At 47.4% G+C, this 101329-nt stretch overlaps 1 protein-coding gene across 1 annotated transcript; it reads left to right on the forward strand.

Moving 5' to 3' along the window:
- The first annotated feature begins 709 nt into the window (after positions 1-709).
- LOC132571914 (uncharacterized) lies at positions 710-98048 on the forward strand. Its single transcript, XM_060238706.1, has 36 exons — positions 710-849; positions 8603-8839; positions 10621-10806; positions 16286-16459; positions 18053-18154; positions 19206-19342; positions 26165-26306; positions 26572-26703; positions 26859-26948; positions 29358-29498; positions 31444-31541; positions 33581-33692; positions 39228-39390; positions 43096-43172; positions 43689-43780; positions 45656-45791; positions 46775-46824; positions 47864-48051; positions 50934-51109; positions 59843-60046; positions 60661-60846; positions 63196-63369; positions 65005-65100; positions 66506-66642; positions 67308-67446; positions 70662-70814; positions 71656-71757; positions 74318-74455; positions 74672-74769; positions 80946-81063; positions 83641-83788; positions 83932-84011; positions 88632-88750; positions 93059-93191; positions 94283-94332; positions 97710-98048. Exons 1-36 carry the CDS (start codon positions 771-773, stop codon positions 97887-97889), a joined length of 4767 nt encoding a protein of 1588 aa, XP_060094689.1. The 5' UTR covers positions 710-770; the 3' UTR covers positions 97890-98048.
- The last annotated feature ends 3281 nt before the right edge of the window (positions 98049-101329 follow it).

Below are 101329 nucleotides of genomic sequence, written 5' to 3' on the forward strand. Positions count from 1 at the left end.
ACCCCTCCCCAAACCATGCCCTTGCCAGGCTTCACCCCAAGTTCTCCAAGTATTTGTCAGACTGGAGTTCCCTGCTGCCCCCTCCCGCCATGGTTCTGGCTCCTCCTCTTAGTAGGGTTGCCAACTCTGGTTTGGGAAATAACCGGAGATTTTGGGGGTGGAGCCTGAGGAGTGGGAGGGGAGGGACTTTGAGGAGGGGAGGGACTTCAATGGGGTCTAATGCCATAGAGTCCACCTTCAAAAGCGGCCATTTTCTGCAGGTGAACTAATTTTTGTTGCCTGGAGAGCAGTTGTAATAGCAGGAGATCTCCAGCTACCGTCTGGGGATTGGCAACCTGACCTCTGACACTTCTGCGTTGGTGTTCAGAATCAGCTCAGAGGGCAAGTTTTGATGACACTGTCAAATAAAAGCTTTAAAAAAAAGAAAAACTAGAACAGATTGTTTTGCAGTCTTTTCATGGGCTCTGCTCTGTCACTCTGCAGCAGTCCGCCGCAAGCTCCTGATCACGGAGGAGACCCCCTGGTTTCAGGGCACAAAAGTTGGGGCAGAACGAAACAGGCAGCAATTCAAAGACTGGCCCTTTTGTGAGATGCTTGGCAGAGAGACACCCGCAGGCTTTCAGGGTTCTTGCACAATCCCCCCCTCTCTCCCTCCCACCCCAGGCATCCTTTCTCTTCCCAACTTTGGAGGAGGAGGAGGATCCTGCCATTGGCTGGCCTCCGCTCAGTCGCTGGGAAATTTGGGTCGGAGATTCCCACTTTGCAGCTGCATGACACACGAGCGGGTGCCGGCTGGAACCGGAGGCCATACCATGCTCCTTTGCGTCTGTACCTTCATCCTTTTGGCAGGTAGTCAAACCTCAGCCGCTTTGGGACTGGGGAGCGTGGGGGGTGTTATCCAAGGGGCAGTGGGAGTGGGGCCAGAAGCAGTCCTAGGCTGGCAGGGTTCTTTGCCCTCCAGTACCTCCTTGAACAGTCATTTCTCCTTCTCCTTTTTGGGTTTCTTCACCTGATCTTTTCCCCCCTCATGTCCTTTCTGCCTCATCTGTATTCTAATACTGTAAATATCCATGTTGTTGATTCCTGGAAAAAATTCCCCAAACAGCAATGCAAATACTTTGATCCTAGAACTGTATAATCACCCACTACTTTTGCATCTTAACTCTAAATGACAACCACCCATACGCAGTGTTCCCTCTAAGCTGAGTTAGTGTGCGCTAGCTCACAGTTTTTTAACCTCCAGCTCACACATTTTTGTCTTAGCTCAGGGAAAAATGGCTCCAGAGCAAACTAATTTATTATGCAGTAGCTCACAATTTTAATGCTAGTAGCTCACATAGCAGAATTTTTGCTCACAAGACTCCACAGCCTAGAGGGAACATTGCCTATAAGTAAGGGTCGAGGAAATTCTGTTTCAACTGTATCTGACGAATGGTGCTTGCACACAAAAGCTTATGCTGTGAATAAATCTTCGTTGGTCTTAAAGGTGCTGCAGGGCTCAAACTTTGCTCAAAATATTACAAAACAGAGACCAAGGTCCAGAGTTTCCCTAGTCCTGGATGTTGACTCCTCATAGCTTTGTTATTTTCTGTCCCTTTCTCTTCCCCGTTCCTTTTATAATTCCTGTCATTCTTTTGCAGAAGGGTAGCCGCCTTAATCTGTCACAGCAAACGGAAAGAAAGACTTGTGGTTTTCTACGGGCTGTCAGAGGAATTGTGAAATAAAACTGCAGGGAATCGAACCTACTGCATCAGCAGTGTGTTAGCCGGCAGATATAGCCAGTGTTCCCACTAAGCCGAGTTAGCGTGAGCTAGCTCACAGATTTTTAGCCTCCAGCTCACACTTTTTTGTCTTAGCTCAGGAAAAATGGCCGCAGAGCACAATAATTTATGTAGTAGCTCACAACTTTAAGGGCAGTAGCTCACAAAGTAGAATTTTTGCTCACAAGACTCTGCAGCTTAGAGGGAACATTGGATATAACCATATATTGGGATATCAGGAAATTATTTAGATGTGACTGTTTTGAAGTAGCTGACCTTTGAGTGTAATAAATGATTGATTGATATTGGGATAGAGGAACAGAGGGATAAAAGGCTATAGCAGGAGTCCTTAACATGGAGCCCATGGGTGCCTGCTGACACTTTTTCTGGCATCCTCCAAGTGTGAAGTGGGCATTGCCAGGTAGGACTTTTGCCCAGCAAGGCTTCTGACTATTGGAGATTGCATTGGCCATGCTGATTTTTAAAAACATTGCTTTGGCAGCAGCTGCCACCACACCACAATGAACTGCACTGTGCTATTGAAGTTAGGTTGTGGCCATCATTTTGTGGGTGGCCCCGCCCCCTGTGGCAGCCATTTTGTTGGTGTGCCCACCATGCCCTCTCAGGATTCCAGATGTGTCCACAGGCTCAAAAACACTTGAAGACCCCTGGACTATAGGTACATTTTGTGATTTCTTCATGATAATCTTCCATGATGGGAAGCTATGTTAACATGTAACTTAGGGTTGCCAATCCCCAGGTGGGGCAGGGGATTCCCCAGTCTGGAGGCTCTCCTCTCACTTCAGAGTCATCAGAAAGCGGGGGAGGGGGAGGAAATGTCTGCTGGGCACTCCATTATTCCCTATGGAAACCTTTTCCCATTGGTATAATGGAGAATTGATCTGCAGGTTTCTGAGGCCTAGGGGGGGGGGGCTGGTTTTTTTGAGATAGAGGCTCCAAAATTTCAACATAGCATCCAATGCCTCTCCTCAAAGCATCCTCCAAGTTTCAAAAAGATTGGACTAGAGGGTCCAATTCTATGAGCTTCAAAAGAAGGTGCCCCTATCCTTCATTATTTGTAATGGAGGGAAGGCATTTAAAAGGTGTGTGGTTTCTTTAAATGTGATGGTCAGAACTCCAGATCAAATGTGCTTGTCACAACCTTGCTTCTGGCTCCACCCCCAATGTCTCCTGGCTGCACCCCCAAAGTCTCCTGGCTGCACCCCCGAAGTCTCGAGATATTTCTTGAATTGGACCTGGCAACCCTGATGTAATCACAAATCAAAACAATGCTCCAGTACTGCTTGCATCTCTTAATTGTGGTTCTCTTTTTACTTCCTTTGATGAGAGCTGATTTTAGGTTAATCTTTCTTTTGCCTGCTTGTTAACAGTCAGGAGTGGTCATCCTCACCCAGTTTATGCCCTGAAAATCATGTTGGCTTCTAAGGTGCTAATGGACTTAAATCTAGTTGTTTCACTTGGAGAGGGGCTCTCTTGTGAACAGGTCTGGTTTTCAATGGGCCTCTCTTCCTAACCTCTCTACCCTTCTCCCACCTTTCTATTTGCCGCTTTTATTAGGGATGGTGGCTCAGTGGCAGAGCATCTGCTTGGGAAGCAGAAGGTCCCAGGTTCAGCCCCTGGCATCTCCACTAAAAAAGGGTCCAGGCAAATAGGTGTGAAAAACCTCAGCTTGAGACCGTGGAGAGCCGCTGCCAGTTTGAGTAGACAATACTGACTTTGATGGACCGAGGGTCTGATTCAGTATAAGGCAGCTTCGTATGTTCATTAGTGTGCCTGATGTGGTGGAATCCGCCAGGTCTGTTGTCAAGCCGATGGTTAAGCAAAAAGACAACTAGTTAATAAGTTCAAAGTTTTATTTGCCAGGCAGATAGGTGAGCATAGAATAGGGTTGCCAGGTCTGTGTTGGAAAATACCAAGAGACTTCTGGGTTGGGGCTGGGAGAGGGGGAGGGTTTGGGGAGGGGGGGTGCTCAGCATGGTACAGTGCCATAGAGTCCACCCTTCTAAGCAGCCATTTTCTCCAGGGGAGCTGATCTCTGCCTGCTGGAGATCAGTTGTAAAAGCGGGAGATCTCTAGGCCACACCAGAACTCAAGCCAGAACTAACCATAGCACAGAAACAAGTGTGCAAGAACTCACCCCCACCTAAGGGTGGGCTAGACAATTATAGGCATATCTAAGCAGGTGCAAGAAATTGGTTTTTTTCCTTTTCTATATTTAAGCTGTCTTAAGCATCAATCCATACTTCTGCTTTTTTGCAAAGTGAAGAGAGGTTGCAGAGCAGGCAAACAGAGGTTACCAAGCGGGCAAGCATAGCTCCCTTAATGTTCAGATGTACGTTCATATCTCAACACCGTGCATCAGATGGAGTGAGCTTATAGAAAGCTTATGCTTGGATAAGTTTTGCTAGTATTTAAGGTGCCACTGAGCTCCTCTTATTTTTACACAAAATTACAGAAGAACAACTATTCAGAACAAAAACAACAGTAATTGGGTTAATTCAACCTCGCTGTTTTAGCTATGCTGCTTCAGCAACAAGATTATCACTTCCTTATCCAGTCCTCTCTGAAGTTTTCTTCTGGCAGCTTGGATTTCCTGGTGAATTGAAGAGGTTTATCTGACTGTGTTTGCTGTTCTCATTACCCAAATAGATTAAAAATCTAAAAAGGACACAAACCTGTCAAGCCAGAACTTTGTGGTTAGGTTATTGTTAGTGATACTTTAAAAATTTATTTACTCTTATTTTAAAGCCTGTGTTCATTTCTGGGAGTTTAAAGACTGCATTTTAAGGACAGAATGAGTAGGCACATTGATGAACACGGGTTATTGAGGAAGACTCAGCATGGGTTCTGTAAGGGAAGATCTTGCCTCACTAACCTGTTACGTTTCTTTGAGGGGGTGAACAAACATGTGGACAAAGGAGACCCAATAGATGTTGTTTACCTCGACTTCCAGAAAGCTTTTGATAAAGTTCCTCATCAAAGGCTCCTTAGAAAGCTTGAGAGTCATGGAGTAAAAGGACAGGTCCTCTTGTGGATCAAAAACTGGCTGAGTAATAGGAAGCAGAGAGTGAGTATAAATGGGCAGTCTTCGCAGTGGAGGACGGTAAGCAGTGGGGTGCCACAGGGCTCGGTACTGGGTCCCATGCTCTTTAACTTGTTCATAAATGATTTAGAGTTGGGAGTGAGCAGTGAAGTGGCCAAGTTTGCGGATGACACTAAATTGTTCAGGGTGGTGAGAACCAGAGAGGATTGTGAGGCACTCCAAAGGGATCTGTTGAGGCTGGATGAGTGGGCGTCAACGTGGCAGATGCGGTTCAATGTGGCCAAGTGCAAAGTAATGCACATTGGGGCCAAGAATCCCAGCTACAAATACAAGTTGATGGGATGTGAACTGGCAGAGACTGACCAAGAGAGAGATCTTGGGGTCGTGGTAGATAACTCACTGAAAATGACAAGACAGTGTGCGTTTGCAATAAAAAAGGCCAACGCCATGCTGGGAATTATTAGGAAGGGAATTGAAAACAAATCAGCCAGTATCATAATGCCCCTGTATAAATCGATGGTGCGGTCCCATTTGGAGTACTGTGTGCAGTTCTGGTCGCCGCACCTCAAAAAGGATATTATAGCATTGGAGAAAGTCCAGAAAAGGGCAACTAGAATGATTAAAGGGCTGGAACACTTTCCCTATGAAGAAAGGTTGAAACGCTTGGGGCTCTTTAGCTTGGAGAAACGTCGACTGCGGGGTGACATGATAGAGGTTAACAAGGTAATGCATGGGATAGAGAAAGTAGAGAAAGAAGTACTTTTCTTCCTTTCTCACAATACAAGAACTCGTGGGCATTCGATGAAATTGCTGAGCAGACAGGTTAAAATGGATAAAAGGAAGTACTTCTCCACCCAAAGGGTGATTAACATGTGGAATTCACTGCCACGGGAGGTGGTGGCGGCCACAAGCATAGCCAACTTCAAGAGGGGGTTAGATAAAAATATGGAGCAGAGGTCCATCAGTGGCTATTAGCCACAGTGTGTATGTGTGTGTGTGTGTATATATATATATATATATATATAATTTTTTTTTTGCCACTGTGTGACACAGAGTGTTGGACTGGATGGGCCATTGGCCTGATCTAACATGGCTTCTCTTATGTTCTTATGCATTCCAGTGATGAGCATAAGAAGAATCCTCAGTACTTTTCAAAACTCTGAAAGATCAAGGACAAAATTCTGACCGGTGCTGTTAACAACAAAACATATTCCATTCCATTTTGTCTTCTGGATCTAGCTCTTCCTGTATAAAAGTCCTCCTGAATGCAGTAGGCCTCTTACCAACTCATAAGAGCCCTGCTGGATCAGACCACTGGTCCATCTAGGCCAGCATCCTGTCTCACACAGTGGCCAACCAGTTCCTCTGGAGGTCCAACAACAGGGCACAGAAGTCAAGACCTTCCTCTAAGCCTAAGAGCCAGCTTGGTAAAGTGGTTAAGTGTGTGGACTGTTATCTGGGAGAACTGGGTTTGATTCCCCGCACCTCCACTTGCAGCTGCTGGAATGGCCTTGGGTCAGCCATAGCTCTCATAGAGCTCTCATAGAAAGGGCAGCTGCTGTAAGAGCTTTCTTAGCCACACCTACCTCACAGGGTGTCTGTTGTGGAGGGGGGGGAGATTCAGAGTAAGGGCGGGATATAAATCCAGTCTCCTCCTCCTTCTTCTTCCCCCTTTCTGGCACTAGGATTCAGAGTTTCGGTCTGAACATGGAGGTTCCCTTTTGTCACCATTTCTAAGAACATAAGAGAAGCCATGTTGGATCAGGCCAGTGGCCCATCCAGTCCAACACTCTGGTTGTTTTCGCACTCACCTCCGCCGGCGCGACCCCCCTCTTCACCGCGCAGGATCTGCGCGGATTTCACACTAAACGCCGCGGAGCAGCCAGAAAAGCCGGAAGCTCCCGTCGCAAAAGCTGTGCAAACGCCAAACTGCTTTTTGGCAGTTTCAGTTTGAGTGGCTTTTGCGCTGGGAGCTTCCGGCTTTTCTGGCTGCTCCGCGGCGTTTAGTGCGAAATCCACGCAGATCCTGCGCAGTGAAGAGGGGGGTCGCGCCGGCTGAAGGTGAGTGCGAAAACGACCTCTGTGTCACACAGGGGCCACAAAAAACCCCCAAAACAAAACAACCAAGTGCCATCAGGAGGTCCACAAGTGGGGCTAGAAGCCCTTCCACTGTGCCCGCCCCCCCAAGCACCAAGAATACAGACCATCACTTGCCCCAGACATAGAGTTCCAACAATACGCTGTGGCTAATAGCCACTGATGGACCTCTTCTTCATATGCTTATCCATTCCCCTCTTGAAGCTGTCTATGCTTGTAGCCACCACCACCTCCTGTGGCAGTGAATTCCACATGTTAATCACCCTTTGGGTGAAGAAATACTTCCTTTTATCCATTCTAACCCGACTGCTCAGCAATTTCATTGAATGCCCACGAGTTCTTGTATTACGAGAAAGGGAGAAAAGTACTTCTTTCTCTACCTTCTCTATCCCATGCATAATCTTGTAAACCTCTATCATGTCACCCCGCAGTCGACGTTTCTCCAAGCGAAAGAGCCCCAAGCATTTTAACCTTTCTTCATAGGGAAAGTGTTCCAAACCTTTAATCATTCTAGTTGCCCTTTTCTGGACTTTTTCCAATGCTATGATACTCCAAACGAGGCCGCACCATCGATCTATGCAGGGGCATTATGGTACTGGCTGATTTGTTTTCAATTCCCTTTCTAATAATTCCCAGCATGGCGTTGGCCTTTTTTATTGCAAACGCACACTGTCTTGACACTTTCAGTGAGTTATCTACCACAACACCAAGATCTCCCTATTGGTCAATCTCTGCCAGTTCACACCCCATTGACTTGTATTTATAGCTAGAATTTTTGGCCCCAATGTACATTACTTTGCACTTGGCCACACCGAACCTCATCTGCCACATTGATGCCGACTCACCCAGCCTTGACAGATCCCTTTGGAGTTCCTCACAATCCTCTCTGGCTCTCACCACCCTGAACAATTTAGTGTCATCTGCAAACTTAGCCACTTCACTGCTTCCTCCCAACTCCAAATCATTAATTCTAGTAACCTCCAGACAGCACTTCCATTACTCTAATCCCCTTTTAAAGCCATCTGTGCTTGTGGCCATCACCATATCCTCTGGGAGCGAATTCCACATTTTAATTAGTTGTATTTTTAAGAAGTATTTCCTTTTGCCTATCATGGATCTACTGTCCATCAGCTTAAATGGATGCCTTCAAGTCACTGTATTTTGGGAGAGCAGAATTCCAACCTGCTGGTGGGAACAGGAGATCTCCTGGAATTACAACGGATTGCCAGACAACATATACCAGTTCCCCTAGAGAAAATGACTGCTTTGGATGGTGGTTTCTATGGCATTATACCCTGCTGAGGTCCCACTCCTCCTCATGCCCCACCTTCCCCAGGCTCCAACTCCTAAATCTCCAGGAATTTTTTTCTTTGAGAAAACAGTAATGCAAAACATCTATGAAGTTGGCATAAAGTAAATGTCTGAAAACGCATTGTGAAACTCTACACAGACAAAGCCCATATATATATATAGTAAGGGCAGCAGGTTGGTGTCTCATTGCAAGCCCTGCTCGTCTTTTCCCAGATCTAAATTAAGGAAAAGGAACTCTGCATATTCTCTGAGGCACTCTGTTTATGGCTGCACAGCTGGGATCTGGCTGAAACTGAACAGTGAGGAAGAGTCAAACCCTGTTTTTTAAAATAACCTCAACTGATGACTCTTTTTTCTTCACCTGCTACAGCTATTACAAGGCAAGAATCTCAACTTGACTCAACCCAGTCATGCTCAAGGCAGGTGTCTATCCAAGGTGGCACCGTGTTGCTCTCAGATGGGTATCGCCAGGGTAGCCTCCTCACCTATTCCTGCCCAGATGGCACCTATCCATACCCGGTGCAAAGCCGGATGTGCCAGTCAGATGGAAACTGGTCTCCCATGCGTTCGCCCTCCGGCAGACGAATGACCCAAGCATCGTGCCGAGGTATGTGAAGACTGGTGGTTGCCTTGGAGTTTGTTAGAAGGCTGGTGGATTTAATTAGCTGCAAGGGAGCTTGCATATCCATTTCACTGTCCCTTGTCCATCGTTATGGTCACATGTACTGGAATCGCAGCAGCTCAGCATATAGGGACAGCATGTGTATGGTGAGAGTGCTACATGTGATTTTTTTCCCAACATATGCATTCTCCCCATGTGTGTGGTAAAATGTAACCACTGCTTGGCCAGTGGCTTATGTCAGTATGTTGATGTACATGTGTGTAAAATGCCATCAAGTGGCAGCTGAGTTAGGATGGGGTATTCAAGGGAATAGATGAACAGAAGTGGTTTACCACTGCCTGGCTCTGCATAGAGACCCTTCATTGATGGTCTCTCATCCAAGTACTAACCAGGGCTGACCCTGCTTAGCTTCTGAGATAAGAACATAAGAGAAGCCATGTTGGATCAGGCCAGTGGCCCATACAGTCCAGCACTCTGTGTCACCCAGTGGCCAAAAAACCCAGGTGCCATCAGGAGGTCCACCAGTGGGGCCAGGACACTAGAAGCCCGCCCACTGTTGCCCTCCCAAGCACCAAGAATACAGAGCATCACTGCCCCAGACAGAGAGTTCCAACAATACGCTGTGGCTACTAGCCACTGATGGACCTCTGCTCCATATGTTTATCCAATCCCCTCTTGAAGTTGTCTATGCTATCTGATATGATCAAGCCAGCCTGGGCCTTCTGGGTCATGTTGCTAGCTGCTGAATTAAAACCCCAATGCTGTGGACGGGATTGGCCACTGTGAGGACTTGGGCAGGGAAAATGGCCCCAACATAGGTGCAAATGGAAAAATCCATACTTTCCCACACATCAACATGGTTTTGCTACAAACACAGGTTTGGGGGAAGAGTGCAGAAAAGATGGAAGAAACTCAGTAGATGCATGAAAGCATCACAGTGCTGTGGGGAAAGTTGGAGGGGGGCGTGTTTCACTGCATCATTCTTGCTGGAACAATCAAAGCATGTGTAAACAGGGCCTTTTTTGTAGAAAAAGCCCAGCAGGAACTCATATGCATATTAGGCCACACCCCCTGATGCCAAGCCAGCCAAAATTATGTTCCTGTGTGTAAGTGATTTATGACTCATCCCTCCCATTGGCAAGATGTACGAATTCCTGCATGTGAAAGACTTTTAATGCTCAATGGCACTTTGTAACCTATACTATAATTGCAGCATAGGATAATTATAATGCCTGATCTTAGAAAGCTAAACAGGATCAACTGTGGTTTGTTAATTGGGTGGCAGACCTCCAAAGAAGGCCAGGGTTGCTATGCAGAGGCAAGCAACAGTAGACCTTCTCTGAACATCTCTTTTCTTTAACATCCCTATGGGGTTGCCACAAGTTGGCTGCAAATTGATGGCAAAAAAATTATACTATTTATACATTTGTATAAAAATTATACAAAAGCAATTTGCTTTTGAAAGGGACCACATTTTAGAAGGATTTTGGTTGTTTGTTTTTTGCTGTGCAGTGTGACTGGAACGCCTGAATGTGGTTTTGCAGCTGTTATTTTTATTTATATCCTGGTTTTAAAAGTGGCTTATCTCATTGTTCTCCCCTCCTCTACTTTATCCTCACAACAACCTCCCTGAGGTAAGTTTGGCTGAGAGACAGTGATGGGCGCAGGGTCAGCCAATGAGCTTCCATAACAGAGCAGTGTCCTAGGCCCTAATTGGACACTTAAATCACTACGGTTGTTCTGAGGCCTCACTTTCTTCATTGCAGACATGCGATGTCCTCCTCAGCAGGTCTTTGAAAATGGCTTCTTTGGCCCACGGCTAAGTGCACACCGTGTTGGCAGTGTCTTGAATTTTGAGTGTTTCGATGGATACCAGCTCCACGGTTCAGCCCAGCGGCATTGCCAGCCCAACGGCCGCTGGAACGGAACTTCCCCAGTCTGCGATGATGGAGGTGAATTCTTCGATGAATCCTGGCACAGATTTGACCTCTATAGGAGAAAGAGAGAACTGTTAGTGTGCATGCTATGAGCAGTACCAGGTTTGCACTCACAAAATGTCATTCTAAGGGCAGAACTACACATTACACATAGTATATTTTCCTTTTACTGGTTATTGCTGCTGGAACTGTCAGTGTCAGGGGTGATAGGGTTGCCAGCTCTGGGATGGAAAATGCCTGGAGATTTGGGGAACTAAGCCTGGGGAGGGTGGGGTTTGAGGAGGGACCTCACCAGGGTATAATGCCATAGAGTTCACCATACAAAATAGCCATGTTCTCAAGGGGAACTGATCCTGGCTGTCTGCAGATCAATTGTAATAGTGCAGGGGTGGCCAAACTGTGGCTAGGGAGCCACATATGGTTCTTTCACACATACTGTGTGGCTCTCAAAGCCCCCCCCCCCATTGGTTGGCTTGGAGGTGTTTGTCTTTTTAAATCACTTGCTCAAGCCAAGCCAACCAGTGGTTTGGAGAATGTATTTAAAGTTAAGCTCTCTTTCTTTCCACCTCTCCCTCCCCCATCTATTTCCTCCCTTCCTCTCGGCTCTCAAACATCTGATGTTTATTTTCTTACTTTAAGCAAGCTTGACCAGCCCGGTAATAGTGGGAGATCTCCAATGTCGCCTGGAGATTGGCCACCCTATGGGGTGACCAGGCTACTTTTTCCTGCTCAGGGAAAAATATCCTCAAAGAGGTATAAAAGCAGCTTGGAAATTGGTATAAATATATCCTCAAAGAGGTATAAAAATAAAAATATCCTCAAAGAGGTATAAAAGCAGCTTGGAAACTGCTGAAAAGGCTGAGTTGTGATAGCTGGGGAACTGCTGTACATTTGGGTGAGTGGGCTAAAGGTGAAAGTGATTGATTGATTGATTGATTGATTGAGAGTAATTGTTGATGATTGCTTAGGAGTGGTCTGCTCCACCCTCTTTGCATTTTAAGCTGCGCCTTGCCAAAGGCGCGAGCCTTTGGCGCGAGCCGAAGGGCGAGAGCTCGAGAGCTAAAGGGCTCTTGGCCTGTGGCTCTTTGCCTGGGGGCTTCCTAAGGACCAGGAACCCAGATCCCTGATTTCCTTGTTCTCCCAATAAGGTAAGTTGACCTTCCAGAAGGGGAGCCACGTAAACAACAGCATTTAAAGAGGACTGTATATTTAATATATATATCATGAAGGTAGAATGCCAGCAGGGGGGTGGGGGCTTTCCAGTGTTTTGCACTGAGTGTCACATGTATGACTATCTGCCCACAGGACAGAAGTCTTGGGTGTGTGCTCGATGCAAGGAGCTCCTGGTCCTCAGGGAACGAGTTCGTACCCTTGAGGCCGAGGTGACTGCCCTGGAGAAGCAGAGACGGTCAGTTAGGCAATTGGGGAAGACTCTTGGGGGCGTATTAGATGAGCCCCACTCTGAATGTGGCATCCCCGTTGCTGCCAGAGAGCGTGAGGGTCGAGAGGGAACAGGGCACCTTGCTGAGGATAAGGGGAATGCGCCCTCAGAAGGGACCTCTTCTTCGGTTGGTGAGCGGGTATCCTTTCGCGCCAAGGAACCATCCCTGGGCAGGGGGAGAGGGGGGGTCTTGGTAGTTGGTGATTCGATCCTTAGGCAAGTAGACAGCTGGGTGGCAAAACCGCGTATTGACCGTATGGTGACTTGCCTGCCTGGTGCGAAGGTAGCGGACATTACGCGTGTAGTAGATAGGCTGATAGACAGTGCTGGGGAGGAGCCTGTGGTCATGGTGCATGTTGGCACCAACGATGTGGGGAAATGCAGTCGTGAGGTCCTGGAGGAGAAATTTAGGCTGCTAGGTGGGAGACTTAAGGCCAGGACCTCCAAGGTGGCCTTCTCGGAAGTGCTACCTGTTCCACGTGCAGGGCAGGAGAGACAGGCGCAAATTAGAAGTCTCAATGTGTGGATGAGACGATGGTGTAAGGAGGAAGGGTTTAAGTTTGTTAGGCACTGGGATGCTTTCTGGAAAAAGCCGGAGCTGTACAAAAGAGACGGTCTCCACTTGTCTCCGGATGGAACCAGGCTGCTGGCGCTTAAAATCAAAAAGGTGGCAGAGCAGTTTTTAAACTAAATCTTGGGGGAAAGCCGATAGGAGATGGAATGTCTCTGGTTCGGGAGGACTCGTCTCAAAGAGATGAAGGGTTGGCTTCTATTTTTCTACCGAGTAACGGATCAGAGTTGTCCACTGTGATGGTGACAAACAGTATGGACTGTCTGCTAGAGTCTCGAGGCGGCAGGAGAGAGGTGGCGGGCCTAGCTTGCTTGGGAAATTATAAATGTTTGTATGCAAATGCTAGAAGTGTCCGAAGTAAAATTGGTGAATTGGAATGTTTAGTGTTGGGAGAAAACATAGACATTGTGGGAATTTCAGAAACTTGGTGGAATGAGGAGAATCAGTGGGACACGGTGATTCCTGGATATAAGTTATATCGGAAGGATAGGGAGGGAAGGGTTGGAGGTGGGGTGGCTCTGTATGTCAGAGAGGATATACGGTCCAGTAAGACTGAGGTCAGAGAATTAGATTCCCTTTTAGAAATGCTTTGGGTTGAAATAGAGGGCCCAAAAGGAAATTTAACTATGGGAGTTTGTTATCGCCCACCAAATCAAAAGAGAGAGGACGATTATAATATGATGGAGGGATTAAAGATAGCGGCTAAACGTAAAAACTGTGTCGTAATAGGTGATTTTAACTACCCGCAGATTGATTGGGTCAATATGTGTTCTGGTCGAGAGAAAGAGATTGAGTTTCTTGATGCTCTCAATGACTGTGCTATGGAGCAGATGGTCTCAGAACCTACCAGGGGTGGGGCGATCCTGGATCTGGTCCTAAGTAATGCCCAAGACTTGGTGAGAGACGTAAAAGTGATTGCGCCGCTTGGGAACAGTGACCATAATGTTATTGATTTCACCATTTGTATAAATAGGGAGTTGCCCAAAAAGACCGCCACAACCACATTTAACTTTAAAAGGGGTAAATTCTCTGAGATGAGGAGGCATGTGAGGAGGAAACTGAAAGGAAAGGTAAATACGGTCAAAACCCTTGGGGAAGCTTGGAGACTATTTAAAACTATAATCCTAGAAGCTCAGATAAAATACATACCACAAGTTAGGAAAGGCACAAACAGGTATAAGAAGAGGCCAGCATGGTTAACAAACAAAGTAATGGAAGCTGTAAAAGGTAAGAAGGACTCCTTTAAGCGGTGGAAAACCAGTCCAAGTGAGATTAATAAAAGGGAACACAGGCAGTGGCAAATCAAATGCAAGACTGTGATCAGGCAGGCAAAAAGGGACTATGAGGAGCATATTGCAAAAAACATAAAGACCAACAATAAAAATTTCTTCAAATATATTAGAAGTAGGAAACCAGCCAGGGAAGCAGTGGGGCCCTTGGATGACCATGGGGTAAAAGGATTACTGAAGGAGGATGGGGAAATGGCTGAGAAGCTGAACGCATTTTTTGCCTCCGTCTTCACCGTGGAAGATGAGAAGTGTTTGCCCGCCCCAGAACCACTAATATTGGAAGGGGTGTTGAAAGACCTGAGTCAGATTGAGGTGACAAAAGAGGAGGTCCTACAACTGATAGACAAATTAAAAACTAATAAGTCACCGGGTCCGGATGGCATACATCCGAGAGTTCTGAAAGAACTCAAAGTTGAACTTGTGGATCTTCTAACAAAAATCTGTAATCTTTCATTGAAATCTGCCTCCGTTCCTGAGGACTGGAAGGTAGCAAATGTCACCCCCATCTTTAAAAAGGGTTCCAGAGGAGATCCGGGAAATTACAGGCCAGTCAGTCTGACTTCAATACCGGGAAAGTTGGTAGAAACCATTATCAAGGACAGAATGAGTAGGCACATTGATGAACACGGGTTATTGAGGAAGACTCAGCATGGGTTCTGCAAGGGAAGATCTTGCCTCACTAACCTGTTACATTTCTTTGAGGGGGTGAACAAACATGTGGACAAAGGAGACCCGATAGATGTTGTTTACCTTGACTTCCAGAAAGCTTTTGATAAAGTTCCTCATCAAAGGCTCCTTAGAAAGCTTGAGAGTCATGGAGTAAAAGGACAGGTCCTCTTGTGGATCAAAAACTGGCTGAGTAATAGGAAGCAGAGAGTGAGTATAAATGGGCAGTCTTCGCAGTGGAGGACGGTAAGCAGTGGGGTGCCGCAGGGCTCGGTACTGGGTCCCATCCTCTTTAACTTGTTCATAAATGATTTAGAGTTGGGAGTGAGCAGTGAAGTGGCCAAATTTGCGGATGACACTAAATTGTTCAGGGTGGTGAGAACCAGAGAGGATTGTGAGGAACTCCAAAGGGATCTGTTGAGGCTGGGTGAGTGGGCGTCAACGTGGCAGATGCGGTTCAATGTGGCCAAGTGCAAAGTAATGCACATTGGGGCCAAGAATCCCAGCTACAAATACAAGTTGATGGGGTGTGAACTGGCAGAGACAGACCAAGAGAGAGATCTTGGGGTCATGGTAGATAATTCACTGAAAATGTCAAGACAGTGTGCGTTTGCAATAAAAAAGGCCAACGCCATGCTGGGAATTATTAGGAAGGGAATTGAAAACAAATCAGCCAGTATCATAATGCCTCTGTATAAATCGATGGTGCGGTCTCATTTGGAGTACTGTGTGCAGTTCTGGTCGCCGCACCTCAAAAAGGATATTATAGCATTGGAGAAAGTTCAGAAAAGGGCAACTAAAATGATTAAAGGGCTGGAACACCTTCCCTATGAAGAAAGGTTGAAACGCTTAGGGCTCTTTAGCTTGGAGAAACGTCGACTGAGGGGTGACATGATAGAAGTTTACAAGATAATGCATGGGATGGAGAAAGTAGAGAAAGAAGTACTTTTCTCCCTTTCTCACAATACAAGAACTCGTGGGCATACGATGAAATTGCTGAGCAGACAGGTTAAAACGGATAAAAGGAAGTACTTCTTCACCCAAAGGGTGATTAACATGTGGAATTCACTGCCACAGGAGGTGGTGGCGTCCACAAGCATAGCCACCTTCAAGAAGGGGTTAGATAAAAATATGGAGCAGAGGTCCACCAGTGGCTATTAGCCACAGTGTGTGTGTGTGTGTGTGTGTGTATATATATATATATATATATATATATATATATATATATATATATATATATTTGGCCGCTGTGTGACACGGAATGTTGGACTGGATGGGCCATTGGCCTGATCTAACATGGCTTCTCTTATGTTCTTATGTTCTTATTGTGACCACTGAGGACCAAGGATTGGGTTGGAGGGTGGGGGTTTGCCTGCCACAGCTGGACAAATGGAAAGTCTGGGTGCTAGAGCGCTTTGCAAAGGTGTTGCTTCATCGTGGGGCTGGAAGAGTGCACATTATGCACATTCCCCCAGATCATCACAGTTTTCTCTCCCCATTTGCTGCACATGTTGTCTTTCTCTGCAGCGGGACATTGCCAGAGTCTCCCCATCCCACCAGGAGCACTTTCCAGTGGGGGGCGTAATCGCCTTGGTGATCGGGTCTCATTCCAGTGTATGAAGGGACTGGACTTGGTAGGGTCATCCCAGCATGTTTGCACTCCAGAGGGGGAGTGGTCAGGAGCCGAGACAAGCTGTAGAGGTAAGCACCTCTCCATCTTCACGGAGTTTTCTGTCCTTCAGAGTTTGTATTTTTACTTTCTGAAATGCCCTTGCTGCCCGTCCTGCTCCCATCACCCACAGCTGCTTTGAGTGGTGATGAGGAAAAAAGTAAAAGCCAACCCAACAACACCAGCTGCAGTGTCCTGTCTCTAGGAAGTGCCAGAAACTCTATAGTAAAATTATGGCTTTTCCAGCAATTCCTAGAGTTGTGATTCCTATAGCGACATATGTCATTTCTGCCTTTTGACCAGAAGTGACATGATTCCACAACCAGCATTGCCCTTCTCCCTCTCCCTTCCCACAGCCTTGCTGCTGGTTGCCAGGCAGCCCTAGATGTACAAGGCTTCTCCTACGATGGAGGAGGCAGCCAGGCCTTTTTTGCAGTAGGAACTCCTTTGCATATTAGGCCACACACCCCGATGTAGCCAATCCTCCAAGAGCTTACATGCCTATTAGTACAGGGCCTACTGTAAGTTCCAGGAGGATTGGCTACATCAGGGTGTGTGTGGCCTAATATGCAAAGGAGCTCCTGCTGCAAAAAAAGCCTTGGAGGCAGCTGTTTTAATAGGTACTCCTATAGGCACAAAAGTGATGTCTCCTGAGCTCTTCTGGAGTACTTCCTGCTCCAGTGAGGTTGGGGAAAGGCAGGATTAGCTCTTTGCTTTTGGGAAGAAGCAAATGGGCACCAACTACTACTTTACACAGGGAGTGATTAAATATGCAGTTTACTGCCAGAGGATGTAGTAATGGCCACTGGAGTAAACGGCTTTAAAGTGGGATTAGATAGATTCATGGAGGATAGGTCTATCAGTGGCTACTAGCTATGGTGACTGAGGGGGGCCTCCACATTCAGAGGCACTAAAACTCTGAAGCCCAGTGCTAGGAGGCAACAACAGGGGGCGACCTCAGCTTCCGTTGACCCTTCAGAAGTATTGGGTGGCCTCTGTGTGAGACAGAATGCTGGACTGGATGGGCTCTTTTTCTGTTCTTAAGATATCCCTTCACTGGTCATACACATACATGATTATTGCTGTAGATATTCTCACTGATACTGTAGACACTCTAAAATATGATTTTCCCCCCAACTGGAACTATTTTTCTTTCCACCTCCTGACTGACTCTGTGCCTCATCTATTCTTTTTGGTTTCCCTCACTTATTTCCCTCACTCATGTATTGTGTTTCCTTCAGGTTGTAAACCTTTCAGGGGCCATGTTGTACATACTCTATGTGCAGTGCTGAGTTATTGTTGCTAATTGTTAAATATTAAATATAAGTATTACTGTTATCATGCAGCCTTTAAACAAATGGATCCCACTGGTCTTCCAGAAATCCCCAGAGTCTTGGCTTTCACTCAGTTCTGCTCAGTTATATTTATTTTCAATATCTTATTTATGCTTTTCCAGAAATGCTCTAAGCTCACTTGATTTCCAAAGAAGCCACTAGATTTTGTCTTTCTTCACACCTCACACAATCTGGCTCCTATTTTCCCTTCTCTGAGCTCTGACCCACTAGATTCCACCCTTCTACAAGAACACAAGTTCTGCCATTTTGTTTCCTCTCTCTCCCCCACAGCCCCTTACTCTTACGATCGGGCTGAAGATGTTGGAGCTGAATTTGGGGCCTCATTGACCAATGTTCTGAGTGTGGCATCATCTGGGTCTGACCACACACAAGGTAGGTTTGAGCCCTCTCATCTCTGGTTCTGTTCCAGTGATGCTGTAACTGTAGGCCTGCTCAATGCGAGCCCTAAAATGGAGACTGGAAGGTAAGCTGATCAGCCATTGGGTCTGACATTCACTTAGGATTCCCAACCCTGAGTTGGGAAATTTCTGAAGGGTTGGAAGTAGAACAAGGGAAAAATGGGATTTGGAGAAGGGGGACAACTCCGTGGAATACAGGGATGCCGGACTCAGTGGTGGGGCAGGGATCCCCAGCTCCCAGAGTTGTGATTCCTGCTGCCAATCAGTTAGCCGGCAAGGGGAACTTACTGCTAAAAAAGGGAGGAACGCCTGTCTTTTTAGCGACATATATATGTGACCTGGAAATGACATAAGCATGTTGGGACAATGCTCTGGTTTTTGAACAAAAACTCTATGGCAGAAGCTAATAAGTTCCTCATGTAGACCTGCTGGATTCTGATGAGTAGAAATAAAATATAGGAATTTATGTAACACTCTGTTTATTTTAAGAGTTATCATCCTCCATACGTTCCTAATAAGCTCAGTGCAGTTCAGTGATTGATAGCAGTGGGATTCCCATTCCTTGAATGATGCTAACAACTGTAGCACAAAATCAGTTATGTGTGGTGGGTTGCTGGCTGGGAATTTTGGACTAGCGCAGGGGTGGCCAAACTGTGGCTCAGGAGCCACATGTGGCTCTTTCACACACATTGTGTGGCTCTCAAAGCTCTCACCACCCCATCGGCCGGCTTGAAGGCATTTATCTCTTAAAGACAAACTTCACCAAACCAAGCCAGCTGGCAGCTGGAGAATGCATTTAGTTAAAGTTGCTTTCTTTCCACCTCTCTCTCCTTCCCCCCATCTATTTGCTTTCTTTCCATCTTTCCTTCCTTCCTGTCTTGTGGCTCTAAAACACCTGACATTCACACCTTGTGGCTCTCAAACATCTGATGTTTATTCTAGGTGGCTCTTATGTTAAGCAGGTTTGGCCACCCCTGGGCTAGTGAATGGTAGTTTATGTTTTTTTTCTTCTTTCTCTTTATCAGGTCAGTCTTTAGGACGAAGACTTATCCTGTCCCAAGACAGTTACCTCCATGTCTACTTGCTTGCAGATGCCTCCCACAGCGTCACTAAAGAAAACTTTGAGATCTTTAAAAACTCTCTGGAAATTATCATTGACAGGGTAAGTTTGCACAGACATACTTCGGTAAGGGATAAATACTAGCCCTGTTCATATGACGTAAGTGCATGCAGGTTAGTAAAGGATAGTGTGAGATTGAGGATCCTGGCCTTGACCAGTGTTCCCTCTAAGCTGTTAGTGTGAACTAGCTCACAGTTTTTTAGCCTCTGGCTCACACATTTTTAACTTAGTTCAGGAAAAATCGCCCCAGAACAAACGAATTGATGCAGTAGCTCACAATTTTAATGCTAGTAGCTCATGAAGTAGAATTTTTGCTCACAAGACTCCACAGCTTAGATGGAGCATTGGCCCTGACCCCACATATTTACATGACATGGTCACAGTGCTCTACTGTACAACTGTAGACTCTCTCCTAGGGATGCCAGCCTCCAGGTGGGGCCTGGAGAATCACCCGGAATTACAGCTCATCTCCAGACTTCAGAGATCTGTTCCCCTGGAGAAAATGGATGCTTTGGAGGGTGGACACTATGGCATTGTACCCCATCGAGATCTCTGTCCCCACGGGCACCCCACTCAAATCTCCAGGAATTTCCCAACCTGGAGTTGGCAACCTTCCCCCACCCCTACTTAAGGCTGGTGATTAGGGGAGATCTGGCAACCCTACTCTGTCCCTGTGGTTGGAACTGCTTTGAGAATATTCCTGAGCTTGGAACTACTTTATGGGAGTTCCCAAATATGGGGCAGAGCTTATGTGTGTACAGCTTGTATCCCCATGGGTGCTGTGCCCACTGTGAGGCAACCATATGTTGTCAGGGGCAGAGCCAGTGCCCTCAGAGCCTCTCTTCTTCTCTGAATTGCTGGTACACACAGCGTCATGTGTATGAGGCTATAATCAAATGGACTCGCTAGGTATGGTGTTGACTTCTAATTACCTCAGAGCCTGTTTACAGTTAAATCAGTTTAGAACGCATTCAAACAACCAGTGTGGTTTTCTCAAAGGCACTGTGGCTAAGAAAGCCTTATGAGTGGAATGACAACAGTGTGACAGACTTTCAAAACCCTCTCAGAGCTACACATCTCAGGGTATTTTTGTCATCCTTACAGGGAAACAGCCCTGACCTAGCCCAGGCTAGCCTCATCTCGTCAGCTAAGCAGAGTCAGCCCTGGTTGGGATTTGGAATCCAAAGAACATCAAGGTAATGGCTACCTACCTCTGAACACCTCTTGCCTTGAAAACCCTACAGGGTCGGAATTTCTAAAATATACTTTGACCACAATGACTGCAGTCATTAATAAATAATAATTGAGTGCAACCAATGTATGGAAACCCCACAAAGTTCCACCTTGTGGGATTTTCAAGGGCAGAGATGAAAAGAGGTGGGTTGCCAAAGCCTTCCTCCGTGTAAGAAGGGAATGGTTACTGACCCGTTTTAAGAAAAGATTCAGTAGACTCAGCAGAAGACAACACATGAGAGGATGAGACTCAGTGGAAAAGACAATAATGCTAGGGAAAGTTGAAGGCAATAGAAAAAGAGGAAGAAGAAGAGAAGAAGAGACTGGATTTATACTGCACTGAAGGAATCATCAGTCGACACATATAGGTTCAGGAAGAAGAGAGGTCTTACTTCCTCAGCTAACCCTTACTTTATTTATACATTCTGTCTTGAAGCTATATATTTGCTTAGTACATAGTGTTTAAACAAACAACAGGAAGCATCTGTTCGCTGGAAGCAGACCATTTCTATACTGTTTACAGGATTCAATACAGTCATCAATACTGCAAGGGTCAGCATAAAGAGTGAGAATGTGGGTGAACACAGATGTGAGATGCCTGTGCCCTTTTGACTCTTCAGCCACAACAGGAAACGCAGGACTCCAGGCTGGTATGCCAGGCACATGGTCTCACCCACATTCCTGTTTGTGGTCTTTGTGAGACCTGAGAACCAAGCAGTTTCTCAGGGCAGGATTCCCACATGCCATTCCTTTTTATTTTCTTTCAGGCTATCTACACACTCGTGTTCACCCCAAGTACTTTATCCATAGATAATAGGTGATAATATAGTAAGGTGTTTTTACAGCCTGATCATAGATAAGCATTTATGATATAACATCATTTGTTTTATAACCTCAAGACCCTTTAAAGGATTAGCCCTAATTGTATATGCAAGGGGCTTATGCAAGTGACATGCTATAGACTGAATCAATTCATGTGCCTTTATGGCAAGCAACTTATTGTAGCCTAGGTGATTAAGATACACACATTCAAACATAGGTGAGAGCATGGCCAGAGATGGGCAGTCCATACTGGCTATATCATTACAATACAAAAACCATTTGCTGAATAATTCCTTGTTCCCCTCCTCCCTTAGTCTAACAAAAGGTCTTCTTTCTTGAGTTCATAGAGAGTTTGCGTGCTCTATGCATGACAATTTTTTCACAGGGAAATCTGTTTCTATTGCAGCCAAAAGGAATTCTTTTTCCTGGAAGCACAACTTGGAAGTGGCAGTGCTGTGATCAGCTGCTATTGTGATCAGCTGGGGCAACCAGCCTTTTGCTAGGCAGAGGAATTTCCCTGGAAATAAGTTTTCTCCGTAACTCAGTTTGGATGGGGTTTTGGGGAGGCCTTCCTTCCAACATCAATGAGGCATGACCAGTCAGGACCTCTGGGTAGATATGGGAGAGCCTGGAAAACATACTTGGAGAAACAAACAAACAAAACAATAATAGGCGCTTTTTTCCTTTTAAAGCTTTTCTTGGCTGTCCACAAATTGCCATAATTTGATCTCAACCCTGTTGAGATAGGGTTGCACACATTAAATAAATCACCACACTTGTTTTGGACTGGAGACTTCTTCCTCCTCATATGGAGTCTTAGTTTGACAAGGTCTCTATCCTTCCAATGTTAAAGGGCAAATTTTATACACCATACATTATGCAGAATACAAATCCACAATATAAACCTATGCATCACTTCTCATGATTCAGGCTAGTGTACACCCATATAGAAAGCATGCACCTAGAGATTCATGAGAGGCTTTTTACTTTGTTGCAACAGATATGAATTTTTTAAAAAGAAAACATTAAATTATGCACAAGATTGGAGTTCCAAAAAGAGATTACCAGAGAAAACCTAATAAGTAGCTTGCACAGCCAAGGAGATGCGTGAGGCAGTGCAGAGATATAATTCAAAACTGATGCATAAAGCAGGGTGCTAAAACATGCACCTTGATGAAGAAGGTTGAAATAATGGAGAGGCTGAAACTTCATAAAATAAAATAGATAAGCACATTGATGCCTCTTTCCACAGGTAAGAGGTTCACCAAATAGCTGAATAGGAAGATTGATACGTACAGTTCATAGATGGAACATAACTATTAAATGACATTAAGAGAGCAAATGAAGATATACATTTGAGGAATGCAGAACATTATTAAAGTCCAAATTTCTAATGAAGACCAAGAGTTTTCAGGAATTCTGCCAACAAATCTAGAAAAGGTATTTCTATGAGAAACATGACACTGAGAATAAAAAGTATTAGTTTTTCAAGACTTAAGAGAGAAGATACACAGTGAGAGGGTAGTTTTATCCAAGGAAGGGCACAGATGTTCTTCTATAACACATGCTATAACTTCAAATGAAATAAGGTCTTGTAGGAACCAAAATTTGTGACGTAGAATTTTAAAACACTGTTCTTTTCAGAAAAATAAAAATTCAGTACCAACAACAAAAGGAATTTTCAGATTTAAATGAATGAAAATTTGGAAAAGTTCAAAGAAAGAAAACTGTGTTAAATGTAAAACTAATAGCCTTGACAAGAGACAAAAGACATAAATACAAACAATAGAGACTAGTCATGGATTTCATTGTGAGTTGCAAAAAGAGCAGCCACCAAATGCTCTGGAGATAGCTCTTGCCCAGCCTCTTCCAGCATTTGAGGCTGAGATTGAAATTAGGAATCAGATTTGGGAGACCCTGATGCCATGCCATCCTTAGCTGGGCGAATACAACATGCCAGAACCCACAAAAGACCTGCAAGAGAAAACACAGCAGCATGCCTGCACCCCCAGGTAAGGGGAGCTGGATCGTGCCAAGTTAATAAGCCCAAAGAAATTCAACTGTTCCTGAACCTGCATTTGAATAGGAACCTTCATTTTCACTCCTTTTAATTGTTTTAGAAGAGTGGTTTTTAATGTCTGATTAGCATGTTCCACAATAGCTTGACCTGTGGAATTATAAGGAATACCAGGACTGAGACTGAGGTCTCATTGGATACAAAATTCTTGGAAACCAGCAGAACAGTAGGCAGGGCCATTGTCTGTCCTGAGTTATTTGAGGTTTGCCCAGGACAGTGATGGCAGCAATTAAGTGAGCAATGACATGAGTAGCAGACTCCCCTCTTTGAGGAGTGGCCCACTACTGCAAAGGCAGAAATAAGGTGAGCCATGACATGTGTTGTGGCTGCACCATAGTGAGCAGTAGCCTAAAGATATTTAGAGTACATGTCTATGCAAATATGGACACAGTATCAGGGTTTCAGGGAAACTATATGGCTAATATCCAAAATATCCAATATTGTTCCAATCTTGAGGAATCACAGTGTATCTATTAGAGATTCCTTCTAAAGGACTTTGCACATTGGTTCTCATATCTCTGATAGCCTTTTGAGTTTCATTCAAGACAGAGTGGGGCAACACAGTATAGTTAACAACTTGCTGCCTATTCTCATTCTGTGCATATGTTACTGGGCATACTGATAAAAGGTCAGGCAACTCTTCCCCTGTCAAATATACAGGGCAAATAGATAACATTTCTGCCAATTCTGGGACATCTTCCAATTTAGCCTGATCAAGTTCCTTCTCCAAAACTTCACAGACCATGCGTCCCGGGGTGTTAGATGGTGGGCCCACGGGTGGATCTGTTGGTGGAGGAGGGGGAGAAGGAGGAGGAAGAAGAGGAGGGGCAGGGGGCACAAGTTGGACACCAGTGCCCTTTAGGGGACAATCTTTGGAGAGCTGGCTTGGGTTAGAAACGGGCATAAATTTCTCTACTGCATACCTGCATTTATGCCAGAATTGCAGCAGTTTAATAGAAGCTCAGGGCTCTGTGTGAAAGGTCTTCCCTATCTTCTCCCAGTCCCAAAGTTTAAGAGAACCTCCCTTTGGGTACCAGGGGCATTGCTTACTGATCCCTTGTAACAGTCTTAAGTTGGCCAGAAGTCATGGACCCACCGGACTTTTGGATCAAAAACTTTAACTCACCTAAATATTTCTGCTCAGCCTGAGAGAACCATCCACCCATACTTACCAAATTAAAGGGGTCATTTGGAATGACGGAGTGCGCACTTCGGGGCCGTAATCCAGGCGTTTGATAAGTAGGAGCTGAGCTGCTGGGCTGTGCCAGGTGATACCTGAAAGCAGGAGCTCTCCCTTGTCCCGGGAGCTGAGCTGTGCGTGCTTCAGTGAGCTGTCCCTGCTTCAGGGCGCCACTTGAAGGAATGATCACTCGAGCAGTTTCTCAGGGCAGGATTCCCACACTGCACCCTTTACTTGGAGTCAGAGCAGCTTACAATCTCCTTTCCCTTACCCTCCCCACAACACACACCCTGTGAGGTAGGTGGGGCTGAGAGAGCTCTGACAGAAACTGCTCTTGAGAGAACAGCTCTGACAGAGTTATGACTGACCCAAGTTTCACTTCAGCTGCATGTGGAGGAGTGGGGAATCAAACCTGGTTCTCACAGCCAAGAGTCTGTGCACTTAACCACTACACCAAACCGGTTGTCAGACCCAGCGTGAGGAAGACCCAGCATGAAGTGGATTGACTCAGTCAAGGAAGCCACGGCCCTCAGTCTGCAAGGCCTAAGTGAGGCTGGAGGACATGAATTCATAGGGTCACTATAAGAGAGCCAGTTTGGCGTAGTGGTTAAGTGTGCAGACTCTTATCTGGGAGAACCGGGTTTGATTCCCCACTCCTCCACTTGCACCTGCTGGAATGGCCTTGGGTCAGTCATAGCTCTTGCAGTTGTCCTTGAAAGGGCAGCTGCTGTGAGAGCCCTCTCAGCCGCACCCACCTCACAGGGTGTCTGTTGTGAGGGGAGAAGATATAGGAGATGGTAAGCCGTTCTGAGTCTGATTCAGAGAGAAGGGCAGCCGCCCTGAGCCCGCCTCGGTGGGGTAGGGCGGGATATAAATCGAATTAAATAAATAAATAAATAAATAAATAAATAAATAAATAAATAAATAAATAAATCTACAGTCTTCTTCTTCTATTCCAGGATAGAAACCAGATTGCAACAAAGTCTCTAGAGTCAGATCCCTCATTTGTTTTGGTTATATCTGTTAATTTAGCCATGGTATATAAATTCCAGATTTTAGAATGCCATAAATTTTATGTAGGAACATTTTCTGATTTCCAGTTGTGGACTATGGCTGATTTTGCAGCAGCCAGGGATTTTTTTTTTTTTTGTAGCAGACGCTCCTTTGCATATTAGGCCACACCCTCTTATGTAGCCAATCCTCCAAGGGTTTACAGAGTCTGTTGTAAGCTCTTGGAGGATTTGCTACATCAGGGGTGTGTGGCTTACTTTGCAAAGGAGTTCTAGCTACAAAAAAATAAAAAGCCCTGGTTTAGGGTTGCCAAATCCCCCATGGCCTCTGGAAGTGACGTCATCATACCATAGAGTTTTCTCCCAAATTGCTAGAGCATCCAGGAAAACCATAAATTTGCAGTCTTCTTCTAAATCAGAAGCAAATTGATGGCACAGCACACACAGCACTCAGCAATAGGATAAGTTCTTGATCACAAGGTTCCAGCTGTCCTTCCTTTCTCTCCTCATCCTTCTTCACTTTTGTGCTCCTATTATTCCAGATTGCCAGCTTTGAAGTGCCAGTCAGGTTCGCCGTATTCTCTTACGCCAGCAAGCCGAAGAAAATCGTTGACACCTTTGATGATATAGCTGAAGATGCAGACCTGGTTATCGAAAAGATGAAGGACAAAATGAAATACGAAGGTACCAAAAGCCCTTGGCGGCTGGCTGCTAGCAGCATGGTCTAATGTTAATTGAAAATTCAAGGCCTGGGGAATGGTTTGAGAGCATTGGTCAACTGAAGCATTGCCAAGACTGGCTGTTCATTTTTATGCTGTTGGCTTTTAAAATACTTATTATTTGTTATTTAAAAAAAAAAATTGTACACCACCTCAAATTTTAGAGGTGGCAAAATAGAAGTGCATACCACTTGATTGAGGGGGGGGGGACTGTTTGTTACCTCTTGCAGACCATGGCAATGCCACAGGGACCAACATCCAGGAAGCGCTGAAGGCTGTCTACCACATGATGCTCAACCACCGAGCGTTTAATGACAAGCACTGGGATACGATCCGCCATGCCATCATTCTTCTCACAGACGGTAAGGGACAGAAAGGCAGGTGGAAGAGGCTTGTATGTTTTCATGTTGCAGAAATCAGGGCAGAGTTCAGCCTTTAACCATTTACCTTATGACAACATTGTGTGTAGTTTGAGAAATGCTGTCCCTTTTGCTGAACTATTTTGGTGTTCTCCTAGGGAAGTCCAATATGGGTGGCTCCCCCACAAATGCTACGCGCAGTATAGAAGGCCTCCTAGATGTGGCAAGAAACCGAAAAGACTATCTGGGTAAGTCAAATAAAGCTTACTTTGTTACAACAATGGTTATCCAGTCAGATTTTAGTGAGGACCCTCCCTGTATCAGCCTAGTTTCTCATAAAGACTGGCAGGGGCCTACCTTTCGAGCTCTGGGGAAGACCACCTGATTCGCACACAGGTTAATACCCCTTAAGGTTGCTTACTTTGGGCTGGAAAGTCCCTGGAGGTTAGGGGTTAGAATCTGGGGAGGAGAGGGTTGCCAACTCTGGGTTAGAAAATTCCTGGAGACTTGGGGTTGGGACCTGGAGAAAGTGGGGTTTGGGGAAAGGAATGAAAGGCCTATCCCCAGTGTCAGTTTTTGGCCCTCTTCCCTAGTTCTGGCTTCATTTATTTATGTGTTTTTATTGAATTATTGTATAATGTTAAATGTAGTTTTTAACTGTTCAGACATTTTAAAGTTTGTAAGGTTGCCAGCTCCAGATTGGAAAATATCTGGAGATTTTTGGACAGAGCCTACAGAGTTCAGGATTTGAGGAGGGAAGGGGCAGTAGTTCAGTTCCCCTGGCAAAAATGGCTGTTTTGGAAGGTGGACTCTGGCATTATAACCCACTAAAGACCCTCTCCTCCCCAAACCTCCTCCACCTCTCAAAATCTCCAGGTATTTCCCAACCAGGACTTAGCCACCCTAGATGTCCTCCATGTCTGTTTTCCTTGGTGAGCTTTTTTTCTGAGCAGACCAGCTGTTTTTAATTCATCTCCTCCCATCTGGGAATATCTCTGTGGGACCTGCACTTATTCTGAGGGGTTGGCTCTCCAAACATTGCCCAAGCTATGCCTACACACATGAAGCTGCCTCATACTGAATCAGAACACTTATTTTATTTGTTAGATTTTTTAGTCACCGCCCCTCCAAAGGCTTTTATGGCAACTTACAACATTAAAACCAATAAGGTAAAAACAACATAAAAACATATAACAGACAGGCCATTGGCCTGATCCAACATGGCTTCTCCTATGTTGTTATTTTCCTTTAAAGCATAGTTCAAAAAGCTCTGCTGGACTGGACTTGGCTCTCCAAAATACCCTCATCTGGTAGTAGGGATGGGGTGATGCATCAAGTTTAAATAACAATAATAATCACCCTGACAGGATTTTTTTTGTGAGGATGATAGAGTGGGGGTCCCCACACTTTTTGAGCTTGTTGACTGTTAACAGTGAATGTGATGTAGTGATAAGATTGTCCAAGTAGGACTGAGGTGACCCAAGTTAAAATCTCCATTTTGCCATGATGCTTGTTGAATAACCTTGGATCCATCACTAAGTCTAATCTCCCAGAGCCTGGTAGTAGGGATGGGGTGATGCATCAAGTTTAAATAACAATAATAATCACCCTGACAGGATTTTTTTGTGAGGATGATAGAGTGGGGGGTCCCCACACTTTTTGAGCCTGTGGGGACCTTTGGAATTTTGTATGGGCACAACCACAAAATGGCTGCTGTGGGAAATGGAGCCAACCACATACACAGAAGAAGCCCAAGCACAGGGAACAAGAGGAGTAAATTTTAAAAATAAACTGGGAAAGAGGAATCAGAGAATGAAACCGATACTGTGGTGATAGCTTCAGAAGCATTATTTTATTCTGCACAGCCAATCAGACCCCAGTGGCCAGTCAGAAGTCCTGCTGGGCAGAAGACCTCTTGACCCCACCCACTTTTTAAAAATGCCTGGCGTGTGCCAGCAAAGGTGCTGCTGGGCACCATGGTGCCCCAGGAAGCATGTTGGAGACCCCTAAAATAGAGGAAGGACAACCATGTATATACTCTTTTGAGCTCCTTAAAGAAAAGATGGGATAAATATGAGACATGAATTTGTTTCTCAAAATTATACTGATGCTTAGAAGTCAAGTAGAAGCGTACCCCTTTCAGATGGTTTCTAATACACTGGATTCATCTTACCTCTTGGCTAGCTGTGAGGACCAACAATTCATACTTCCAGCTTCCTCAGTGACATACCCTTTCCCTTCATTCTGGATGGATAATCTGTAGAAGAAGACGATGACATTGGATTTCTATACTGCCCTTCACTCTGAATCTCAGAGTGGCTCACAATCTTTTTTATCTTCCTCCCCCACAACAAACACCCTGTGAGATAGGTGGGGCTGGGAGGACTCTAACAGAAGCTGCCCTTTCAAGGACAACTCTGTGAGAGCCATGGCTGACGCAAAGTCACCCAGCAACTGCATGAGGAGGAGTGGGGAATCAAACCCGATTCTCCCACATAAGAGTCTGTGCACTTAACCACTACACCAAACTGGTTCTCTGTAGCTACAGAATGAACCAGGAATCCGGTGACCCCTTTCACTACTGACAAAACTTGTTCTAGCAAACACTTTCATGACTCTGAGCTCGCTCCATCAGATGAATCATGTGTCTCACTCAGATATCTACGTCTTTGGTGTTGGAAACCTGGATGTGGACTGGGAGGCTATGAACGAGGTGGCATCGAAGAAGGCAGGCGAAAGACACGTCTTCATCCTGAAAGATCCTGTGGAGCTCAAGAAAGCCTTTGAAGACGTTCTGGGTGAGTGCGGTCTTGAGATGAGGAAAGGAAGAAAGGCAGGATTAGGGCTGCCAGCTCTGGGCTGGGAAATACTTGGAGATTTTGGGGGTGGGGCCTGAGGAGGGTGGGCCTTAGGGAGGGGAGGGACTTCAGTGAGGTACAATGCCACAGAGCCTGCCTTCCAACATGGCTGTTTTCTCAAGGTGAACTGTTCTCTGTCTCCTGAAGATCAATTGTAATCCCAGGAGAACCAGCCACCAGCTGGAGATTAGCAACCTCAGGCAGAGTTGGTTTGGGAGCAAAGCATAAACAAACAGTAAAATTAACAGTTTTATTCTGATGTGGAATAACGGAACTGCCACATTGTAAGGCCCTTGTTACACATTACACAAGGTATTTTCTGTCAACTTGCTTCTCTTTTTGGCCTGTAAGATAGGTGGAGGCAACAGGAGTGACGTTATAATTTCATAAAGAGACTGAGTGCTATCATCTCTATTGTCTCCTTCCACTGATAAAGAAATTGCTTGCCGAACTAGAGCCAAAACAGTGATATATCAAAATACATCAAGCGGGTTTTTAGCAGCAAAAGATATAGAGATCACATACAGATATATTAAATTGCCATTTATGGAAGATGATATTTTGAGGCCAAAAATGAAGACTACTAGTAGGCAAATAGACTCAGGGTGACTAAACTTGATAACGTCCCCTCAGTGTTCCTAATTTCATATAAGCACTGGAAATCAGAAAGTAATTAAAAGGATGGCACCATCCACTAGCTAACATTCAGCTGCAGACAAAACACTGTTGTCACAAAGGATAAGGCAGGCACAAGGATTGTGTCATGTCTTGTGTAATGAGGACCTAGGAATGCCTCTTTGCTTCCATGCACAAAGGCCAAGCATCATTTATCTGGATTTGGGGCAAACTTACCACATAGACTCCTATTTCATATGTCCAAACGCATGAAATGTAATTAACTTCATATCTAAAATGAGATCAGTAGACATGGTAATGATCATACAACCAGACGTCCTTGGCTTCAGTAAAGTGTACCCTCTGTCTACTTATCCTCACTTAGTGTCAAATGAGGACCTGGGGGACGCAGGTTCAAATCCCTGCTCAGCCATTAAGCTCATTTGAAGCAGGATTACACCCTTCTAAACCCATTGGTTTCAGGGGACTTAGAGCGGGGGGAGGGGGACAAACTGTGGCTCAGGAGCCACATGTCGCGCTTTTACTCATATTGTGTGGCTCTCAAAGCCCCCACTGCCCTGGTGGCCAGCTTGGAGAAGGCATTTCTCTCTTTAAATCACTTCTCCAAGCCAAGCCAGCAGGTGGCTTGGAGAATGCATTTAAAGTTGAAGTTGTTTTCTTTCCACCCCTTCCTTCCTTCCTTCCTTCCTTCCTTCCTTCCTTCCTTCCTTCCTTCCTTCCTTCCTTCCTTCCTTCCTTCCTTCCTTCCTTCCTTCCTTCCTTCCTTCCTTCCTTCCTTCCTTCCTTCCTTCCTTCCTCATGGCTCTTATGTTAAGCAAGTTTTGCCACCTCTGACCTAGGCTGTCCTAATCTTCTCAGATATTGGATGCTTAGCAGTCCTGGTTGTCATTGGGCTGGGAAGACTACCAAGGAATACCGCAGGGGAGTCTTCTTAGCAGCAGGCTATAGCAAACCACCTCTGAACCTCTCCTGCCTAGAAAACCCTACGAGGTCACCAGACATTGGCTGCAGCTTGATAGCCCTTTCCATCACTGCACAGATTCCCCATAAAACCTGAATGGAGCAACGGTATCTTTGTACAGCTTGTCAGAAAACAACATGCACAAAGAATAAATTTGCCTCCTTTCCTTTCCTTTCCTTTCCTTTCCTTTCCTTTCCTTTCCTTTCCTTTCCTTTCCTTTCCTTTCCTTTCCTTTCCTTTCCTTTCCTTTCCTTTCCTTTCCTTTCCTTTCCTTTCCTTTCCTTTCAGATCCCAGAGATCTGAAGGATCTATGCGGTATGGCAAACAGCTCGGCTAGCGCCCGGTGGGATCACCAGCAACCGTGGCATGTCATGCTTCAACATAATGTAAGTAAAGCCTGTTCCTTCCCCTGACATGATAATATTTAATCCCCCCCCCCCAGTCTCCAAAAATACAATCTCTGTTACATTTAAATTACAATTATTGTAGGGAGATGGAAGTCAAAGCAGCAGAAGAAGATGATACTGGATTTATACCCTGCCCTTCATTCTCCCAGAGCGGCTCACAATCATCTTTATCTTCCTCCTCCACAACAGACACCCTGGGATGTAGGTGGGGCTGAGAGAGCTCTCCCAGAAGCTGCCCTTTCAAGGACAGCTCTGCAAGAGCCATGGCTGACCCAAGACCATTCCAGCAGCTGCAAGTGGAGGAGTGGGGAATCAAACTCGGTTCTCCCAGATAAGAGTCCGTGCACTTAACCACTACACCAAACTGCCTCTCACTGCCTCTGAACATGGAGATTCCATTTACCTATTGTGACTAATGCCCAGTAATATTAGGGTTGCCAACCTCCAGGTGGGGCCTGGAGTTCTCCTGCTGTTACAACTGATCTTCAGACTACAGAGATCAGTTTCTCTGGAGAAAAAGGCAACTTTGGAAGGAGGACTTTATGGCAGTTTGCCCTCCCTTCCACACATTCTCACCAGGCTCCAACCCCAAATCTCCAGGAACTGGCAATGCTATCCTCCATGAATGTATCCAGGGCATTTTTTGAGCAGGAACGCACAGGAACACAGTTCTGGCTGGCTTGGCATCACTGGGTGTGGCCTAATATGCAAATGAGTTCTTGCTGGGCTTTTTGCACAAAAAAAGCTTTGTGTGAAACAATGGTGATGTCAGGGTGTGTGGCCTAATATGCAAATGAGTGCCTGCTGGGCTTTTTCCACAAAAAAAGTCCTGAATGTATCTAATCACCTTTTAACATAATCTAAGGCTCAAAATAGATCACGATCCTGAACATGGTGCCAACCATCACTTTGACTGGTGCCTACCAAGTTGGGGTTTTTTAAAGAAAGTGGGTGGGGCCCAGTGCAGCTTCTGCCCAGCAAAGCTTTTGTTTAACCACTGGAGATTGCTTTGGCAGCAGGTGCCACCACAACGCAAGGCTCTTCACTGTGTGACTGAAGGTAGGGTTGCCAGGTCCCCTTGCCCATCTGGTGGGGAGTTTTGGGGTGGTCCAGGGGTGCATGGGGGTGCTCTGGTATTTGGCGAAACTCTATGGGTTTTTTTGCCCTCAAAACCATAGAGTTTGCCCCAATACCTATGTCCCCAAATGAATGTCCCCAATGCAATGATGTCACTTCTGAGTGACATCATCATGTCAGGGACATCATGTGGCGACATCCCTGTTTAGGAGAGGAGTTTCCACAACCAGCCAGCTGGTCTGCAGCAAAAAGGAGCCCCTTAAACAGGGGGATCTCCTGCTGGGACTTGGGGGCTGGCAACCCATGTTGTGGCTGGCTTCACCCTTAGTGGCAGCCATTTTGTGGCTGCACCCACCACGCTGTATCAAAATTCCAAAGCTGCTTGCGGGCTTGAAAAGGTTGGGGACTCCTTAACTTGATGTTAAGACTTTTACTGAGTTGGGTCCATGTGCACCTTCAAAAGTGGGAAATAATGCCCCCCAACTCCATTTGGCTTGGGGAAAAGGTTGGATAAGCATATGGAGCAGAGGTCCATCAGTTGCTATTAGCCACAGCTTTTTGTTGGAACTCTGTCTGGGGTAAGAGATGATCTGTATTCTTGGTGCTTGTGTGGGGGGGCACAGTGGGAGGGCTTCTAGTGTCCTGGGCCCACTGGTGACCTCCTGATGACACTTGGGTTTTTTAGCCACTGTGTGACACAGTGTTGGACTGGATGGGCCATTGGCCTGATCCAATATGGCTTCTCTTATGTTCTTATGGGTGGTGGAAGGCAGGATTCCCTACCCCCAGTTTGTTAAAAGTCATAATGTATAGTCTGAGCCCAAGCTAGCAGCAATTGCTTCCTCTTGCGGCGATGAGTTCCAAAGTGTATTGTTTACTGCATGAAAAATCAGTTTTATTTCTCAGTTCTGAACCATCTTCATTGGTTTCTCTGATTACAGACACAGAGAGAACCTAGTTGTCGGGGTGCCTTGATCTCTAAGACATGGGTCCTGACAGCCGCTCATTGCTTCAGCAAGTTTAACTACACTCCCGAATGGAATGTCATTCTGGGTAAGGAGCAAAAGGAGAATGTTATGTTCCTTGATATTGCAGGAGTTCTGGGGAGATAAATTATTTCTCAGCGTGCCTTGGATGGCCCAGGTGAGCCCAAATCTCACCAGCTCTTGGAAGCTAAACAGGATTGGCTCTGGTTAGTGGTCCTTGGATGGAAGACCACCAAAGAGGTTCAGGGCAGTCAATGGCAAACCACCTCTGTTCTTCTTGCCTTGCAAACACTATGGAGTCGCCATAAGTTGGCTAGACTTGGCAACGCTTTCCAGCTCCCAGCTAGGTCTCTCCTTGTCTTTGGAATGGTTGGGGGACCAAGTAGGGCTGCCAGCTGCAGGCTGGAGGTGGGGAGGGTGGGGTTTGGAGAGGGGAGGGATTTCAGTGATAATGCCATAGTGTCCAGCTTCCAAAGTGATCATTTTCTCCAAGTGAGTGTCGCCAGATCAGTTGTAATCACAGATCTCCAGCCACCACCTGGGGGTTGGGAACCTGTGACCCAAGGTCTAACACACTAGTTACATCCAAAAGGCCATCAGCAGTACAATGAGGCTGCTTGCACACAGAACTGATTCTCTGTGTAGCTCTCGTTGCTACTGCAGATTCGCAGTTGTATTCACAGTTGCAACAGAGCTACCTCATAGTCCTTTCCACCATATTTTCCTTGCCTCGCCTCCCCGCAGTCACCATTTTTTCCTCCTTCTCTTGCGAGTTTTTTTTTTTGAAAATCAGAAATTGCTAGAACACTTTGTCATACCAATGTATTCAAACAATGTATATTTGCCCAGCTTTTATTTAAGAAAGCCTCTAGCCCTTTTTGTTGTGGAGATATGAGGGGAAAGGTGCATTTACCCTCATTATTCCACAATGAAAGAGGCTACATACTTACATAAAAAAGGAAAATAACGCTGGGAACTAGTGAATTGTTGCAATGGATTATTATAACACTATGGCAATCTAGTAATTCCCATATTTTTAAGCACAATCCCTCCCTTCCCACCCACCCCAATCTCTGTTATGTTGGGAGGGGACTGTCAGGTGCAGGGCTTAAAATATCACCAGCATGGAAAGGATCTGCAAAAATGCACATCTTCCTGTCCACATAGCATCCAAAGGCCATTTTTTAAGGTTAAATTATTGCTCAATTTTAATGTTTTAATGTTTTAATGTAATTGTTTATTAATGTACCATTGGTCATTGTGTTGTTTATTACTGTTCTATTTATTAATGTACCACTGGTCATTGTGTTGTTAGCCGCCCTGAGCCTGCTTCGGCGGGGGAGGGCGGGATATAAATAAAATTTTACTTTTACTTACTTACTTACTTACATTTTCAAAAAGATTGTACCAATCCCGATTTGAGCAAGATGCTAAGATAGCCCCCCAGCCCAATGGGGATGGAGAAACAACAGAAATATAATCTCATAGCTCTTGAAAGCTAAGCAGGGTCGACTGTGGTTAGTACTTGGATGGGAGAATGTCCTTGGAATACCAGCAGTCGGGAGGTGGTGGCAGGTTTATTCAACCACCTCCCTAAATATCCTCCAGCTCCCCAGTAGAGGTCAGTCACCAGAGGTCGACATGACTTCCAGGTGCAGACATTCACACAAAATACAAAAATACCAAGAAAGAAAAATACCGATTTCGCACTCACCTTACGCCACTCTGACATTCCTCTTTTCAGCTCAACGTCCTTCCGATTTCCAACTATCTTTCCTGGGGCTTCAGCTTGCATCGCCGTTTTTGTGCGGCAAAGAGAAACCACTAAAACCCAGTTTCTCTTTGCGGCGCAAAAATGCCAACGCAGGCTGAAACCCCAGAGCAGATAGTGAGAAATCGGAAGGACGCCGCATTGAAAAGAGGAACGTCAGACCTGCGTAGAGTGAGTGCGAAATTGATCAGAGAGAGAGAGATGAGAAGAGAAGAGAAGAGAAGGGAAGAGAAGAGAAGAGAAGAGAAGAGAAGAGAAGAGAAGAGAAGAGAAGAGAAGAGAAGAGAAGAGAGCAAGGACTATAAGCACATCATTGGATTTTGCAGAAAAGAGCACTACAGTAAAAAAGCCAAGATGCAAGCAAACAAAACATTTGTCCACATGTCCACATGAGCAGTGCCCTGGTTCAGTTTAGCCTAATATCATCCACTATCAGTGTGGGTTTCCTCAGCTATGAGGTAATTTTCCTGGCCTATGCTAGCAGGGGGCCATTTTGTGCCCAGAAAGTGCTGTGTCATTAATTTGTTATGCTCACAGTGAATGAAATTGTTGTACCAATTCCAGAAGGCTGTTGACCAAGAAAGAAGTTCCCCATGCACCACGCTTCCTTCCACTTACCACAAAAATTGAAGTTGGTTCCCGGTTCTGAATTTGCAGTTTTTGGTTCTTGTTTTTACCCTCAATCCAACCGCTAACGTGGTTGATTTTGATTCAGGTAGATAGCCAAGTTAGTTTGAAGCAACATAACAAAGCATGAGTCCAGTGGCACCTTTATGACCAATAAAGTTTTATTCTGGGTATAAGCTTTCGTGTACAGGCACACTTCTTCTTCACATGAAAGCTTATACCCAGAATTAAACTTCGTTGGTCTTAAAGGTGCCACTGGACTCAAGCTTTTTTCTATGGTTGATCTTTAAACAGCATCCCTGAATCAGCGTTGAACCATTCCCAGATCATGCATCCCCTAACACTGGAGACTGTACCTTGGCAGTTCCGCATCCCACCAGGCAGCTGATTGGCTGTGGCAAGGGCTGACCTAGCAGCAGGGGACCCTCACCTCCATGCGGGGGTCTGGCAACCCTAATTGGCAAACTTAGCCAAAGGGTGGTAGGCGCATGCACAACTACAAAATGTCTGATGCAGGAGCTGGCTCTAGGTTGCAAATTTCCTGGAGAGTTGGGGGTGGATCCTGGGAAGGGTGGGGCTTGTGGAGGGGAGGGACTTGAGTAGGATATAATACCATAGAGCCTACACCCTCCAAAGCTGCCATTTCCTCCATAGGAACTGATCTCTCTAGTCTGGAGATCAATTGTAATTCTGGGCAGAGGTCATTTCATAGAAAAAGAGGTGCTGGAGCTCATTAGCACGACTTATTTGCATATGCCACACACCCCTGACATCACCAGAAGGTGTACTAAATTATACCAGCTCAGCATCTACCTTAAACTCAGCATCTACCTTAAAATGCTTCTTGAATTATAATTGTCATAAAAAACCTTACTCCCTTCATACTTTTAAAATTACTTTCTCTTATGTGGCCACAGTGGCACAAGGAAGATTTCCATCTTCATCCATGTTTTGGTTATTCTCCCTTTTTTTTTTTGTGGGGAAGTATAATAGAAAGTTTGTCAGATCTTAAGAATCCAGCAAAATTCTCACAAGAGGTTTGAACAATGTATTTGGGGAAGGAGGGGGTAAGAAAGAAAGAGCAGAATAAAATTTAGAGATTCCATCCAGAGCTCCACTCCTGTGAGCTCCCTCCCCAAATGAGACCTGATTCTGTGAGATTCCCAAGACCCACCTGGAGGCTGATGATCATATGCAAGAGGTTCAGCCAACCACAAAATGGCTGCTGCAAGATGGGAGAGCCAGTCCCAAACTATCCGGGAGCCAGATCATGCATAACTCAAATAGTAATTCTTCAGTATTACAAGAAGAAGCTGATTTAACACCTAGGTCGTTTTCGCACTTAGCGTTTGCTCCCCTTATTCCGCGGCGCAATTATGTCCGGATCATTTTTCTCGTTTTCGCACATTGCCTCTTTAGTGGAGTCGCTTTCCATGAAGCCCCGGCTCAAATCGTTTTCGCACTAGCATCGACTTGAGTTCGATGCCCTGTCAATCATTTTTTTTTAAGCGCAAGTCTGGTTGCGTAACTACGTAACAACGTAACAAGAGCATCATGTGTGCCGCTTCTGCTTATGGATTGGCTGCAGATGTAGCATCCTCCACAGCCCTTTATGTGTTAACAGAAGCATTCACAGTGGAGAATCTGGATGTCAACTTCCCGCCACTGATGGTGATTGGCGGGTGCTCAGCGCGCTCCGCGGAGTCGTCTGGGTGTCCCCAGTCGCCTCCACTGGCTGCGTGGACTAACGCTATTTCGTTATAACGAAATGGTTGCGCCATAATGAAATGGTTATGGCGACACACTACACGTTGTTCAAACTGGAGAAAGCTTTTACATTTAAGCCTCCCAGCACTAGTGTGTGTGTGTTTGGCAGGTTCTTCCCTTCCCAGCCTCGCTCCCTCCCGGGTGGCGAAGCTGGGATTTCCTCCGCGCTCTGCCCTTTCCCCAGCTGGCGCTTGCAGCTGCAACGGCGAACTAACGAAATGGTTGCGCCATAATGAAATGGTTGCGTTATAACGAAATGGTTATGGCGATACACTACACGTTGTTCAAACTGGAGAAAGCTTTTACATTTAAGCCTCCCAGCACTAGTGTGTGTGTGTGTGGCAGGTTCTTCCCTTCCCAGCCTCGCTCCCTCCCGGGTGGCGAAGCTGGGACTTCCTCCGCGCTCTTCCCCCTCCCCGGCTGGCGCTTGCAGCTGCAATGGGGACCTAACGAACTAACGCAACAGTGGAAAAGCAATAATATCGCTATTACGCAAAAAATATGAAGTTAAAAAAAAATGGCCGTGCGGGCACTTTTGGGAAGCGCCGCGAAGGGCTGATGATTGGCCAAGGGGGTGGATGGGGTGGGAGGACGGAAAGGGAGAGGGTGACGCCCACAAAGCAGTCGATCCGGCGTGGATGGATTTCTCACAGCAAACTCCGCGGAGTGGATCCGGAGTGGATCCGGAGGTTTTAAAAAACTCCGGAAGCAGGTGGATCAAGATACTCCGGCGTGAAACCCCTGCAGCACCGGAGCAAACCACAGCGCTGGAGCAACAGGTGCGAAAACCAGGAAAAGATCCGGAGGTAAATGGGGTGCTACGCCGGAGTAAACGCTAGTGCGAAAACGGCCCTAGTGTTTTTCAATGAACAGACAGCTTAAAATAAAATTTCTTATGTACACACAGCGTATCGTCAGTCACACTATTAAAATTATCATGTTGTAGTGGTAGTTGCTGCCAAAGTAACTTTTCAGTCACTGCACAGCCAATGAGATCTTCAGTGACCAAATAGTAGCCCTGCCAGCTCTGGGTTGAGAAATGCCCAGAGATTTTGGGGTGGAGCTTGAGAAGGGCAGAGTTCAGGGAAGGGAGAAACCTCAGCAGGGTATAATGTCACCTTCCAAAGCAGCCATTTTCTCCAAGGGAACTGGTCTTGGTCATCTGGAGATGAGCTGTAATAGTGGAAGATATCCAGATGTCACCTGGAGGTTGGCAACCCAACCTGCTGGGCAAAATAAGGTCTCTCTAGCCCCACCCACTTTCCCAAATCACTTGGCGAGCACTATGGCATCAACAGGTACCACATTGGAGACCACTGTTCTGCACTGTTATTCATCTCTCACATCTTCCGGACATGCCTCATGAGAACAACGGAACGTCTCACAGTAAAACACATTCCAAGGAGGATTCTTTTTTCTCCCCTCCCCCCACCACAGCTGACAAGACTGCTGACAGGGCTGCATTCCAAATAAAGAGACGAATCGACCATGACTTATACAACGTCCGAGCTAAGGCAGCCCAGGGCATCAATGAATTCTACGACTATGACATCTCCCTGCTTGAATTGGATGTACCTGCGCAGGTAGCTGAGAAACTCAGGTAAGGTGTCCCACTGGTTGACCTGCTGTGTATAGAAAACCCCCTGAAGCACAGGTGCTCAAGGGGAATTTTGCAAGCTTTTGTGTTCAAAAGTTCTGGCATCCCAAATTCAGTGGATTGGCCTAGCCATCTAGCACATTTCTTATCCCTCTTTTCCAAGCAGCAAAAAGCAGTGTACATAGGGGTGCCAGGTCTGTCCTGGCAGCTGGTGGGGAGGGTGGGAAGTGGGCATTACCAGGAGCAGGGAGTTTCCTCTGATGTTTCAGTAACGTGTCCATGTGACTTGCAGTGTGACCTGGAAGTGATGTAGGCACATCAAGGTGACATTCTGGATTTTGGCAAAATATGGCAGAGTTAGCTTCTACCATAAAGTTTTTGCCCTAAAACCAGAGTGTTGCCCCGACCTCTCCGACATGCCTATGTCACTTATGGGTCAAGTTGAAGTCACATAGGCACGCCGCTAAAATGTTGCATGTTCTTTCCTTTTTTTGTGTTAAGTCCCCCCCGCCAACCATCTGATCAGTGGCAGAGCAGTGGGGCCTGGCAGTGGGGGACCCTCACCTTCACTGGGGGGTTTGGCATACTTAAGTGTATGTGCAGAGTGATTCTCCTTTGTAATAGAAAGAAGGAAGGAAGGAGGGAGGGAGGGAGGAGGAGGAGGAGAAGAAGTGGAGGAGTGGGGAATCAAACCCGGTTCTCCCAGATAAGAATCCGTGCACTTAACCACTATACCAAACTGGCTCTCTATATGAATTCTCTCTCTTCTTAAAAAAGGAATTTAACTTGACACACTTCCTTTGAGCATGCGCAAGGTGCCTTTTCCCTAGTGCAGTAGTGAAATCTGTTTGCTACTGAGATTATTCGTAGGGAAATTCTAGCATGAGACTCATACTGGATCAGGGCTGGACTGGGAAGGGTGGCCTTGGACAAGGGCCCCTTCCCCAGTTTATCCTGGTACACCCCACAGGAGGGAGAGCCTGCTCAGGGTTGCCAGCTCTGGGTTGGGGACTACCTGGAGATTAAGGGGATTGAGCCTGGGGAGGGGAGGGACCGCAGCAAGGGACAATGCTGTAGGAGTCCACCCTCCAAAGCAGCCATTTTCTCCAAAGGGGCTGATCTCTGTAGACTGCAAATCAACTGTAAAGGAGATCCAGGCCTCACCTGAGCAGGAGGTACCCGGTGAAGTTGGGCAGCCAGGCAGGCCCGTCCTTCACTGGGTGAGATGAGGCTAGGAGGCCTGTCCCTATCCTCACTGTGGTGAGACCAGGCTGGCGCATCACACCCTTTGCCACAGGAAGGCTGGAGAGATTGGGCCGGCCAGGCCACTAGGCAAATTAGGCATTTGCCTTGGGCGCCAGCAGGGGGGTGCCAAATTTGACCCTTCACCCGCCTGCCCTCTAAGCAAATCCTTATATGTCTCCCCAGCCTCCTCCTCTCTCTCTTACCATTTCAGTGCACGGGAAGGGGTGGTGGAGCACTGCCCTTTCCGGGCTCTTTAAAGGCTGCCCCCCTTCCGGTCAGCTGATTGGTGGGTAAAACACGCCAGAGGCTTGTGGTTCCTATGCTGGCCCTCCGGCGTGATCAGAATCAGTGCGGGGTTGCGGGGGCAGCAGTGGCAGGAATTATAAGGAAGCCGCTAAAAGAGTGGCCACCGCCGCTGCCTCCTCCCCCTTCTTTTCCCCGCGATCCAGGAAGGAAGGGGGGGAGGAGGCAGTGGTGGCAGCCACTCTTTCAGCGGCTCACTCACCCTTCCCACTGTTGCTGCCCCCTCAGCCCCACACTGATCCTGATAATGCCGGAGGGCAAGCATAGGAGCCACAAGCCTCCAGCGCGTTTTACTTGGCAGCCTTCAAAAAGCCCAGGAAGCGCAGTGCTCCACTGCTCCTTCCTGGGCATTGAAATTGTAAGGGAGGGAGGCGGCACCACAGGCTGGGGCAAGGCTGCCTGGAGCACCATGCACCCTAGGGCTGGCCCTGCCCTTGCATGACCAGATCTCCTTTCTTGCACTTGCGGCTTGTGCCCTCCCCTCTCTTTGGACTGAGGGAGGAGGAAGTGCCCCCCCCCAGGCTTTCATCCCATCTGGATGTTTCTCAGTGGCCTTAGTGACCCTGCAGAAGATGGGATGCAGGAAGATCAGCAACTAGAGCTTCAGGATGTTTTTCCTTGGTTAATAGAGATTGTGGAAAGTCTCAGGACTGTGCCACTCTGTGTGTGTGTTTATGTGTGTGTGCCTGTCTGTGTGAAATGCTCCCTGCACTGTTTTTGTGACTTCCAGTGGCTTTCTGGGATGCTGTGTGCCTTTTTGACCATAATGATATAAGTTGCTTGTATAGTTTATCCCAAGGATGTCGAACGCATTTGTTATGAGGGCCAGATCTGACCTAAATGAGACCTTGTTGGGCCAGGCCATGTCAGGTCAGGCCGTGTGTATACCTTTTTATGATCAGGTAGCAGAGATATAAACTTTATGAAGAACACAGACAAACACAAAGATTTTTTAAAAAACTTAAAATAAAACATTCTTAAAACATTAGCACTCGGTCTTAAAGGTGCTTTCTTTGTATCTCTCCCATGAGATCCAGGGAACTGGACAAAGAAGGCTCTGGCTCTTTCCTTCCTTCCCCAAGGGATTAGGAGGGGAGAGGAGCCTCAGCCAATAGAAGGAAGAGAAACGTGGCTCAGTAGCTCTGCTGAGTAATTGAGAGAACCTGGCAAAGCAAGCTCTCCCTTCCTCCTTTCCTCCCCAAGTGAGGAGCCTCAGCCAATGGAGAAAGCAGAGGCTTTGCTCTGTAATTCCTGTGCAACTGAGCAAATCTGGCAAAGCAAGCTGTGATGCAGAAGAAAGCAAGACTGAGGGAGGCTGCATGTTAGACACCCCTGGTTTATCTAGTGTAATACATAGCAGTGGGGAAGACATTGTGGTGGGGGGAAATGCTACAGAGAGCCCTGCGGTTAGCCCCTTTCCCAATAAAGTGACCAGATGTTTCTGTCTCTCTAATGCAATGCTAACTATTACTTATGTTGAAATTCTGTTGTTGGGCAATCCCAGTCCTGTACCAAGAAGAACCGTGTTCTGTATCCTATCATGTCTGTTTGCATACAAATGCCCTGCTTTTGCATAATGCTGTTTTTGCTGGTCTTGAGGAAGGTCAAAGAATGGTCTGGATTGCTGACACCACCCCCACCCCACCCCAAATCTACCAGGCATCTTATTCAGCCAACTCCTCGGGCTTCTGTGGTTTCAGCAGGCATTAGGATCTTCAGGTCACATAATCCTGCCACTGGTGGGAGATGGGGAGGTAGGGTTGCCTGATCAAGGTTGGGAAACCCCTGGAGATTTGGGGTTGGAGCCTGGGGAGGACAGACCTCGGTGGGACACAGTGCCATACAGTTCATCCTCCAAAGCATCCATTGTCTCCAAGAGAACTGTTGTAGTCTGGGGAGGAGTTGTAATTCTGAAGATCCCCAGGTCTCTGCCATCCCTAGCAGGCAACTTCCTACCATATTCAAGCACATAAGGACTAGAAACTTATGTATTATTCTTTAAATGAAAGCTGAAATGCTTGGAGAGCTGAATTTTGTACAGAGACATGGCATACATACAGGCCTTGGTGATGCTTCCCTGGGGGCCATTCTAACATTCCCATCCACAACCTTCTTCTGCAACATCCAAGCCAGCTACAAAAACATGTGCCTTCTTTGCAGGCCGATCTGTCTTCCCTGCACCACAGGTGCCAACAAAGCTCTGAAAAAGCCAGAGGCCGCAACATGCAAGGATCACGGTGAGTGCATTTAACAACAGGTGGAGAAGCAACCAGGTAGAAGAAGAAGAATTGCAGATTTATACCCTGCCCTTCTCTCTGAATCAGAGTGGCTTACAATCTCCTATATCTTCTTCCCCCACAACAGACACCCTGTGAGGTGGGTGGGGCTGAGAGGGCTCTCACAGCAGCTGTCCTTTCAAGGACAGCTCTGCCAGAGCTATGGCTGACCCAAGGCCATTCCAGCAGGTGCAAGTGGAGGAGTGGGGAATCAAACCCAGTTCTCCCAGATAAGAGTCCACACACTTAACCACTACACCAAACTGGCTCTTGGCATCCCTCTGAAGGAATTGCAGTTTTCCACGATGTGCTCTCTTCTGTAGACTGGAGTCCCCAGTGTTTTTGAGCTTGTGGGCACATTTGGAATTTTGACACGGCACGATGGTTGGGAACATTTAAAATGTTGAAAAACATTTCAACCTTTAAAATGCTGAAAAAAGAAGCCCTTATAATGATCTGCCCGTTTCTCCTTTGTAGAGTTGGACCTACTGAGTTTTGAGAAGGTACCTGCACAGTTTATATCCCTGGACAACGAGAGACTGAACGTACTGATCAAAACAAAGAAAAGTGTAAGCATATTACTTCTTGATTATGGGATTCTGAAAAAGAATTAGAAATATGGAGTCGGGGGGGGAGAAATTTCCCCCCACCCTCAAATATTGAAAAGGTAAAAGTGGAGATAAAGCCAGTTGCCACCCCTGCATTTCCTAACTACATGGCTATTTTCTACATGATCAGATGTGTGTTGCAGGTTCCATGCTGGCGATGTAATTCCCAGGTATGTGCTGGCCTGATTTGGATTAGGACCACAGCACAACAGGAGAGGGGGCTTCAGTTTCCCCCACATTTCATTTTCCCAACTTGAAACAGCCCCCAACAGCCACCAGTTGCCCCATGTGGAAACCTAGGTGGATCCCATCAGGTCAAGTAGAACCACCTCTTAAGAGGGCAATTAGTCCGCCCCTTCAAGGCTGTTCCGAGTTGGGGAAACAGTGTAGGGGAAAGGCTTCAGCACCCATCTCCCTGCGTGCCAGGGTTCAGACTAGGATTACTGGGCCATGCCAGGCAAACAGGAGGAGCTACAACATCTTCTGTACCACTGTGTTACTTCCAAGGAAAACCTGGAAGTGATGTAGGGTAGCTCTAGGAAATTGCTGGCAGCTCTGTGGTAAAAATTCTATGGTTTCTGGTGACTCCTAGAACCAGTTTGGTGTAGTGGTTAAGTGTGCGGACTCTTATGTGGGAGAACCAGGTTTGATTCCTCACTCCTCCACTTGCACCTGCTGGAATGGCCTTGGGTCCACCATAGCTCTGGCAGAGGTTGTCCTTGAAAGGGCAGCTGCTGTGAGAGCCCTCTCCAGCCCCACCCACCTCACAGGGTCTCTGTTGTGGGGGAGGAAGGTAAAGGAGATTGTGAGCCGCTCTGAGACTCTTCGGAGTGGAGGGCGGGATATAAATCCAATATCATCTTCTTCTTCTTCTACCCTACATCCGAGTTATCCCGAGAAGTAATGTAGCAGCACAGAGGACACTTGCTTCTCCCTTCTGCCACTTGGTGTGGCTGCTGATGGGAGACCCTAGTTCCGATTCCAATCAGGCTGATGTGTACCTGGTAATTAAGTTCCCAGCACAGACTTCACAACACACATCTGAGCACATGGACCAGAGGAAGACTGGGAAGGATGCAACGAAAACATAATGTGTAGTCAGACTTTTCTAATTAAGTCTGAAGCTGCTTTGCACAGGTAGCACACCAGTTTAAATGAGACAATTCATTGAGCACAGAGTCCCACAACTAAGTTCTCAGCCCACACCACAGGCTTGGAGCCGATAGTCTAAGAGTTGTGCATTAACAATGGTAGCAGTGCTACTGCATTTGACTAGAATGCTCATACAGAAGATGATGTTGGAAAAGCACTTTCAAATATTGCAGGATACTGAACACCTTCAGCTATTTAGGTCCAGAAGTGCAGTTTGCGAGTATGCCAAATATTCCGTGTCCGCAGTGTGATAGCTGGGCTTTTGTGCGACACAACCTGTGACCCCCTGTTCCTCTAACGCCCCTCCTGTTGTCCCAATTTCTGCATCAAATGAAGCAAAACCAATGAATGTTTGAATGTACACACCAGACACACATGCTCATGCCCACAATCAAGGAACAGAAGTTGAGACGTTTGTTTCAGTTCCTGCCAAATTTCCTGTTTTCTGAAGTCCATGAAGCTTGAAATGAAAATTCAAACCGAGAAGCTGTGGATCGTTCAGATGCTGATCCTGATTACAGAAATAAACTTGCAGCTCCACTGTAGACATTGGGGTTGATTTGCAATGACTGTGGCAGTAAAATGATGGCATTTGTACTTCACAGCCCCTTGGCATTCGTGACTCATGGTATGCAGACCTGCAAGAATCTAATATCCATCTATGCAACCCTTGCTTCCTCTTAGCGCCCTAAGTGCATTTCTGCTGCTGTCCAACACGAGCTGTACTCCAAAGTGACCAACGTCTCTGAAGTTGTGACCGACCGATTCCTGTGCAGTGGAGCAGATGGGAATGGTGTGGTGGAAGATGCATCTTGCAAAGGTTGTCTTGTTACAATAGAAAGGCGAATCTATCCTTGTTAAGTTTAGTGGTTGGGAGAAGGTTGTAAAAAAAATAATTGAAAGTACTTAACATCATATTATTGAAACAATACAAATCTAAGGCAGCTAAGGAATAGTTTACAATTTTTAAAAAAGGTAGTCCCCTGTGCAAGCACCAGTTGTTTCCAACTCTGGGGTGATGTTGCATCACGTTTTCACAGCAGACTTTTTATGGGGTGGTTTGCCATTGCCTTCCCCAATCATCTACACTTTCCCCCCAGCAAGCTGGGTACTCATTTTACTGACCTCAGAAGGCTGAGTCAATCTTGAGCCAGCTACCTAAACCCAGCATCCGCCGGGATCGAACTCAGGTCATGAGCAGGGAGTTCGGACTGCAGCTTTACCTCTCTGCGCCACGGGGCTACTTCAGTTTACAATTAAAACCAGTTAAAGTCACCATAATCTGCCAGTTTAGACACCATCACAAGCAAGAACCTGTCAGTTAACAGTCAGGTTCACATGCTCTCTCCTAAGGTTGCCAGCTCTGGGTTGAGAAATATCTGGAGATTCTGGTGTGGAGCCTGAAGAAGGCAGGGTTTGGGGAGGGACATCAATGGGGTATAATGCCACAGAGTCCACCTCCTAGAGCGACCATTTTCTCCAGGTGAATTGGTTTGGAGATCATTCGTAATCCCAGGACATCTCCCGCCACCACCTGGAAGTCGGCAACCTTACCCCCCCTCCTCCCTTCACACTGCTATTGAGATGGAAGGCAAATTCTTCTGCTCCAATAGACCATGGCATGTAAATGCCATAACAAACAGGGTTGTCTCCTTCCTGGTAACTGAGACTCGGAAATGCAATTTAATCCAGGTTTTAAGTACTGGCTATGAATACAATTGGGTCTGGTTTCCTCTCTGGGTGGGGTAAGGAGGTCTGAGGTGATGGGGCTTATGTTGGCTTCTACCACTCCTCTTTTCACAGGTGAATCTGGGGGGTCCTTGTTTGTAGAGAGGCGAGCCAGATACTTCCAGGTAAGCGAACCTCTGGTAATCTCCTGACTCCTGCTGTTGCCCCATTTGCTTTTACAAGCAAGAACAAGGACCTCAGAGCTTTTTTTGTAGCAGGAACTCCTTTGCATAATAGATCACACACCCCTGATGTAGCCAATCCTTCTGGAGCTTACAGTAGGCCCTGTACTAAAAGCCATGTAAGCTCTTTGAGGATTGGCTACATCAGGGGGGTATGACCAAATATGCAAAGGAGTTCCGGCTACAAAAAAAGCCCTGAACAAGGTGATATTCCAAAGCGTCCTCTGGTGCCTGACCATTTCACTTAGGTCTCCATGGGAACGTAACACATCGATTGAGTTCAAATAGTTCAATGGGCCAGATTGGTCCTTGATTGGAGCTAAGTGGGCCAACTCGTGCTTTATCCCATGATGTCATCAGTTTCCGCCCAGTGACATCATCACTTCCCGCTCCAGGACACCATCAGTTCTCACCCCATAACATTTCCTTTAAAACATTTTAGGTAGGGAAAATGGCATTGGGAAGGGACATGACATTCTGTTGCAGGGAGCAAAGTATATAAGGCTTCCTGGGCAGGATCAGGCCTTCTGGAAAGAATTCCCAGTGTGAACAGGTCTGACCAAAGGTATTTAGATCAGAATGGTCTTGCAAGTCCCATTGGTTTGGTCTCAGTATCTGCCATTTAAAGGTATATTGCCTCTGACTATGGAATTTGTTCCCTACTGGCTGATTGCAGCTGATAATTTAAGCCATTTCTGTTATAGTATTCCCCCTTACCTCATTCGTTAGTTATGTAGTCGGTTGCTGTGTGGAATTCATATTCCACACAGCAACCGACTACAAGGCAAATTTGCAATTGCTGTGGGGTTTGTTTTTGGTTTTTTTGACAAATCTGCCTTTGTTTCACACATTTCACTATTGCCCGGTCAGTGTTTGAACAAAATATGAAATTTTCTGGACAGTGACCTTTGATTTTTCTCTCTCTCTGAACTGTAGATGGTCACTTTAGTCCTTGATCTAGCTCCTGTGTCTCTCCTTGCAGGTGGGTGTGATCAGCTGGGGTACGTTTGATCCTTGTGAAAAGAAGGGGAAAAGTGCGGCATCTGAACACAGAGCTCGGGAAATCCCCAAGCGGGGCCAGAAGCCACGAGATTTCTACATCAGCCTGTTTCGCGTGCAGGACTGGCTGCGACGACATCTAGCTGGATCCTTGAGATTTATCCCTCAGCAGTGATTCCTCCCCACCAAACACACAAACACACACACCACTAAATGGTTAGATCCACTATTACACAAACACTGCTTTCACTGTTACCTAGAATTCTTCCTGGCCAGTGTCACCATGTTGCTAGTCTCCATGATGCATAATAATAATTAAAAAATCTGTTAGTTAAATGTGGTTGTCTATGCTGATTTACACTTCGTATTGAAGAGTCAGAACTTACTTTGCACAAGCACTTATTGTCTGGGGAGGGGCTGTGGCTTAGCACAGGTTTCCCCAACCCCCGGTCCGTGGCCTGATAGCAACCGTGCCATGAGCTGTATAATTATTTCATTATATATTACAATGTGGTAATAATAATAATAAGACATTGGATTTATATCCTGCCCTCCACTCTGAATTTTAGAGTCTCAGAGTGGCTCACAATGTCCTTTAACTTCCCGCCCCCCCACAACAGACACCCTGTGAGGTGAGTGGGGCAGAGAGAGCTCTTACAGCAGCTGCCCTTTCAAGGACAACTCTTGTGAGAGCTATGGCTGACCCAAGGCCATTTCAGCAGCTGCAAGTGGAGGAGTGGGGAATCAAACCCAGTTCTCTAGATAAGAGTCTGTGCACTTAATCACTAAACCAAACTGATAGAACTAAAAAGCACAATTGTATCATCCCAAAACCATCGCCCCCACCCCTGGTCCGTGGAAAAATGGTCAGTCCCTGGCGCCAAAAAGGTTGGGGACCACTGGCTTAGCAGACAAGCCTTTGCTTGACATGCAGAAGGTCCCAGGTTCAGTCCCTGGCATCTCCAGATAAAAGGATCTGACAACAGGGAGATGTGAAAGATCTCTGCTGAAGAAGTTGGAGAGCTGCTGCCAGTATGAGTCAACAATACTGACCTTGATGAAGTAATAGTCAGATTCAGTAGAAGGCAGTTTCATGTGTATTCAGAACCTCAGAATCTGTTTTCAGTGCCAGAGTTCAGTCTCAGTGCACATGAAGCTACTGTATGCCTCTGAATATGAGCAGAGCGTGACCAGGTACCCACAGCCAGAACCTGAGAGGAAAGGTTTGGTGTAGCGGTTAACAGTGGCGGCCTCTAATCTGAAGAACCAGATTTGATTTCCCACTCCTTCACATGATGCCAGCTGGGTGACCTTGGGCCAGTCACAATTCTCTCAGAGCTGCTCTCTCAAGAGTAGTTCTCTCAGAACTCTCAGTCCCACCTAACTCACAAGGTGTCTGTTGTGGGGAGTGGAAGGGAAAGGAGACTGTAAGCCACCCTGAGACTCCTAGTGCAGGGGTCCCCAACCCCCGGTCCGTGAACTGGTACCAGTCCGTGGCCTGTTAGCAACCGGTCCATGAGTTCTATAATTATTTCATTATATATTACAATTTAGTAATAATAATAAGACATTGGATTTATATCCTGCCCTCCACTCCAAATCTCAGAGTGGCTCACAATCTCTTTTATCCTCCTCCCCCACAACAGACACCATGAGAGGAGGGTGAGACTGAAAGAGCTCTTACAGCAGCTGCCCTTTCAAGGATAACTGCTGTGATAGCTATGGCTGCCCAGCAGTTGCAAGTGGAGGAGTGGGAAATCAAATCCAGTTCTCCCAGATAAGAGTCCACACACTTAACCACCACACCAAAATAAAGTGCACAATTGTATCATCCCAAAACCATTGCCTCCCCCTCCCCCCAGTCCGTGGAAAAATTGTTTTCCACAAAACCGGTCCCTGGTGCCAAAAAGGCTGGGGACTGCTATCCTAGTGTAAGGCGAGGTAAAAATCCAACTATTCTCCTCCTCCGAACCTGTAATTCTATCAAATGGCAGATTACAGCCCTGGTCACTCTCATTTCACAAAATAAGCATTTCCAGCAAACTAGCAGCGCTGTGAACTTCTGCCATAGAGGTGCCCCCCATTCCTTTGTGCTTTCTCATCCTTTGGGGGGGCGGGGTGAGGGGAGGAGTTGCAAATAAAATGTGGGGGATTTTTTGGAGTTGATCTAAAACAACCTGCGGGTGGGAGGAGGCCTGCGCTGGCCCTCTCACTATTCAAACATGAGCTGGCATTTGGACTTGGGACCTACCGGGGAGGAAATAATTGGGGCGTATGAAGGACAGAGCTTTGAGCCACAACACACACATTTTTCTAGGAGGGCACAACTAAAGTCCATCCGCCAGGTGCTTTCGTTTTCCTGAGAAATTGCGGGCTGGTGGTTGGCTAGGTAACAGTCACCCTGTTTCCAAAACATTCCTGTCCGTTTCTCTTTTATTTTGTGTTTAAAAAGGAGGAAGTTCTGTCCAGTCTAGCTGTGTAAATATGTAATATTAGAAAACAAATACGAAGGGAGGGGGAAGAACGGGGAGGAGGCCCAGGGCTTTTTTTGTAGCAGGAGCTCCTTTGCATATTAGGCTACACCCCCCTGCCCAGATGTAGCCAATCCTCCAAGAGTTTACAGGGCTCTTCATACAGGGCCTACTCCAGGAGGATGGCTAGGCTACATCAGAGGGGCGTGGCCTAAGATGCAAAGGAGCTCCTGTACAAAAAAAGCCCTGGAAGACCCTACATGGTTGGAGATCATATTCACATCACCAGCTTGCAAGGCTGTGATCTCATCCTGCAGCCTCCCCACCCCCCCATAATAATTCTCCAAAATTTCCAAAGTCTGAAATTTCATATTTGTCCAAGCTGGGGATTTCCCCATTGTACTTTCTTCCCTCCTTAATGAAGTCTGGGTTTCCCACACTTTCCTTCCCGGAGGGTGTCTGGATTCCTCCTTACCTGCTGGCTGCTTCACTCCTCTGGCCCTCTCCCCCACTCCGATTGCCCAATGGAGTTTGTCATTTCCCAAAACCCAGCTGCTTTCTCGGGGTGGGGTTTGCCAAATAACTAGCTTTGTGGAGTGAGCCCAAAAGTTTCACAAGTTATCAGAGCTGCAGCTCCTATAACAGAGACGGAACCTGCCAGCCGGGAGAGACGAAGGGCCAGTTGACAGGAGAACCAGAAATGCAGCTGCGTTGCCAGCTTTTCTACATACTCCTTGCCCTTGGGGCATTTTTTACAGGTAAGGTAACGTACCCCCCAGAGTCATTGCAAATATTCCTCATCCCGTTACTTTCCCATGTTGGTGTCTCTGCTAAGCTGTTGTTTGTTAGGTCAATGCCTTGACAATCCAGGAATAATGCATCCAGGGTATTCTGTTCGTTCCAGCACAGAGCCGAAATAATTTGCTGCCAATTCCCCTCCCCTAGAATTCTCCTAAACAAATGCAGAAATTCTGCAGTTATGCTCAAAAGATGTGCCAAATGGCTGATACATGTACCTGGAATTCTGTGCTGTTTGATTTCAATATTTGTTGGTGGATTGATATTTGGCATATTTGATATAGGATTGCCAATTCCCAGGTGGGGGCAGGGGATTCCCTGGTTGGGAGGTTCTGACCCCGCTTCAGGGTCATCAGAAAGAGGGGGGAGGGAGGGAAATGTCTGCTGAGCACTCCATTATTCCCTATGGAGACCAATTCCCATAGGGATAACGGAGAATTGAGCCATGAGTATCTGGGGCTCTGGGGAGGGAGGACTGTTTTTTGAGATAGAGGCACCTAATTTGCAGCATAGCACCTGATGCCTCTCCTCAAAACATTCTCCAAGCTTCAAAGAGATTGGACCAGGGGGTCCAATTCTATGAACCCCAAAAGAAGGTGCACCTATCCTTTATTTCCAGTGGAGGGAAGGAATTTAAAAGGAGCATGGTCCCTTTAAATGTGATGGCCAGAATTCCCTTTGGAGTTCAATTATGCTTGTCATAACCTTGCTCCTGGCTCCACCCCCAGTATCTCCCGGCTCCACCCCCAAAGTCCCCAGATATTTCTTGAATTGGACTTGGCAATTTGATAGTCAACATGCAGTGGAAACAGCATTTCATAGCTGACAAGCAATTAGCATTTTTGAGGGTATTTGGTATTACTATTTTGTAAGGCTGCCAACTCTGGGCTGGGAAATTCCTGGAGATTTGGAGGCTGAGGCTGAGGCTGGGAAGGATAGAGTTTGGGGAGGAACCTCAGTAGGAATCTGATACCACAGTCTTCACCCTCTAAAGCAGCCATTTTCTCCAGGGGAACTGATATCCATAGTCTGGGGATCAGTTTTAATTCCCAGAGATGTCCAGCACCCACCTGGAAGTTGGCAACCTAAGTATTAAGCATTATGTAACTGCTGAGGTGAAATATTATGTAGTACGACATGCAGCACCCTCCAGTATTCGACTGCTGACCTGAGGGCATAGTTGATGGCCAGCAAAATAAACAAGACATGTCGAGAAGCTTAGAGCACTTGGATTGACATTGTAAATATAAAATTTTCACATTAAAAACGTCAGTGGTGAAGCTGGAAATCTATCAAATAATTAAGTGGCTTGATCCTCTCCCCTTATGATAATGAAAGCAGCAATGCCCAGCCAACTGACAAACAGGAGAGGAGTTTGTACACACTTGAGAGATATCAAGGTTATAGTTCTAGTTTGTGCTTGGGCTGTACCACTTCAGACTGAACATGCTCCCATCAAACACACACACACACAATATTCTGGTAAAGGTTTCTTATCTAGCTTTCTCTCTAATACACTAGTTATATATGTGTGAGGAACATTTTTGGGGATGGTGTGGTGGGTCATTTCATCTTGTAAGGCCAAACTGCAGTCCATATAGTGGTACAGTCCAATGTGGTTATACCACTTCACAAGACAAAATGGCTGAGGAGCACCAGGGCTTTTGGGGGGAGGGTCTAAACAGCCCAGCAGGAACTTATTTACATATTAGGCCACACACCCGTGATGTCGCCATTGTTTCATACAGGACTTTTTTTTTTTTTTGGTTGAAAAAGCCCAGCAGGAAACATTTGCACATTAGACCACATCCCCTGACACCAAGCCAGCCGAAACCACATTCCTGTGGGTTCCTGTTCAAAAAACGCCCTGAGGAGCACCATTTGTGAAGTTTTCAGATTACTACATGTTAAAGGTGCGGGAGGGGGGCTTCCACACTTTTATTTTACTGATTTCAGAAGAAAGCGGGAATGTAGCTCTCTTGTACATCATGAAATGTTGCCTGTATTGACATGGGGAACATGGCCAGGCCATTTTGGAAAGTGGTCCCATATAAACAGAAACTGATTAACCATTTAGTGTAAAGGACAGGATGGCTCACATATTGGAAACCCAGCTGAGGTTGGAGAATTTTCTAATAGGCAGCGTGTGTCAATATTGCTCCAGCCATCTCCAGGAATAGTAAACTGTGGAGTTCAGGCATAAGATGAAGGTTGGTGGGTCTAAAATCGCTTCTTAACCCTGAAGCTTGGCAGCTTATGAAGTATAGGGTTGCCAACAACCTGGAGAAAAATAATGTCCTGCGTCTTTTTTTTTTTTAATGCTCTCAAGTCACAGCTGGCATATGGCCACCCCATGAGGTTTTCAAGGCAAGAGACTTAGAGATGGTTTGCTGTTGCCTGCTTCTGTGTCATGACCCTGGTATTCCTTGGTGGTCTCCCATCCAAGTACTAACTAGGACCAAGCCTGCTTAGATTCCAGACTGAACTAGCCTGGGCTATCCACGTCATGGTTCTGCTGCCTTAACAGGGGCCAGGGCTTTTTTTGTAGCTGGAACTCCTTTGCATATTCGGCCACACACCCTGATGTAGCCAGTCCTCCAAGAGCTTACAGGGCTCTTCTTACAGGGCCTACTGTTAGCTCTTGGAGGATCAGTTACATCAGGGGTGTGTGGCCTAACATGCAAAGGAGTTCCTGCTACAAAAAAAGCCCTGCCAGGGGCTTAATGGGATGTTGTTTACTAGGTGATGCTATTTACTTCAGTGCCATGAAAACTATGGTATTTGGTGTGGATCAGAGTCATATGGGTGTGTGTGGCCCAGATGCAATCTTTGTCCAGGGGCCCATGGTGACTTTTGGCAGTCCTGGGGATGTGTCAGAGGCATCTACATTAAATTAGATGTGTGACTGTGACTGTAGTCAATCATCCCACCCCCCCACAAAAAAGAATGGAGGAGCAAGGCCAGCAGTCTGTGAGATCCAGTTCCCCCTCTGAAGTCGTAAAAAGAGGTGAGAGCATGGCACAATGAGATCTCGCCTAGTACTAGATGTCAAGTCTGATGTTTCAATAACGAGACCTTCTTGATAAAAGTTTCTAGTTTATTTTAACATGTTGTTAGACTATAGATTCAGATCGAAAGACTGGCGAGTATACAAACAAAGCAGTCATATAAGGTACACATCAAAGGGATTCTTGAGGGAGGGGCACTCTGTGCAGGGCACATTCACACATTGATGTTACTATTTCGTTCTCAGGCCTGGCCGGCCTTGAGCGCGTCTTCTTGGCACCAGTTCCCCCCCCCCCCCGCGCTCTTCTGAGAAGGCACTACAATCTTGTTCCCATATTCCCATTTCAAAGCATTGCTACATAACAAAGGAAGGGAGGGGGGGAAAGGAGAGTCTAAGCTAGCAGCACTGGTATACAGAGTGGCTTTTACCCAGGATCCTTTTCCTGAACCAAAGTTGTGGCTTAGTCATATACAGGAATTACAGCAGACTTGACACTAGATCCTGATATTGGGGATTCACATTATGTTCTTATAAGAAAGTACTTTTTTGTTCAAGAGGGATTTCAAGGTGATTAGACAGATCTAAAGGAAAGGTCCAACAATACCTTCCAGCCATGAAGCTACCAGCCAGTCACAAAATGACATTAAGTTGCACAGAATGCTGGGAAGTTCCAAGCCAAGCATCCTGCAACAGAGGTAACTGCTTTTGAACAGTCGCTCCCAGAGGAGGCAAAGTTGAAGACTCTTGGACTTGTCAGAAGCATCTCCTGGATCCAAGATGTGAAAGAAAGCAACGATTGGCTCTTGGCTTTAGGAAAATAGATATTGTTTGGTTTCAATTTCCAAAAGAAGGTGGTAGTTACAGAGGGTAGTCATGTTGGTCTGCAGTAAAAGAGCTAGATTAATGTCCAGTCGTGCCTTAGAGACCAATGAGATTCTCAGGGTGTCTGCTTTCAAGAGTCAAAATGCACTTCGTCAGATATTTGCAGGGCTTTTTTTGTAGCAGAAACTCCTTTGCATATTAGGCTACACCGCTCTGATGTAGCCAATCTGCAAGAGCTTACAGTAGGCCCTGTACTCAGAGCCCTGTAAGCTCTTGGAGGATTGGCTACATCACGGGGTGTGGCCTAATATGCAAAGGAGTTCCTGCTACCAAAAAGGCCCTGCATATTTGTTAGATATCTGACAAAGAGAGCTTTGACGCTCAGAAGTTTATACCTGGGAAATCTTGTTGGTCTCTACGGTGCCACTTGACTGGAATCTAGAATAGGAAAGGGAGTGCATTTCTTCTGCACAGCCACAAAAAGAGCGCAAAGACTTAAGAAAGTCTTAATTCTATCCACACCACAACCCATCCTTATCCTACTTGGTGACAGAATGTATTTAAGAGCAGTACAGTAGCAAACCTTTGTTAATAATATGAACAGAAGACCCTGAGTTTGCTGGGCACTGTATGTTGTGTTGGTTCTGCTGGGCTTCCAGACCCCCTTTGTCTGGGCTGTGATTCTGTGCTTGGCATCAGTTGGCATTACCACAATGGCACTGAGTAACTGGGCATTGTACATTGTGCTGGTCCTGGGGGCTTCCACGCCCACTTGGACAGTGTTTCTGTGCTTGACATCAGCTAGCATTGCCACAGTGCCACTGGGTTCTGCTGGGCACTCTGTACATTGCCCTGGTTCTTCTGGGCTTGCAAAAATGCCCCACTTCAGTTTCTACCACAGAGATTCTCTGGTTTGACTTTAGTCCTTTGGGAACAATGGTGGGTGGGAGCACCCTCTTTGGGAGGTAGTGTGCTTCTCTGGTTTGACTTTAGTCCTTTGGGAACAATGGTGGGTGGGGGCACCCTCTTTGGGAGGTAGTGTGCTTCTTAACATCCTTCTATGGGCTCTCCTTCTTTGGAGGCTTTTAAACAGAAGCTAGATGGCCATCTGACAGCAATGCTGATTCTGTGAACTGAGGCAGCTCATGAGAAGGAGGGCAGGAAGGGTTGCATCAGTGCTTAGTTCTCGTGACCCTTTCTTACACAGCCAGGGAAATGCTGATTGCCACTTTGGGGTCAGACAGCAATTTTTGTCCTGGTCAGTTTGGTTAGGCATCATGGAGGATTTTTTTGGTGATCACTGGGGTATGTGGGGGATATTTGTGAATTTCCTGCATTGTGCAGGGGGTTGGACTAGATGACCTTGGAGGTCCCTTCCAACTCTATGATACAGTCTGGTGAAGTTTGCAAGCTCTGTTTTGTGATGGAGGGAGGGAGGGAAGGAGGGAAAGAAGGGAGGAGGGAGAGAGGGAAGGAAGGAAGAAAGGAAGGAAGGAGGGAGGGAGGAAGGAGGGAGGGAAGGAAGGAGGGAAGGAAGGAAGGGAGGAGGGAGGGAAGGAAGGAAGGGAGGAGGGAGGGAGGGAAGGAAGAAAGGAAGAAAGGAAGGAAGGAAGGAAGGAAGGAAGGAAGGAAGGAAGGAAGGAAGGAAGGAAGGAAGGAAGGAAGGAAGGAGGGGGGAGGGAAGGAAGAAAGGGAGGAGGGAAGGAGGGAAGGAAGGAAGGAAGGAGGGAGGGAGGGAAGGAGGGAAGGAAGGAAGGAAGGAGGGAGGGAGGGAAGGAGGGAAGGAAGGAAGAAAGGAAGGAAGGAGGGAGGGAGGGAAGGAAGGAGGGAGGGAGGGAAGGAAGAAAGGGAGGGAGGAGGGAGGGAGGGAAGGAAGAAAGGAAGGAAGGAGGGAGGGAGGAAGGAGGGAGGGAAGGGAGGAAGGAGGGAAGGAAGAAAGGAAGGAAGGGAGGAGGGAGGGAGGGAAGGAAGGAAGAAAGGAAGGAAGGAAGGAGGGAGGGAGGAAGGAGGGAGGGAGGGAAGAAAGGAAGGGAGGGAGGAGGGAGGGAGGGAAGGAAGGAAGGAAGGAAGAAAGGAAGGAAGGAGGGAGGGAGGAAGGAAGGAAGGAGGGAGGGAGGAAGGAGGGAAGGAGGGAGGGAAGGGAGGAGGGAGGGAGGGAAGGAAGGGAGGAGGGAGGGAGGGAAGGAAGAAAGGAAGGAAGGGAGGAGGGAGGGAGGGAGGGAAGGAAGGAAGAAAGGAAGGAGGGAGGGAGGAAGGAAGGAGGGAAGGGAGGGAGGGAAGGAAGGAGGGAAGGAAGGAAGAAAGGAAGGAAGGAAGGAAGGAGGGAGGGAGGGAGGGAGGAAGGAAGGAGGGAAGGGAGGGAGGGAAGGAAGGAGGGAAGGAAGGAAGAAAGGAAGGAAGGAAGGGAGGAGGGAGGGAAGGAAGGAAGGAAGGAGGGAGGAAGGAGGGAAGGAGGGAGGGAGGGAAGGAAGAAAGGAAGGAAGGGAGGAGGGAGGGAAGGAAGGAAGAAAGGGAGGGAGGGAAGGGAGGAGGGAAGGAAGGAAGGAGGGAGGGAAGGAAGGGAGGGAGGGAGGGAAGGAAGGAAGGAAGGAAGGAAGGAAGGAAGGAAGGAAGGAAGGAAGGAAGGAGGGAAGGAAGGGAGGAGGGAGGGAAGGAAGGGAGGAGGGAGGGAGGGAAGGAGGGAAGGAAGAAAGGAAGGGAGGAGGGAGGGAGGGAAGGAAGGCTGCGGAGGCCGGGGAGGTGGCGGAGAGGCCGGCGCTGGTCTCTGGAGGGCCTCCAGGGACCAGCGCCGGCCTCTCCGCGGCCTCCGCTGGCCTCTGGAGGCCCTCCAGGGACCAGCGCCGGCCTCTCCGCGGCCTCCGCTGGCCTCTGGAGGCCCTCCAGGGACCAGCAGCGGTCTCTCCGCGACCTCCGCGGGCCTCTGGAGGCCCTCCAGGGACCAGCGCCGGCCTCTCCGCGGCCTCCGCGGGCCTCTGGAGGCCCTCCAGGGACCCGCGCCGGCCTCTCCGCGGCCTCCGCGGGCCTCTGGAGGCCCTCCAGGGACCCACGCCGGCCTCTCCGCGACCTCCGCGGGCCTCTGGAGGCCCTCCAGGGACCCGCGGCGGCCTCTCCGCGACCCCCGCGGGCTTCTGGAGGCCCTCCAGGGACCCGCAGCGGCCTCTCCGCGGCCTCCCCGGCCTCCGCCACCGCCGCCGGGCCCCGCGCGTGGGCGGGGAGTGAGGGAGCCAGCGTCCCTGCGCGTGCGCACGGCGATGTGCGCACGCGCAGTGACGATGGCTCCCTCACTCCCCGCCTTCCTCGCCCGCGCGCGCGGCCCGCCGGCTCCCCGCTGGCTATACCGGAACTTCTAATGGTCCCGGTATAGCCAGCCCGGGAGCCGGGAATTGGTGGCCAGAACCGGGAAAGTCCCGGGAGACCGGGACGGTCTGGCCACCCTAGCTCTCCTGCAGTGTCCCCTGAATGATGGTGTCAGTTCAGGCTGACATCATTGCATCAGGGGTGGGGTTTCCCTGGAGGCCAGCTGGCTGGCGGCAGATTGGAGTCCCTCAAAGCGGGGAAACCCCCGCTGGGACCTGGGGGTATCTCCAGGTATGTAATTTTGCTGCAGAAAACAACTCTGGTAGCACCCTGATATGGATTGAGATTACAAACCCAAGGAAGGGGAATCTAACAGCGATTTATCTCTGTTTCTGCAATAAGAAATGCCCCTCCTGATCTGCTTTAAAATCTGAGTGGGGGAGCTGATTGTATCCATCCTTTTTTCCAGGGCTATTTTTGTAGGGAAAGCCCAGCAGGAACTCATTTGCATATTAAGCCATTCTCTCTCACACCACCATTGTTTCACATATACCTTTTTGTAGGGAAGGCCCAGCAGGAACTCATCTGCATATTAGGCCATACTCCCTCACACCACCATTGTTTCACATATACCTTTTTGTAGAAAAAGCCCAGCAGGAACTCATCTGCATATTAGGCCACCACCCCCTGATGCCAAGCCAGCCGAAACTGTGTTCCTGGGTGTTCCTGCTCAAAAAAAGCCCTGCTTTTTCCTAACAGGGCTAACACAACCCAGGGGTGGCACTTCAATTGATAAAAGGTCTGAGGGGAGAAGAGTTCAGTCTCCAAAGCTGTGTCCTCCTTGAGCCCCATAGGTCTCCCCTGGCTGCTTTTAGCACCTGCATCACACACACCTTGGGAATCTGGCCATGAACCTCCAGCATCAAGGGGGAGCCGGAGCCAGGGCCGGTGTTAGGTTTTTGGTGCCTTAGGCGAGCTGCCGACTAGCACAACCCCCCCCCCCCCCCGGAAATTTGAAAAACAGAATTGTCCGAGAAATTAAGAAACTTGAAACTACCACTGAGCTACGGCTCTCACCCCATGGCTCTGTTAAAGTAGAGTAGGAAGGATGAGTGGCAGCATACAACTTCAACAGGAGCCAATTTTTAGAAACTGTAATTGGATCTTCTTCAGCTTTTACAATTGGTTAATTTATCCCTGCTGGGCTCCGAGGAGCACACTGTGCAGGCGCCGTCTGCTTTCGCGTACCCGGGTAATGCAAAACTGGCTGGGCAGTGTCTGTGCTCCATGGAGCCTGCTTTCCATTGGGGAACGGAGGCTTCAAGGAGCACACACATTGCATGTGGGGAGAGGGGGCACCTAGTGGCGCCCCCTAGGCCAGGTGGTGCCCTAGAGAGCTGCCTACTTGGCCTACTCCCATGCACCAGCCATGCCTGGAGCAGTTGTTAAAGCAGCAAGAGTGTTTGCTTAGTCACCCACAGTGATGCCAGGGCCTCAGCAACTAGGTTGTTTGTGTCTGTCCATTCTGATCATAACCCTTTTCCCACTACGCTTGACTCTCTCCCAGGTGCAACTGACGGAGCCTGTGACCCGCAGAAAGCTGCGATTGCAGGGGGCAATTACACATGGCTGGAGGAGGGAATTATAATAAAATATCATTGTCCAGATGGAAAATATCCCCATCCTACCGAAATCCGGACTTGTCACGGCTCGCGTTGGGAGCTCATGAGGGATGCGCAGCAGAGGCCTGTCAGAAAGGCAGAGTGTCGAGGTATGTAGGCAGTTTGCTTGGAGTGCCACTGATGTTGTTAGTCAGCTTCATATGATTATATGAATGGCAGAATTTGGGCAGGAGACAGGGGTAGAGAGGCCTTGGAAGACTGGCACATAGGGTTGACCAACTCCAGGTTGAGAAATTTTGGGGCAGGGTGAGGGTTTGGGGCTGGGAAGGATATAATTTGTGTTGCCAAGTCCCTCCCCAGCCACTGGTGGGGAACGGGGGATGGGGTCACCAGATCCAGGTTGAGAAATTCCTGGAGATTTGGGAGTGGAATCTGGACAGGGACCTCAGTGGGGTACAGTGCCATAGAGTCCTCCCTCCGAAGCATCCATTTTCTCCAGGGGACCTGATCTCTTTAGTCCAGAGATGAGCTGTAATTCCGGAAGATCCACAGGCCCCACCTGGAGGCTGGCATCCCTAGATAATGGGATATAACAATCCATGGAATCCGTACTCCAAATCAGAGTCATTTTACCCTCAGGGAAACTGATTCCTGTAATCTGGATATAAGTTGTAAAATTTCAGGAGATCTTGAGGCCTCACCTGGAAGTTGGAAACTCTACTTGCAGGCAAGTCACTAGGCTCAGCTTTTTGTTTCTTCCCAGACATTCGATGCACCAGGCCTCTAGAGTTTGAAAACGGCCTGTATGAACCCCGACAGCCCTACTACAATATAAGCCAGGAACTGAGGTTTGAATGCTACCAGGGGTACATGCTGCGTGGGTCCCAGAACCGCACATGCCTCCCCCATGGGAAATGGAGTGGACAGACGACTGTTTGTGACGATAAAGGTGAGTTTCAGTGACTGCTTGCAGGCGAAATCTTTGGAAAGGGAGTTAGAACTACAAGAGGCTGCTCTCTCTCCTCTATCTTTTTGGTGTTCCCCATGTGAACTTTTTGTAGATGTTTCCAGGTGGGCAGCAGTGGCAGCAGATGTGTTCTGGGAGTTTTCATTTGCGAACTTACATTCTGAGGTGCTTGGCCTGATTTGGATCAGCACTACAGAGAATGAGGAGAATGCTTCAACTTCCCTACACATACATACCACCCCCGCGGGCTGGTTCTGTGGGGGGGTTTGGGGGGAGGGGGCTGTGTAGAGAGTTTTCAGGGTCTCCTCCCCTCCACTGCCTACCACCAGGACCCCAACTCATGCCCTTCTTCCCACGAACTCACATGGCTCCCACCTACCTGTGTGATTTTTCCCTAGGGTTGCCAATCCCCAGGTGGGGGCAGGGGATCCTCGAGTTTGGAGGCCCTCCCCCCATTTCAGGGTCATCAGAAAGTAGTGGGGAGGAAGGGAAATGTCTACTGGGCACTCCATTATTCCCTATGGAGATAGATTCCCATAGGGTATAATGGTGAATTGATCTGTGGGTATCTGGGGCTCTGGGGGGGCTGTTTTTTTTTTAGGCAGAGGCACCAAATTTTCAGCATGGTATCCAGTGGCTCTTCTCAAAACACCCTCTAAGTTTCAAAAAGATTGGACCAGGGGGTTCAATTCTATGAGCCCCTATCCTTCATTATTTCCAATGGAGGGAAGGCATTTAAAAGGTGTGCAGTCCCTTTAAATGTGATGGCCAGAACTCCCTTTGGAGTTCAATTATGCTTGTCACACCCTTGCTCCTGGCTCCATCCCCAAAGTCTCCACCTCCAAAGTCCCCAGATATTTCTTGAATTTGACTTGGCAACCCTATTTCCCCCCCACCCACTTGCAAATTTTCCCACAACCTATGCCATGGTTACCAACCTTCAGGTGGTGTGTGGAGATCTCCTTTAATTATAACTGGTCTCCAGATGACAGAGATCAGTTCCCCTGGAGAAAGTGGCTCCCTTGGAAGGTGGACTCTATGGCAGTCTATCCCACTGAGCTCCCTCTCCTTCCTAAATCCTGCCCTCCTCAGGCTCCACCCCCAAAATCTCCAGGAATTTCCCAGCCCAGGGCTGGCAACTCTAACGCTATGCTCACAGCCACCTGCACTGCCTGCAGCCCTTTCCCGGTGGCCAGGGGTGCCAATCTCTAGGTGGCAGATGGAGATTTCATGGGATTATAACTGATCTTCAGGAGACAAGAGATCAGTTCATCTGGAGAGCAGACAGCTGCTTTGGAAGACGGACTCTATGGCATTATACCCTGCTGAGGCCCATCCCCTTCCCAAACCCCACTCTTCAGTCTCCATCCCCCAAATTTCCAGCTATTTCTCACCCCTGAGTTGATAACCCTACTGGTGGCACTGGCGGTGTGTACATCTGAGAGCATGGAGGTGGTTGGAGCACCAGCAAGTAAGGGACGGTCAGTAGCAATAGGCTATATCAGAAGCCCTGAGCCTTGACAACTGCCCCATGTCAGGGTGTGCTGGTGCCAGCCCCCCATTTTCCTAAGCTGAAACAACTCCGGGGAAGTGCTGTTTAACTACTTGGGAAACCTTCACGTAATGATGGCTTCATAGCAACTTACACAATGATGCATGCTGTGGCTCCCCAGAACTGTTGTAAATTGGGAAAATGGAATCGATGGGGAAGAACACAGCCTTTTCTCCTCACATGCCGCAGTCCTTATTCAAATCAGGTCACCTTCTGTCTGGGAAGATAGGGTTGCTATATTTTGAAAAGCAAAATGGAGGACATATTTCCCGAATGACTAGTTCAAAGAAGCGATCACTATGACAAATCTTATAGGGTGTAGGCTTCAATGCTACACTGGATTTTAAATTATAATATATTAATTCATTGTTGGATCCTAACTGTAAATGTTGTTTTATTGTATATTTGATTGTTTTAAGCCACCCGGAACCCTGCTTGCAGGGAAAGGAGCAGGATATAAATTGAATAAATGAAATGAAATTTTAAATACTCCTACTACTGAAGCTGTGATAATTGCTACTAATTAGGAATATTCCTAACCATCCAACCCCAAAAGAGGCCATTTTAATCATTTTTTAAAAAAAAGAGAGTTCCAAAGTGGATGGACACACAAAAAAAAGAGAGAACATGCCCTCTAAAAAGAGGACATCTGGTAACCCTATTGAAGATTTTTTTTAACATGGACATACCACCCCTTTTTCACTATTAACACACGTGCTCACTCATGCACATTTTACAACAGCAATGTCCACAGTAGTGTCATCTCTTCTCCTCCTCAGCCGGCCATTGCCTCAACCCTGGTATCCCTATTGGTGCCCGAAAAGAAGGCAGAAGGTACCGAATAGAAGACCGGGTCCGGTACCACTGTGACAATGGACTTGCTCTCATGGGATCACAATATCGGGTTTGCCAAGAATCAAGAGCCTGGACTGGAACAGAACCAGAATGCCGCAGTGAGCGAAGGGTGGGGGCTGTCAGGTTTTCACATGTGTGTGTCATGTGCCGTCAAGTTGCTTCCGAATTACGGTGACCCTCAGGGCTTTTTTTGTAGCAGGAACTCCTTTGCATATTAGGCCACACACACCCATGAAGCTAATCCTCCAAGAGCTTACAGAGCTCATAGTACGTGGCCTACTGTAAGTTCTTGGAGGATTGGTTACATCAGGGGTGTGTGGCCTAATATGCAAAGGAGCTCCTGCTACAAAAAAAGCCTTGGTGACCCTGTGAATGAACGGCCTCAGGTTCTGAAAATTAGTGAGGTCCGTCATGGCTTCCTTTATTGACACAATCCATCTATATGTGTGCTGTCAAGTCACTTCCCACTTATTGCGACCCTATGAATTAAGTGACCTCCAAAACATCCTATATACAGGTTTTTAACTTCTTATATTCCAGTTTATGAAGGAATATTGTTAGCCATGTGCTCAAGGCACATAATTCAGCAGAGTCTATCTGGTTTTGTGTGTGCTGCTAAGAAATAGTAATACGCGGACCCTCGTTATATTTACTTTTATATACCTCTTCTAATATACATCTTCTTGGAATTACTTTGTTAACATATGTCTGTTTTTCTGATCTTTTTCCATAATAAACGTCATGCGTATATTTGCAAAACCAGGGATCGTTTTGAAGAAAAATAGGTGGTAGAGCTCATTAGCATATCCCCCCCCCAGTCAAAAGCAACCCAATGCAAGAAAGGAGTGCCCTGGGTGAGCAAGGCCTGCTTGGGCTGGCTAGAGATCCATGTGTGGGTCAAAAGACCAGCAAGCCACCTGCCGCCCAAAATCACATAAGTGGAGAAAGGGTGGCACAGGCTTCTCCAGGGATTAATGAGGGCTGCTGGGGGTGTGGCAAAGATCCTGGTGGCTGGCTGGCTGCCCGCTCTCCTAATCCAGGGATTGTTATGCAGCTGCACCTACTATTCAGTGGACAAGGTACGTGGGGAGGAAGAAGGGGAACCCTCAGAAAGGTTCAGGAGCTGTGCTCCTGTGAGCTCCTGCTTAATCTGAGGCCTGTGCTAAACTAATATGACTCCATTGTTATAAGGAATTCCATTCTAGACAGGATAGAGTTAGGAATTTAATCTAGTCTAGCTAGGATGGATAGAGATGCAGGAAGCATGTTCAGCCCTGATACCAAGATGGAGAAGTGTGTGTGGAGAGATGGTGTCAGCTGAAAGGAAGGATTCCCTGAGAGTAGCAACCTACACATCAAGAGATAGCATCAGAGCAGTAGAAAGGAAGGATGCTCAGGGTCTTGACTAGGATTGCCAATGTCCTGGTAACAGCTGGAGATCTCCCACTATTACAGTTAATCTTCAGACAGTCAAGATCTGTATCCTGGAGAAAATGGCTGCTTAGGAGGGTGGACTCTATGGCATTATACCCCAATGAGGTCCCTCCCTCCCATAAATTTTGCCCTATCCAGACAAAATCTACCTCCAAAATCTCCAAGTATTTCCCAGTTCAGAGCTGGCAACAGTAGTCCTGATCTCCCCCCACCACCAAAAAGTCTGAGGCCAAGAGATAGAGCAAAATCCTTCACTTCCAACCATTTCTAATCTCCATATTCTCTTCTTTCTTCATCAGGTCCATTCACCTATGACACCCCAAAAGAAGTCTCTTCTCAGTTCATCTCATCGCTTACTGAAGTTGCGGAGTCCTCAGATCCCGATAAAGTTGTTTGTGAGTTTTGGTGCACAAGGGAATAATGGATTTGTGGCAAGGCCTGTTCTAGGGTTGCCAAGTCCTCCGCAGCCTCTGGTGGGGGACTGTTTTTCCACAATGACATCACTCACAAGTGATGTCATCGCGTCAGCAATGTTGTGTGCCAGCCTCTCTAGGAGCTTCCAGGAAAACTCTATAGTTTTCCCAGATGCTCTAGCAATTTGGGAGGGAAAACTCTATGATACCTATTTTACCATAGAGTTTTCCCTCCCAAATTGCCAGAGTGTCTGGGAAAACCATAGAGTTTTCCCAAAAGCTCCTAGAATAGCTGGCGTGCGACGTCACCGGCATGATGACATCACTTGCGAGTGATGTCATCACACTGACAATGTTGGGGGAGGATCCCTCCCCCCGCTGGCCCAGTGTGGGCCGGTGGATTGGGAACCTCCCTGGTGGGGGAACCCTGCCCGGCCTGGGAACTTGGCAGCTTTAGTCTGTTCTGAGAGTTGTCAGAAAATGATTATTTCACTGAATAGATAATAAATTATAATAGTTTTCTTAGCGTTTTGTCTATCTAGACCTCTAGATAAGCTATAGGCATAGCTGCTTCAAAGGATAACATGGGTCAGAAGGAGGAGAATTGCGTAGGGTTGCCAGGCCTGAGTTTGCAAATACCTGGAGATTCGGGGGATGGAAGAAGAAGAAGAGTTGGTTTTTATACCTCACTTTCCTCTACCATAAGGAGTCTCAAAGAGGTCTACAATCGCTGTTCTCTTCCCCAGAACAGACACCTTGTGAGTAAAGTTGCCAGCCTCCAGGTGGTAGCTGGAGATCTCCTGGGACTACAACTGATCTTCAAGTGATGGAGGTCAGTTCCTCTGAAGCAAATGGCTGCATTGGAAGGTGGACCCTATGGAATTATGCACCATTGAAGGCCCTCCCCTCCTTAAAAACTGCCCTCCTCAGGCTTCACCCCTCAAAACTCCAGGTATTGTCCAACTTGTGAGGTAGGATAGGTGAGGCTGAGTGAATTCTTAGAGAGCTGTGACTGACCCAAGTTCATACCAGCAGGTGCATGTGGAGAAGCAGGGAATGAAACCCGGTTCTCCAGATTAGAGTCCACCGCTCCTAACCGCGACATAATGCTGACTGTAGCTTTGGGAGTTCAGGGTTTCCAGAGGGGAGGACCTTTACCAGGGTTTAAAATCCAACCTCCAAAGCAGCCATTTTCTCCAGGGGAACTAATTTTAGCTGTCTGGAGATAAAGTGTGTATAATAGCAGGAGATCTCCAGGTCCTACATGAAGGCTGGTAACCCAAGCTTGAGAAGATTTCCCAGAGTCCCTTGGACAGGAAGCTAATGAGTAGAAACTCAGAGGAGTTGGGAAATTTGCCTTTGATCTTTGGTTCTTTTCTCCCTGCAGCGGACACAGAACAGCGTAAGATCAGAATCACTCCTGGTGGCTCGATGAACATTTACATTGTTCTAGACGCCTCTCAAAGTGTGGGCAAGAAGAATTTCGACGAGGCCAAGGATGTGATAAACAAGCTGATTGAGAAGGTGTGGCTTCCCCGTTCTCCCCCACACCAGAAGGGGAACCGTATCGAAGCAAACTGTACCTCTTGAATAAGATTACCAACTCTTGAGATCAAAATTCTACCATCTAAGTTGGGTATTTGAAGGGCAGAGACCAAAGTGAAGCCCAGCAAACTATCATGAGTTCAGGTGTGGGGCTCGATAACTGTGAGAAGAACAGACCGGCAATGGCTTTTGCTCAGTCCTTCAAGACTGCAAACACCATAAAGCAAGCTAGATAGCTAGGTTCATATCAGTCTCCTTCCTGTCCGGTTCTGCTTTCACTCACCCTCTCTAATCAATAGGGAACTTCCTTCCTCTCTGTTCTCCTCCTCTTCTTTTTTCCCTGCATGCATCAGGAGGAACAGCATGGTGGCTCTCCTCCTGATCTGAACTAAGCAGATGGCCTACTACAATCCAAAGCCATCCAGTTAACTAGAATAGTTTAGTTTCTCTTTCTTGCCACAGAAACCCCAGGAATAGCTTGGCAGGGGGGATACAGAAGCCTACTGAGGAAGCTGGGGGAATTAGCAAAAATGACTCTCATCCCTCACTCATGTGGACATTTTAGGTGCCAAAACATGAGCTTTAACTCAGAGCTTTGGTTCTTCCCTGTTCCCTTCCCCTGACATTCTGGCCTCCCCTTGCAGGTCTCCAGCTATGACATCACCCCAAATTACGGCGTCATCACTTTTGCCACCCAACCCAAAGTGATCGTGTCGACAGCTGACCAGCACAGCAGTAACGCTGCTTGGGTTATCGATCAACTGGAGAAGCTCAGGCATGAAGGTGAGGCGTATTCCCTGTGCCAGGGAGAGGGTTTTGAGAAGCCTGGGAAGACTTCAGTCCACTCCCTTCTTCTGGTATAGCCAGCCAGTGTGGTATAGTGGTTAGTGACAGACTAGAATTGGGGAGAACCAAATTCAGATCCCTAGTCTGCCATGGATGTAGTGTAGATGATTGGGGAAGGCAATGGCAAACCACCCCGTAAAAAGTCTGTCGTGAAAACGTTGTGAAAGCAATGTCACCCCAAAGTCAGTTTGGTGTAGTGGTTAAGTGTGCGGACTCTTATCTGGGAGAACCGGGTTTGATTCCCCCCCAGCAAGCTGGGTACTCATTATAGTGGTATAGTGGTTAAATGTGTGGACTCTTATCTGGGAGAACCGGGTTTGATTCTCCACTCCTCCACTTGCACCTGCTAGCATGGCCTTGGGTCAGCCATAGCTCTGGCAGAGGTTGTCCTTGAAAGGGCAGCTGCTGTGAGAGCCCTCTCAGTCCCACCCACCTCACAGGGTGTCTGTTGTGGGGGAGGAAGGTAAAGGAGATTGTGAGCCGCTCTGAGACTCTTCGGAGTGGAGGGCGGGATATAAATCCAATATCTTCTTCTTCTTAAAGTCGGAAACAACTGGTGCTTGCACAGGGGACTACCTTTACATTTTTTTTAGTCTGCCATGGAAGTTTGCTGAGTGACTTTGGGCTAGTTGTGTACACATGCTGCCTAATCTATTACACAGTGCAGTTGTGTGGATAAAATGGAGGAGAGATATGGCTGCCAGTTGCCTGCTTTTGGTGCACAACCCCCTACCCAAGTGTCCTCATTCCCCACTGGTGTTCTGATGGAGGAGGAGGAGATTGCATTTATACCCCACCCTTCACTACCCATGGCACAGAGTGGTAAAGCTGCAGTACTGCAGTCCTAAGCTCTGCTCATGACCTGAGTTCAATCCTGGCGGAAGCTGGGTTCAGGTAGTCGGATCAAGGTTGACTCAGCCTTCCATCCTTCCGAGGTCAGTAAAATGAGAAGAAGAAGAAGAATTGCACATTTATACTCCGCCCTTCTCTCTGAATCAGAGACTCAGAGCGGCTTACAATCTCCTATATCTTCTCCCCCCACAACAGACACCCTGTGAGGTAGGTGGGGCTGGAGAGGGCTCTCACAGCAGCTGCCCTTTCAAGGACAACCTCTGCCAGAGCTGTGGCTGACCCAAGGCCATGCTAGCAGGTGCAAGTGGAGGAGTGGAGAATCAAACCCGGTTCTCCCAGATAAGAGTCCACACATTTAACCACTATACCACTATAACGAGTACTCAGCTTGCTGGGGGGGAAAGTATAGATGACTGGGAAGGCAATGGCAAACCACCCCTTAAAAAAGTCTGCTGTGAAAATGTTGTGAAAGCAACGTCACCCCAGAATCAGAAATGACTGGTGCTTGCACAGGAGACTACCTTAAAAAAAAAAAGTAAAGGTAGTCCCCTGTGCAAGCATCAATTGTTTTTGACTCTGGGGTGACGTTGCTTTCACAACGTTTTCATGGCAGACTTTTAACGGGGTGGTTTGCCATTGCATTCCCCAGTCATCTACACTTTCGCCCCAGCAAGCTGGGCACTCATTTTACCAACCTTGGAAGGATGGAAGGCTGAGTCAACCTGGAGCCGGCTACCCAGCTTTTGCTGGGATCGATATCAGGTCATGAGAAGAGGGCTCCGACTGCAGTACTGCAGCTTTACCACTCTGCGCCACGGGGCTCTTAGACTACCTTTACCTTTACTTTTTTTTCCACTATCCAAAGAAGTCTCAGAGTGATTTACAATCTCCTTTCCTTTCCCTTCCCCACAACAGACACCCTGTGAGGTAGGTGGGGCATGAGAGAGCTCTGAAAGAACTGCTCTTGAGAAGACAGCTCTTGACTGACCCAGGGTCACTAAGCAGGTGCATGTGGAGGAGTGGGGAATCAAACCTGGCTCTCCCAGATTAGAGTCTGTGCACTTAACCTCTACAGCAAAATGGCAGGAGAAAATGAACAGCAGGAGAAAATGGGGGAGGGAGGAAGGACATGGCAGGGCTTTTTGTGTCACAGGAGCTCCTTTGCATATTAGGCCACACACCCCTGTTGTAGCCAATCCTCCAAGAGCTTACAGGGCTTTTAGTACAGGACCAACTGTAAGCTTCAGGAGGATAAGCTACATCAGGGAGGTGTAGCCTAATATCTAAAGGAGTTCCTGGCTACAAAAAAAGCCCTGGACATGTAGATATCACTTCCAGCTAAAATCCAGAAGTTACCTCACAGATGTGCTAGGATTTTGCCAGTTTTTATGAGTTTACCATGGAGACTGGCAAAATCCTAGAGCTTCAGTGATGTCACCTCTGGGTTTTAGCTGGAAGTGATGCTGACAATGTCCTTGGTCATGTGTGCCCCTCCCCCAATTCTCTTGGACAACCCTGAGGAGAGGAGAACAGTGTAAGTTGCTTTGACCTAACAAAAATTGTGGCAGCATATGAGCTTTCATGAAATCACTGCTCAGTTCAATAGCATGAATATCTGTTTAGTTGTGCCTGCCATAAGTGGGCAGATGAACAGACAGGCTGATTCTTTTACTATCCTGGCAACAGCAACAAAGTGATTTGCTTTGTTATGATATTTGGTTTGGATGAGGATCATATGGGAGGGCAAATGGAATCTTTGTCTGGGGTCCCATAGCGGCTTTTGGTAACCCTGGCTCTATGGACCTATTATGACCTTCTGGGCTATCCAGCCGGCAAGACTCTTCTTAATTGAGGCCAACGGTGAGTTCTGACCTCCAAGATGTTAGGTCGGTAGGAAAGATGACCCAGATGGTGCTGAAGAGAATGAAACAGAAGAAGAAGAAGAAGATATTGGATTTATATCCCGCCCTATACTCTGAATCTCAGAGTCTCAGAGCGGTCACAATTTCCTTTACTTTCCCCCCACAACAGACATCCTGTGAGGTAGGTGGGGCTGAGAGAGCTCTCACAGAAGCTGCCCTTTCAAGGACAGCTCTGCGAGAGCTATGGCTGACCCAAGGCCATTCCAGCAGGTGCAAGTGGAAGAGTGGGGAATCAAACCCGGTTCTCCCAGATAAGAGTCCATGGACTTAACCACTACAGCAAACTGGCTGAAACAGGGAGAGCTTTTCAGTCCCAAAAGCAGTTGCTAGCAGCAAGGAATCAGGAGTAATACATCCCTTTCAATCTTCCTTCTCCAGATCACTCACTTCAGCCGGGGACAAACATAAAGGCTGGTTTGACATCAGTCTATGAAATGATGAGCAATCAACAAGAAGATGAACTCCGGCGGCATTTGAATCCCCTCCCTATTATCACCACCACCCGTCACGTTATCCTTCTCCTCACTGATGGTGAGAAATTTCACTGCAAGAGAGCTTCCACGTGGAGGGCTTTCTTCCTGCACTGTCTCTGTATTTTCTCAAGTGTGTCTGCCCAAGATGGTGCTGCAGAGATTCCACAGAGAGAGATTTTTTTTTCTTTGTACATGCCCTGTACCAATATAGCAGAGTAGCAATGTTCCTGCCCTACCCACTGCACTTTCGTGTATCTGAGGACAGTAAGTGGCCAATGATTGGCTGAACCATGTGATTCTGCCCCCTTTTTGAGGTTTGGAATCTGTCACTATTTTGGGAGATGTACAGCTCACAGTGGAGCTTTGAAATATGCACTAGAAAGATTGTGATGTACGAACACAGTGCTTAGGCCTCCCATTTACCCACCTGAGGTGGGGAATGACAAGAGCTCAGCCCCAATTTCCTACCCCTGAGGATCTAGAGGAAAAAAATGGCCTCCACATAGTGACACTCTAGGAATTTACCCCAGTCCCTGTGGTAGAGACCCTAGAGACTAGGGGAGGCAGCCTAGAGCATCACCCAGAAATGCAATCAATCCTCCCCAAACCCTAACCCCAGGCACCACCCTCAAAATCTCCCAGCATTTTCAAGGGTGGTGTTGGGAGCCCTAATTGTGCTAAGTACCCTGCTCAAAGGCAGTAGACAATGACATCCAAAGGGAACATCTATTTAATCATGATGGGTAATAGATGCTGGCAACAAACAACAGAATGCTGGTCTAAGTTGTCCCTTGGCTTGATCCAGCAGAGTTCTTCTTAAAGCCTGCTTTCCCTTCAAGAGCACACATCATCCCTGCTCCATGCCCCTCTGTATTATAACCAATATTCTTTCTTTCCAGGCAATTATAACATGGGGGGTGATCCAACTCCTGTCATCGGTCAAATCCGGGAATTCCTCAATATTGGGCGTGAGAGAGTTGAGCATCGTGAGGATTACCTGGGTAAGATGTGATTATCTGTGGCTGGGAATGAGATGTATTTTTTTTCTTTGACTAATGGGGATCTATTGCTACTCCCAGGCCACCATTTGGGAATGTATTTATTTACAGCCTGCCTTTCTTGCTCAGACTTGAAGTAAATTACATGGGTTAGATCAGGAGTGGTCAAACTTACTCAAGGTAAGAGCCACGTAGAATAAACATCAGATGTTTGAGAGCCACAAAACAAGGAAGGGAGGGAGGGAGGGAAGGGGACAGAAAGTAACTTTAACTTTAGATGCTTTCTGCAAGCCACCGGCTGGCTTGGCCAGCAGTAGTGATTTAAAGAAAGAAATACCTTCTCCAAGTTGGCTGACAGGGTGGCTGGGGGCTTCAAGAGCCACACAATATGTGTGAAAGAGCCACATGTGGCTCCCGAACCACAGTTTGGCTGCCCCTGGGTTAGACAATGCAATCAAATGTCGCAAGACACCCAACAAACAATGCAATTGACTGGGATGACAAAAATTAGACATAGTGCCCCCCTCCCCCCCAAAAAAAGTCAAAACCCAACCCCTCCCCAAAACCCCCGAAATAATATGTCATAAACAATGAAGAAAATACAATTTCCAAAACAGAAAACAATGCCAAGAAACCAAGATAAGTAATACAATGGACAGTGGAACAGACTAAAACCCCATTCTGTTTTTAAAAGCAGCCTCTGTTCTCTTGTGGAGTTGGAAGGTGCAGTCAGGTGACTTATAGTGACCCCATGAGGTTTTCAAGGCGTGAGAATAACAGAGGTGGAGTTGCCATTCCGTGCCTCTGTGCGGTGACCCTGGACTTCCGTGGTGGTCTCCCACCCAAGCACTAACCAGGGCCAACCCTGCTTAGCTTCTAAGATTGGATACAATTGGCCTAGGCTGGACCATCCTGGTCAAGGCCTATTCTATTATACTACAGTCTTATATATTTGGCTGAAGTGCCTTTTCTCCACAGCCTTATTCCATTTTGGCTGAACATCAGGACAGCTGCTCCTGAATTTTAATGGGATAAATGTAAAGTTCTGCATTTAGGTAGGAAATATCCAGGCCTCAGATTAATCAGGAGCTCACAGGAGTGCAGCTCCTGGACCTTTCTGATGGTTCCCCCTCCTCCTCCCCACCCACCTTGTCCATTGAACAGTAGGTGCAGCTGCATAACAATCCCTGGATTAGGAGAGGGGGCAGCCAGCCTGCCACCAGGGGCTTTGCCACGCCTCCAGCAGCCCTCATTAATTCCTGGAGAAGCCCGTGCCACCCTTTATCCACTTCTTATGTGATTTTGTGCAGCAGGTGGCTTGCTGGCCTTTTGATTTGGGGGGGGGTGGCCCAGGAGAGCCCCAGGTGAGCAAGGCCTGCTTGGCCTGGCTGGATCTCTGGCCAGCCCAAGCAGGCCTCACTCGCTCGGGGCTCTCCTTTCTTACATTGGGTTGCTTTTGTCTGGGGGTGGGTGGTGGGTGGCATATGCTAATGTTATGCTAATAAGTTCCGCCACCTATTTTTTTTCCCAAAACGACCCCTGGAAAAATCAAATGCATATTTATAGGATGGGGGAGACTTGTCTTGGCAGTAGCATGTGCAAAAAGGATCTAGGGGTCTTAGTGGACCATATGCTGAACATGAGTCAGCATTGTGATGCAGTAGCTAAAAAAGGTAATTTTGGGCTGTATTAACAGAAGTGTAGTGTCCATATGGTATCACTTTACTCTGCTCTAGTTAGACCTCACCTAGAGTATTGTGTTCAGTTTTGGGCACCACAGTTTAAGAAAGATAGAGACAATCTGGAACGTGTTCAGAGGAAGGCAATGAAGATGGTGAGGGGTCTGGAGACCAAATCCTATGAGGAAAGGTTGAAGGAGCTGGGTATGTTTAGCTTGGAGAGGAGATGACTGAGAGGTGATTTGATCACTATCTTCCAGTACTTAAAGGGCTGTCATATGGAGGAGGGTGTGGAGTTCTTTTTTGTTGCCCCGGAAGGGCAGATCAAAACCAATGTGTTGAAATGAAATCAGAAGAGTTTTCAGTTAAAGAACTTGACAGTTAGAGTGCTTCCTCAGTGGAACAGATTCCTCAGGAGGTGGTGAGCTCTCCTTCCCTGAACGTTTTTAAACGGAGGCTAGATGGCCATCTGACACTGATTCTGTGAATGAAGAAGGTAAGAAAACAGAGAGAGCCTAGGAGAGTAGAAAACTGGGGGAAGAGATTCAACTGAAGAAGGTGAAGGGATCTTACACATGGGTTGTTTGTCCCAATTTGGATGCTATTGTGACTGGTGCGGGCAAAATATGTTGAAATCCGCCATCAGAATCAATGCTGAAAGGAGGTGTTTTCCATGCTGATGTTCTAAATCATTCACTTTCCAAAGTTTCTTTTTTGTTTCTTGGAGGGGGTGGGGGGCTTGAAGCCATTGGTCAGTACAAGGCATTTTCATGCCATACGAAGTACAGTGTCAGAACATGGCCTTACGCATTGCTGCCGTCATGTCTCTGAGAGGTCTGGAACTTTCTTGACTCACCTGTGCTTCCATTCATGCTTCTTCCTAGATGTCTACGTGTTTGGTATCGGGGAGATGGTCAGAATTGAAAAAGTGAACGAGTGGGCCTCTAAGAAAACCGGCGAGAAGCACGTCTTTAAACTTGAAAACCTTGAAGCGATGCAGAAGGTCTTTGATGAAATGATCGGTAATAGCGATTGTTTTGTTTCTGTGGTTTCAGAACTTGCTCACTGGGACCCTTAGTTATTCCCCTTCCCCAAGAAAACCCAGGACTAATTTAGGTTTTTGTCCTTTCCCACTTGTTTCCTCTCTGAGGCCTCTTCTTCAGCCAGTTGCACCTTTCAGGAGAACAGAGCGCCGGATGAGGTTCTAACTATGTGCTTTTCTTTCTGTCACCTTCCAGATGAAATTGAGGCATTGAGCATGTGTGGCTTGGCTAAGGAGTACAACAGTGCCGATGATGAAGAAAAGAATCCCTGGCTTGTCAGTATCTCCATCTTGGTAAGTTCATCCATCATCCTATCTGGTATATGTTTGGTCTAGAACATTCTACTTTCATCCTTCCCAAGCTCAGAATGGCAAGCATGATTTTTTTCGGGGCCAGATCTGGGGGGGGGGCAGAGGGGGTACTAGTCCTGGGTGCCAAGGGGGTGGCGACAAATTGCCAAGCTGAAGCAGGGAGAAAGATCTGCTGATTTTGCTTCCTCTCCGCAAGGTGGAGCGGCAGCAAAAGCAGTCCCGTGGCTCCCGCCCCCTTTAAACACACACAGGGGTGTTTAAATGGGGGGGAGGCAAATCGCTTGCCTTTGCCATCTCCCTGAATGGCAAGGCAGTGGCAAAGGCAAGCCCTGTGGCTTCCCTTCCCATTTAAACACCCTGCGGAGGTGTTTAAATGGGGGGGAGGTGTTTAAATGGGAGGAGGCAGATCGCCTGTGTAATGTACTGAGTGACGAGACGTGTTGAAGGCAACATGCTTTATTAGCGAGTACATCACAAGAGAGGGAAACACGGGCCGGGTCCCCGATTATATACATACCCCGGAACAACCCTCTGCCTGGCCAGGTCCAATCCTGGCCAGTTAAACTTCCCATCACAGATCTTGATTGGTGGAGTGTATTCGCGCGCTTACATCCAGTGACCTCTGTAGCGTTCGCTGCGTTGTAACTTCAGGACTGAAATGCGAGACACAACACTCTTCCCCCCTTAGTTCAAGACACAAAGTCTTTCAAGTAGGCTGGCGCCCTGCGTTCCCTGGTCGACCTCCTCGGGGTTATTTGGGGAGTTAGAGCGGCCGCCGTGGCTGGGGGGGCCGCTGGTTCCTCATGGTGGGATGAGCCGAAGAGGGCTGTCCGACGCTTGTCGCTGTTTCGGAACCTCCGCTCTGGGGGGGTCATGCCCTCCACTGTGGTGCTCTTCTGCCTGCATAGTCGGCACGGCCGGCATAGGCTGGGTAGCTTCCGGGGGTGTTGTTGTTAGATCTCCATAAGAACATAAGAGAAGCCATGTTGGATCAGGCCAACAGCCCATCCAGTCCAACACGCTGTATCACACAGTGGCCAAAAATTTATATATACCGTATTTTTCGGACCATAAGACGCACTTCCCCCCCCCAAAAAAAAGTGTGGGGGGGAAGTGGGTGCGTCTTATGGAGCGAATACTGAAAAAAAGAAGACAGGGCGGGGGGAGGGGGCCTGCAGCCCCGGGAGACAAGCGCCGGGATCACTCCCTCCGCCCCCACCGCAAACCCAGACTCACCGGACCATAAACGCCAAAAAAGGAGACGATGTGGGGGGGAGGGGTCCTGCAGCCCCGGGAGACAAGCGCCGGGATCACTCCCTCCGCCCCCACTGCAAACCCAGACTCACCGGACCATAAACGCCCCCACTTCGCGGTCGCTGGCGGGACACGTGGCTGGCTCCCTCCATGCCTGCGAGCCTGGCTCCCTCCACCCCACCACAAACCCAGTGCTTCACGCGCGCCTACATACCTGGCTCCAGCCTGAAGGCTGCAATGGTACCCGCATCCCGCGAAAGATGGCGGAAGACGAAGGTGCGTCTTATGGTCCGGTGCGTCCAATAGTCCGAAAAATACGGTATACACCCTGTGGCTAATAGCCACTGATGGACCTCTGCTCCATATTTTTATCTAACCCCCTCTTGAAGCTGGCTATGCCTGTAGCCGCTGCCACCTCCTGTGGCAGTGAATTCCACATGTTAATCACTCTTTGGGTGAAGAAGTACCTTCTTTTATCCGTTCTAACCCGACTGCTCAGCAATTTCATCGAATGCCCACGAGTTCTTGTACTGTGAGAAAGGGAGAAAAGGACTTCTTTCTCTACCTTCTCCATCCCATGCATAATGGGGAGCTGCAGAGCTCTGTAGCCCGGTCAGGATGCAACCTATCTAGCCTCGTGATCAACTTCCTCCCCATTAGCAGCTCGGCAGAGCTTAACCCGGTGACGGGATTGGGGGTGATTCTGTTCCCAAATAGAAAGGCTGCCAGATGGTGGTCCCAATCCCCCTGTACGATGCGACCCAGGGCCTCTTTTGTGGTGCGCACCATGTGCTCTGCTTGGCCGTTGGTGGCTGGATGGAAAGGGGCGGACCGAATGTGCTGGATGAGGTACCTATTCAGGAACTCCTGTAATTCCCGGGAGGTGAAGGCGGTACCATTGTCTGTGACCAGGGTCTCGGGGATCCCATAGGTGCAAAAGACCCTTCGCAAGGCTCTGACCGCTGCTGCTGTGGAGGTTGAAGCCACGGGGATCACCTCCAACCATTTGGTGTATGCGTCGACCAGAATAAAGAATATTTGGCCCTGCTATGGCCCCGCAAAGTCTAAGTGTAGCCAGGACCACGGCCTCCAGTTGGATTCCCAGCGGTGGACAGGGGCACTGGGTGGATCTGGCTGGGACTCTTGGCAGAGTTGGCACCTTCTCACCCACCCCTCTATCTCCTCGTCCATCCCCGGCCACCATACATAATTGCGTGCCAGAGCCTTCATACGCACTGTCCCCGGGTGTGTTTCGTGTAAGTCTTCCAGCACTTGCTTCCGCAGTGGGGGGGGGGGGGGACCACCACCCTGCTACCCCAGAGGATGCACCCCTTGTGTATAGACAGTTCGTCTCTGCGTGATGCGAATGCCCTGAATTCTGCGTTCAGTTTGCCCGCGGGCCACCCCCTTCCCACCCAGTCTAAAACACGTGCGAGGATGCGGTCCCTGCCCGTGGCCCGAGCTACCTCAGCAGCGTGGAGGGGTCTCTCAGGTAGAGTCTCTAGAAGCATCACATGGTGGGCAGGGGTGGGATCCGGGTCCATAGAGGGCAACGGCAGGCAGATGAGGGCATCAGCATGCCCCATAGCTTTGCCCGGGCGGTGGACCAGGGTATATGTGTACAAGTTGAGGAACTGGTCGAACTGCAGGACGCGCTGTGACAGAATTTGCAGTGTCTGGCGGTCTGGGGCGAGGACGCCCAGGAGCGGCTTATGATCCGTGGCAATTGTGAAACGCCTACCGTACAGGTAGTCATTGAATTTATGCACGCCTGCCACGATTGCCAAGGCCTCCTTGTCTATCTGGGCATAGTTCCGCTCTGCGGGGGTCAGGGTCCGCGAATAATAGGCCACAGGAACCTCTGTCCTGTCCAGGAGTTGGTGCCCCAGAACGGCTCCCACCCCATATGGGGAAGCATTGCAAGCCAGAATCACTGGTAGGGATTCGTCAAAATAGTGGAGCACAGCATTGGAAACTAGGAGGTCTTTGACTGCCTGAAAAGCGGCAGCCTCCTTCTTTTCCCAGACCCACGGGGCGTGTTTATCGAGTAGCCTGTGTAGGGGTTCTGTGATGGCCGCTTTGTGGGGCAAAAATGAGTGATAAAAATTTAATAAGCTCAAGAAACTTTGTAACTCCACTTTGCACGTGGGGGCCGGGGCGTGGACTATCGCCCCGGTCTTGTCGGCCGTCGAGTGGATTCCAGCGGCGTCTACCGCAAACCCCAAGAACTCCACCCTCGGCACCCCGAGTGAACACTTTTCCCGCTTCACTTTAAGTCCCGCTGTCTGGAAGCAGCGGAGTACCTCTTGCAGATGGCTGCTGAACTCCTCAGCGTCCGGGACAGCGATCAAAACATCATCGAAAAATGGTTGCACTCCGGGGATCCCTTTGAGAAGAGAGTCCATTATGCCACACTAACCCCAAATTGCAACTGCCACACCCGAAAAGCTCCCCTATGAGTCACAATGGTCTGAGCCTCTGCTGTCTCGGCGTCCACCGGGAGTTGCTAGTACGCTTGGGCCAGGTCCAGTTTCCCAAAAACCTTAGAGCCTGCTAGGGCCGCCAGGACGTGGCTGACCACCGGGACGGGGTATGGATTGTCCTGGAGCACTTTATTTATTGTGCACTTATAGTCAGCGCATATGCGCACATCCCCACTTGGCTTCACTGGAGTGACTTTGGGTGTTTCCCACGCAGCTTATGATACCAGTTCTAGCACTCCCTGGGCCATGAGTCGGTCCAGCTCCGCTTCTATTTTTGGTTTAAGAGCGAACGGAACTCGCCTGGCCTTCCGCCTTATCAGTCTCATGTGGGGATCGAGAGGTAAGGTGATGGGAGGCCCCTTGTAGCACTCCAGGGACCCATCAAACACTTCAGGGAATTCCCGGCATACGCTCTCGAAATTATTTGTTTGCAACTGCTGCCCCCCCACTATTTGAATGCCCAGCGGTCGAAACCAGGCCAGCCCCAGTAATGTGGTGAGCTGGCGCTTGACCATGAGTATGTCCAGTGCACCCTTAAAGTTCTTAAACTCTACCCTTACAGTGGCCCAACCCAAAATATGTACAGGGTTTTTCTGGAAGTCCCACAGTATGAAAATCAGCCGGTCGCAACCGGGGCCAGCCACGGGGGGAAAGTTTTCTTAGGGACTCCTCTGAAATTATGGAGATGGAGGAGCCCGAGTCCAGCTCCATTAGGCATGGAGCGCTCTTGATTAGGACCGACAGCCTGACCTTATCGGGGGTGGTGAGGGGCAAGTTCATTATCTGCAGGCTAATCGATGCGGTCGTGTGGGCATCAGTCGAGTCGTGGTGAGTGGACTGGCGTCTGCGGTTTGCCTTGGCCCGGCAAGCCCGCGCTATGTGGCCCACTCTTCCACAATTCTTGCAGTCCACGTTGCGATAGGGGCAGTCCTGTCGCTTGTGTGGATCTCCACAGCGGGCGCACTTGGTGTTGGCCTGTCTCTCTGTCGCTCTCGGCCCCATTCCTGGTTGGCGGCGGAGCTGGTGTGTCTCTTCCTTCTCTGGGCTGCCCGGAGCCATCTCCCCCTGGTGGACAGCTTCTGCTCACGGGTTGTGGTAAACTTTGGTGGCTCTCTCAAACGCGGTGGCTTTGTTGAAGGCAAGTTGGAGGGTGAGCTCCTCCTTTGCGAAGAGCTTTTTCTGCCGTTTTTAGTCTCGAAGGCCCCAGCCGAATCGATCTCTCAGGGCTTCCTCCAACTTGTCGAAACCACAGTTCCCTGCAATGTGGTGGAGAGTGGCCAGGTAGAAGGCAGCCGTTTCTCCCGCCCCTTGATCCCTCTTGTGGAAGAGAAATCGGCGGGCGATGATGGATGGCTGGGGCAAGAAATGCCGGTCAGGAGTCTGACTATCTCCTCGTACCTTTTCTCTGAGATCTTCGCGGGGGCCGAGAGACCCTTTGTGATCTCGAAGGTGGCCTCTCCGCAGACACTCAGGAGCACGTCTCTCTTGGGCTGGGTCCCCAATTACCGTATTTTTTGCACCATGAGGTGCTCCGGACGATAGGACGCACCTTCCTCCTGGGGGGTGATCCGCTGCTTCCGATCCCGGCGCTTCCTCCGTGTCTACCTGCCTGGCTCCAGCTCTGACGCTTACAGCAAGCGCCAGGATCGCTCCCTCTGCCCTCCGATCCCGGCGCTTGCTGTAAGCATCAGAGCTGAAGCCAGGCAGGCAGGCACGGAGGAAGCACCCGCCCCCTCCGCAAACCCAGCGTTTTGCGAGCGCCGGCTGTGGAGGGGGCAGCATGCTTCCTCCATGCCTTTCTGCCTGGCTTCAGCTCTGACGCTTACAGCAAGCGCCGGGATCGCTCTCTCTGCCCTCCAATCCCAGCGCTTGCTGTAAGGGGCACCATTTTTTGGTTTTGCCCCCACTCAAAAAATATGTAGATCCAGCCCTGTTCTTTTTTCTTTGTTTTATCCTCATAATAACCTTGTAAAGTAGTTTCAGGTGGGCAGCTATGTTGGTCTGCAGTACAAGAGCAAGAGTCTTTCGAGGTATAAATTGTTGAGAGTTAAGCTGCCTACTGTTGTGGAGTAGATTAGCGTGAGAGCAAGCGATTGTGTCAAAGTTCCTGAGTGGCTTCCATGGCAGGGTGGGGCTTTGAACCTGAATCTTCCAGATCCTAGTCTGGGAGCCATCTTTTTTTTTTTTTAAATATTGTCTCAAACCAGGTTTGTGAGAGGGGGAGGGTGAAATCAAAGCACAGGGGAAGCTGGGTAGTTGGCCAACATCCCCCTGCACGTTCAAGTTGGAATGTCAAAGTGGAGCAAAAACTCTGCGTGTAAATAATCTCCATTGGCCAAAATAGTGTCCCCCTCCAAATGACATGGGTTCCCCCCCCCCAATCTTCAAATATTCACACTGCTCTTCTCTTCCAAATCAAAGCGTCCTGGGCGTGGAACTGAGATGTGCAAAGGAACCCTCATTTCTGAGAAATGCGTCTTGACGGCCGCTCATTGTTTCACCATTGATGATACAGCTGACGATATCAAAGTAAAGATAGGTAAGCCCAGTTCTCTCCAGGTGAGGAAGCACAGAGGGAAGACAGGGCAGATAAGAAAAGGTGCAAGCAGCCTGCTCTGTGCTTATGCCTTTTCAGCTATGGAAGTAAAGATGTGCAGATTTCAATTAATTAGTTTTATATTATTTACTTCAAATTTCTATCCTGTCCTCTCCGCGAACAGACTCAGGGCGATTAACAATCAATAAAACAACAATTTTAAGTTACAGTATTAAAACAATGAAATTTAGCAATTAAAGTTACATTTATGGTGCTACTTCAGAGTTTTAATATAGGCAGAATTCTAGCTTCCTTCAATCGGCAGTCTAGTTAATAATGATGTCATAATTCCTTCTTTTTCTGACAGTGGTCCATGCGATGGCCCCCATATAATGGTCCTCAGCAGTATTAAAGTGGCAGTCCTCTCCTGTTTAGATATTATAGTCCTGTCAGAATAATTCAGTTTTACAGGCCCTGCAGAATTGAGAAAGATCCTGCAGGGCCCTTATGGCCTCTGGGAGTGCATTCCACATCATCGGTGCTTCCACTGAGAAGGCCCTTGTAGAGCTCAGTCTGGCCTCCCTTGGCCCAGGGATGGATAACAGATTTTGTGTTCTCAAATGCAGTACTCTCAGTGTATGGGGAAAGGTGGTTCCGTAGATAGACAGGTCCTCGACCATATAGGGTTTTAAAGGTCAATACCAGTGCCCAGGGGTCGTTTTATAGGGAAAAAGGTGGTGGAGCTCATCCAGGGATTGTTATGCAGCTGCACCTACTATTCAGTGGACAAGGTGGGAAAGAGGAGGTGGAACTCTCAAAAAGGTTCAGTAGCTGTGCTCCTGTGAGCTCCCACTAAATCCGAGGCCTGACAGCGCCTTGAAACAGATTTGGAATGCAACAGGTAGCCAGTGCAGCTCTTTCAACACCGGTTGATGTTAATGATGTAGGCACGCTTGTATATTATAAGGTCTGCCCATCAAGTGGCTGCTGAAGACAGAGAATAGGGGTCCCCAACCTTTTTGAGCCTGCAGGTACCTTTGGAATTCTGAAGCGGTGTGGTGGGCACAGCCACAAAATGGCTGCCCTAGCTTACCTTCAGTCACATTGTACATATCCTTGTACTGTGGTGACAGCTGCTGCCAAAGCAATGTTTGTTTGTTTGTTTTTTTAAAAATCTGCAGAGCCAATCAGACCTCCAGTGGGCTCCCCACTTCAACCGCTACTGGTGGTAACCATAGAAATCAAGTTTGAATTATCAGTATCTTCATATTTATAGTGGGGGGGGGGGCGAAAACATGAAATGTGGGGCTTTAAGAAAGGGGAGAAACCACATTTATTTGATTTAAAAGAGTTATATCCCACACTTTCAATGGAAAATTCATATAGAACCAGGTCATTTGCATCTTCAGGAAGGGGAGTGTAGTTGGCTAGATGAAAGCAAAAACCAGAGAAAAAGGGGACAACACCAGAGAATGAGAAGGAGGGGGGATGGATGGATGCAGACCTTGGATTCAGCGGGAGCTCACAAGAGCGCGCTCCTGAACCTTTCTGAGAGTTCCTTCCACCTCCTCCTTCCCACCTTGTCCATTGAATAGTAGGTACAGCTGCATAACGATCCCTGGATGAGCTCCACCACCTATTTTTCTCCAAAATGACCCCTGGATGGATGATGACACAAAAAACCTTAAACAGGGACTCAGAAATTATTATCTTACTGCTATGTGCAGATCCAAAAGCATTTTGATACAAAATATTTCCTCAAGGGCACAGTATGTTTACAAACTTTCAAATTAAAAAAAATGCTGAAGGATGTCACGTTCTCAGGGCGCAGGCAGGGGGGAGTCTAAAGCAGGTGCGAAGTCAAAGTTCGGGAAGTCAATCAGGAGCCGAGTCACCACAGCAAAATTGCAAACCAGAAGCAGAAGTCAGTGTCCAAAGCCAAAGGGTCAGGGTGCCAAGGAATTCAAACCTGTCAGGAACTGGAATCAGGAAGGAGCATGGATGCAAGCCAGGGAATCGACTTGTTGCTTCCACGAGGTTGCCAAGTCCTGGGCGTGAGTTATATGGGAGCCTCAATCAGCCTGCTCCCTGGGTGGCTGTAGTTCTCCTAGTACTCAGGGCTAAGAGATCAGAAGCACTGGCGCGCTGCATGCCTGTGTTCTGCCAGTGTTTGGCAAAGATGGCTGTGCATTCTTGAGATTGGAGGGGGAGAGCTTGGAGGAGACTGATTGTCAACAGCCGGCTTTGGTGCCTGGAATGTGGGGAGAGTGATTGACGGGCCAGCTGTTGGTTCTTCCTGGTCTGTTAACCCTTCCAGCTCCTCCTTCTCAGGGCTCATGACAAAGGAAATCAATCAATATCTGCCCACACTTGAAGAGTGCCCACTGGCATGGAGTCAAAATGTATAGGCTTAACTTTGTGTCCTTTACATCCACGTGGGGGGGGGGGGGGAGAACAATAAAGTAATAAGAAATGTATTCGGCTATTTGCATGCATCCATAAATTGCTATTTTTGAGTGGGTGAAAGCTCAAGGCCTTCAAGATTCCTGGAAGCTTGCTTACAGCCCTCCTTTTACGTAGGCGAAAAAATGTTCCATGCAGCTGCACTCAAATCCCACCCTCAGTATACCGTTGGGAAGCTACGAAATCTTGGGATCCCCGAATTCTATGATTATGACGTTGCCTTGTTGACGCTTCAAGAAAAAGTCACGTTCAGCTCTAAAGCAAGGTGAGACAGAGGCGAAGAGGGAATAATGGCAGAGAAAGTTGAACATGGAGTTGTTCACTCCAACAATGTGGGGAGAACCTCGCCTGGAAGAAAGCCTGTGTTCTAGCGGACAACTCCCCTCATTTCTCTCTGCTCCTCTACAGGCCAATCTGCTTGCCGTGCACAGCAGGAACCACTCGTGCACTGAGGAGGCCCCATCCACAGACGACCTGCATGGATCATGGTGAGCCTTCTGCTTTGCTAGGATTGCCAAGTCCAATTCAAGAAATATCTGGGGACTTTGGGGGTGGAGCCAGGAAACATTGGGGGTAGAGCCAGGAGCAAGGTTGGAACAAGCATAATTGTATTCCAAAGGGAGTTCTAGCCATCACATTGAAATGCACACCTTTTAAATGCCTTCCCTCAGTTGGAAATAATGAAGGATAGGGGCACCTTCTTTGGGGGCTCAAAATTGGATCCCCTGGTCCAATCTTTTTTAAACTTGGAGGACATTTTGGGGAGAGGCACTGGATGCTATGCTGACAATTTGGTGCTTTTATCTCAAAAAACAACACCCCCCAAAAAACAACAACAACACACTGATCAATCCCACCTGGGGATTGGCAACCCTATGCTTTGCAGATGCCCAGCCTGTGGCAGGATATGCCACAAGCAGCACGAGTAGGGGAAAGGCCATTCCAGCACATGAGAGTGAAAATCCAGCTACCTCTTGGGCAGAGCTGCGAGGATGCTGCCTCCACTGACCTCTGCCCCCCACTCAGTCTGTTCTGTTCTTTCACATCAACACACCATCATGAAGAAGCACTGATGAGTGCTTGGGAGCCACCTTCTTCTTCTTCTATTACATAGATGCTGATCCTTGTTCAATCATTATGATTTTTGGTGCTCCAACCTCATGTAATAGGAAAATATGCTACCAGCAATGGCCCTCCTACCCAATAGGTGCTGTTGCTTGCCAGTTTCTTTGAAAAGAGCAACGGATGCATCTTCCTGCATCAGATGTACTCTCTGGGTTTTCCGTAGCACTACCAAAGCTGGAAAAGTTGTGCAATGCCTTGTTTGCACAAAATGGTCATTTGACATGTCAAGAGAATCTTGCATTCATATGATACGATATGATATATTTATTTATTATTTTCAATTTATAGCCCGCCCTTTCCCAAATGGGCTCTGAGCGGGTAACAACAGTCAATAATACAAGGTTAAAATCAGATGCATATAATATGACAATATAACAATTTAAAAACAATATAACAGTCTAAAAACGAACTCCAGTTATGGAGGTGGTGGCATCAGTTGCCTCCACTCCTTCCATACATCCCCCAGCTGGTATAAAATAAATGACTCAAATATATCAATTATAATTCTACCTCCAAATAAAATACCCAGTTTGTTCTACCTGCAAGTATGAAGTTCTCCATATATTTTACCATCCTTGTCTTTCATTATAATTTTTTTTTTACTAAACTATTACTAGCAATATATGTCTAAGCAATTCTTCTTCAACACAAGTAAGTATAAACAATTCAAAGCCATCTTGACACAAGACTGGCTGATTTAGCTTAACCATATTAAGAGCACAGACTAATTTGTTAGCTTGACAATATCCTTATTAAAATAAGCACATAAAAATCATCTTTATCCTTAACAAGTTAAAAAATACAACATAATAATTTCTCCATCTCGGTATAAGCAATTTCTCCAGAGGAGCATATTAAAAACAAATCTGCCAGATTACAAAATAATTGTGCAGTCTGCCTTTTTAACAATTAATCCAACTCTTATATCAGTATGAACAATTTCTCCAAACAAACATGCTAAAAATAAACCTGCCATAAGAATAAATGTGTTGTCTGCCCTCTTTACTATTGATCCAAATTAACTGTATATTTATCTAACATTTTAACAACACCCTTCCACCCTTAGGCTCTCCCTTGGCCTTTTAAGGACACATATCAGTTCTTATTAATAATTCCATATTTATTTACCCACAAGGAAAACCAGAACTCAGGAATCCTTCTTCCCAGGAAAATTTTTAAATCTTAATTTTAGCTGCTTAACTTAGCCATATTAAAAATACAAATTCACCTATTGGTTCAACAATATCATCATTACAGTAGGCATAAAAAACATATATCTTTATCTATTAGATGCAAACCAAATTGAAAAATAATTATGTTATCTATCTACCTAAGTATATAGTCCAAAAATCCCACCTAGCCTTTTAAAATCATATATGAATTCTTACTATAAGTTCCATATCCAACTGCTCACCAAGTTACAATTTGATTACGTTATCTATCTTCTTAAAATTTAAAAACTTTTTGATCCCTTTTGCTTCTATATCCATATTACTCCAAAGAAAACCAACTTGATATAACCCAGGCATCAGACTTTGCCTTTTAAAATCACGTCTTATTGAGAGTTCCATTTCCAACTATCCACAGAGAGGGAAAAAATTCAAGAGTCCTTCTTCCTGAAAGATTTCCACATCTTAATTTGTTGGCTGGGATGCACCTTTTCTCTTCTCAATGTGGCCACCCATCTCGGTAATGAGGAGAAGAATTCTGTGCCATTTGTTCCTCTCAGCAGGACTTCACTCAATCTTGTTTTGGTTTTCTTTTGTTTGTTTCAGAACGGATCACTTTCCCATTCTGATTCCGCAGACATCGCCAAAATCTCTTTAGCACTCAGCTCATGTAGATTTGAAAGTTCGCTAGCTTTCAGCATAAAAGCTTCCATTTGCTTTCTAATCAACTGCATTAATGAACTAAGATTCTATTTCAGAGAAGTAATATTCCATAATATATCTTTTTTATAAGACATTTCGCTTGGCAGTGCCATTTTTCTCTGTCAGCAAACTCAGTCTCTTAATCCAAGTTGAAAAGTAGCATAAAGATCCTGTTAGATCATCATTCCAAATCAGCTCCAGCTGAGATTTCCAATGTTATCATTTCAGTTACAGTCGGATGACAGGGACAAATCTCTCTAAAATATATCTCTTTTATGTTCAGACCTTATTGCAGCCAAATAATAGTCTCTTTAACGTTTGTCCAATTATAATCCAGGACGATTTAAGTATTTGTATTCAGTCCACTTCAAGTTATTTCCGATACTTAAAATTGCTCTTTGACTTTTCGAGGCCTCATTCGCAGGAAAAGTAGGGATATAGTCGACCTCTATCCCTTCCTTTGAGCTGCCTGCTCGTTGTTATGTAAAACGACCCATTAGCCAGTGGTATTGAAAGCTCACTTACTTGCAGAGTAGAATTGCCATTCTTGGAGTAGAGAGGCAATACATCAAAAGCTTACTGAAAGGAGCTAAAGAAAGCAGTCGGGTGTTCACCTTTTTCTGCTGAGTCAGCTATCATGGCGGCAGAGCCTCAGGACATGCAAGAAGAACACTGGGTATTTTATTTGGAGGTAGAATTATAATTGATATATTTGTACTTTTCTTTGTTTCTGTTTTTCCCACTCTGTACATGCCCTTCCCCCCCCCCTTTTATGTATCTTTGCTCCTGCTTCTTCTTTTTGTAGTTAAAATCAATAAAAATTTTAAAAATCTATAAAATAAATGACTCAACATGTCTACAATGATATATGATATGATATATCATGATCTTCCTTTATGCATGGGAGGACTGCCCAAACTGTAAGAACTGAACAGGGCTTCTGTATCTCTAAGAGTCATTAGCCTCTGGCATAACAGCTGCCTACTCCTGGTTGGGAAATACTAGAAAATTTGGGGGTGGAGCCCCAGGAGGGCAGGATTTGGGGAGGGGAGGGACTTCAATAGGACATAATGAAGAAGAAGATGAAGAAGATATTGGATTTATATCTCGCCCTCCACTCTGAAGAGTCTCAGCGGCTCACAATCTTCTTTACCTTCCTTCCCCACAACAGACACCCTGTGAGGTGGGTGGGACTGAGAGGGCTCTCCCAGCAGCTGCCCTTTCAAGGACAACTTTGTGAGAGCTATGGCTAACCCAAGGCCTTTTCAGCAGGTGCAAGTGGAGGAGTGGGGAATCAAACCTGGTTCTCCCAGATAAGAGTCTGGGCATTTAACCACTACACCAAACTGGCTCTCCTATTGAGTCCGTCTTCCAAAGGGGCCATTTGCTCTAAGTAAGCTGATCTCTGTCGCCTGGAGATCAGTTGTAATCCCAGGAGAGCTCTAGCCACTGCCTGGAGGTTTCCTACAAATGATGTCTTTCTTTATTGAAATATCGATACCCCACTTTTCTCCCCCCATGCCATTTTATTATCACAAGACTGAGTAAGATCAGCTGAACCCTAGGTCACCCAGTGAGCTTCCATGGCAGAAGGAAAATTAGAAACTGGGTTTGCCATATCCTAGCTTGACGCCAGTGTTCCCTCTAAGCTGAGTTGGTGTGAGTGAGCTCACGTTTTTTTAGCCTCTGACTCACACATTTTGATCTTAGCTCAGAAAAAATGGCCCCAGAGCAAACTGATTTCTCTCTCTCTCTCTCTCTCTCTCTCTCTCTCTCTCGGCTTGGATTTATGCAGTAGTCAAATCACTGGCTCAGAACTTTAATGCTAGTAGCTCACAAAGTAGAATTTTTGCTCATAAGACTCACAGCTTAGAGGGAACATTGCTTGACACCCTAACCATTATACCAAGCTGGATCTGTGTTTACATTGTGAACCTTTGGGGGAGTGAAACGTAAAACCTACCGTAAGCCATTCTGAGTTCATAGGACGGAGCAGGATATCAGTCAAATAAATGTGAGGCATGTCTAAGTAGGAGACTCTATGGTGGTTCCTCTTAGCCTTGTCAATATACCCAGTTTGTCATGTCTGATGGTGTTCATTGCTTTCTCCAGAGGAAGAACTGATGTCCATTGGGGACATCCCAGCATTCTTTGTAACTCCCTGTCGGGATATGTCCACTCCAGTGCCGGGGTTGCGTCGCAGAACTGTGAGGATCAAGAGCAGTGACAAGGTGGGGACAGCATCTCAGCAAGCATTTGGGGCAAAGAGCCCTAGCAGGACACACCAAACGGCGAGAAGATGCTTCCACTACAGGGCCCTGGTGTACTAAGCAATTCCATGCCTTTGCAGTGTTAATTGCCGATTATTCATTTGAAGGGAGTGAACCCTCAATGGCAGTTCCACATTCTCAGGCTCAGTTCAGATGTCATGCCAACCCCTAGTACAGGAGTGGCCAAACTTGCTTAACGTAAGAGCCATATAGAATGTCAGATGTTTGAGAGCCACAAGACAAGAACATCAAACATTTGAGGGAGGGAAGGAAGGCAAAAGGATGGGGGAGGGAGAAGTGGAAGAAAGCAACTTTAACTTTAAATACATTTTCCAAGCTGCTGGCTGGCTTGAAGAAATGATTGAAAGAGAGAAATGCCTTCTCCAAGCTGGCTGATGGAGTGGGGGTGAGGCTTTGAGAGTCACATGATATGTGTGACAGAACCACATGTGGCTCCTGAGCCATGGTTTGCCACCCCTGCCCTAGTAGGATTGAACTAATTTTGGTGAGCATGATTGTCAGATGACAGGCCACGCCACTCACTATGCATAGTCAAGATATGTCAAACCACAAGTTAAAAGAATGGTTAGAAATTGACTTTAACCATCATTAGTTTGCATCCCCCTGGAGGTTTCACTTTCCTTTGGCTTCCAAACTGTAGCAGGATTTTTTCAGGACCATCTACATGACGTCATCCTCTGATTCTGAGGACCCCAACCTCATTTTTTGAGTGTGTGGGCACTTTTATAATCCTGGCACAAGATGTTGGGTGCAATCACAAAATTGCAGCTGCAGGAGGCGGAGCCAATGTCAGACAGTGAGGTCATGCATAACTCTAATAATAATTCTTCAACATGCCTTTAAGAATGAAACATAATTGTCTAAAATATTTTCTTGCATACAAACAGCTTACTTTCAGTCACACACAAATATCCATGTTCTGTGGTAGCAGCTTAGGGTTCATCTCAGGAAATACCTGGGGGCTTTGGGGTGGAGTCAAGAGCAAGGTTGTGACCAGCACAATTCAACTCCAAAGGGAGTTCTGGCCCTCTTTCTATTAGAAATATTGGAGGATGGGGGCAACTTCTTTTGGGGCTCATAGAATTAGACCCCCTGGTTCAATCTTTTTGAAACTTGAGGGGGGGCAGTTTGAGGAGAGGCACCAGATGCTGCACTAAACATTTGGTGCCTCTGCCTCACATCCCTTCCAGAGTCTCAGATACCCACAGATCAATTCTCCATTATACACTATGGGGACCAGTCTCCATGGGGTGTAATGGAGTGGCGGCAGCTACAAGCATAGCCAGCTTCAAGAGGGGATTGGATAAAAATATGGAGCAGAGGTCCATCAGTGGCTGTTAGCCACAGTGTGTGTGTGTGTGTTTTGGCCACTGTGTGACACAGAGTGTTGGACTGGATGGGCCATTGGCCTGATCCAACATGGCTTCTCTTATGTTCTTATGAGTGCTCAGTGGACATTGCCCACTGTTCTGATAACCCAGAAGCTGGGGGAGGGCCTCCAAACCAGGGGATCTCCTGGTAAGGTTGCCAAGTCCAATTCCAGAAATATCTGGGGACTTTGGGGGTGGAGCCAGGAGACACTGGGGTGGAGCTAGGAGCAAGGGTGTGACAAGCACAAGTGAACTCCTTCCCTCCACCCTCCCCTTCTCCGATTCCACCCCAGAGGCGGAGCGGGCGACGCCGCCGCGCTGCTGCCGCCTCTTCCCCACCGCAGCCGCTCCTCTGAGATGGGCCCAGCCTGAGCCCATCTCAGAGGAGCAGCCACGGAGCAGCCGAGGCGAAACCAGAGAAGGGGAGGGGAGGGTGGAGGCAGGCCAGGAGCACGGCGAGCCGCGAGTCCGGGTTCTAGAAGGATCCAGACTCGTGGCCCGCCACGCTCCTGGCCCGCCCCCCCGACTCCACCTCAGAGGCGGAGCGGGCGATGCCGCCGTTGCCCCCTCCCCACCCCATCCCAGCTGCTCCTCCAAGATGGGTCCAGCCTGAGCCCATCTTGGAGGAGCAGCCACGATGAAGCGGAGAAGAGGCGGCGGCATCGCAGCGGCGTCACCCGCTCCGAGATGGGGCGGCTCGCCACGCTCCTTGGCGCCATTTCCCCCCTCCCCCCGCTTCCCTTTTTTTGGGGAGCGGGGGAAGAGGCTGGAAATCCTGGGGTCCCCCGCCAGGGCGGGAGGGTTGGGAAGCCTATCTCCTGGGGATTGGCAACCTTAAACAGCTGTTAAAGCAATTTTTAAAAAAACCCTGCACAACCAATCAGAAGCCTGTCCCCCACCCACTTTCTATAAACACTTGGTGTGTGCCAGGAAAAGTGCTGAGAGGCACCATGGGGCTCACAGGCCATATGTTGAGGACCCCTGCTCTAACTGTTCAGTTGCCAGGCCTTCCAGTCCTTGGTACATTTGTTCTCAGACTTGGTTTGCTATACCCTTTCTTGAAAGAACAAAGTCTGAGTGCCTTAGCAATCCATCTGGGTAGGGCTGCCAACCCCCCGGTCCAGGCGGGGAATCTCCCCCTGCGTCGCCGGCATGATGACGTCACCCGGAAGTGATGTTATCAAAATGGTGGCACCCTGTGCGGGGCCGCTCTAGGCGTTTCTGGGAAAACTCTATGGTTTTCCCAGATGCTCTAGCCCAGGGGTGGCCAACGGTAGCTCTCCAAATTTTTTTTTTTGCCTACAACTCCCATCAGCCCCAGCCATTGGCCATACTGGCTGGGGCTGATGGGAGTTGTAGGCAAAAAACACCTGGAGAGCTACTGTTGGCCACCCCTGTTCTAGCCATTTGGGAAGTAAAGCTCTATGGTACAATAGGTGCCATAGAGTTTTAACCTCCCAAATGGCTAGAGTGCCCAGGAAAACCATAGCGTTTTCCCAGAAGCGCCTAGAGCAGCCCTGCATGGGTGCCACCATTTTGATGATGTCACTTCTGGGTGACATCATTTCGTTGTGCATAGGGTTGCCAAGTCCAATTCAAGAAATATCTGGGGACTTTGGGGGTGGAGCCAGGGGACTTTGGGGGTGGAGCTGGGAGACAAGGGTGTGACAAGTATAAATGAACTCCAAGGGAGTTCTGGCCATCACATTTAAAGGGACAGCACACCTTTTAAAATGCCTTCCTTCCATATAAAATAATGGATAGGGGCACCTTTTTTGGGGGCTCATAGAATTGGACCCCCTGGTCCAATCCTTTTGAAACTTGGGAGGTATTTTGGGGAGAGGCACTAGATGCTATACTGAAAATTTGGCGCCTCTATCTCAAAAAACAGCCCCCCCAGAGCCCCCGATACCCGCAGATCAATTTCCCATCATTCCCTCTGGGAATCGTTAATGCAGGTGCATAATGGCTGTGAGGGCAGGACTTCCCCCGCTGGCCAGCTGGCTGGGGGAGGGGGGAAGCCTGTAAAACCGGGGTATCTCCCGCTGGGACCTGGGGATTGGGAAGCCTAGTTGTGCGGCGCGCGCACAACTATCCCCCGTTGGGGGATGAAGAGGACTTGGCAACCCTACATCTGGGCAGGATGATGCATATTTTAGAAGGTCCTGCCCCTGCAGGACCTTCTTACAGCCTCTACAACTACCATTTCCCTTCTGTACCATAAGGGCATTTTTCAGGCTTTTTAAAAAAAAGATCTTTAATTGCTTTTGCGATTTCAAAAACCTGAGAATTCAGTGGGACCAGTACGTCATGGCAACAGATGATCATAGCATTATTATGTCATGGGACAGAGGTCTCCAACCTTTTTGAGCCTGTGCATGAGCACTTTTGAAATTCTGGCACAGTGCGGTGGACCCAGCCACAAAATGGCCACCGCATAAGGCAAAAGCAGCCACAAATGGCTGCCATCAGCGGATAGTGGGACCACAGAGGTGCGATGACTGAGAAAAACAACAAGCTCTCAATTTACAAAACAATTCCTCTGTGTAATATAAATAGTCCTCAGCAGTTCATAATAGAATTACAATACAATAATTCAGTTAGAAAACCATCCAGTGCACAACATAGCTACTGTACAAAAATCATAATACTTTCTGAATCCAGTCCGACGATAAAATAACTGGTCCAATTTCGTTTTGGATAGGAACTATCCTTCTAGGGACTGTCTTTCATATTCAGAGGTCCAGTAGACTTGGAGTGCCACAATTATTTTCCCGGCTTCCTCTGGTTTTTAAAAAAATATTATTCCTTTTTCTGTGGAATGCCATTGCCAATTTCTGTCTGTCAGCATGCCTTTTCTCTTCTCACCCTACCTCAGAAACAGTCCTGTGAAGCAGATGCAAAGAAAGCCAAACAGTACCAGAATGTCACAGATGTCTCGCAGGTGGTGACTGAACGTTTCCTGTGTACGGGAGGCATTGAACCTCAGGTGGACCCCAACACTTGCAAAGGTGAGAAACATTTAGAGGAGGGCAGGGAGCTGTTTCTGTTGGCGGCGGAGGAGAGGACTTGCAATCATGGGTTTAAATAAACAATAAGATATGGATATCTTATGGATATCAGGGAAAACGTCTTTGTAGTAAGAGTTGTTCAACAGTGGAATCATCTACTGAGGGAGGTGGTGAGCTCCCCCACACTGCCAGCTTTTAAGCAACGGCTGGACAAACGCTTGTCAGGGATGTCTAAAATGAACAGGGGGTTGGACTAGATGGCCTGTATGGACCCTTCCAACTTTGTGATTTCTTTGGTTCTATCCTCCTCTTAGGTCACCCAGAAGTCACTGCCAGAAGCCAGTGTAGTCATTTTCCATTACTTGGGAGCCAGTTTGGTGTAGTGGTTAAGTGTGTGGACTCTTATGTTGAAGAACCGGGTTTGATTCTCCAGTCCTCCACTTACAGCTGCTGGAATAGCCTTGGTTTAGCCATAGCTATTGCAGGAGTTGTCCTTGAAAGGGCAGCTGCTGTGAGAGCCCTCTCAGCCCCACCCACCTCACAGGGTGTCTGTTGTGGGGGGACAAGATATAGGAAATTGTAATTCGCTCTGAGTCTCTAATTCAGAGAGAAGGCAGGGTATAAATCCGCAGTCTTCTTCATCTTCTAACAGCTGTTTTGCACTATTTGCAGGCAGATTACTGAACAGTTAATGGCAGGTGGGAACCACCCATCAGCTGCAAGCTTCACTGGGCAATGGCTTTGCCCACTTTCCTGGAACATGGGGCAGGTGCCGCATTGGAAAATACGGCTCGGAAGTGTCACACGGGCTTCCGAGCCACTAAGTGCTGCTGCTGTAGAGGAAGCCTCAGCTGGGTGGTTTAAGAGAGCTGATAATTCTAGAATTCTGACCAGATTTTTCCATATTGATTCGTCCAATGGCTCACCTGTCTCTGATCTCCATACTATTCCCTCCCTTCTTCTATTCTGAGCGTGGAATTGGAATCAACAGACACAAAACTCCTGGCATGGAACCTTATCAAGAGTCTCGAGAGTCGCCCTGTTCACTTCCCCTCCAGAGCGTGTTGTTAAGCCCTTTTTCTCTTTTGCAGGTGATTCTGGTGGCCCCCTGATCATCTCTAAAAGGCTTCGTTACATCCAGGTGAGCGGGCCCCTCAAGCTTGTCCCACTGGAGAAATTCCAGGCCCTGGTTTGAATTGGCAGCCCCATCAAGAAGAAAGACCTCAGATCATATTCCTTCCTGCCTCTTACAAATGAAGTTGTGTCTGCCCCAATCCTACATCCCATAATTCAGTGAACCAAACCAAAGATGGGAGTATGACCTATCTCCCTCCAAGAACTGGTATGGCTTGTTGACGGAGTCCCCGATGTGGTATCCACAAGGCTTTTTTTGTAGCAGGAACTCCTTTTCATATTAGGCCACACACCCCTGATGAAGCCTATCCTCTAAGAGCTTACAGGACTGTTAGTGCAGGGCCTACTGTAAGCTCCAGGAGGATTGGCTACATCAGGGCTGTGTGGCCTAATATGCAAAGGCGTTCCTTCTACAAAAAAAGTCCTGGGTACCCAACAACACCTTTCCTGGCTCACACCAAATGCTTTTAGAAAGTGGGAAAGATAGGGATTTTCCAGCAATGCTTCTGATTGGCTATTGGATATTTGATTGTCTGACCAGATTTTTAAAAATGTTGCTTTGGCTTCAGCTGCCACCACAGCACAAGGATAAGCACTGTATGACTTAAGGTATGTTGTGACAGCCGTTTTGTGGCTGGCTCCGCCTCCTGCAGCACCCATTTTGTGGCAGCGCCTGTCCTGTTCTGTCAGAACTCTAATGGTGCCCGCAGGCTCAAAAAGGTGGGGGACTTTGGGTTGCGTTCCTCCCCCCCCCCCCCCCGCTAGGGTGTAAAGTTTGTGTTTGCCCACCTATCCTTCTCTACTGCCCCACGATCCTGGCTTTGACTCCAGTCTGGATTTCCACTCCTCCATCTCATGCTTCAGGGCAGACTTCTTTTTTTTCAAAGTTTTAATTCTTTCCCACCAAACCCAGCATGTTTGTCAATTCCTTTGTTTTAAAGCCAGCCATTTAAAAAAACCCTGAAACATTGGTCTGAGTCAGGGGAGGGTTGAGGCTACTTGGCTGTCACAAAGGCCAGCCAATCAGCACTCTGCTTAGCCAGATGGGAAGGCTGGATGGTGGTGGCTTTAGGACTATCTCTACAGCCAGCTTCTCCTAAAAGTAGGAAGAACCCCCTGCTCCTAAGGTCAGTTTATCTTGGACATCTGTACTTCTGTCTCAGGCAGGGTTACTAAGCTTCAAATGGCACCTGGAGATCTCTTACTCCAACAATTGATCTCCAGATAGGCTTCCCAATCTCCACGTGCCAGCAGGGGATTCCCTGGTTTTACAGGCTTCCCCCTGCCCCCAGCCAGCTGGCCGGCGGGGGAAGCTCCTCCCCCACAGCCATCCTGTACCTCTAGATCTTGGGCAGGACCTGTAAACAGGTCGTTTTAAAATGTGTGTATGCCTTTAAATTGGAGCAGGAAGTGCTTCATGGGGAAGGATTAGCAACTGCATACCGCATGAGAGTGCAGCCCCTCTGTTTGTTTTGCTTTCCTTTCGGACAAGTGAGTGTGTGTGTAAAAGAGCAGCGTAGCCCCTGTACTTTCCAGACCTCGTTGTGGAGGCATCAGAGACTCCTGCTTTGTTCTACTGCTTCAGACCAACACGGCTACCCACTTGCACCAGAGACAGTTAAGCGTGTGTGTGAGTGAGAGAGAGAGAAAACGGGGGGAGGGGAGGGAACTCTTATTCCCTATGGAGACATTCTCATAGGAAATAATGGAGAATTGATCTGTGGGTATCTGGGGCTCTGGGGGGGCTGTTTTTTGAGGTTGAGGCACCAGATTTGCAGCATAGCATCCAGTACCTCTTCCCAAAATACCTCCCAAGTTTCAAAAAGATTGGACCAGGGGGTCCAATTCTATGCGGTCCAAAAGAAGGTGCCCCTATCCTTCATTATTTCCTTTGGAGGGAAGGGATTTAAAAGATGTGTGATCCCTTTAAATGTGATCGCCAGAACTCCCTTGAAGTTCAATTATGCTTGTCACACCCTTGCTCCTGGCTCCGCCCTCAATGTCTCCTAGCTCCACCCCCAAAGTCTCCTGGCTCCACCCCCAAAGTCCCCAGATATTTCTTGAATTGGACTTGGCAACCCTATCTCCAGAAGACCAAGATCAGTTGCTCTGGAGAAAATGGTGGTTTTGGAGGATGGATTCTGTGGCATTATGCCCTGAGGTCCCTCCCCTCCCCAGGTTCCCCTCACCAAATCTCCAGGCATTTTCCCACCCAGAACTAGAAATCCTATTTCCAAGGGAGTTTACAGATATGCAGCAGGCCGCTCAAGGCTTGCCTCTGTGCTCCCTGTAAACTGTGCCTTGAGGTTCTCTGCCTGGTTGTTGGCACTTTCTTTCTAGCTGGCCTAAGATATGGCACCTGGTATCCTATTCACATTACCATTCAAAACTGGATGTTATTTGTTGTTGGGCCAATTTTGAATAAAGCGATACAAGGACGGGGGTTTCATACAGCCAATTTCCTTCTGTTAATGAGCTGTCTCTGAAGAACTATGGTAAGCTTTTTCCCTGCCCCTTTTCACCACATGATCTTTCTCAGCCTTTTAAAATATTTAAATGTGAGTGCTACAAGTGCTAAATCACTATAGCACTTCAGTGCTATATTATTATTATTATTATTTATTAAATTTATGAATCGCCTCATCCTGGCCAATACGCTCACATTAGAACATTTTAAAAGTCTGAGGAAGATCATGTAGCAAAAAAGGGAGGGGAAAAGCAGCATTGTGGGAAGCACTGTGGTCCTTTTAAACAGCACACAGCAGTGATTCAAAAGCACAATGAAGGGGTTGAAAATGGAAAAAAGCACTTTCCCTCAAAAGTGACTCTATTGTGCTTTGCTAACCCAACACAAAAAAGGAGCCCTGTGGTGCAGAGTGTTAAAGCTGCAGTACCGCAGTCCAAGCTCTGCTCATGACCTGGGTTCAGGTAGCTGGCTCAAGGTTGACTCAGCCTTCCATCCTTCCGAGGTCAGTAAAATGAGTATCCAGCTTGCTGGAGGGAAAGTGTAGATGACGGGGGAAGGCAGTGGCAAACCACCCCGTAAAAAGTCTGCCGTGAAACCGCCATGATGCGATGTCACCCCAGAGTTGGAAATGACTCATGCTTGCACAGGGGACTACCTTTACCTTTTTAAACTCAACACAAGCAGGTTTGTATGAACAAGCAAATAAATTCCACTAGCAGCTGGTTACAAAAATGGGTGTCTGAAATAGCAGGAAAAAATCCATTAGCAACCAGTTACTAATACAGAATACAAAGGCAGTTTGAAGGGGGCCTAAGTTTTGGCCACTGCGTGACATGGACTGGATGGGCCATTGGCCTAATCTAACACAGCTTCTCTTATGCTCTTATGTGTGCCTCTCACTCTCGCTTTTCTTGCAGGTGGGTGTGATCAGTTGGGGTGTGGTGGACGTCTGTAAAACCAGGGAGCAAACAGATTGTAAGAGGGACCTCCTGGAGCGCGCCCCCTCCCATGCCAGGGACTTCCATATCAACCTCTTCAAGGTCTTGCCATGGCTCAGGCAGGAGCTGCGTGAGGAAGGCCTGGACTTCCTCAACTAAGAAGAAAGGGGGGGGGGGAATTAACCTTGCTCTCACACCCTTTGCTCTTCCCACGCCAGCTGGTGATGTTCTGTGTAAATAAAACTGGTGTCCTTAAATCCTGTAAAGTCCATGTAGTGTAAATGGTTGTGTATTAAAATGCTACTGTGTGAGAAGTAAGAATGATCGTGTTCGTCATTTGTTCATTTCAAGATTAGGACTGGGGAGAGGAAAGGGCTTTGAGCCATGAATGTTCCGCACATCCAGGTACAGGAAATCAGCACCCTCAGTCCTGGCTTTCGTTGGCTTAATTTAATTTTTTTAAGTCATGTTTCTAGACCTTATAGTTATATAGCTAGGCAGGGCTTTTTTTGTAGAAAAAGTTCAGCAGAAACTAATTTGCATATTAGGCCACACCCCCGGCATCACCAATGTTTCACACAGGGCTTTTTTGTAGAAAAAGCCCAGCAGGTACTAATTTGCATATCAGGCCACACTCCCTGGCATCACCATTGTTTCACACAGGGCAATTTTTTGTAGGAAAAAGTCCAGCAGGAACTCATTTGCATACTAGGCCACATCCTCTGTTATCACCAGTTACACGCAGAGCTTTTTTGTAGAAAAAGCCCAGCAGGAACTCATTTGCATATTAAGCCACACCAGTTTCTTCATTTTTACTTCCAGTTTCTCCAGGCAACAAGAAGATAGAGCCACTACAGAGTGTGTTATCTTCTGCCAAACATATGTCTGTAAAATCTGTAATAAAGTTGAGAAAAGACAAGTCTTTACAGTAAAACGTGTTTTCCCCAGGGAAACAACCTGCCTTGGGATCTGTTGGTTGCGGCAGGAACTCATCTGCATATATTAGGCCACACCCCCGACATCACCATTGTTTCACACAGGGCTTTTTTGTAGAAAAAGCCCAGCAGGGACTCATTTGCATATTAGGCCACACCCCCTGACACCAAGCCAGCCAGAACTGCTTTCCTGTGCATTCCTGCTCAAAAAAAGCCCTGTAGCTAGGCTTCTGGGCAGCTTTGATGCAAGCTCAAAAACCAACAGCAGGGCTGAAGAGGTTACACATTCAGTGCTCTTCCTGGCTTGTTATTCTTTACAACATTTGTCTCCCACCTTTCTGCCCTCTGCCTACAGCTACTGGAATGGCCTTGGGTCAGCCATAGCTCTTGCAGGAGTTGTCCTTGAAAGGGCAGCTGCTGTGAGAGCCCTCTCAGCCTCACCCACCACCACACAGGGTGTCTGTTGTGGGGGAAGACGATATAGGAGATTGTAAGCCACACTGCATACTGCATACTCTGCATATGAAGAGCCCTGTGGCACAAAGTGGTAAAGCTGCAGTACTGCAGTCGGAGCTCTCTGCTCACAACCTGAGTTCGATCCCAGCGAAAGCTGGTTCAGGTAGCCGGCTCATGGTTGACTCAGCCTTCCATCCTTCGGAGGTCGATAAAATGAGTACCCAGCTTGCTGGGGGGGACGTGTAGATGACTGGGGAAGGCAATAACAAACCACCCCGTAAAAAGTCTGCCATGAAAACATGAAAGCAACATCACTTCAGAGTCGAAAACAACTGATGCTTTACTTTTTTAAGCCACTCTGAGTATCTGATTCAGAGAGAAGGGCAGGGTATAAATCTGCAATCTTCTTCTAGTGCCACCAAGGTGGCCTGTTTCTCCCTGATTATGAGGAGACATGAGAAGTTCTCTACCCATAGGTAGGTATATGAGCACTACAAACTCTTTCTACTACAAGCACTTTTTGTCTTTCAAGCTTGGAGTTTGGATTTTATAAATTTCTATAGACAATTTTTGATGAATCATTGATTGAAATAACTGGTTGAGTGAGTTTGTAACATCAATATATATAAGAAAGAATTTTGAATGAGTTTTTTAATTACAGTATTGTTTTAATGCGTGATCTCTTTGATTAAGAGCAGAAACATCCTAAATTATACGTGCATGCAGATATCATTAGTTTGCAGTGAATGATTCCAGCAAAAGGATTTTAGATGGTGGTGTGGAAATCTAGATTTTTTTAGTGCAGGGCATACAATATCTGGATCAAGGTGAAGGGGAAGGTCTTGCTATGGGTCAAAGGAATGGCTCTGTTAGTTACATAGCTGTCGGAAGCCTTCCTGGGACATCCAGGCTTATCTCTCCCTGGCAGAGAAAACTCTGGCCACAACTGTACGAATGAGGGACTCTGCAGGTAGTTGGGGACTAAAGTGCTCAAAGGTCCTGAAAAAAGCCTCCCGCTCTGCTTTTTCCTTCACCCTCCTCTTCCAAGGACTAGCAAGGAGGAATCCGCTTCTTGGTTCTTCCTCGGTACATGCTCGCTGAGTTGGGGAGGATAAGGAGATCATGGGTGCCAGAAATCTCATTTGTTAATGCCAGGGCGCAGCAAGAGAGTGTGATTGAAGAGGAGCTAGATAAACTTTAGATAGAGTTCCTCATCAAAGGTTCCTCAGCGGTCATGGGATAAAAGGACAAGTCCTCTTCTGGGTTAAAAACTGGTTAATTAACAGGAAAGCGAGTGTGTATAAATGGGCAGGTTTCACACTGGAAGTTGGTGAGCAGTGGGGTACTACAGGGCTCAGTACTAGGTCCAGTGCTTTTTAACTTGCTCATTAATTATTTGGAGTTGCGAAGCAGCTACGTTTGTGGATGACACTAAGTTGTTCAGGCTGGTGAGAACCAGGGAGGACTGTGAGGCGCTCCAGAGGGATCTGTTGAGGCTGGGTGGGTGGGCATCAATATGGCAATTATAAGGTTCAATGTCAGCAAGTGCACAGTAATGCACCTTGGAGCTAAAAATCCTAAGTATAAATGTACATTGATGGGTAATTGACCAGGAGAGAGATCTTGGAGTCATGGTAAATAACTCACTGAAGATGTTGACTCAGTATGCACCTGGAACAAAAAAGGTAAATGCTATGCTGGGGATTATTAGAAAGGGGATTGAAAGCCAATCAGCCAGTAACATAATGCCCCTGTATAAATCTATGGTGTGACCTCATTTGGAATGCTACAGTTCTCATGGATTGCTGCCTTGACGTGGCTTGCACGGTTCAGTGAGGCTGTGGGCTACGCCATGCAGGGCCACCCAAGATGGACAGGCCACAGCTGAGAACCCAGACAAAATGTGATCCACTGGAGAAGGAAATGGCAACCCACTCCAGTATCCTTGCCAAGAAAACCCCATGGATAGTAACAAAAGGCCAAAAGATATGGTGCTGGAAGATGAGCCCCTCAGGTCGGAAGGTGCCCAATATGCTACTGGGGGGCAAGTACAAGTAAGCACAGCAAGAGAGAAGCAGCTGGGCCAAAGCTGAAAGGACGCTCAGCTGTGGATGTGTCTGATGGTGAAAGGAAAGTCCAATGCTGCAAAGAACAATACTGCATTGGAACATGGAATGTAAGATCTATGAATCAAGGTCAGCTGGATGT

The sequence above is a fragment of the Heteronotia binoei genome, chromosome 5 (genome assembly GCF_032191835.1).
Source record: "Heteronotia binoei isolate CCM8104 ecotype False Entrance Well chromosome 5, APGP_CSIRO_Hbin_v1, whole genome shotgun sequence".
Taxonomy (NCBI): Eukaryota; Metazoa; Chordata; class Lepidosauria; order Squamata; family Gekkonidae; genus Heteronotia; species Heteronotia binoei.

Bases quoted from the DNA above. Each gene is read 5' to 3' on its own strand.
- LOC132571914 (XM_060238706.1), top strand. From the start codon at position 771: ATGACACACGAGCGGGTGCCGGCTGGAACCGGAGGCCATACCATGCTC. The intron at 10,807-16,285 runs GTGAATTCTTCG...CTTTCTCTGCAG, and splicing joins CCCAGTCTGCGATGATGGAG to CGGGACATTGCCAGAGTCTC. The intron at 60,047-60,660 runs GTATGTAGGCAG...GTTTCTTCCCAG, and splicing joins CAGAAAGGCAGAGTGTCGAG to ACATTCGATGCACCAGGCCT.